General features: G+C 46.7%; 1 protein-coding gene across 1 annotated transcript; it reads right to left on the bottom strand.

The window, feature by feature from the left end:
- Nucleotides 1–42,741: 42,741 nt before the first annotated feature.
- Nucleotides 42,742–128,774, bottom strand: LOC146867993 (uncharacterized). The gene is made up of 3 exons (XM_085623905.1): nucleotides 128,694–128,774; nucleotides 65,141–65,326; nucleotides 42,742–42,956 (listed from the first exon to the last, which is right to left on the bottom strand). The coding sequence occupies exons 1-3, from the start codon at nucleotides 128,698–128,700 to the stop codon at nucleotides 42,742–42,744; spliced, it is 408 nt and encodes a 135-aa protein (XP_085480031.1). The 5' UTR covers nucleotides 128,701–128,774.
- Between the last annotated feature and the right edge of the window lie 15,405 nt (nucleotides 128,775–144,179).

Genomic DNA, 144,179 nt, shown 5'->3' with positions numbered 1-144,179 from the left:
GATGATATTGATGACACTAGACATGATGTAGACCTCAAACTACAAGAATATAGAGATTTGACGACGGACACCGCCAAGACTTCTTCTTGTGTGGCACAACATCGCGTGTACAAGCTTGGTGACAAGGCTGAGAAGTTAATAGCATGGCTAGTTAAAAGAGAGAGGGTGAGTTGGTGGGTCACCGGGGTTTCTTTAAGGACTGGGGTGTCTTTCACAGATCCCCAGGACATTGCGGATGCCTTCACAGACTACTATGGAAACACCTCTATTTCCCTTCCTGTACAGCAACTGTGAGCGATTCTTGTGATCTTCTCCGTGACTTACGGCTCCCGACCCTCACAGAGAACAGAGCCTTTATGGAAGACGAGCCTACAGAAGATGAAATTGCCCAGGCAATTCGCAATATAGCATCCGGCAAAGCAATGGGACCTAACCGACTCCCAATAGAGCTCTACAAGCTTACTGCACCTATCATAAAGCCGTACTTGCACAAGATGTATTTGGAAAGTCAGGAGAAGGGTGTGCCTCCCAAAGACCAAAGGCTAGCCTCAATAGTAGTTATTTACAAAGAGGGTAGGCCGGCTGAGGACTGCTCTTCTTACAAACCCATCTCACTCCTAAACGCTGAGGCCAAAATTCTGGCAAAATTGTTAGCCCTAAGACTGATAAAAATTGTCACTAAGCTGGTACACACTGATCAGTCCAGCTTCCTGCCAGGCAGAAACATGGCTTTGAACCTAGACGACTCCATGGGGTGCTGGGGTGGGCTCACACAATCCAAGAGGACACAGTTATTTTGTCCCTGGATGCTCGTATGGCTTTTGATACAGTTGAAAGGCCTTTACAGTTTTGGAACGGATAGGCTTCAGCCCCAAGTTTCTGTCCTGGGTGCGACTGTTATATGCGGACCCCCTGGCCCAGGAGGCTTCAGCCCCAAGTTTCTGTCCTGGGTGCCACTGTTATATGCGGACCCCCTGGCCCAGGTGGTCATCACTGCCAAAACTTTCAAGGAATCCCACTTGCGAAGAGGGTCCCGGCAGTGTTGCCTTCTCTCGCCGCTCTTATTTGCCTTGGTCTTGGAACCTCTGCCGACCCGGGTCTGCTCCAACCCATGGATTTGGGTCCTGTGTTCGACGGACGAATGGCAGGACAGAATATCTCTCTGCGCGAATTATATCCTTGGTAGAATATTAAACATAGTTACGGCCTTCTGTAAATATTCAGGATACACTTTCAATTGGTCTAAATTAATATTATATGTTCCTCGTGGTGGTGTTCCTGGACAGGCCTGTGGGCAGTGAAGCAAGGGTAGTCACTGACAGTTTCTGATATCTGGGCATATTTGTCACCACTAATCCTGACTAATTTAATGACAACAATCTCCAGGGTCCCCTGCAGCGACTAAAGAGAGACGTTCAACACTGAAGGTCACTTTCCCTGTCCCTACTTGGACAAGCTGCTTTCTTGAAGATGATGGCACTATCACAGTTTCTCTACGTGCTGCAGAATACACCATTCCCTGTCCTTGACACCTACTTTAGGACTGTTGAAAATAAAACCAGAACTTTTCTGTGGAATGGGTGTGCCCCTCTCATAGCCCTTAAAAAACGGACACAAGACTGGTATAATGAGGATATAGCTCTACCAGACATCCAAAAATATTACTGGACGGCACAGCTCGCCGCCGTTAATCAATGGCTGCATCGCCCCCCCATATGACCCTGTGTACAGTATGGACCGATATGCCCTGCACTATACACTTCCCCAAGACCCATGGCGCTCACAGGACCCACGGCGCTCACAGTCCTGCTGTGGGACACTACCCTCAAAATTCTGGGCTGGGAGGGGAGAATTACCCAGTCCACACCATCATGGGACTCCGAAAAACTGGGTGGGAGGAGTGGCTTCGATAAATGGGACTTGATAGGCATTTCCAATGTGGGAGATCTATGGACAAGTGTTAGACCTGTCAGCCCTAGGGTGGTCTTACCCTGTTTTTCTTGTCCCTTTCGCCTTATTTTTGCCACCGTCTTTTGTTGGACCTAGGTCTCTGGGCGCCTTACCACTGCCGAACAGTGCTGAGGTGCAGGTGCTTTCTCCCAATAACATGGCTGCCACAGGGCCCCTGCTACTGCGGAGTGGCCATTGAATACACGCACTAGTAGTTAGGAGCAGGCTGGGACATCCTGATACTGTATCTCCGCCGTCCCGCCTTTTTGTCCCATAGACTAACATGTGGAAGCTCCTGGAACCTTCCAGCCCTGGGAGGGGTTATGCTTTGCCGCCTTTACAGGAGGGTCACCCGACCTATGGGTATAAGAGGAAAGGAGGGAAACTGAACTAGTCAGTTGGGGCACCACTGGACCTGGGGGAACCTCTGCCGGAGTATAGGCGGTGGGCCTAGGGGAGGAACCTACACTACTGGGACTGACTGAGCTTTGGCCCTGCTGTACCCAAGTTAGATGAGGGACTCTGCCAGCCTGCTGATCTTGACCAGTGAGGGGGAACCCAGGGGACCAACTCCAGTGTGCTGCAGGGAACCATCCTGCCTCTGATGCCTGCCAACTCAACCCCCTTCTTCCCCTCAAAAACCTGCAACTAAGACCTGCCATCCACCCCCCCCCCCGAGAAAAGCGCTGTACTGAAGACGTGGACTGCCTGCTGTGAGCACTGCTGATGGGAATCAGGAGGTAAAAAGCGCTACTGATAGAACTGTGCCCCTATAGCCCTAGACTGCAACAACCTGCCGCTCTCCTGCTAAGCGCTTTATTGTAGCGACTGGCTCCTGTGATAACTGAACTGCTGCAAGAACTATGTCCCCAGCGCTGTGCTAATTAAGCGCTGTGTTATTCAAGCGCTATATCGCCTAGATCACCGCCGCAGCCCAGGACTTGGTTGCACTGCTGCTGGGCCCCTGCCTGCTGTGATTCACTAAGTGCTGGGGTAGCGCGTTGTTACTGGCCCCAGTATCTGCTCTCTAGCGCTGTGCCAGGAAGCGCGCTATCTGCCAATCACCGCCGCAGGCCGGTACCTGTGTCCAAGCGCTGTGTCCTTAAAGCGCTCATCTGCCGAGGATCACCGCTGCGGCCCTGGCGCTGTGAGATCCAAGGCGCTGCCTGCATCTCCAGCTTGTGTGTGACTTGGTTGGGCGCTGCTGTAGAGTGCGCCTTGGCCCGAGTTCACCGCTGTGGCCTCCGAATCCTGGGGAGGGCCGCCGTGGTATTGCAAAAGGACGCGCTAGGCCTGTGAGGGCAGAGAGGGCGTCATCACGTGGCTAGGGCGCCAGCCACATCATCGGACGTGCCCCCTGCCAGACGCGCCCTCATTGGCTCTTGGCGCCGCGCCCCCTCAAGCCGCGTCCTCATTGGTCCCCGGGCCGGAAATAGCATCAGGAGGCCCGGGACCGACTCTGAACACGGGCAAGGGGGCTCCCAGGAGAGCGAGAGCCCCCGACCTGCCCCAGACCAGGACCGAGCAGTAAGGGCCTCGCCAAGGCCAAAAACAAAGGTAACACCCCCCCGGGGGAGGGCGAAGGTATCGGGATAGCGGGGCTGCCGAGGAGCCTCGCAACATCGGAGTGGCAGCCCTGTGACCGCCCCTCCCCTCAGGAGACTGCAACTGGGCCCTGAAGGCCCTATTTAACCCTTCAATGGCCCTGTTGGCCCTGGGGGTCTAAAGCAAGAGTGGAACTGCTTGGAGGCCTGCTGAACTGGGCATAAGGCTGCCCCGGGGAGTGATGTACTGTGCTTGAATTAACCCTTGCCGGGGGACTGTTCTTTCTAGAGGGCCCCTGCCTAGGGAATGTTAATGTTGCTGATGCCATACCCCTGAATAGTAGAAGTGATGCATTTTTCATGATAAATCCCTTTTGATGTCTATGTTCACAGGAAATGTTGTTGCCTAGACTGCCCCTGAACAGAGTGTTTTTTTTTCCATTGAATTAATGTCGGAGAGATGCTAACCCCATTTGCCTGCTATATGCGCAATGTTAAGTGCCTGAACTAAAAAGATTAGATAAAGAGTCTTGAATTACACCGCAACCTGGTGAGGTGTCAAGTTATTGCGGGTGTATTCTTGAGTCAGTGTGAGTGTGTGCTGCACCACTGCTGTACACATTGCCTTCGGGTGCCTTCCTGCCTCGTGCCAAGCTACCGTGTTGGAATTGGCGACCCCAGTTCTAACAACAAGTGAAACAGTATTGCTGTTCTCTGACTTACGATGGGAATATGACCTTCCTGACACAGAAGCCTATCGATACCTCCAGGTCGGACATGCCCTGTTGGAAGCAATTCTCGAGGGAGAAGACCTCCCAGAATCATCTCCATTGGAAGACAGGTCATTAGATAATTACATGGCCCGTAAAGTGATCTCCTTGACCTATCAAAAAAAAATTGATTAATAATACACAATACACTACTTCAACTGTGACACCATTGGGAGACATCAAAAGACACACAATTGATGGAGGGAATGCAGAACAAATCATAACATTCACCCCCAGTCAAGAGATCTGGGTTAAATCCATCATTCTTTTGCTCACCATGTCATCCCAGTTTAGACCTGGCCATATGCAAATCAGTCTTGACCCTATGCCTCATGGGAACAGTCCAGCCCGAACTGCCAAGCCAGGTCCTCCCTGGACCGGAAACAAGCACCCTAGGACCGGTTTCGGGGTTTCACCCCTCTTCAGCCAGGATAGCTTGATTCCAGTGACAAAGTGACCCAGGACCCACGTCTGGGCATACCTGGCGCACTTAGGGTGAGAAAGCAAAAGGCACACAATTGATGGACGGAATGCAGAACAAATCATAACATTCACCCCCAGTCAAGAGATCTGGGTTAAATCCATCATTCTTTTGCTCACCATGTCATCCCAGTTTAGACCTGGCCATATGCAAATCAGTCTTGACCCTGTGCCTCATGGGAACAGTCCAGCCCGATCTGCCAAGCCAGGTCCTCCCTGGACCGGAAACAAGCATCCTTGGACCGGTTTCGGAGTTTCACCCCTCTTCAGCCAGGATAGCTTGATTCCAGTGGCACAGTGAGCCCAGGACCCACGTCTGGGCATACCTGGCGCACTTAGGGCGAGAAAGCAAAAGACACACAATTGATGGATGGAATGCAGAACAAATCATAACAATCACCCCCAGTCAAGAGATCTGGGTTAAATCCATCATTCGTTTGCTCACCATGTCACCCCAGTTTAGACCTGGCCATATGCAAAATAGGTCTTGACCCTGTGCCTCATGGGAACAGTCCAGCCCGAACTGCCAAGCCAGGTCCTCCCTGGACCGGAAACAAGCATCCTAGGACCGGTTTCGGGGTTTCACCCCTCTTCAGCCAGGATAGCTTGATTCCAGTGGCACAGTGACCCACGACCCACGTCTGGGCATACCTGGCGCACTTAGGGTGAGAAAGCAAAAGGCACACAATTGATGGACGGAATGCAGAACAAATCATAACATTCACCCCCAGTCAAGAGATCTGGGTTAAATCCATCATTCTTTTGCTCACCATGTCATCCCAGTTTAGACCTGGCCATATGCAAATCAGTCTTGACCCTGTGCCTCATGGGAACAGTCCAGCCCGAACTGCCAAGCCAGGTCCTCCCTGGACCGGAAACAAGCATCCTAGGACCGGTTTCGGGGTTTCACCGCTCTTCAGCCAGGATAGCTTGATTCCAGTGGCACAGTGACCCAGGACCCACGTCTGGGCATACCTGGCGCACTTAGGGTGAGAAAGCAAAAGGCACACAATTGATGGATGGAATGCAGAACAAATCATAACAATCACCCCCAGTCAAGAGATCTGGGTTAAATCCATCGTTCTTTTGCTCACCATGTCACCCCAGTTTAGACCTGGCCATATGCAAATCAGTCTTGACCCTGTGCCTCATGGGAACAGTCCAGCCCAATCTGCCAAGCCAGGTCCTCCCTGGACCGGAAACAAGCATCCTTGGACCAGTTTCGGAGTTTCACCCCTCTTCAGCCAGGATAGCTTGATTCCAGTGGCACAGTGAGCCCAGGACCCACGTCTGGGCATACCTGGCGCACTTAGGGCGAGAAAGCAAAAGACACAAAATTGATGGATGGAATGCAGAACAAATCATAACAATCACCCCCAGTCAAGAGATCTGGGTTAAATCCATCATTCTTTTGCTCACCATGTCACCCCAGTTTAGACCTGGCCATATGCAAATCAGTCCTGGCGCACTTAGGGCGAGAAAGCAAAAGACACACAATTGGCATTGGGCACAGGGTCAAGACTGACTTGCATATGGCTGGGTCCAAACTGGAATGGCATGGTGAGCAAAAAAACGATGGATTTAGGCCCAGATCTCTGTACTGGGGTGAATGTATGACATTGTTCTGCATTCTGTCCATCAATAGTTCTTTTTACCATTGGGAGACAAAGCAGATGAGGATTGGCTAGTAGCCCTGACCTCCCCTAAGGAGGTGGCGATTAGAGCACGGTTTTGTCTGGTCCAACTCAAGACGCTCAACAGAGCCTCTGTCTCCTGCCACACACTGGCCAAGATAAGAAGAAGGCCGGATTCAGCCTGTCTGCGGCTGTGTGGGGGCGGGGGGCTTCCTTTTTTCTACATGCTCTGGGACTGTCCAGCAATCCAGACATATTGGAACTCAGTGATAACGCGTATAAATAATGTCAGCAGTAGTGATTCGGCTCCCTCAGCGAAATGGTGCCTCTTGAATGTGTGGGAGGCTACGGATCTGGGCTGCATGGCACAACTGTGGGCCACCCCAGGAATTATGGTTGCAAGACAAAATATAGCCCGATTGTGGGAGGAGGGGTATACACCACAGCTCAGGGACTGGAAACAAGATATGGACTGTCGTATGGTGGCAGAGAGGGTGGTATATGAAGGCTATGGTTGTCCCGGTAATTGGGAAAATATTTGGGGATAATGGAATGAATACCTTGGTGGTTTATGCTCTGCTCCCAGGGTAATGTCCTCTGAGATTGCTGGGGTTGGGAATGCTGTCACAAACATAAGTAGAAATGAAGAATTATTGAAATGTTGGGAGCCTTCCTGTTCAGAGCTGGTTATACTGTCTCAACTACTCACATTTAGAGAGTCAACTGATATCTGCTGTAACTCTTTACCCGTTGTCGTCATGTACTTGAAAAATAGATGTGATAAAAATCAAAAAAGAAAATCACCTCATCGCGATGTCGTCTTGTATGAGGCGTTGATTCTTCAGCGCCAGAAGTCAAAATAATGGGTAAGCGTTGTGTGGCGAGGCTTGCCATGGAGAGAATGTTTGCGTGCCCAAAGTTCTGCAGTTTCTTCGGAAGCCATCTTTGTCAAGAGAGAGTCACGCTGTGAAGAGGGAGGAGAGCGTGATGGAAATTACTTGTTTGGAGCCTCTGGTGAAGAGGAGGTGGGCCTCAGGCAAAGCTTGTGGCCTTGTTTGTAGTGGGAAGGAGCCGGAGCAAAGGAGTGAGGGATGCCCAGTCTTGTTTGTGGGTCCGAGCAAATGAAACAGAGGGTGGGGCTCACAGCTGCTGATCGTGTTCATAGGCTTCAGGAATCCGATATGGAGAAGGAGCAGAGTGTGTTGGTATTTGTAGTCCCTACATCAGTAACAGAATAGTTTACTGATATTGAATGCGATTTTGTGGGGAACGCTGCCCTCAAGCAAGAAAGGACATAGTTTAAACTGGCTGGGCTCCAGATTGGGGGAAGAAAATATGATGAGGTAAATTTGGAGAAAAGAGTGGGTTTTATGGTTAGTCATGACCATCAGAGAGCAAACAAAGCAGGAAGCTGGATTGGACATACTAGTCTTATAGATATATGTGCGGTTGGGAAAGAAGCCAAACAACAAGACAGATGGGTTTGGTTGGAGGAACAGAGTTTGGATACTGAGTCTTAGTTTAGGGGAGAAGGAAAGTATGATGCCCTTAGGTTTGAGCGACCAGAAGCTGTTGTGGAAGACGTATTTTCAGGAGATTAAAATTAACTTCAACAGGTCGCTGATAGAGCAAGTAGTGGCTCTATCACGTTGGTCTGAAGCGAAAGGGAGGTTATTAATGGACTTCTCTTCAGCGAGGGACTGTTACAGGCACAGGCGCGAGAGTGCGTTAATTGGGAAAGGATCCAACGCGCCCACTAGGAACTACGTTTCCCAGAATTCCCGCATGCACGTCACGCAGCCGCGTCTCCCACAAAGGTGGAAGCGCGACGATGCAGTGCGTTGGAAATTCTTCTCGGTCACCGATGGCCTGTTCGCACTAGGAAGGTCCTGGCTGTTTGGAGTATCCTAGCTCTGTGGGTCCTTGGAAAATCCTTGGGATTTGGCACACCTCGTTGTTTCCCGCTTTGATGGAGCATCATACCCTGAAGGTCTGGTAAGGGTGCAGTGCACCAGTCTCTCCGCTGCTCCCACTTGCTTCTTCCGCTCCCTTCTCCGTTGGTGAGCACTTCTCATGCTCGTGCGGAGGAAGGGAGGGTTGCTGACATTTGCTGCACAAGTATGGTTACACGGGATGATTCCCGTTCTCAGCATAGCTCCTTTTACGTTGATTTCAAAAGGCACGACCGTATAATGGGCAATAACAGTTACTGTGCCCCTATTAGCAGCCCATGTATGTACCAGCCTCAGTGAGACTGGAACCTGGACACTAGTTACTTTGGGCATGAACATAATTTGTTTGGGCTTATGTGTAAAGCAAAACTATACCTTTGAGCACCCCAGGGAATCCAAGGTGCTGTAACCTGGATATTACAGATTTTAAGGTTCATGCTTTGGTGGAACTCCACCATTCTTTGTGATCTGCATCGATGTCTGTTGTTGTGCTTGTGACTCTATTTCAACAGGGGTTATCCGAGTGGCAGCGGTTTATGCTCAATCCCTGTGAGGCAGAGTGGAGTCTATTTCGGGGTAGGTTCTGGGGGAGAACGTTTGTTTTCTTTATGTTAACGGTATTAGTGAGATTACTGTGCAGGCTCAGATTCCTATGTGATGTTGCCCTATGATTCTTTTTCTTCTTGTTTATTGTATGTATTCCCCCCTTGCAGCCAAACACATCGAAACAAATGCGTAAACATCTTCGGTAAGAGGTAGAGGTGTCTTGTTCTATGGGGGCCGTTCTTTTTCTTGACAGGTATAACACTCAAATCTGTTTTCATTATACCCGTAGCAAGGAGGGTGGAGCAATGATGTTAGGGAAGACGGAAGAGCGCTAATGTTGTTCCTTGTGTTTTGCAGATCTCCCTCCCTGCTGTCACCTTCCTTTCCTTCCCTCGCTTGATCCTCCCACTGACCTGTGCCATTACGGCTACCAAGGCTTGGGTAGATCGAAAGGTGGACCACAATAGCAGCAATCCGATCCTGAGGACTGAACCAACATGACAGAATTTCCGACCCACGAATTGAGTCCTCCTGGTCTGGTTGTGAGAGATGGCCAAACTCGACGATGTACTGACGGCTCTTGCCGCCGTACAGGCAGAATTGGCCGCGTCTCGTCAGGAAACGGCAGACCTTAGGGCCAGGGTAGAGGGAATGCAGCGCAACCTCTTTAACGTAGGGGGTGCTGCAGCGGTTCCCACCAATGCTGTGTTGGTGGAACTACCGGTGTCTATACCGTTAGCCACACCAGAGTGATTTCATGGAGACCCGAGCAAGGTCCAGGTGTTTTTAACGCAGGTCCTGCTTCATTTCTCGTGTAAACAGAAATCGTTCCCCACTAATCAGGCGAGAGTTGCCTTCCTCATTTCTTACTTGGCCGGTGATGCTGCACAGTGGGCAGTACCGTTGGTCACTCAAGATGATCCCCTGCTATATGATTGGGATGAATTCAAGACTGAATTCCTAAAAGTCTTTGACAGGAGGGCCGAGTCATATACTGCAGATAGGGAATTGTTGGAACTGAGGCAGGGCAATGGGGATCTGATCACGTACTTGAATGCCTTCAGGAGGTTAGTGGCTGAAACTAAGTGGCCCGAAACTAAGCAAGTTGCCATATTCCATCAAGGGTTGAGGGAAGAGCTTAAAGACATCATCGCTCAAATCGACCCCCAACCGGTTACTTGTGAAGATCTAATTAGTCTAGTACTACGACTAGACCACCGCTTGAGTGAGCGCCAAGGCGACCACAAGAGAAAAGAAAGAAAAGTGCCCCAGTTGGACAGACAAAGACACCCCGATGCCCGTGGTGTTCCCTCGGGAGAGCCGATGGGCATAGGCTCCATACGGGCAGCGTTAACCCAGACTGAAAAAGAAGCAAGACGCAAACAGGGCCTGTGCTTGAATTGCGGTAAAAAGGGGCACTATGTAAAAGAATGCCCTGTAAAGCCGAAGAATAATCGATTCAGAAATAGATCTGCTCTCGCGGTTGGGGATATGGACCCGGAAAACTAATGGAACCAAGAAAAGATGAAGGGGTTTCTTGGGAAAGAACTTATATCCCTTCTTTGTGTATCCACAGCTCTTCGGAACAGGGCCATTTGTGTATCACTTTATTGCTTCTCGTCAAGACTGAATGGATCAGCATGGCAGCCATGATTGACTCTGGGGCGACGGGCATTTTTATGGATATGGGGGAAGCCTGGCGTAGAGGCACACCTCTGGTGCCTAAAGCCAGCCCGAGCGTATCTACGCAGTAGATGGAAGGCAACTGGACCCATTGGATACAACACTGGAAAGATCCAGGTCCGATATGGAGCCACTCACTGGGAACGATTATCGTTTAACATAATCCAAGCACCCCAGTATGGGATCATTTTGGGGCTACCATTGTTGATTCAGCACAACCCCGAAATAGATTGGAAAAACCGAACCGTGCGAATGATTTCACCGCACTGTGAGACGTACTGTCATGATAAATCAGAAGGACCAGCAACCGCCCTGACATCAGGGTTGTCCATAGCCACTGCAGCTGAGAAAGATGTTCAGTTACCCGCTGTGTATCAGGAGTACAAAGAGGTGTTTAATGAGGTCCAGGCAGAAGAACTTCCCCCCCACAAACAATATGACTGCCAAATAGACCTAGTTCCCGGAGCAGTAGTGCCTAGTGGGAGGATCTACGCATTAACCGAACCCGAGAATCTCCACCTCAGACAGTACCTGGATAAGTATTTGGGATTGGGGTTCATCCGTCCTTCCAAGTCCCCGGCGGCTTCTCCGCTTTTCTTTATACCCAAAGCCAATGGTGAACTGCGCGCCTGTATAGACTTCAGGGCATTGAACGCGGTCACGGTGAAGAACCGATACCCGCTACCACTCATCCCGGTGTTGCTGGAGCAGGTAAAGAAGGCCAAGATCTACACCAAGCTGGACCTCAGGGGCGCCTATCACCTGGTACGGATGAGAGAGGGCAATGAATGGAAGACAGCGTTCAAGACCCACTACGGACTGTACGAATACTTGGTGATGCCGTTCGGGTTGTCCAACGCCCCAGCAGCGTTTCAAAACTTCCTGAACGATGTGTTACGCGAAATACTGGATCACTATGTAGTAGTATACATTGATGACATCCTCATTTATTCAGAAGAAGAAGACACACACATCAAACACGTGAAAAAGGTACTACAAATCCTACGCAAACACCACTTGTTCTGCAAATTAACCAAGTGTGAGTTCCACGAGAGTACGGTGGAATTCCTGGGGGTCATGCTCACCCCACATGGACAGGAAATGGCCGAAAGAAAAATTGCAGCAGTTAAAGAGTGGCCTGCTCCTTTGAATGTGCGGGATGTACAATGTTTTATCGGATTCGCGAATTTCTACTGTCGCTTCATCAATCAGTTTTCCCCACTGGTAGCACCCATAACGCAATTACTGAGAAAGACACAGAAGTTCCAGTGGTCGAAAGAGGCTCAAGACGCTTTTGTGGCCCTGAAAACCGCGTTCGTCACCGCTCCTGTCCTGTCACACCCTGATCCAGAGAAACCTTATATAGTAGAAGCAGACGCATCCGATGTGGCGTTAGGGGGGGGTGTTATCCCAAAGAAACAGCACCACGGGACAACTACATCCTGTGGCTTTCATGTCTAAGAAACTGAACGACGCCGAACGGAACTACAACATCTCGGAAAAAGAATTGTTGGCCATAAAGACCGCGTTTATGGAGTGGAGACACTTTCTGATGGGGGCTCGGCGCGTGGAAACGGTGTATACCGGCCACAGAAACCTACAGTACATGGCTGCGGCTCGTCATCTCACCCCTCGCCAGCTTCGGTGGATGCTGTTTTTCTCTGAATACAACTTTGTCATAACCTACAGACCAGGTTCGGAGAATAGAAAAGCCGATGCGCTCACCAGGCAATCATCTTCCCAGGAAGAAGACATAAAACAGGAGCATTCCATCATTCACCCTGCAAAGGTATTATGTGTGATACAACCGGAATTATTCCTCAAGGGAGTTCTGAAGGGAGTGAACACGTGTGTATGGAGAACATGGTTGAAATGCCACAAGGAATGGCAAACCAAGGACGGTTTCCCAATGAAACAAGGCCGCCTGTTGATATCTACTGAGCGACTCAGAAAACAAGCCTACCGTTGGTGTCATGAATCACCCAGTGCTGGACACCTTGGAACAGAAAAGACCCTAGATCTTCTCAGTAGACCTATTTTGGTGGCCTTCTATTAGAGTGGACATGAGAAAACATGGATCAAGGAATGCAAAACATGTGCTAAGATGAAGACCGACCATCAACGCACGCAACGGCTGCTACTACCCCTTCCAACTCCAAGTCGTCCGTGGGAGAACATATCTGTGGATTTCATTGTGAGGCTGCCTGCAGATAACGGGTACACCATCATCATGGTTGTGGTGGACTACTTAACAAAGATGGGACATTTCGTGGCATGCAAATCTATCCCTACCGCGGGGCAACTAGCACATCTGATAATGAAAAACGTGGTAAGGTTACATGGACTGCCCAGGACTATCGTCTCTGACAGGGGCTCTCAGTTCACCGCGCAGTTCTGGAGAAAATGGTGTTCGGCGCTCCATATAAGCACTGCCCTGTCTACGAGTTACCACCCTCAAACCGATGGGCAAACCGAATGCCTGAACCAAACGCTCAAGCAATACTTGCGTTGCTATGTGAACATGGGCACCGAGGAGTGGGTGGATTACCTGTGGCTAGCATAAATAGCCTACAACAATGCCACCCATAGCTCTACGCAGGTCTCCCCGTATTATTGCACTTATGGACACCATCCTCGGTTCCTCCTGTTTATCCACCCCAACGACACTACCAGTTTACCTGAGGTATCAAGGAGAGCGGCCCATATCCGGGAAATGCTGGTCTAGACACAAAGGCATCTAAGAGCCACGAAATGCCGGTATAAAACCTCAGCGGATAAACACAGAAGACCCGGTCCATTATACCAGACAGGAGACAAGGTCTGGCTATCAACCCGCAATATACGCTTCAAAAAACAGTGTGTTTAGTCCTAAGTATCTCGGCCCTTACAAGATCGATAGATGTCTCAGCCCGGTGGCAATGAAGCTGAAACTGCCTTCTCACCTACGTATCCACCTGGTCTGTCACGTATCCCTATTGAAGCCTGCCTGTTCTCCTCTTCTCACGCTGCCTCCTCCTATCTTGGTCTGTGACATTCCAGAATACGAGGTGAAAGGGATCAGGGACTCCAAGGTCCACGGACGCAAACTATGGTACCTAGTGGCCTGGAAAGGGTGCAGATCGGAGGAAGACTCATGGGAACCAGCTTCGAACGTTCATGCTGCCCGGTTGGTAGCCCTATTTCACAAGAAACACCCGCAAAAACCAGGTCCCCTTGCGCGCTCTCGTTGAAGGGAGGGATGTACTGTTACAGGCACAGGCGCGAGAGCGCGTTAATTGGGAAAGGATCCAACGCGCCCGCTAGGATCTACGTTTCCCAGAATTCCCGCACGCACGTCACGCAGCTGCGTCTCCCACAAAGGCGGAAGCGCGACGATGCAGCGCGACGGAAATTCTTCTCGGCCGCCGATGTCCTGTTCGTGCTAGGAAGGTCCTGGCTGTTTGGAGTATCCTAACTCCGTGGGTCCTTGGACAATCCTTGGGATTTGGCATACCTCGTTGTTTCCCGCCTTGGTGGAGCATCATACCCTGAAGGTCTGGTAAGGGTGCAGTGCACCAGTCTCTCCCGCTGCTCCCACTTGCTTCTTCCCTTCCCTTCTCCGTTGGTGAGCACTTCTCATGCTCGTGCGGAGGAAGGGAGGGTTGCTGACATTTACTGCACAAGTATGGTTACACGGGATGATTCCCGTTCTCAGCAACTTTTCTAGTTTGGTTGGTCTAAACGGGCACAACCGCTGGTGTCATTGCAGGAGCAAGTTGCATAGCTCCTTTTACGTTGATTTCAAAAGGCACGACCGTATAATGGGCAATAACAGTTACTGTGCCCCTAATAGCAGCCCATGTATGTACCAGCCTCAGTGAGACTGGAACCTGGACACTAGTTACTTTGGGCATGAACATAATTCGTTTGGGCTTATGTGCAAAGCAAAACTATACCTTTGAGCACCCCAGGGAATCCAAGGTGCTGTAACCTGGATATTACAGATTTTAAGGTTCATGCTTTGGTGGAACTCTACCATTCTTTGTGATCTGCATCGATGTCTGTTGTTGTGCTTGTGACTCTATTTCAACAGGGGTTATCCGAGTGGTAGCGGTCTACGCTCAATCTCTGTGAGGCAGAGTGGAGTCTATTTCGGGGTAGGTTCTGGGGGAGAACGTTTGTTTTCTTTATATTAACGGTATTAGTGAGATTACTGTGCAGGCTCAGATTCCTATGTGATGTTGCCCTATGATTCTTTTTCTTCTTGTTTATTGTATGTATTCCCCCCTTGCAGCCAAACACATCAAAATGAATGCGTAAACATCTTTGCTAAGAGGTAGAGGTGTCTTGTTCTATGGGGGCCGTTCTTTTTCTTTACAGGTATAACACTCGAATCTGTTTTCATTATACCCGTAGCAAGGAGGGTGGAGCAATGATGTTAGGGAAGGCGGAAGAGCGCTAATGTTGTTCCTTGTGTTTTGCAGACCTCCCTCCCTGCTGTCCCCTTCCTTTCCTTCCCTCGCTTGATCCTCCCACTGACCTGTGCCATTACGGCTACCAAGGCTTGGGTAGGTCGAGAGGTGGACCACAATAGCAACAATCCGATCCCGAGGACTGAACCAATGTGACAGGGACAAGGAAAGTACAATGGCAAATACTAACTGGAGACAATATGATGGTGGAAAGGGGGATAGTGAGAAGCCTGGAGTGAGTGGTTTACATATGGGAATAACAGTCAGGGAAATTGATCTGGATTATGATGAGGACAGTGTTGATCTGGAACAAGGTGAATTGTGAGATTGGGAATGCGAGAGTGTTTTGAATGAAGAAAATCTTGGGGGAATGGATAAGAGGGTAATAACCAGGACAGGAAGATTTGTTCCTAATTTGTAGAAGTCTTTAGCTGAAGAAACACATGTTGGATCAACAAGAAGGAAGCAAAAATCAGTCTCAGAGCGGGACAACAAGGATGGAAGGAATACTGCTGTGCTACAAAAAGGTTGGAGCAAATGTTGGTCAGTTTGGAAAGTCAAAAAGCAGGGAACTGTTCAAAATAAAGATTCTGTTGGAATAGGTGAAGACACAATAGGTGGAATTAAGGGTGGGGTTAAGGTTTTGAATGCCACAAAGATAGTAATGTGTGATAAAGAAATTCAAAGTGATAACAAAAAGGATTCGGATAAATGAAAGAAGGACAAGGAGGCTAACGCTACTGCCAATAAAAGGTTTACTTATAAGAGTATGGCAATGAAATTAGGATCTTACATGTCAGAAAAAACAATAAAGAGAATATGGAAGCATGAGTTTGTTGATGTATCCATATTATTACAAAGAGACATCCAAGCTAAGGAAGAATAAAAGGAGGAGTATTGGGAACTGGCTAGGCAGTCTAGAGTTCCATAGAATATAGAATATTGGAGATTAGCCCTTCTTATTTATGCAAGTGTTTATTGCGAAGAACATGCGGCTAGAGTAGTGGCCTTATTCAAATATTTAGACATTATTAGAAAGGCACATTTGGGGGGTTACACGAGGCTCAGCTACAATGAAGAATTTAGAGCCAGGGTTGGTTTGAACAATGACAAACCTTGGGGTGGGCTAGATTCGGAACTCTGCTTACAGTGGATGTCATCCATGCAGCTGCCAGCGACAACACACATGGCTAGGGGGTTACCAGTGATTTATCAGTCTTTTCAGTATCGCCCTGCCCAGTATGGTGCGGGAACCTATAATAGAAATCAGACAGGAACTGCTTCATGCTGGAATTTCAACAAAGGGTTCTGTCAAAGACAATTTTGTAAATACAAGTATGAGTGTTCAAAATGTGGTGGGAGGCATCAAATCACTCAGTGTTTTTCTGACAACAGATACCTGAGCCAGGGAGGAAAATATCATGGTCCTCGGATACAATGTTTGGTAGATAATCTTATATCAGCTAAGCAGATGCTGGGTATAGTTCCGAAAAAATTGGAGGAGGAATTGGAAAGAGGCAGACTAGTAAGCACGTTTTTTAGCTGGCCTTTTGAAAGTTTAATAATTTCTCAAATAGGTGTTGTGCCTAAAAAGGTAGCAGTTGTATTTAATCTTGTACATCATCTTTCATGGCCTGAAGGCCAATCCATAAATGATTTTATTCCAGTAGAGTCTAGCACCACTTATGCATCAGTGACAATGCTATTAATTTGGTAAAATTGGAAGGAATAGATTTGGAATTGGCAAAAAGTGATAGACAAGCAGCTTTTAGGTTGCTAACAAATCATCATCAGATTTTCCTCTTTCAGAAATGCAATTCAAAGGAGCCATCTATGTAGACAAAATGCTCCCTATGGGATGTTCTATTTCATGTGCAAGTGGACACAGGTTAGTTTGTCATTATTAAGAAGACTTTCTTTTTGTGGGACGAAAAGGTGCAGGAGATTGTCTGAGAGCCCTTACTCATCTTCAAACTGCAGCACAAGAATTGTGAGTTCCTTTAGCTCCAGATAAAACGGAAGTACCTTCTACCAGGTTGAATGTTTTGGGGGACAGAAATAGATACAGTACAGATTATAGCAAAGCTCTCAGGGAATAAGGTTGAGGTAATCCGAGCATTCATTGCGTTTGCATTGGGGAGAGGAAACTAGAGTTGAGGAAAGTGCAAAAATTGTTACGCTACAAAACGTTTGCCTGCAGAGTTGTAAGGGCCAGACGTAGATGGTGCAAACGTATAGGCAGGGCAATGTCTGGAGCAACATTACCTCATCATAGGGTAAGAATGACTGCTCATATGAGAGCTGACATATGCATCTGGTTGACCTGTTTAGACAGCTTCAACGGATTTTCATGATATTTTTGGGAAAAAGACACTGTATGGCAGGTACACATTTATTCAGACACAGCAGGGGCTAAAGGTTTTAGTATATTCTGGGATGGCAGATGGTGTGCTGAGGGTTGGCCATCTCATTGATTGAAACAAGGGCGCAGTATTACATTTTTGGAGCTGCTTCCACTAGAAGCTGGTCTGTATGCATGGGGTAACGAGTTACAAAATAAGATAGGTTTGTTCCATGTTGATAACCTCACGGTCATGGAACTGGTGAAGACGCAAAAAAGCAAGGGACTTGAGAGTGCTAAGATTGTCACGTGCTTTTATCTTAAAGTGTTTACAGCTGAATATTGTTTTCAAAGCACGTCACATTCCAGGTGTACAGAATAATATAGCAGACGCTTTGTCTCACTTGCAATGGCACAGTTTTCATCATATGGCCCCAAATGCAGACAGCAACAAGACAAAACTTCCAGAGTCCATTTGGGTTTGGGGGGAGTGAGACTTGTGGAGTTGATAGACGAATCTATTACATCATCCACAAGAAGAAGCTATCAGAATGGTTGGCAGGAATTTCTATTACATGAATTACATGGTAATACATTGACGCTCAAGAGCAGTGAACATGGGACGAATGAGCAGAGAATTTTAAGCTTTGTTTTGTTTTTGATTAAGAAAGGTTTATCGCACACAACTATCTCTGGGAAGTTAGCAGGGATATATATCCTTTTACGGTAGGCTGTGGTGGGGTTTTGACCTGGTGCAATCTCTACTATTTAAAAGAGTTCTTAAAGGATCTAGTAGCGAACAGAATTGGACACCTACTTTGAGGAAACCAATCACAGTTGATATATTAGTTAAAATGATGGAGAAATTGAATTTTTGTTGTTATTATGAAGTTGAGGCACTGGTTTTTAGGTTATGCATGTTGTGGTTATTTTTTGGCACTTTCAGAGTTTCAGAGTTATTGGGTGGAAAAGGCAAGTTGGGATTACAATATAGCAAAGTATTTTTAGAGGACAGGTTGAGTATTCGATTGCGAGCCTCTAAGACTGATCAGTTAGGAAGAGGGAAATGGGAGTGGATGAATTGAAGTGAGGTGGTAGATTTATGCCCATTCAAGGAATGGGTAAGTCTTTCGGAACATACACAAGCTAAGGGTTCTGAAATATTTTATCATACGCATAGGGAACAAATTTCAGTCTCCAACTTGCTAGGTGTGATGCGTCTAGTTTTATAACACATAGGTCTTCCGCCAGGCATGTACGGAGCACATTCATTCCGCATAGAGACAGAATCTGAGGCGGCTAGATTGGGTTGGTCATGGGATGATATAAAAAAAATTGGGCGTTGGAAGTCAAATTGCTGTGAGAAATATGTGAGATAATAAGAGGTGTGTCTCTTATCAAATTTCCATTTCAGTTTGGTAATTTGCTTTAGGATGTAAAAAAGGTCCAAATGCAAATTAGATGGTCCAATGGCTTGTGCAACATTCCCTTGTCAGATGGGCAGCTGAATATGCACAACAACAGATTTGTGGTCGTTCTTGAGGACTACTCAGTAGCAGGCATGAAGTGGTATGGAAGGGGAAAAGCAGCATGCATTGGGGACAGCTGTTACCAAATCTTTCTGAACTCTTTTCCAACAGAGGGTGTCTGGATTTATTGATAATACATTTGGGAGAAAATGATCTGGTGCAGTTGTCTGGTCTCACGCTCATTAAACAAATGAAAGAGGATCTCATGTTTTTGAAGAAACAATGGGAAGGTATGTTATGTTATGTTATGTTAAAATGGTATTTATAGAGCGCACGGCTACTCAAAAAGAGTGTCCCGGCGCTTTTATTTACGGTAAACTACAAAATGGAAACACAGCATAGTAAAAGAAAAGAGTAACACAATCAAAAAGAGAAGCAACCATCAATGCAGGCCCTACTGAATAAACAGCCAGGATTTAAGATCCTTTCTAAAAGCAAGTAAGCTAGTAGCTCCCCGCAGTTTGAGAGGCAAAGAGTTCCACAACTGTGGCGCCAGTAGGCCAAAGGAACGACCTCCCAGGTGCGCTCTCAATACTCGCGGGACGGAAGCCAAAAACAGACGTTCTGATCTCAGAGAACGCGCCGGTCGATAGAAGGCAATTCTCTTTTGGAGATACTTAGCTCCCATCGCATGTAGAGCCTTAAAAGTCAGGGTCAGAGCCTTAAAGGCAATCCGCTTGCGGATTGGAAGCCAGTGCAGGGTCTGGAGCAGGCCCGCAGCACTGACACGTCTGTTCAGGCCAAAAATCGCTCTCGCCGCAGCATTCTGCACAACTTGAAGCCGCTGTAGCAGGTAGTCTGGCAGGCCCAGGTACAGAACGTTGGAATAATCTAACCTGGAACCTATCAGTGCCTGCACAGTCAGCCTCCTGTGCTCTTCCGATAAAAGGGGAAGAAACCTCCGTAACATCCTCAGGAGGCCGAAGCAAAAGCCCGACACCCCCAAGATCTGAGACTTCATAGTCAACCCATTGTCCATCTTAACCCCCAAGTTCTTAGCCAATTGGGATGAGCATGTAGGGGGGAACATATTGGCAGGCCACCAAGCCTGCCAGTCTGGCTCCGTGTCGCACCCAAAGAAAAGTACCTCGGACTTATCAGAATTGCACTTGAGGCTGTTCAGCTGGAACCATTGAAACACAGCCCCAAGGCAATCCCGGATACTCTTCCCATCAAAGTCTCCTCCTCTCTTACACGAGAAGAGGAGCTGGGTGTCGTCTGCATAGGATACGATCCGGGCCCCAAACGACTCCGCCAACGCCGCCAGAGGGGTCATGAAGATATTAAAAAGGGTCGGGCTCAAAATAGAGCCCTGAGGGACCCCGACTCCCAGAGGCGGCATCTCGGCGGAATCGGGCGAGGCCCAGACCGTTTGCCGGCGGCCTGTTAGGAAGGAGGAAAACCAACTGTGCATTGTGTGGTCAAAATTCCTTCCCATAAGGTATTGGAGGGGGGCTAATAATCACTCTGCAATGGATAAAGCTCAACGCTAGTTAAATAGGGCAATGCGGATATTCTATCTGCAGGAAGGGATTCAAATTCTAGTGAATAAACGTATACAAGAAAAGAAGGCACATCTCTTCAGAGATGATTGGGTGCATTTATCAAAATTCGGGCAGGCATATTACCTTTTACAACTGCGAGAAATGTTTGAATTTTTGAACTTAAAGGATTAAACAGCACCTTTTCTGTGGTGGAGCATGAAAACGTTAACTGACTCCCTTGACTGTGGTGTTTTTAGGGGGTGAAGAGTCTGGGGTGGGTGTATTCATCCCGGGGGATGGGTTAGGGGAGATCATAGGGGAGGAGAAGAGGAACGTCTGGGGCTTTGAAACACAATAAGTGACTTCACCTGGGTTGGTTGATAGGGTGTGATCGAGAGAGATTGGAGAATGCAAAGTAAAGGCGGTGATGGAGGAAGAAAGGAAACAAGGGGAAGGACATGGGGATTTTCATTGATGCAATGTTTATCAAATTGAGATTTTTAGGGGTGGGGGAATGTCAGAAATATAATGTATTAGGAAGGATGAGGTTTATTAGGTTATGTTATGTACCTTTTATGAATTGATGACACAAGTTTGTTTTAATAAAGTGGCCTTTTTTGCACTCATATAACTGGTTTGTGTCATCATTGTGCAAATTTTGGTCCGGTAAAAATGGTACTGGGGAGCAATTCCACATATTGCAAGGGTTTTGAAGTTTTTTCCGGGTCCCAGCTATCAGACTTACAGAACCCCGAATTAGCACCCAAGAAACCCAATAGTAATACTGGGTGCGGGAAAACTGCATCCAGAGTTTACATGAGGAAACACTATACATATGAGCAATTTTCCCTGGAAACATTGCATCTAGAGTTATCGCACCTGAAATTATAGCACATGTGCAAACAGCCACAGGAAAATGAAACCTGTTACTTATTATGGGCCTCACATGTCACTTCCAGTACAGAAACAGAGAGCCATCTTAGCACATGTTCGGAGTTATATTAGGATATCTCAGTGAGAAAGGCATTTACTAGCTTGCATTCCTTTTCAATTTCGTGTATTTCAATCCCTCTCAATCAAGCTAATATATCAGACATAAAGCTGCATTTAGCTGTTAATATTATTGAGATGGCAGCTGGCAGGAGAAGGAAACTGGAATTTTTGGAGTGGGAGTCACAGGTTCTGGCCGCAGAGGTGGTCAAAGAAAAGCAAAGACTCGTGAGTCATCTCATGATGAAGATCAGTGGAAAGTTAAGGATCCAATTAAGGCAAAATGTCACTGATAAATTGAATGCAGTCCATACTTTTCTATGCACGTTAGAAGAGTGCTGTAAGTTTGTCACCCTCCCAGGACCTACAACTGGCCCTCTTCTGTATGGTAGGTACCGGTATAATTGAGGACACGTATAGGAGTTAGGAGGCTGTGTTTTTATTGAACTGATAGACAATGTCTGGATAGTGGTAACCGAGATACACAGTCAGGGCGACAGTCCAGAAAAGTATATGTAACGTAACAGGTCCGGTGGCCGCTTCCTCAAGTCCCTCTTCTTTAAACCGCTTCACATCAGCTTCGGTAGGGGTTCTCTGAATTGGGGTGGCGTCCCCGGGAAACAAAGGAAACACAAAACAACCTCCCGTCAGCAACAGGACTTATACTCCTTGGTCGTGAGTGGGTGACCCTCCACCTGCTTCTACTAACACCACGGTTTGCGAGGGTGGGGAAATCGTGAGGGATAGGACGGTCCTGATTAGTGCCCTGCTTCGGGTGTCCTCCTTGCTTTTCCCCTCCCAGCCCACCGTTTGAAATAATTCAGGAAAGGCACTGACCTGAAGCTACAGTCCTCCAGGACTGTAGCGTGGGGTGTCTCGGCGTCCTGTTTCTCCGAGGGACGACTGGACACGAGAGCAGTGTCAGCTGGGGCCCCTCGGCCATTCGATTCTTCCTCTCTGCTGCTCCTCCGACGCCGTCCTGGACATGAGTCTCCCACAGGTGCTGCTCCTTGATCCGCCGCTCCTTCGCTTTCCAACGTCTTCCCCGACTCCTTCTCCGCTCCTCCGTCTTCACTCTCGATCCTCGCCTTCTCCGCCTCTCTTGTCCCGGCGCGCCCCGTAATATCCGCGCCCTCCGGGAAGACTAGACCGCTACCTCCTCTCCTTGGAATTCGGCCGCCGCCATCTTGAAGGGCCCGGATGACTCGCCGTCCGCACTGCCCGTATTACAAGTGCAAAATCATTTTAGTGACTTGAGCAACCGGAGGGCAGAGAACTTTTCACATGAGCTGAGGGGTGCTTTTTCTACTCAATCTATCTAAAGTATGAGAGCAGGAGTGGTGTGGGTGCTGCAGATGCCAGCAGCCCCTTCAGCTCCTTAGAGGTCTGGTGTCGCCAGGGCCGGAATTACTGGATCTGGAGTTTGAGAATCTGATGATTCAAGCTCCGTATTTTTATATTTTTATATTACACATACATTTATTGTGCTAGTGCTATCCCTCTGGAGAGAAATGGGGAAGATCAGCCTTCCACTAGCTGTCTAGCCAGCGAGGATATCAACCAGGAAGAGTGAGTAAACCATCAGCGCAGCAGTTACTACACCAGCATCAATATCAAATACTATGTCCACATCGGCTGAGTGGTCCAGTGTTCTATCTGAGACCATAGTAACTGTCACCACCTCTACAGCCTCTACAACACCAGCTGCCATATAAACAGCAGCAATGTCAAGGGCCTGGAGTTACTCCAAGGTTTGAACATGATTCACCACATGAGCAACAGGACACAGAGGATGGAGGTGATCAAGACACTCACCATGAGGAACAACCGAAGACCCAGCACTCTGTTGGTAGCTTGGTTAGGGAGTTGAAAGTCATAGCTGAAAGATTGGAGGCTCTACAGTGTGTAAGAGAATGCCTTCATGCAAACTCTGAATCTGCTAGTACTGTATTGGCTGTGTTATCAACTATCTGAGACTTATTACAAGAATTTGTGGTCATACACTGACAGGAGGCAAGATCAGCACTGCACCACAGAATTCAAAAGCTCTGTGAAGCAAGGGCAAGACAAAGGCACTGCCACTTTCAAATGCAGGCCAACAGGGAAAACAGATGCACTGTCCATCACATGGCTTCTGTAGTTACAGCGTGCACCAGAGAAAGGAGTGAGCTACTCTAGGTTGGCCACTATGTGCTTGTTTATATCACTGCCATCTATTGGCAAATGTAAGTGGTTGGCGGACTTGAAACTCATTCGATGCTTTTCACTCCTCACGCATCTGGCAACAGTGAACAAAACAACACCACACTTTCCCTTTGTCTACTTTCTCTGCATAACTAAATCACACAAAACAGTGTAGGTATTAAATGACTGTAGGTAAAAATACTTACGGGTCACTAACACATTAGCCTAAATGGATCAAAAAGATATTTGAGAGGTTGCCTCACCCACAACTTCTTGTGGCATGCTTCATTATTGGCAGCCCGCCACACCGAAATAGTAACACTCAGGTGAACTCAACCATAAGAAGAGTTTATATACATATTTTATTTATTCAGGACAAATACACATCATGCTTAAATCAACCTGCAAGTACTATAGTGTAGTGAGGACTGCTATTTATATACGTACATTGCTAAGTTAGCACAACCGCGTTAGATGTTAGAACGCCATCTTGCCACTTTTGCTGCTTTTGCACACGACACTGCAGTTACATGTTATTATTTGAGAAATGCTTGCTCGCCTTTGCTTCTCATGAGAACAGTGAGCTGCGACCTTGGTCTGAACATTGTGTAAAGAAACAGTCTGGGTCGCTAGACGGTGCATGTTGTTGGGTTCAGGTTGATCGGTCCACTATTTAGCCATAACACGCACGCAGCTGCAAATACCTGAAAGTCGAGTGCTTTTAATATTGCAGGCTGCATGCTTTACACACATTCGGAAGAAGAGCTTTCCCAGGAGCAGAGTATACCTGATCCTGTGATGTGATTCCACTAAGCTGATCTTTACGGTATGGGGTTCCCCATTCAAGCCTAGAGACCTTCTGTTAGTCTAATAATAATAATATTAGTTAACTAGCTAAAGGAAGGTGGGTGTAATCCACTGTCATTTTATTATGATTTCTCCTTTCATTTTCTATGGTATTGTAACTATGCTGATGGTTTTGATTTTAATCATTTGTCTGCTTATGTTAGCCAAAGAACTGCATCTTAGGACACAAGGTTTATAAAATAAACTCTTTAAACTTTACCGTGTCTCTGTTTACTCTTGTTGTGGACTGATATGAGAATAATAAAGAACAGGTATTTCTGATTCCCACCATTCCTGAGAATACACTAAGTCGCTTGTTCTGGGTTGTCTATACATTGGGACCGCCGAGATAAAATCGGATAACGAATGGGACACTGATGCTGGTCGGATAAGGGGTTCTGGGTTCTGAGGTGAGTTTTTGGTACACCACAATTCACTGAGGTCCTGGTTTCCTGCGCATAGTTCTGTGCGTGAGCAGAATCCCTGCAACATGGCGCACCTAACGTCTGGTCGATTGATTTGAAACGCCTTAGTAGTGCTTATATTAGTCCACGACTCCCTCACTCTTGTTTCCGGATAACGGGAGTGACGGATTTAAAACCTACCTGTTTCTCAACTAATAGGTTCTTTCAAGCTTGATCATTAAAAAGGTTTCTTCTGAACCCTGGTGCTACTGTTAAACTCGTTGCTGATCTTTTGTGTGTCCTTATGGCGGTTGACATTGCTGCACATAGCCGTGCACCTCTGCGCTGTCATTTGACGACGTATGGGGTGCCGGACGAAGGGATGGCTGTTATTTTTGTGGTGAGCGCTGATGCGTCTTTCCCTTATGAGTTGTTTTACTCTTGGGTGACTTTTCCGGCAGTGAATGCAGACGATGATACGTTTCATTCCTATACTCCCACGCAGCTACCTGCGATAAATACACCATATAGGACACAAGAAATTCTTATTTCTGCCTGGCAGCATACCATTTGGTTTAATGGCGCCCTTCCCCATGCGGTTACACCGGCTAGAATGGGCCCGTTGTCAATTCCAGGGGCCACATGGCCGGTGCTGGTCGGATTTACGCCTCATCCCCGCTATCTCACGGTAGCGGTGGCTGAGTTGCGTGTACTTCTGCCCTTATTATAGTACATAGGGCTTTAGTGCAGTACGTGTCACGCAACGTGCAGGTGGGGGCACCTGCTGTTGCGGGACAACCAGCGGAACACCACGCGGTGGTTATTAGTCCTGTTATGGTTAATTCGGTAATGGGCAAGCGCCCCCACAATAAGGATGATTTACCTTATTGGCTTGCTGAGAAATTTGACCAACTGGAAGCGTTTTTTCCGCATACTACTCCTGTGGAGAAACACAGGATACTCACCATTAGTTTGCCGAAAGACTTAGTCCCAGATATGGCCGATTGTGACAACTGGGGCAAGGTCTTTGCCGCGACCTACTCGAAGTGCTTCGGCTATGTCTGTACTTCCCTCCGTCATTAAACGTGTTCAAGAAAATCACGGTGCGGAGGCTGCTGTGGAATTAGGAATGCGGCTTGGCGGGGTGTTCAATGTGGTTGCTTCCATGGTAATGGGCAACCTCAAAGGCGATGCCATGCAGTTCGAAGTGGCTAATAAGCTGGACCGCGTGGATGAACTCGACAGGCCTAAGGAGTACGCTAAGATAATTGCGGAAGCCTATAGAACCATAGGCCGCAGTGCCTTAGGTGTTAAACCAACTGTAATAATTCCTGATTTGGTACAGCAAACTAAGGTGAGCTCGTCTGGTAAAGACGAACGCTCAAATTTTCCAAAACAAAATTGGCGGGCAAAGAAGCAGGGGAAGCAGCAACAGAAACAGGGGTCTCGTCCTGCCTCACCCGTACAGTCGACTAGTGAACGCACATATGATCTGCGCGATCGCTCTAGTATTAAGTCACCTGATAGATTTCAGGTTTCTGAACAACGTTCTCCTCGTTCTTCACAGGAAACATCGGCTTCACAGTCCGGTGGTGGAGACCGTGGGAAAGGACGGGGTGCCCAAGGACGTGAGCAACCCCGTCAGACTGACGGTAAAGGCAAGCAGGACGAGTCTGCACGTCAACAACCCCCGTTTCAAAAGAAGAAGGTTGCTGCGCTAACAGCGAGGTATGCCACAGATAGTGCGGACGCAGCTTCAGAACCTGACATGGGCACTAACGCTGCTCGACAGCGTGACGGAATTTACAGTAGTGCTACAAGCACTGCGTCCATATCTGGTGGCGACAGCAACTGACGCGTTCATTACTGTAGAAACTGCTGACACTAGAGTGGCTCCCCCTGACAGACTATATAATATAGTCCTCTTAATTGAAGGTGACATACAACGTACAATTCAAAGGATTTTTTGGGATAATCTGACCTCTTCGTACGATATTCTATTGGCAGAGGCTGACTGGCCCCCGGCTTTCATTTTAGATGCTCCTAGAGGGGAGGAGGTGATCCTCCCATCCTTTGCGCACACGGTGCCGAAGGACCAAGCTAAGAAGTTCGCCGAGGAGTGGGCTCTGGTGCTAGCACTGGCTTTGTATCGTAATTAGGTAGGCTGTGATAAATTGTCCCCCAGCCATGTGATTCCGTTGCGGTCAATGCCCCAGCCACAACCCCAATATCCCATGCGTCGCGAAGCAAGACCTCACGTCGCGGCAATCCTTGAACAATTGGAATATCAAGGTGTTATTGAAACGTGTGTGTCACCAATGAATAATCCTTTATTCACTGTGACGAAGCCTGATGGGTCGTACCGCCTGGTTTTGGATTACCGGCATTTAAACTCTCATTGCCGGACATGCGCAGTACAGAATACCCACAGTTCTGATCTCGTCGATAGTCTCGTGAGAAAACGGTTTAAGACCACACTTGACATTTCCAATGGCTTTTACAGCCATAACCTGTCCTCTCTCAGTAGTCAGTGAACGGCGTTTACATCGGGCGGCAAACAAAAACATTTTAAAAGATTGCCCATGGGTTATAAAAACAGCCCTGGAGTCTTTGCCGCTCGTGTAGTCTCTCTGTTGGAGAGCATTGACCCTGATGCGTACTCGTATGTGGATGATATTTATCTCACAGATGACAAGTTGTGGCCGCATCTGTGTCTCGTTGATCGCATTATTGTTTTGTTTGCAGACTTCGGATACAAATTCAACTTTGCGAAGTCTCACATTGCAGAGTATACAGTGTTGTTTTTGGGATACGAACTCAACAATGAGGGTCGAGGATTGGCTCCGCACTTCCTAGAGAAGTGCGCATGCCTGTGTGCTCCTACAACACTGAAAAAATTACAATCTTTGCTGGGCTTTCTGAATTTCGGTCGCACGTACATTCTTGATTATGCCCAACGTATCAAGCCGCTTTATGCCTTGGTACAACCTGCTTTTTCCAAATCATGCTGGCTGCCGGAGCATTCAGCTATATTGCAATCTTTGCAAGCTGACCTTCTTGCTTCAAAATACTTACTGACGCGTGATAACCACACTAACCTGGTCATAAGAATTGTGCCAGGCGCAGTGGGTTTCACGTACTTAACGTTCAATGAGGGCGACACCGTCCCCATTGCCTACAAATCACACCTGTACACTTCGGTTGAACTGCGATTTTCCTCTGTCGAGAAAGTTTTGATGGCAGTGCAGATGGCGATTCTTAAAGAACGAGCGCTATTGCAAGGGAAACGCATGTTGGTGGTCACACCATATCCTGCCCTTGAGGCAGTGACCAAAGCGAGTGTACCAAATTCTAAAGCTTTGCATCCCAGGTGGATACAATGGGCCACTTCCTTGACATCGCCCGACGTCACCTATATCTTTGACGCAACACTACAGACTCAGGAGTTCTTACAGTATGAATTCGTTCATCCAGCTCCTCTGTCCTTGCGCCCGCTCGAGGATTACCATTGTGTAATTTACACTGACGGTTCTGCGCAACCGGCGACTGGATCGAAGCATGCCTATTCAGCGGCCTGCCCAATTGTGGTGGGTACTTTTGTGAATGGTGAATTCCAATCTCATGTCGTGCATACGCAGTCATTGGGTGATTGTACCGCACAGTTGGCAGAGCTCCGTGCTCTGGTTCTCGCACTGGAGTTTGCTGATTCTCGGGTCAACACTCTTATAGTGAGTGACTTGTTTTGTTGTGTTCATTCATACAACAACAATCTACATTTTTGGTCTCAAAATGAATACCGTGATTCCAAAGGTAGCACAATTAAGCATAAAATGCTTTGGGTTCGAGTGGCAGAACTTAAAGAACATCTGCCTCTCGTGAATGTTATTCACACTCTTGGTCACCAACGAGTTGGTGTCCATGCTGTCGGCAACAGCCTAGCTGACGAGACAGCAAAAACAGCAGTGGCGACATACTTAGTGGCAGCAGTTACAAGATCGAAAAGTAAGATCGATGATGACATCTTGGCAGCTATTGCTGCTTCAGAGAAGGGAACAAATTACCCGAGAGGTTTCCCTTCTCGTTACCATTATCGCTTAAGTCCTGATAATGTCCCGTTAGTGAGGATTAACGACGTTGGTGACATTTTGATTCCCAACGCGGACTGCAGCCCATCTTTGATATTAGCGGCTCACGAGGGCATGGCGTCTGCCCATGCCGGCGTTGCAGCTACTGTATCTCTGTTACAACAACGTTACTGGTGGTGTGGTTTATATAAACAAGCTCGCGCTTATGTTCTTAACTGTGACATTTGCCAGCAGATTAAACCTTCAACTGCGGCGCGCCCACCACAAACTCAGTTGTACATATCTAATCAACCACTAGGGTGTGTTTATTTAGATCACTGCGGTCCATTCCCCTCTGATACTGCGTACAAGTACATCTTGGTTGCAGTGGATTTGTGCACACGTTTTCTGTGGGTGTGGCCGCAAAGGAGTGCTGATGCCCGTACTGTCATCAGGGATTTGCGTGTCTTTGTGGGAAGTTTTGCGTGTGGTACCTTTCATTCTGATCAGGGCCCTGCGTTCGCCTCTAAGGCATACAAAGAAGCCATGAGAAATTTGGGGGTCCAAGTCAAATTTTCGTCTCCCTACCGACCTGAGGGTAATAGTGTAGTGGAGCGAATGAACCGTGACTTAAAGCAATCTTGGACAGCTAGGGTTTTAGGCACTGGCCGGAACTGGCTAGCCCATTTGTATAACGTCCAACGTGCACTTAATAATCTCCCTAGAAGGTCTCTGGGTGGGTGGAACCCATACATGATGCTCTTTGGCATACAAATGTTTGTCCCGGACCTTGATGGTCTAGACATGGCGGCGTCAGCCACACCCTTTGACGTAGATGATCACTGTGCTGTATTGCAGAATCTACAAGAAGCCAGAGACAGTCTAGCGAAGGAACACGTGCCCTCCACATCTGATGCTGCACTACAGATTCCGGTAGTCGGCTGGCTACCTCGAGTTGGTGATCTGGTCCGTGAGAAGGTGGAGAACAAGAAGGAGTTCGGCCCCTCTTATCGTGCACCGGTTCCAGTGCTTGGCGTGCAGGGTACACGAACAGTCATTTTACCTCCACTTCCTGGTCGCAAGGATAACAGGTACATCTCTATTGACAATGTCAAGCTACAGAGAGTGGCCGATTCTTCTTAGTATGACTCCAGCGGTTTCTTGCCCTGCGATGCTGAGAAATTCTGTTTTGGCTCCAGCTTCTACCACCTTGCCTGATGTTGCCGTCGAGATGCATACAGTTACTGGACCTTTGTTGCCACCGACAGCTGGTGGTCTACCTGAGGATACTGAGTATGCTTATCCTACGGATGTCCCGTTGCCTGTTTTACAATCCACCACAGTTAACCAGTCGCGCTTCTCCTTTGACACTAATTCTATGACTTCCATTGCCCCATCAACAGTTTCAATTTTTGCTGTCTGGTTTAAACGACATTTTTTAATTCCCCCTTGGACTTACATTTGGCTGATGCTCATATGTATTTTTTTGTTTATGTCCATTGGATTTGTGGTAGTGTTTTTTCGGCTTGTAAATGGACACTACCTGAAAGACAGATCTACAATTAGACTAATTGATGGAACTTTGGCCCCCCACTCCTCATCACATATCATGAAAAGGGGCCAGACTTTTGTGAACATTACTGCCTGGCCTGTACTGGATGGGATTGCGTGGGATGCTGTTAAATTTCAAATTCATGGTCCCACTGAAGTAATTAATGTGCCAAATGTATTTCGTGTTTCTATGGGTGATGTAGTTAAGCAAAGCATCCGCTCGGATGATTGGGATGTTCAAGCCATAGACGCACTGTTTTCTGATTTGAAATATTATGCTGTGTTTGATGCGGAGGATTTGTATTTAGATTCTGCTAATTATGATGAGCAGTTTTGCTATCAACATTATGGCAATCATTTCCTTCACAAAGCTAATACGTTTAGAAATTTTGTAAATTGTACGCAATGGGAACACTGTCCAGCGCCTAGGCTGGGCAGCTCCACCACGTTAGTGGACAAATTGACATATTTTTCTGATTTCAGTGTGTCGAATCCTGCCTCCTTTTACTTTAATGTGGCGGCTGAGTCTACCTCGAAAGTTAGGCTGACACACACTAAATTGTTATATTCCAAATCCTTTATGGATGAATTGGCAATCGGAGGTTATGATCTGTGAAAAGCTACTATTGATCTTAAATTGGTTTGGGGTTCTAAACTGTGGCAGGTACAGGGAACAGAAGCTTTGCATCGTGCCTGCCTCATCCCGAACCACATGTTATTTTTGAATTCGTCAATTTTTCAGACCACCTGTTTTGGATTGGCTACTTCTAAAAAATTCAATTCTCCCTCTACTCCGGATCTGGGTGCTTATCCTAATTGGGATAATCATACTGATCTGTCCCTTGCTACGTTGCAGTCATATATTTCTAACACATCCTTCAATATTTCCAAATTAAATCCGAAAGGATGGTTAATATGGCAAACGAGCTCAGATTCCTGTCAACATCGGTTTCTGGATTTGAATCCGGGGTATACGCAAGTTCGTGTGGACCTCCGTTTTGAATCCTCTCATACTGTAACTACCTACTCAGTAGGGAAGTTATGCCAATCTTGGCTGCAACATTCCACCTTAGCATCTGTTAAACTTCATTTATCACAATTAAACGACAAAATAGATTTGAATGATTTTGTTAAGGGTCCTGCGGTTGGCAGGTCCGAAAGATGGGTATATGCTGTTTATAACGAAGTTTGGAAGCTATCACAGATTGAAGCTGCATCCAGATTACGAGCGATTGATCAAGCCAATATGGAGAAAGTATTGGCTGTTATAGATAATAGCATTAACACCCTGTCTTCCAGAATTTATACGTTAGATAATATCGTTTCATCTGTTGTTGACATTGTGCAAGATGATTTGTCTATTTTATATCATGGTCAAAATCAATTGCGTTCTGTAATGCAGTTTGCATGGACATTGCAAACTTTAAAGGCTGGGAAAGTCCCTTGGGATTACATGAATACTTCATCTTTGTTCCTTCCTTTTAATTTAACTGCTAAACAACAGTTCATGTCCATGAAAGATGCAACATACTCATTGCTGCACATTGAAAAGTTAGAACCTTTACCTTTCTCTGTTGCCGAATTAAACTCCGCTGTGTGGCTTATCCACGGGTTAATCACATTACCGCTTCCCCTGTTTAAGTTCAGTTCCTGCATGAAACATTATGCACTAGGCAGATATGAACAACTAGGTACTGCCTTCCTACATGAAGTTTGGTCGCTCCCATTCATGTACAGGTGCGTGCGGGACGGTAAAGAGGTTTACTTAAAAGGTGAAGAGTGCACTTCCACTCCGGATCACTCTGTGGTGTGTCGGCACATTCAATTGCATGGTGCATGTAATGTGCACGCTCCTAATTTAGCTTGCGTCCTGAAAGGGATCCCAGTGCCAGTCATAACACCGTCGTTTACGCTGCTGGCTAACGGTAGTTATTTGCTATTAAATAATGAAGCTTGCTGTGGGATGTTAGTGGGAATTCCCTACATAGTGACTGTATCACAGAGAGTAGTCTGCTGTAACAACGTCCTTTTCCCACCCCCGCATGGACGGCTCGATGTATCCATCTGGCCTTCCATTGCAACCTTGAAAGCAGAGTTCAACAAGATGAGCAGAATAAGGGCTCTATTGTCTCAAAAAGAAGTCGTGTTGACTTCATCCCGGGAAACATTTGTACTTCACGTAGAAAACACGCACACAGAGGTGCAAGCGCTTTTGAATACCGATCTCCCACTTCATTTTGGTGCCCTGATTCAGTCTTTAATGCCTCGTCAACAAGCGGCCTGGCACATTTTTTAAAAATTGTGGGCTCCGGCCTCGTGACCTCCTTCCAAACAATTTTTGGTGTGATCCCGGCATTTTTTCATTCTATTTTTTCCAGCGTCTTCGGAGGTCTCCCGTTGATTCTCGCCCTCATGGCTGGGGTACTGTTGTTGGTCAGCTTACTACGCAATGGATGCACAATTTGCGTCACACAACAGCATGTCCCGGCTGCTCCATCTTCATAACCGGATGCTTGAATACTATGGAACACTACCACTGGCAATATTGAGTATAGCCTATGGGTTGTCCTTCCGGTTTTCCTACTTTACTGGCGTACAGCCTGTCTTTCATTGCCTAGAGTGTCCGTTCCAATGGGCTCTGGATTTGTGCTTGTCAAACTCGGTGTCTCCCGCCCCGGATTATAATTGACTAATGAGCCCCTTAGTGGCTCATGAGTTGGACTGTTCTGGTGTCAGGATTATGGCCTGTGGAGCAGCACATGGAGTCCTAGGGAATTGGGACACCGGAACGGCTGCAGCTGAATTCTTGGCGAGAAGTTATCTTGAAGAACACGCCAGTTGTCCTCTGATGGTACTAGAGGCTCCAGTTGTCGAAGAACATGTGTGTTCATTCCCCTTGCTGAACTGGATGGCAGATAATTTTGCAGAACGTTCCAATGATTTCCTCTTGGAAGCCGTTGCTACTTATTGTGCTTATACATTGATGGATTAGCTTGGAGGTCATCCAACATTCCTTTGGAATAACTTTTGTTTTTTCGTAGGACATCCATCGATAATATTTTTTTTCCCCTTTAAATGTTTTTTTTTTCTCTCTTTTTTCTCTTCGAACTTACACTGCCCTTATATGGATTCACAATTTGTGCCCTAGGTTCCGTTCTATCGAACTTGAACTCTGCGTTCCTTAATTGTGCCCCTACTGGTTAGTGGTCCGATCAAGGGGGAGTGTAGTGAGGACTGCTATTTATATACGTACATTGCTAAGTTAGCACAACCGCGTTAGATGTTAGAAAGCCATCTTGCCACTTTTGCTGCTTTTGCACACGACACTGCAGTTACATGTTATTATTTGAGAAATCCTTGCTCGCCTTTGCTTCACATGAGAACTGTCTGTTGTTCACATCCCTAACAGTGAGCTGCGACCTTGGTCTGAACATTGTGTAAAGAAACAGTCTGGGTCGCTAGACGGTGCATGTTGTTGGCTTCAGGTTGATCGGCCCACTATTTAGCCGTAACACGCACGCAGCTGCAAATACCTGAAAGTCGAGTGCTTTTAATATTGCAGGCTGCATGCTTTACACACATTCGGAAGAAGAGCTTTCTCAGGAGCAGAGTATACCTGATCCTGTGATGTGATTCCACTAAGCTGATCTTTACGGTATGGGGTTCCCCATTCAAGCCTAGAGACCTTCTGTTAGTCTAATAATAATAATATTAGTTAACTAGCTAAAGGAAGGTGGGTGTAATCCACTGTCATTTTATTATGATTTCTCCTTTCATGTTCTATGGTATTGTAACTATGCTGATGGTTTTGATTTTAATCATTTGTCTGCTTATGTTAGCCAAAGAACTGCATCTTAGGACACAAGGTTTATAAAATAAACTCTTTAAACTTTACCGTGTCTCTGTTTACTCTTGTTGTGGACTGATATGAGAATAATAAAGAACAGGTATTTCTGATTCCCACCATTCCTGAGAATACACTAAGTCGCTTGTTCTGGGTTGTCTATACATTGGGACCGCCGAGATAAAATCGGATAACGAATGGGACACGACACTGATGCTGGTCGGATAAGGGGTCTGGGTTCTGAGGTGAGTTTTTGGTACACCACAATTCACTGAGGTCCTGGTTTCCTGTGCATAGTTCTGTGCATGAGCAGAATCCCTGCAACAATAGCAGTGGAGGTATGAGACTTTATGGTGGCAAAAAAAGTTGATTAGTTGAAAAAGATGAACACAAAGGCATTCCATTATATTACCAGGGCAAGACAGGAAGCACTATCCTAGTTATCTTATATGCAAACCATTTTGACAAAACCAGCGGATAAAGTGAGACCCATCATAGTCCTGCCAGTTGACATGTATAGACAAGAATGTTTGAAACTGCTGGGGGACCTAAAGACCCCACACAGGACATCATGGATGACATTCGGTTTATGGTGAACCAGGCTGAGAAAAAGGAATTGGATCACTAACAAGAGGCACAATTTCTACTTGAAACACATCCAAAGGTTCCATATTTTTACATCCTGCCTTAGATACATAATGGAAAAATTCCTACCCCTGGCTACCCTATTGTTTTGGGCATAAGATTAGCATTGGAATCCTTGTCAAAATGTGCAGATCCTTTCTTAAGACCACTGGTGATTACATTGCCATCATATGTTGGGGATAATAGGAACACCTTTAACATCATAGAAGGAATACCCTACAACCCTTGTACACAGCTTTTGTTGACTATGAACATTGAATCACTCTATACCAGTATTCTGCAGGACCTTAAGATAATAGCACATGAAAGTACCCACAAATATGAAGTATTCTACAAACCCACAGATCAAAATAACGTTTTGGGGTGTGACAGTTTTCATCCTAAAAGCCTCAGTGACAATCTCCCAGTGAGACAGTTTTTGGAGATTACGGAGAAACTGTACTGATTAAAAAGATTATATACTTCTTGCATATTTTTTAGCCAAGAAATTACAGGAAAGGAAATACCCTATGAGGATAGTAAGAAAAGCTGCCAAGAGGGCACCAAATAGCCCAAGAAACCTTTTCCTTAAAATTTTTCAGAGACTGAACGTCTCATTTGTGTCACCACATTTGGGATTAATTCCAGCAGCATAGCCAAAATCGTCAACAAGCATTGGTGAACCCTAACTTCTGGCTCACTCAATTTTGTAAAACCCATGCTTTCCTTTAGATGTGGAAAATCCCTAAAAGACAAACTAGTTCAAATGCGACCATAAAAAACCCAATACTCTGAATGTCGCAACTACTAAATGGAGGCTTCCACCAGTTGTAGGTCATTTTTCCTTGAGGCCTTTGCAACATTTGCAGATACACAAGAAAATGTAGCAGTTCTATTTAGGGTTGCACTCCCCTTTGTTTCTTAAACATTTTACTAACTGCGACTCTGTTAATGTTGTTTATATGATTACATGCCCATGCAGATATATAGGGATGACAAAACTGTAAGTCAAATCTGAAATAATGAACATAGGAGCACAATAAGGTGCAGAAAGACAACAACGAAAATGATGCAACATTTTTGGGAAAAGCATCATTCAGAGAATGATTTACAATGGACAGTGATTAAACAGGTGGCATCAAATAGCATTAACACAGAAAGAAAGTTGCTGCACGTTGAATAAAGGTGAATATACCTGTTGGAAACATAAAGTACAGGGCTGAATGATGAAGTTCAAATGTAACAACTTTAATCCAAACAATATGAGTATGCCTCACACAAAGATTCTCCCCTTACACTTTTGACTAACCTAAAGTTATGGCCTTTCAGTATGTAGTAATCAGCGATAGAAATTATTGTTAGGATCTCTTTTTCAGCATATAGGATATTTCAGGGGTGCATTGTTTTTATGAAGCACCAGTTTAAGGTCATGTTTTGTAGAACATAACATTGTTCCGCCACCAGAGATGTTGCCTTCATACTCAACATAATATAGGTGGTTTTTCTGGGTTTATTCCGTTTTCGTTTTCTCATAATCTATTTTTCATCAGGTTGCGGCCTTCTGGGTAGACTACCAACCAGGTAAACAATAGCATCAGACATATAAGAGTCCACCGATCTTATTCCACTAAGGAACAGTTACTTATTTGTTGAAAATGATTAAATGGCCCTGTCATACTTTCTTTAACCATGGCCTATATTATTAACAAAATGATCACTGCTAATAAATGTTGAGCTTCTTTTGGTCTACATTTCCTTGTACCTCTAGTAGTACATCATTGCATACACGCTCACGCACATCTACACCACTGTACGGCAGTACGCTTAAAATGGTTCACCGTTTTGGTAAGCGGAGTCCACAATACGGCAGAATGGGGGCTGACTAAGGTGACCAGTCGTTCTTTCACGGATTCCTTTTGTCGGCATACTCAGAGTTCTCTTACTATCACTGCAGCCCCAGTCAGCTCGCACTCCTGCTGTAAACTCAAGGGCCTGCAACAGCCCCTCCCCGACCTGGCACAGACTGCTATTGGCCCATTATCATTATGTTTGCCGATCTAATTATTACATACTGAATTATAATGGGCCTCTCTGGGCAGTTACAGCAATTGCTGGGACTCCTCCCACTAGAGCCTAGGGTATGGCATTCTGCTTTTGTTCAGGGGCTCCTGTTACCTCACCAGTGGCCAAGTTCTGGGAGGTGGAGACAGTATTTTGACACTTCTTATAGGGTTAAAGGCAAACATGTAATCCCCTTGTGTGCCAGCAATTTATAGGCAAAAATGTCAATTTAACTCTAGTGATCAATATATCTGTTTGAGAAGCACAAAAATCTGTTTGAGAGTTTTGACTCATCATAAAGTAATGCAGAGTATCGATAGTGGGCCTACAGAAAAACAATATGTAACCTGCGGATCAAATACTTTTTTTTTTATGTAGACAACTCACTGTTTTTGTCACAGGGACCCTTTTGTTGATTGCAGTTCTTAAGATAGAATCTTAATATAGCACAGTGAGCTATGACTCAAAATCAAATCGCAGCATGGAAACTGCAAGGCATGGGGTTACAGCCTTAATATTTTTCTCTAATCTTTCATTATTCTAAGGTTGATAAATAGGGTTTCTTTGAATAATAATAATGCAGCAGGGTTGAGTAAATTATGCAGCAAGAAAAGGCAAATTGCGTGGTGTAATGCAGCACATTTTGTAACAGTAGTACTTAATTATTTTGACATTTTAAAACTTGTTAACTCTGTCTGCACCTCATTAGTACCAGTTCAACACCAAAATAAAGCAATAAGCAATAGAAAGGTGATCGTTCGCCCTTTGCAAAGGGCCTCCCACTGTGAGGAAACACGATACTGCGTTTTTAGTAACTTTTGAATCATTTGAGCTAAAATCTGCAGAATATTTCCCTCTCTTTTTCACACTGTCTGGTAGTGCTACTGCCTGTGAACTCCAAATCTAAGTTTAGAAACAGAGCAATGCGTCTGGCACTCTCATTCATGGTACAGGGTTAAAATTGTGAAATCTACCTCTTATATCGACTGTCAAATTCTTCTGTGAATGTATATGTTTACTAGCTATTTCTGAATGTTTGCTCAACACTCCAATGTGTAATACAAACTAAAGAACATAAACCAACCATATAGAAGATTTGAACTATGCTGGATGAGTGTGATTGTTATGTTTTTTTGTAGACTATGATTGTTGACTATTATGGTTTGAACACTTTTGATCTTGGTTATGCTCAACTATATGGAACATCTGAACTGTGTGGGATGTGTGCTCAGTGTTCTGTCTAATGTATTCTGTGGATGTTTTTGCTGCTTCCCAATGGAAATTTTTGTTTTGTACATAGCAATGTCCAAATGCATCTCGCATCTGAAATATATTGATGTATTTTCAATAACATCTATCCTGCTATTATTAGTTTATTAGGGCAGCATCTGGGTAGCTTGGAGCACAATAACAGGGTTAATACAAAAAATAGATGCTTTATGCATTTCAGTGTTTGGGAGAGTCTCATGGATGCACATGTGAATTAACATTTATAGAATGCGTAGACTCTGGCTGGCGTGACAAGAATAAAGTACTATCCAGGTACTGCAATACATAGTGGACTGCCTGAGGTAGGACCTAATGAAAAGGGAGAATGCTTATGGATGTGGCATTACTTTTCAAATAGTTACTGTCGTGTAAGGAGCTAACTGGCTCCCCCATCTGAGGACATGCAACCTTCAGTGGTGTCATTGATGACAGCCCTCCTAAACTGAGTGTGATCTAAAGACATAGCCTAGTACACAGATGTCTTAACCCTCTTTCATATCAACATAACTGGCAGTGTCTGTGCTAATCTCACCAGGTTTAAGACACTCTACCTTCCCATTCAACCATGATTGTATAGTACAGGGGTCTCCAACGAGTAGCTCGGGAGCTACTGGTAGCTCGCCAGTACCTTCAAAGGAGCTCTCTGAGGTGAAGTCAAGCCAAGTATCAAATTCAGGGAGTAGGTGCCTATTAAAGAAGGCAGCACTGATCATCTAAAGACCCTTAGAGTGACAGCCAGCCAAACGTATGACAGTTACTCATACTAACACTCAAACACATGTGTCGGATTATGGGACCTGCTACATGACAGTCTGTATCCAATCTCAATATAATTAAGCCACAAGGAGATTGACCAGGTTGTAGTCCCTCCTTTATCAGTTACAACATGAATGTGAACAGTGCACCATCAAAAAAGTATGGCAGCAGTAGACTGAGCTGTAATCAGTGCTTACCCACCAAAGTGCGGGACTGCAGAAGTCAGAGTGAAACGGTGTCCGTTAGATGCATGATTAGCTCAAGACCTGAGGAGAACAGGGTATGATCCAGACCAGAGAAAATTAAGAGATTTATCATCTTTGTGTGTGTCCATAATAAAAACTATTGCTTCCTGAAACTATGCTTGGTGCCAAGAACCACCAAATATATATGCTAGCCCCATCATAAGATTGTTATCTTTGGCATAATTGTGTCCATTCCTGGCATAATGCCAATGGCATAATAATGGTCATCCTTGACTATTTTAGTATTTTTAGTCTAGTTATGGTATACTGGCAGCCATCATAGAGCTACTAAGAGCATGACTGGCCTATATATACCTTATTCCTGGCATATTAATGGTCATGACTGATATATGGTATTATCCCTGATCCTTATGGTTTCCATCCTTGGCACAACTGTGGCCCTAGTATAATGGTGGTCATTACTGACATAATCCAGGCATCCATGGTGCTATGGTGAGCATCCATGGCATATGACTGCAATACTTGGGAATTCAAAGTAGTCTGTCCATATGAGGCATTTGTACATGGGAGTACATGATGAAAATGACAAGCTGGTGTTTTGAGACTGCATTTCTCAAAAACTGATATTTTAAAGGCAGTTTTAGTATTCACAAATGGGGTTTCTTCTGGAAAATTTAGTTTATTTGCCCACAGTGGAAATTGGTATTAGAAAAATGTGCATTTTCAGAAACTGGTGAATGATAATTCAAGCTGAGCTGGCAAGCCGTACTGCTGTGCTTATGTCCTTTGTGCCACTGGGCATGTCAAGATTTGAATGTTACTTCATAAGTCAAGGGGAGGCATTTAATATTGATGAACCTTTCCCCAGCATTTCTGCTGGTAACCGCCCTTGGTATACTTGAGTGGTAACTACTGAAAATCTTGCTTTGGGTGGTCATAGTGTTGTCACTATTTTACAGTTATAAAATTTTCTAGTAGCTCGGGAAGACTTTCCTTGAACAGAAGTAGCTCTCACTAAAGAAAAGGTTGGAGACTCCTGGTATAGTAGGAGGAACTTTATACAATTTGGAAATAAGATGTCTGAATGTTTAAATAGGACATATGAGGCACATCAGAAATTCACTCCTCACTTGCCGGTGGTGGGTATTGCCCTTAACACAGGATGCCCCTTGGTGCAGTACATAATATGTGTTCAATACTCCTACACACTCTAAGAATCAACAACAGAGCGGGCTATAAAATTTATTTTACACAGCATTAAGTTTGTTACATTATCTTATTTATATGAGTCTTGTTCTCCATATATCTAGCGTGTGACTACAGGGGAGATGCCATTCACTCGTGTCCATGAAGAAATGAGAAATCCCACAATAGGGTAATTGCCCTGATCCTGTATGTAGGATTGAAGTTTTTCACACCTGCACGTAATTTGCACTGTTTTTATCTGGAAGTTTAAGTTCTCACACTTGAAATGCGCTCTTTATTTGCAGTGCCCACGAGTGGGGCGAGTATGTTGTGATGTGAGTATACATCGGGAAATATATCATCCACAGAGACTATTGATATTACAAGTGAAATCTATACCACAGTTATGATTTGTAAGCATGTTTCATTTTGCATATAACTTTCGCCTAGAGGTGTCATTGCGAATTGCAGTAGACAGGTTTGAGAGCCTTATGCCTCATAATTTTGCAAGGATTGAATGTAGTCTGTGAGAAGGGAGTTCATGAGCCCTGAAGAAGATCGTAGACTTACAATCAGTCAAAACATGTTGGCAATTACATGTGGTTAAGTTATCCATTAATTTCACAATTGACCCACACAGATTTTTGTTTTAATCATACAAAGGGCTCCTGTTAATAAAAGAAGATCTTTTAGGTGCACTCTTAGGTATTTTTAATTACTACATCTGGATCCCTGTATTTGTCCTGAATAAATAAAAAATGTAAGAACTCCCTTTATGGTTGAGTCCATGTGAGTGGTGCTATCCTACTCTGGTGTTCGGGGCCGCCGATGATGAAGTATGCTGCGAGAAGGTATGGGTGAGCCGACACCTCAAATATCTTTCTGATCCCTGTAGCCTAATGTACTAGTGCCCTATGTATTTTTACCTAGGGTCATTTATTACCCACGCTCTTTTTTGTGATTTACTTGTCTAATTTGCACAGGATTTTCATTCTCTTTCTCCCTCAGTGTGATGACATACTTTCTTTACTTTTCTGTCTTTGTAGCCAGTTTCAAAACCATGCCCTGGAGCACTGTTTTTTTCTGCACATGAAGCACCATTTCCTACTGGGAATGATCAACCAGCTAAAAATCCAAGGAATAATTTCTGCAATATTTTCTTCATTGTACATCATAAATAATATACATATGTATATTTTCTCAGAGAAAGAACTTGCATTTATTTTTGTATATTGTTACAAATTTTTATTAAACAATTGGGATTTTTTTCTATTTTCAACTTGTGGGATCAATACATTTTTTCTCAAAAATAGAAATAGTTTAACCAAATACATTTTGAAATCACACAATTGTTCCATACGTTTTATACATAAAATGCTTTCCCTTGTTAAAAATGAAAACAGTTTTCAATAATTTCATCCCTAATTCCAGTTGCATTATCATCAAGAAGACATTGTCTATGTCGATTTAAATACTCTTCATCATCATTGTCAGCTCAGGAATGTCATAATTTTGCTCATTGGGCATAGAAATGAATCACCTTTAACATATGTCATGCAGAAGACAGCAAGCCATGATTATTTTACATATTTTTTCAGATACGGATTGTAAAGAACCACCACTTGTATGCAAACATCAGAAATGCGCGTTTGAAAGGCTGAAGGTCAGCTCTATAGTGTTTTTTGTCCTATGTGCTATGTTACGTACTTCTGCCCCCGTAGAAGGTTGTAGTAAACTTATTGTTAACCAGGTTGTCAATGGATACCCTGAGTCACCTGGGTAATAAAAAAATACAATACAAATATTTTATTATTTACCAAAATAATGGGAGTTCTACTTTGAATACATTCACAGCACAAATAAATCACATACCTACAAATCCATGTTCTTTCTGGATGCCACCTCTCTGTTGCTTTAGGAATTACACTATTTTGGAGTTTCATTGAATTGTGGGCTGATGCATGGCAAAATTGTGATAACAAGATCCGCACTACACACCATTTGCAGCTTCATCTTGTGTTGTTGTTTTCTATTGTGGAATATAGGCTTATTGCCTCAGGATGCTATTAATGCTGTGTGGGTACAATGGCAATGCACCTATTCCATTATGAAATCCACTAACTGCATAAAATGTTCCTTTTACATTGTTGACTCACTGTGGATCCTGTGGAAATGTAATACATTGTAACACCTATAGAAGTGAGGCTGGTAATACTGGTTTTAAAACTGTAAAATGTGGGTTGTGCCATAGCAAATACAGTGCCCACTGGTGCCTAGAATCCACCTGTTGCAAGAAAAGGTATCACTAATACTAATTTTAATTTAGGTTGTATAACAGTCCTTATTCCTATATGTTGAATTATATCATAATTTTTAGAGCACAATAAATACCCTTAGGGTTGTACAGGTGCTGAGAGGGATATCAGGGGAAGCTTGAGGACTTTCAGGCCAAGAGTGAAGTTAATTTTAAGCTTTTTCCTGAAAGCTGTAGAACTTTTCAAAGACTTACATTCAGATGGTAGGTTATTCCAAAGTTTGGACGCGGAGAAGGAGAAGGAATGTCCACCCAAAGAAGACTTTTTGATGCGAGGCACCAAGACAGGTTTAGCTGAAAGAGAATGAAGAGCATGTAACGGAAAAAAAGTCTTACATTTCTACCTAAATTAGATGGGCCCAAGATTTTAAAATGCTTCATGTGCAATAAAGATAGCCTTAAATTAAGTGTGAATTCCGATAGGCATCAAGAGGAAACTATTTCGATGAGAGGGGATGGAAGAAGAGGCTGGGAGATTAAGATGGTAGTCTGTTAGACAAGGTAGATGGTATTAAGCGAAGTGATTAGAGAATGGATGACGTTCATTCCAACAGACAAGGAGAATAAATACACTGTCTTCCTAAGCATTCTTTAAAGAATGAGGCAGTTTTTAAATACTTCATTGAACTGTGTGGTGAAAGAGTTGGTTGTCAAAGATGATGTCCAGACTCCATATGGATTCTATAGAAGAAGGGGTTGGCCTGGATCTATCCGCCACCAAGCTGAAGACCAAATCAAGTGCCAGCAAGTGAACAAAAGGATCTCTGTCTTGTTGCAGTTACATCTGAGACAGCGTGTAATGATATTCTTACGGGTTATGTAACCTAAGGTATGGAACCTCTCTATGTCATCATTTGCTGAACCTTTACTTTGTCATCAGAATACATATGGTGTGGAATTTCCATGTTAGGCAATTGCTGATGGGAGGAGCTGGGTAATGGGGCATGGTTCCTGTTCTCTTGATCTCAAAAAATAAATCCATCTTAACTCTACCATGGAGTCCTGTTTGGTCCTTCAGGAATGGAGTCTTAACAATGGTGGCGAGATTTTCCACAAGGCATAGACAGGAACCACCAGCACATCATCTGATACATTTCAGAGATTTCAGCCATCGTTTTACCACTATTAAAGGAGCATGTGAAGTAACATTGACTTATGCAACACTGTAAGTGAGGTGAGCCCCCTCGTCGTTAGAGGAACTATTTATTGAAATATGGGAAAGTGCCTTTAGCTCATGCTGCTTCCTGAACTCTGTGGGTTCACGTTCAAACTTTGGCAGCTATCTTGCTTCTCAGCATTGCACACCAAGCTACACTAGATGGCATGATGCTTAGCTATGCAATTCCACCAACATAACGCTTACCAGCTGCAACTTGGATCAAGACAACATAGTGATGCAGTCACCGAAAGTTCTTGACAAGTTCTAATCAAGCGCAGTGATGAGCACACTTTAAGAACACACAGTTAACAACTTATTTGTGCTTTGCTGCCCATTATGACATTCTGCTGTGTGTGTAGTGCTGGACAAAGTGGTTATGCACACATCTTACTAGCAGTATTAAAGCGTTTAAGAATTGATTCTACTTTAAAAAAGAATCTACGAAACAATTGCGATAACAGTCGACATGTCCTTTCTTAGTGTTTGTGTACTCAAGCAACAAACTAAAATATGGTATTATTGTTACTGTTTTGACATTATCTTTCTACATCAGGATTTCTCACATAACCTAGCATATTGTTCTCATCACCATGGCTCCAGCTAGCATGTTCTAACCACCACCATTTCTTTCTGAAAAAGAAAACCCTTTCTTGATTTGGAAACCATGCAAAAAGCTTTTTGATTCCTACTTACTTGCTACTGCTGTCAGGAAACAAGCAGTGTTGCTTCATAATTTGGGGTTGGAGGGTAAGAATGTTTATGAAACCCTTGATGAAATGCCAATGGGAAGAGCAGAAGGTGAACCTAATGACATATCTGATATGTCTATTATGTTGGAAAAGCATTTTGGGTCACATTATAGTTTTCCACTAGGGTTCAAGTTGTCGCTTCCTTAAAAACATTAGTGCGCAATTATGAGTTTGAATTGCTTTCTGATTCATTGATCAGAGATCAACTTGTGAGGTGTATGGATAACCCTAAGGTGCAGCAAAAGCTCACGAAAAATCCTGATTTTAAAGAAGTGGTGGCAATAATTGAAGCAATGGAGAACACTAACTTATGGGTGCGTGAGATGAGAGATTACAAATCTAAAGACGTGCAAGTCATGAATGATACGAGTGAGCCTGGAAAAATTGGTGAAGTCAGTGAGGTTTATGTACAACTTGAAAGCAGTGTTGACATGGGAAAATCTAGGCATAAAGAAAATAAGGACAACAAAGATATTAGAGGGCAGTGTTTTAGGTGTTTCAGTGAGGGCCATTTATCAAACAATCTAGGATGTTTTGCTGGACATGCCACCTCCAGAAAAAGCAGTAACAAAGGTCACTAATTCAGGGTTCGTAAAGGTCCTAAAATGCAAAAAGTATCTGTACATAATGGTGAGAAAAAATGGTATTGGTTGTTAAGGATAACAGTACTGAAGATGGAGATCTGATCGTCAAGCATGAATGTGAGATTCTGGTGGAAGAAAAGAGAATAAAGTCCTCGCTGATTCATTCTCACCATGCACTTTGGTGGGTGACAAGATTTGGGAAAATGGAGAGGATAATATTGAACTACAGCCCTCTGATGTCAACCCTGCAGGTTATGGAGGGGTGAAAACAGACAGATGTGTTGGGAATGTGTAGTGATGATTCAGTTCAGAGACAAAGAAATGGTGGGAAAGGCTTATGTCACCAATAGAGGAGACAATCTGTTGGGTTGGCACCACCAAGGTGATATGGGAATAACATTGAATCCGAACTCAGTAGAAAAGGTAATACTGTTAACGTATACTAGTGACACTAGGATGAACTTCAGAAGCTTCTGGATGCAAACATCATTGAAGAAATAGGGGCTTCGGAGTGGCTTGTTCTATCGGTTTTGGCTCCAAGGGATGGGAGATAGAAGAAACAAATGTGTGTAGACTTTCATAATTTATACGGACATACATGGGTATATTGTCAATCCCATCCCAATATTGTGGTGACTCTAGCTACTTTGGGTGATGCCAAAGTTTTTAGCCTCATGGACCTATCTTCAGCTTACCATCAGATTCCCTTGCATGCTGAATCAAAGCATCCGAATTAATTTGTTTCTCAATACGGAGCGTACAGATTTCTATGCATGTCGTTTGGTTTTACCTCTGCTGATATCGCTTTTCGAAGAGTAATGTTGAAGGTTTTGAAAGGAACACCTTAAGTGCTGGTATTCCAGGGCGATATTTTGGGGTCAGAGAGAGACATTTGTGAGAATGATCACATTTTAAAGTTGGTTTTGAATAGAATGCAGGATTTTGGCCTCACTCCTAAAAAGGAAAAATGTAAATTCAGAGCACCATCTGTCACATATCTAGGTCTCACATTTTCTGGGGAAGGAATAAGCTTAAAATTGAAGCTGGCAACAAGCATCAACGAAGTGCCTTCACTGGTTAACAAAGATAAAGTAAGGTACTACGTAGGATTAGCAGAATTATGTACCAAATTAATTCCCTATTTTGCAAATCTTTCCTTACCCTTTAGGAATTAACTTAAGCAGAAACGTAAGTGTGATTCCTCTAGAATATGTTGCTGCCGTCAATGCCATCAAAGATGCTATTGCTGTTCTTCCTACGTTGAGGCAATTTGATGCTTGTCACAGGACCTTGTTATCTACAAATGCTATGTTACATGGTCTTGGAACTGTACTTTCACACACAGTAAATGAAGAAAAAAAGTAATTGCTTTTGCTTGCGCTCGATCAAGGGGGCTGAGGAGAGGTATTGGTGATCAAGCATGAGACATTAGCTGTGTCATGGACTAGCCAACGTTTAACATTTTTCTTAAGGGGCATACCTTTCACAGTGCAGACAGATCATCAACCTTTGGTGCAAATCTTTTTGTGTAAAGATAACGAGTTTAACACCCAGGATTAAAATTTGAAGTCAAGGTTTACCAGGATTTAACTTTCATGTTGAGTATGTCTCAGAAGCTTTTATCAAAGCTGCTTATTGATTATCTAGATTAACATTGGCTGGTGTGGTCTTGCAACTCCACCAGTGGAGGTTGAGAAACCCACTTTGGTAGAATGGGTGAGAGAAAGTACATTAGAGATCGACTAATGGAACAAATACAGTGAAGAGGATGGAGTTCTCAGGACAGTTTCAGAAAATGTAGTCAAGGGATGGCCTGATCATAAGGATTTAGCGGATACATTGAAAGGTTTTGGGAGTGTTAAGGATGAGCTGAGTCTATGGAAGGAAAAGTCCTCAAAATTTCAAAACTTGTAACTCTATTAGGGGTAAGGGATAAAATCACAATGTGGCCCATGATGGACATCTGGGCAGAAATTTAACTAAGTCCAAATTGTGTTAGTGGTATTGGTGGCCGGGTGTCGATCATCAGGTTGAGGAAGTAGTGAAGGATTGCTGGTTGTGTGGGAAAAGTGACAACAACAAAGTAACACAATCATCACCCCTTGCCCCATTGGAAATTCCACTGCAACCCTGGACTAAGTTGGGCTTCGACATAGTTGGTCCTCTGAACATGTTGCTTCAGAATGAATGCTTTGTTTTGTTATCTGTGAATTAAACCTCCAAGTGGGTGGCTACCAGATGTGTGAGCACTGTGCACAAGAACATAGTGATTGAATTCTTGAAAGAAGAATCTGATATGGAAGGAATACCTCACTTCCTGGTCAAGGACAATGGTGCTCAACGTGTCTCCTATGAGATGTTTGAATTTTTAAGGGGTCTGTCCATTGTTCGTTTAAAAGCTGCTCTGTACTCACATCAAGCTAATAGTTTGGCGGAACGAATGAACAGGGTTATTAATAGTTGTGCCTGCAGGGCAGTAGATAGTTTGGGAGACTTGGTGGACTCATAGAATCAGTCCTAATTCCAACACATTAGAATCTCTGTTTTTCTTCACTCAAAGGTACGTTGCCTGGTCCAAGCTCAATCCATCGTGGTTGAAATTGGGTCAGAAGGTTAATGACGTTAAGAAGTTTCCCGATGAAGAACTTGTGAGGAGACACACAGAATATCAATAGAAATATAAAGCTAGGTATGATACTAGTAATTGTGTAAAAGCTGGTGATTGGTGTGCAGGTGATGTTGTTTTGGTGAAAAGATACAAGTTCTCAAAGAAGGGTACTTCTAAATTCATTGGACCGCTTATCATTCGAAAGGTCAAGATGAATGTCGTCATTCTGGACTTTGCAGATGTCAGGAACATGTCCAGATGGGTAAAGCCAAGTTGATTTTAAGTGATTGTATTCGTGTACCCAGCCATAGAAGTGTTCTTAACTATAGAATGTAGTTATCATTGATTATACAGTATGTTGTATCTACATTCTTGCTATGTTTTTCCCTTTATGTTTTTAATTTGTAAGTCTGTTTTTGCATAGCTTTAGATCTTATTATTGATTTGGTTGAAAGGTGTGTTATGATTTTCTTTTGTGTTATGTAACCTAAGGTATGGAACCACTTAATGTCATGAATTACTGAATCTTATCTATGTCAGCAGAATACATGTGGTGTGGAAATTCCATGTTAGGCAGCTGCTAATGTGAGGAACTAGGTAATGGCTGGTTGTTCCTCTACTCCCGATCTCAAGAAATGAATACATTTTACTTCTACCATGGAGTCCTGTTTGGTCCTTTGCGAATGAAGTCTTGACACAGTAGTTGTTCATTTATTCAGCAACAGCACTCAAGTAGGAGATAAAATTGTACTGAGATAGGTCAGGATTGCTTAAGACAGAGATAAGAACCTGGGTAATGTCTAATAGGAGATGGGTTGGGAGACGGTGTCAAATGCTGCAGATAGGGCTAATAAAACAAGGGCGGTGGAGCAGCTCTGATCAAGAAGCATTCAGAGATCATCAGTACCTATTACTAAGGTGACCTCTGTTCAATGTGAGGGCCTGAAACGTGATGGAAAGACGTTGAGTAGGCAGTTTGCTTCTAAGAAACAAAAGAGTAGAGAGTTTATTGCTTTTTCAAGAATCTTCAAGGGTAAAGAAAGGAGTCATATAGATTGATAATTAATTGTTGAGGATTTCTGAGACAGCAAAGGAATTTATTTAGGAGAGGGACCACTTTAGCATGCATCTAGCAGTCGGGGACCATAGTCTGCTGTACTAACGAAACACACAATATGATGGTTGTATGACGGTACAACGCTAGTAAAAACATTGCACGCCTTTAAAAAGCATTTGTTGCCTGGCATTTGTTTAGCACGAATATGCTTTTACCTCGCATGCCATTACCACGCATTATGAAGGTAAGTTTAAAAAAAGATATATATGTATATAGATTTATTTATTATCTTTTTGGGGGGAGACCCCCTAACCGCCCATACTTAACTTAAATGCATGATAAAGGCCTATAAGTGCAAACAAATGGGGTAACAAATGTGTGGTAAAAACACTTCGATGTAAACATCACGTTGCAAAGACTGTTTCCCATCTATGACAGCTGGGCCCTATACATCAAGGGCAAAAGTCACAATAGGATCCAAAGGAGAACCCGATTTATTGGTCATAAGAAAGGAAAGGACTTCCTGATTGGTCAAGGCATGGAATTCCAGGAGTAAAGTCTCAGTGGCTTGGAGAACATTGTGAAGAGAAGCCAGCACTGAGCTTGAGGTTGGTTGGGAGAAGAGGCCAGGTTTGAATAGAAGAGATTTTTTCTGCAAAACAGAGTCAGATACTGGCAGAGTTTAAGGGAATGAAGTAGAGAGGTGCAACAGACATAAGGCGATATTGAATTTTTCACAATGGAAAACATCTTAATGAATGAATTGGAAAGCAGACTTGAATTTGTAATAGGCATATTGGGTAGTCCAGATCAGGCATTGGAAATTTTTTTCCAGATTTGTACGCCGATTTTTCCATAGGATTGTAGATGCGCGCAATCGTTGCTCTAACTGGTTACAAATGTGCTTTGTGACTCTAAACTACGCAGAATACTAGAACAAGGAAGGCACTGAGGGATGAGGAACAGTTTGTCTGAGAGAAGTTACCATACCATGGGCACCCTTAATCAAGAATGAAAAGATAGAGATAAGGCGGAGATACAAGGGGAAGTCGAATGAGGGTTATTACAAAGGGCCAAAGAGAAAGAGCTAGCTGATAGTCTGGACCAAGATTTGGAAAAGCAAAGGGGTAGATTGGTACTGAGGATAGGGGCGTTCTATTTCAAAGGTAAGCCGAAAGGTACTGCCAAGTGATCCAACCATATAAGAGAAAGAGCAGGAAAAATTACACATTTGGCAATATTATTACAAATGGCATCAAGTGTGTGACCAAGTTTGTGGGTAGGATGCTGTGAAATTAGAGGAAAGCCAAGCGAGTTGAAAAACTTTCATCAGTCCTGTAAATGGAGGGTCACATCTCCTAAAGTGAGAAAGTTAGATGCATTCAAAATAAAAGGGGGGCATACATTCTGTGAGGGTGTTGTAAGAACCTCCATTATGTCCAGGTGGGAAGTAGATCAATGCACCAGAATAGCAGGTGGAAGGGTTAAAATTAAGATAGAAAACCAGTTTCACAATTGGGCAAATTTGGGATGTTAGTGATGGAACAGTCAAAAATAAACCGAAATATTATGGCAATGCCCACACTGTGTTTTTCCACATGAGTCACATGCCAGACTATGTAGTTTATAGTAGGTCTGGGTAGCTCTTATTCCCTCCTGGAGTGGGCTTTGCCAGGTAGTTCGAAATAAACTGTTTCCAGGAGGAGCAGGGCCAGTACTAATTTACAGACGGTGGGCCTCTGTATAGAGTTGCTTGCTAGGTGAAAAATGATGGACTGGAATGTGGCCTGAGGAATATTCAACCATCACATCCACCATTTTGTAGTTTGTTGAACTGTATAGAGAGGGGCAGCCCCTCATTAGAAGAGCAAAAGGCAAGTCCCAGCAGACTGAAGACTTTGTGGAGAGCATCTCATGCATTCAACCTGTTAAGGAACCTTGGTCTTAGCAATTCACTTGATGCAACTGACTGCGGTTTGTGCATCTTGAATACACTAGAAGCAGGTTCGTATCAGGTAGCTCATCAGTCGGGACCAAAATGCAGCTGCAATCACCAGTCCAGCCAAGTGGCACGACACAGTTTTCCCCGCAACTTTCAGTTGTTTGTGTTAAACAAATACATACACTTTTATAGCACAGATATGCAAACCAAATAACTGGGTAATGGTCTCTGGCATAAGGAGTGAGAGAACAGAGTTCCAGAGGAGAAGGGATTTGAGATTTGCAGATGAAGAGGTGGTTGTCCTTGAGCTGGACATTCAAATCAAGCACTTTGCATGGTATGCACTATGAACATTGAAGCCAGGATACCGAGGCACAAAAATATAAAGGATAAAGTATCAAACCCAAAATATCTAAAGGAAGGTAAGTATGGGTTTTCTATGGTTAACTCCTCATATATGTACCTTGAAGATAGTAATAGTAAATCTATACTTCCTTATTCGCACTTATGTTTTGATATTTTGCACCTCGATATTTTTGATCGCGGCTTCTGTCCACTTCTCAGCGGCTCCCAGTTCTGCACCGACACAAGCACAGCATCGCGGAGACGATCGTGGGGTACGGAGCACTCCCGGGAGATGCAGGCTTTGCGAGGGTTACATGACGTGCCCAGACACACACACAGCATTGGGGAGATCTTGGAACGAAGCACTTCTTGAGTAATGCAGACTTCACTATGGTTACATGTTGTGCCCAGACACACGCACACAGCATTGCAGAGATCTTGGAAACTTTGGTGTTCCTGAGTTTCCACAACAGGAGGCCAGGTCTCCTCAGGCCCTTGGAGATTTTCTTTCAAGCAGGGGACACAGCACACAGCAAAGTCCTCTTCCTCCCCTTGGCAGAATAGCAACTGCAGGTTAGCCCTAGAACACACAGCAAGGGCAGTCCTTCTTCTCAGTTTCTCTCGCTCTTCACCTTGGCAAAGGTTCCTCTTGATTCCAGGATGGTCTAAAGTATAGGGGTTTCAGCTCTAATATTTGTATCCCAAAATGTCTTTGTTCTCTTTGTGTAAGATGTCCTGAACCCAGTGCAAACCAGTTCTGGGTGCACTCTACCAGTGAACGACCTCTTCCTTCATCAGTGTGGGCCAGGGTCTTCAGACACATCGCAGGAGGTGGAGCCAGTCTTTTGTGGAAGGCAGGCACAGCCCTAGTCAGGCACAGGTGCTACTCCTCCCACCACTCCAAATGCAGATCGGCCTATTCAGCCTAGGGCTGACTCACCCAGACTCCTGGAGCCACCCCAGCCACTGTCACTCCAAAGCCAGTCAGTCAATCCACAACCAGGCAGAGGCACACAGGAAGGTTGGACATGAAAAACAGCCATTTTCTAAAAGTGCTTTTTTCAAACACAGAATTTAAAAACAATCCGTACTAAAAGATGTGTTATTAAATTCTGAGTTCAGAGATACCAGACTCTAATTTTCCATCTTACTCCTATGGGAAGATATGCTTGTAAACATTTTACAGATCATTCCCCATTCTGTCCTATGGGCAAGATAGCCTTTCAATGGTGAAAAATGAAATTGGCAGTATTTCACTATCAGGACATGTTATACACACCAGTACATGTCCTACCTTTCCCATACACTAAACCCTGCCAAGGGGGGTACCTTGGTCCTACCATAGGGGTGTCCTATGTGTAATAAAAGGGAAGGGTAAGACCTGGCAAGTGGGTACCCTGGCCAGGTAAAAATGGCAGCTAACAAACTGTGCGCAGGCACTGCGGTAGCAGGCCTGAGACATCTTTTCCGGGCTACTCATGTTGGTTGCACAATCAGTGCTGCGAGGCCACTAGTAGCATTTGATTTACCAGCCCTGGCACACTTAGTGCACTTTACTAGGGACCTACTAGTAAAACAAATATACCAATCATGGTTAACAAATCACAATAATAATTTGCACAGAGAGCATATGCACTTTAGCACTGATCAGCTGTGGTTAAGTGCCCAGAGTCCTAATGCCAACAACCACAGGTCAGAAAAAAGTCCGCTTCTTCTCGAAACCCACCACACACAAACCTACACCAAGCCCCCCGAGCAGAGACTGGAGCAAGATCACCTCAACTCCGCCTTAGCCACACTTCTCCACCCACCACGACCGACGCCAACTCTGCAGCCAGCGAATTCTACAGATGGATCACCGGCTGTGCCAACACACTCGCCCCCCTCCAGAACTCCAACAGACAACGCACCACAAAAGCCACCTGGTTCACCACAGACCTCTGAGAATCCCAGCGCCCATGCTGACTTAAGAAAGCATGATGGAACAGCAAAACCTCGGAAGCACACACCACCTACAAGACCGCCATGGCAGAACACCACCAACTCATAAGGTCCATGAAGAGGAACTTCATCCAGGACAGAATCCTCTCCAACTCCCGCAACTCTAAAGAACTCTTCAGCATCATACAAGTATTCACCAAACCCCCCAGCGAAACCTGACATTCCTCCATCCCAGGACCTGTGCAACAAACTTGACTCCTTCTTCCATCACAATATCAAGACTCTCTATGACAACTTCAATGAATAAAACCAAGGCACGGACACCAGCCACCAGCAATGCCACCCATCAATCCATAACCGCCGAGAACCCTGTCACCACAGAAGACACCACAAAGACCATGAGAAGCATAAACTTAGGAGCTCCTACTGACCCCTCCCCACCTTCCACAGAGCCGCCTCCGCCATCGCACCTGAACTACAAAGTACAATCAACTGCACCCTTGAAACAGGCACCTTCCCGTAAGACTGGAAATGCGCAGAAGTCAAACCCCTCCTTAAGAAGCCCTCCGCAGACCTGACGGACCTCAAGAACTACAGACCCATCTCTCTCCTCCCCTTCGCCGCTAAAGTCACCGAGAAGATCGTCAACAACCAGCTCACAAACTTCATCGAATCCAACTCGATCCTCGACATTTCTCAATCTGGATTCCGCAGCAACCGCAGCACCCACACCGCCTTTCTAGCCACCAATGAGGAAATCTGTACTCTCCTCGACCAAGGCCACACAGCAGCCCTCATTATACTAGACCTCTCAGTAGCCTTCGACACAGTCTCCCACTGCACAATAGCCGCCAGACTCCACGACGCAGGCATACAGGAAACTGCCCTAGACTGGATCCGCTACTTCCTCGCCGGCCAACTCAAAGAATTAGACTCCCACCTTTCCTCTCCGAATCCACAGAGATCAGATGCTGAATACCCCAAGGATCCTCACTCAGCCCCTCACTCTACAACATCTACATGGCTCCTCTCGCAACCATCATCAGAAAACACGGACTCAGCATAGTTTCCTACGCTGATGACACCCAACTCATCCTCTCCCTCACCAAGGAACCCGACATCACCAGACACAGTTTCCAGGTAGGAATGAAGGACGTCACATACTGGATGAGCGGCAGCTGCCTGAAGCTCAACTCGTAGAAGCAGAGGTCCTTGTCCTTGGATCCACCACCACTGCGTGGAACGACATCTTATGGCCCCCAGCCCTCGGCAACCCTCCCACACCCACGGACCATGACCACAACCTCGGCATCATATCCAACTCCTCCCTCACCATGAACAGCAGATCAACGCCATATCTTCCATGTGCTCCAACACCCTCCGCATACTCTGCAAGACCTTCAAGTGAATCCCCCCCGAATCCAGAAAGACCGACTCATAACCAGCAGAATGGACTACGGGAACGCCCTCTATGCCGGAATCAACAAATCACTACTTCACAAACTCCAGACCATCCAGAACGCCGCAGCCAGACTCGTCCTTAGCACCCCACGACAATACTACATCACCCAGCACCTACGAGACTTCCACTGGCTCCCCGCCAAAAAGAGAGTAACCTTCAAGCCGCTCACACACGCCTACAAATTCCTCCACAGCACCGGACCCTAGTACCTCAACAAAAGAATCTGCTTCCACACCCCCAAGAGAAACCTCCACTCCGCCGACCTCGCCCTGGCCAAAATCCCTTACATCCGGAGTGCCAGAACGAGGAAGAGCCTTCTCCTACATCACAGCCAAGACCAGGAACAAACTCCCCTCCAGCATCAAATGAACCCCCACACTGCAAGCATTCAGGAAGAGCCTCAAGACCTGGCTTTTCAGGTGAGTGGGAGTTGCCTGATACGCCCCGCGCCTTGAGACCCTCACAGGTGAGTAGTGCCCTTTACAAATCCCTGATTGATGGCGATGGCTCCATTGCTTTTTTTGGGGGAGGGACTATCACTCATATGTTGAGGAGAGAACCATTCTTCTTTGGTTGGAGAGGGAACCATCATTCTTATGTGAGCGTACAAATATTTTAGATTTGGAGGCGGTCAGACGTATTCTTAGGATGAGAGTGTTGTATTATTCTTGAGGTGGGAGTAGCACCCTCGCACCTGCATTGTGGACGGCAACATAACATTTGTGCTCGGAAAGGCACCATTGTTCTTGGATTTGGGAAAGGTACATTCCTCTTGCTTTAGAGACGGTTCACTCATTACTTGCATGTGAAGGGCACCACCTTTTTTAGATTGGGATTTACACAGTTGTACATCGTTCAACCCTTTATTTGTGGGTTGCTGAGGGTGACATTTGGAGGGCACAATGATTCTTGATTTGGGAGAACACTACATCCTTCTGCCTGCAGACTGCACAATGTAATCATGCATAGTCCAGTTGCACTGATGCTGTTTAACTGTTTTGCTGAAGTTTTTTTCTATTACCGTACTGCGAAGATTGCACTGGGACACCCGGCCTGGCAATGGTAGCGATCCTCGAGGCCGACCGCAGCATTCGCATCGCTTTTCAGAGCCTGGCCCAGTCCTCCAGGTGCTCTTTAAGGCATTCTGATTTATGCTGGCAAATTGTTAATCAGTCCATGACAGCATAAATAAAATTAAAGGGTTTAATTAAAAACTAATGAATGAGCGAGATGGGGATAGAAGCCGGCTGCTCTGAATAATTAAAATGTCACATGGAATAAGATCTTTCCCAAATGCCGGGGAGAGCGACCAAAATCAGGAGTGTGGCAGCTCTTTCACAAATGAAGATGTACAAAATAGATCCTAGTGTTTATCCTCATGTTTCTCTCCAAACCAGATTATATGAAAACACAGATGAACACATACATTTCTATACTGCTCGCCACCCCAACCATCGACGGACTCTGGTCTAAATGCATTGGCCAGCCATAAAGACCACTCTTAAGCTTCTTCCTACACACTGATAGAATGGGATAATCTGACCTTCACTGGAAGATTCATTTGCTGGGCACCTTTTGACAGTGAAACAGGTAGCATTCAGAAGTACATGGGCCGTACACTACAGAGTCTGAGCGTGTATAGAAGATATCCTGGGCATCAAGTCACCAGGAGCCAGGCAGTGAAACAACTGTAGGACTGAAAGACTAATTTAAAGCTCCTCTGTGGGCAGCCAGTGTTGGAATGTACAAGCAGCTAAAACGTGTTTCTGTTTCATAATCCTGTTATTTTTCTAATTGCAGTTTTTGGAGCACTTCAATCTCGGAATGCACTTTCTGTCAAACCGCAATAAATGGTGTTGCGTTAACAGAGGCAGGAATTAATCACAACCCTACTATTGGAGCATGATTTTCCAGCCAGGAAAGAAAAACATTGGTTTTGGTTTATCTAATTGAAAAAACGGTGGATACCTGCTGTAATCTAGGGAGTCAGCAAGCCATAGGAGTTGAACATAAAAATCGCCAAAAGGTTTGAGAGGTTCAAGTGCTGTCAATGTTTACATGCTCTTAGCTAGCACATTGAGCTACATCTCTAGGGCCTCAAGTGCTGATATCTCAGCAACCATTTAATAGATTCTCTCCTAGCTCCTTCTCTGGCAATCTCCAGGCCAGCAGATGAGATAAAGATGCTTCTTGCAGTCTTGTAGTAGCAACTAGGCACACAGGTGAGGTCAGGTTCAAAGGCCTTTGACAATAAGACATTGTAGGTGATGGTCGTTCCCTTAGGTCCCAGGCACTGGAGATCATGCTTTGACATGGGCAATCCCAGGTCTGTGTTCCACTGTAAAGTCAGTTCCCTGTATGGATATGGACCACAATAGCAGTTTGGGATATTCACCTTTCATCTGTTGTAAACACATGAGAAGCCTGTAGTTTGTCTGAACTAGGAAGTGAGTGTCAAACAGGTATGGCTTCAACTTCTTCAGGGCCCAGACCACAGCAAAGGTTTGCCTCTCTATGGCACTCCAACACTTCTCTAAGGGGATTGTCTCCTGCTTATAAAAAAAAGCAACAGGTTGGTCATGTCCCTCATCGTTTGTTTGGGCTAGGACTGCACCTATCCAATGCTCAGAGGCATCTGCCTGTACAATGAACTGCTTAGAGTAATTTGGCGCTTTCAGGACTGGGGCAGAGCACATTACATCCTTCAGAGTGTAATAGCTCTTTGACAGCTCACTGTCCAGTTCACTTTCTTTGGCATCTTCTTGGAGGTAAGGTCTATGAGGTGGGTCAGTATGGACCCATAATTCTTCACAAACCTCCTATAATACCCAGTCAAGCCAAGGAATGCTCTGACTTGAGTATGGGTATTTGGAGCTTCCCAGTTCAGACTTTTCTGGGTTGGAGTGGCTGAACCTAACCTCCACCTACCAGGTGGCTCAAGTATACATTTCCCTGCCCTATCTGGCACTTGCTTGTCTTGATAGTGAGGCCTGCACTTCTCAGAGCCCGAAGGACCTTTCCAAGGTGGATCAGGTGATCTTGTCAGGTGGAGCTATAGACAGCAATATCATCTAGATAAGGTGCACTATAGGATTTCAGTCAGGCAAGGACTTTTTTCACCAACCTCTGGAAGGTGACAGTGGCATTCTTTAATCCAAAGGGCATCACAGTGAACTTGAAGTTCCCATCTGGAGTGGAGAATGCAGATTTTTCTTGAGCTCTAGGAGCCAGTCCTATCTGTCAGTACCCTGAAGCGATATCATAGTACTCAGATATTTGGCTGTTCCTAATCTGTCAATTATCTTATTTGCTCTAGGAATTGGGTGTGCATCACTCTATCACAGCATTGAGGCCCCTATAGTCCACGCAAAACCTAATTTCTTTCTTTTCACCCTTGGAATGGGGATTGTAGACTAAGATAACTGGACTGGCCCAGGGTCTCTCTGAGGGTTCAATTCCAGCATCTTGCTTACTTCAGCTTGGATGCTCTCTCTGACATGATCAGACTGCCTCTAGGTTTAGTTTAGACAGGTAAGCTGCCACCAGTGTCCACATCATTGGTACATCAGCTAGTCTGACCAGGGGTTAGAGAGAGTAGCTCAGCATACTGACTTAGGAATTGCCTGCTGTAAGCTTGCTGTTGGTCAATAGGGGTGTCTAACAAGGTCACTCCAGCCACAGATCCATCTTTGTGTTTGCTGGAGAGGAGATCAGGGTGATATTCACTCTTAGCTTCCTGTCCCTCATCTGTAACCATGAGCATGGTCACATCAGCTCAGTCATAATAGGGCTTCAGGCGTTTGGCATGTATCACCATTTTGGGGTATTTGCAACTGCCAAGGTCCACCAGATAAGTGACCTCCCATTTTCTTTCAAGGGCAGGGTAGGGCCCATTCCACTTATCTTGGAGGGCCATAGGGGGCAAAGACTCCAAAACCCATACATTCTAGTCTGGTTTCAATTCAACCATGGCAGCCATCTGGTGGTCATACCACAGCTTTTGAAGCCCTTGGCTGGCCTAAAGCTTTTGGCTTGCATTCCCCATAAACTCAGCCACCCTGAAACGAAGGCCAAGCACATAGTCCACTATGTCTAATTTTGGCTCTTTGAGAGGCGTCTCCCAACCTTCTCTTACTAGACTTAGAGAACCTTTAACAGGGTGTCCAAACAGAAGTTCAAAGGGTGAGAACCCCACTCCCTTCTGTGGCACTTCCATGTAGGCAACAAGCAGGCATGGAAGTAAGACATCCCATCTCCATCTGAATTTTTCAGGGAGTCTACCAATCATGTCTTTCAATGTCTGGTTGAATCTCTTTACCAGGTCATTGGTTTGTGGATGGTATTGTGTGGTGAACCTATAATTCACTCCACACTCCTCCCACGTGTGTCAAGTATACAGACATGAAGTTTGTACCTCTGTCTGATACCACCTCTTTAGGAAAACCAACCCTAATAAAGACACCAAGAAGGGCCTTTGCCATTATTGGTGCACTAGTGGCCCTTAAGGGAATAGCTTCAGGATACCTAGTGGCATGATCAACAACCACCAGAATACATTTGTTCACGGAGGCTTTTAGAGAGTCCAGGGGGCCAACCAACAATGTCGACCCAACTGGATGTGTATTAAGGGGGCCTTCCTGTGGCCTTCTGCCTTGCCACTGGCTTGGCAGGTGACACTGGACTTACAAATCTCCTTCACCTTCTGAGACATCCGTGGCCAAGAGAAGTTATTGACCAATCTACTCAAAGTTTTATCGTGCCCAGCTAAGGGGATATCATGTGCTAAAGTGAGGAGAAACTGTCTAAGCCTCTGAGGTACTACCATTCTCCTGGTTGCACCAGGTTTGGGATCTCTGGCCTTAGTGTATAGGAGTCCCTTCTACCAATAGACCATGTGACTGCCACTGATATTACCCTTTTCCTGTGCAGCAGCTTGCTGCCTCAGGCTCTTAAGTGTGGGACAGGTTTATTTTCCCTGGCATAGATCCATCCTAGAGGATCCCCCTGGGCCCAAGAGATCTGCCTGGTATGGCCCAATCTCTTCAGACTCAGCTGCTTCTGAAGATAACAAGTCCTCTTCACGAGAAGAGGGGTTCTGACTTGGGATCTGTTTATAAGCTGGTCCCCCAGTCTTCTTGCCCTTTCTCTTGTAGGGCTGGTCCACTCTTTCAGGATCCAGCTCCTCTTTTCCACTCAGAGCTCTGCTCTGTGCTCTGGTTGTGACATAACCCTATCTGAGAGACCTAACATACTGGCATGGGTCCTCAGTTCGACTTCGGCGCAAGGCGAAGTCGACAACTCATTTCCAAGCAGGCAATCTACAGGGACAGTTGGGGACAAAGCCACTTTCTTTTGTCCAACTACTCTCCCCAGTCCAAAGTGACCATAGCCATTGGATGGACTGTGGTGATACTGTTAGCATTGGTGACTGGATAGGATTTTCCAATCAGGTACTGATATGAGTGAACAAGTTGCTGGGTCACCATAGTGACTCTAGCCCAGGTATCTCTCAAGGACTATACATTAATCTTGGGAAATTGCCTCCATTTTTTCATATTAGTGGGCCAGGCAGCACAGACTAAGTCTATCCCTCCCTCAAAGACTAATGTTGCCTCAGTGAGGGCACTGACATGGTCAGGCCACACTTGGGATCCCATCTGGATATGAGTAACTGCAGGTGGACTAGTGGCATTGTTCTTGGTTTTACAGCCTAGGGTCTCCAGTTTGGCGTTCTAGTGCTGGACAGTTGTGACACCAAGCCTTGTTGGGATCCCAGTTCTTCCCTTAGTACCCACCCTTAGACTGCGAGGCGACTGTGGACCCACCCTCCTGAGCAGGTTTTTGGGGACCTGAAGAAGACACTTTGTTATTTTTATGATTACCCTCTTTCCCTTGGGGGGCTTTATGGCCTCTTTCCTATGCTCTCCACCACCAATGGTAGTCTTGGTCACCCTTGTTTTGACCCAGTGATCTGATTTCTTCCCCAATTCTTGAAGAGAAAGTGGATCTAGGTCAACTTGGAATTGATGTAGTTTCTCTTGTTGACAATTGCTCAAAAGGTGCTCCTTCGTTATCAAATAATACAGCCCTGGAAAAGCATGACTTTGTTACCATCTAACCAACCTACTAGTGTTTTCACTGAGAAATCTACAAAATCTACATAGGTTCGGCTTTGGGTTTTCTTAGCCTCCCTGAATCTGACCCTATACTCCCCAGTGCTATATCCTAAGTACTTAAACAGGGTACCCTTCATGAGGTCATAGGATGTAGCATCTTTCTCACTGAGTGTCAGGAATCTATCCCTGCAGTTCCCTGAGATAATTTCCCACAGGATATCAATCCACAGCTTCCTGTGGACTGGCCTACCACGAAGGCTCTTTCAAATGCAATGAACCACTTACAGATATTATCACCCTCAAATAATTTAGGGACAATTCCAATGGGGATTTTGGAGTCAACAAAGTCTACCTCCCTATCTACTATTTTGCTGCTACCAGATATGGGTCCTAGGCCCAACTCAGATCTTTCTTTTTCTATCGCCAGGTGTCTTGCCTCTAAGGATATTTTCTCTGCTAGTTTCTAAAGTCTCGCATCTTCAGTTTCTAACTCATCTGAGATACTACTGGGGTCACTCCTAGTGGTTTTACTATCTGAGGGGGTGGTGATGGACTCGGAGTCCCTTTCCTCTACTTCTTGGTACTCATGCTCCTCTTCCCCATTGGGGGGGGGGGTTGGTTTGTCATGGCCTTGTCATTTTCTGCCACCAACTGCTGGAGTTGGGCTTTTGTGGGTCTAGGGCCCATGACAATCTTCCATGCTCTGCACAAATCTTTAAGTTGGGAAACTTTCAGAAATGCATGGGGGGGCAGGTTGAGGTCCTGGTTGGTCCCTGGAGTATCATGCATGTTTTTTTTTGTAAGTTGTGGACTTATTAGAGATTTTCTTGTAACTCTATGGGTTTCCAAGGCCTAACTACTTTGCAGACTTTTTAATTCTCCAAACAGTGGGGGGCTTAGCCAAGGACCTAACACTATTTTTAATAAATGTAGGAAAAAGTCAAAAATTGATAACAATTCTAACTAAAGCACAATTTTGGATTTCCTCTTGTAAAATCAATTATTAATCAAGTGGTACAACAAATGTCAGTCTTGTACCTCACTGCTGTACCACCAATGTAGGAAGCTGGCTCTATATGTGGTATGACACTAGGTGGTTATACTGTGCACAGAGTCCAGGGATTCCCTAAAAGTGTACAGGGCTCAATGTAAAACCCACAGTGTTCTATTAGTAGTAGTGTGGGTGAGCAGCCTTAGGCCTAACACAGAGACGTGTAGGACATGTATTGCATAACATTAACCAATAATGAAGACACAACTCAAAACGGAATTCCACACCAATTTTAGAAAAATAAGCCTTGTTTGAATTAACTTTTAGACCAATATCTTTGAAATAAGGCAAGTACGTTTTTAAATAGAAATACTTTTCACTTTCAGAAATTGATTCTTAGAACAATTTCTGAACAGTTTAATGGTATCCTATTGAGGAAAACAATAATGTGGTTATATGAATAAGTATCGCACTTACAGTTACAGTTTTCGGGTCCAAAGGTCAGCAAGGGTCAAGGGTCAGATGAGGACTAAAAATGCACTACCAGTGGCACAGGGGCAGCCGCGTGCAGAGGTCATAACCGGAGTTCAGCCCAATGCATTTCAGTGGAGACTGGGGATACGCGAAGCCACACTGCTTGTAGTGGCCAAGCTTTGGAGGTTAGGACCATCAGAGGGGGCCACAAAGCAACACCAAACATACACCAACAGTGGCACAGGGGCAGCTGAGTGCAGGGTGCAATTTGAGCATCAGGCGCCCAATGCTTTTCAATGAGGATTCTGCTTTCGACAAACAGGCTGCAGGCGTCGCACCAGAGGTTGCAGGGGGAAGACCGACAGCAGAGGAAGGTAGAGATGTAGAGGGACGCAGAGACACTGTCGGTTCAGCTCACAAAGGGGGAGGGGCGTGGGGTGCAGGGGTGCCTTTAGACGTTGATGTCTTTTTACTGGAGCCGGTCGCAGTCAGGGGGAGCCTCTGGATTCAGGCTGCATGCATCGTCTAGGGGCCCAGTAGGGGTCAGCCAATGCTGGACTCGAGGGCAGGAGTCGCGGCTACAGCTGGACCCGGAGTCCTTGTAGTCAGATTCCTCTGCTGTCCTCAGGAGATCTGGTCTTTGTTGAAGAGCAAGCTGGCTTCTTCAGGATTCTCGAAGTCGCTGGCCACAGGACAGGCATTGTTTTCTTTGCAGAGTCTTTAAAGCTGTAGACAGGCGGTAGGGCTGGGACCAAGTCTTCAGGCTTCTGCAGGAATCTTCTTTCTAGGTCTAGGAGGGCCACCTAAATGTAGGGGGCGTTTTAGGGGAGTTGTAGGTAGGGCCAATGGACATGTTACCTGGGGTGACTACACCCTCTATTATGCCACCCTACTGTGGGAGGGGGCATAGACCTAGCCCTGATTGAGGGAGTCTCCTGATCTTCAAGATGGAGGGGACTGACAGTGTGCTTAACTTCGCCTCCTCCACCTGAGGGGTGGAGTTGAAAAAAAGTGGGCACACCTCCAGGTCTCTGAGTTTTCTCGCCCAAAGTTGGGGTGTAAACCAAGGACTGACATCTGCTGCTAGCAGCAGGAACTGGGGAACGCATTACAAAGGTGGCAGGCCCCTTTGAGCACTGGCCCATTCTGGCGGGAGGAGGTGTGACACCTCTGCCCAGGACGTGCATTGTTTCTGGTCCCAGAGAGCAAAGGCTTTCCACCCAGGGCTCCAGAAACATGTCTGTGTGTGGCAGGCTGTGTAAAGCCAGTCAGTGCCCATACCAGGGTCAGTAGGTTTTCAGGGGGCACCTCTGAGGTACCCTCTAAGTACATGTTTTGATAAATCTCACACTGGCATCAGGTTCAGTAAAGCCATCATGGTGCTAGGGAACTCAAGTTGTCCGGTTTCCAGTCCATGTACTCCTTATGGCTTCCCTGGCACTTACTATATTTAAGAATGGACTTAAGTATTGTAGGGGCATATCTACTCATGTGGTTTAGTGCACCCTGCCTTAGAGCTGTAAGACCTGCTAGCAGGGCGACTTGCCTATACCTATAGGCAGTGCTGGCTGGCATGGCATAGGTTTGTACCTGGTGCACACAGTCTTCTATGTTAGATAAAATGTGTCACACTGAGAAAATGTTGTCTAATAACTCAAGACTGCTTACAATACTTAATATATTTTAAGTACAACCTTTGCTCTGTTGGAAACTTTTTCTGCAGCACAAAAAAACTTGGGTGGAACATGCTGAACACAAGTTAGCCTTCAATACAAAGATTTATAACGTGTTCAATACCTCTACATACCTAAGATGCATTAGTAGCACGTGTTGTTTAAGCAATTACACCCACTAGCTGGACACAGGCTGTGCAAAATAGGCAGAAATGTAATGTGGTAGTTACCTGCCACTATGTAAACTATAAAACAAACGAACACACTCACTGGATGATGTCATCAGTGATGTCATTTAAGATGTCAGCAGTGATGTCATAAAAGATGTCATAGAACATGTCATGAGTAATATAAAATGTGAGGTCATAAGCAGTGCAGTGGAAAGTTTTGGCCTTGTGGATCACTGAAAACTATTTGGAACTGTGAATGTATTAAAGGGGTCCTGTTACCTTCAATAGGGATGGGGAGCTTTTACAACACCAAGGGGCATATTATCTAGGGACGGCGATAAATAACGCAAAGCGCGCTTGGCGCTTTTTTATTTATCGACGTCCATCGCTGGAATTTATCACCTTGGTAGCGCGTTATTAACAACGCGTTTCTCCAGGGCGATAAAAATTCCAGCGATAGCGGGGAAATCGCCGTTTTGCACGGAACATCGCTGGTTTTCCAGTGATGTCCCATGCAAAACGGCGATAACCTTGCTGCTACGACCCTGTGGTCGTATCAGCATAATCCACCCCAATGTTAGGGATAGGTAAGTCTGCATTTTAGCAGATGTTAGTTTTTTTGCGAAAACAGCGGTTTTCTCCAAAAACTAACGTCTGCTTAAATGGTGGGGCAGCCTTGAAAATATTGCGATGTGCACATCAGCGATATTTGCAAGGTTGTACTGCCCAGTGACACCCACTTTGCATCTCATTAGAGATACAAAGCGAGGCGTCAATAACAAGGCTGCTAACATGCGTTAATGCATGTTAGCACTGCCTTGTTAATAGGGCAAAAACATTATCTCTGCTTTTTTGGCTTTTAAAGCCAAAAAAGCGGAGATAAGGCCCTTGATAATATGCCCCCAAGTTACAATAACCGTGCAACTCTTTGGTGGCAGGATCCTTTTTAAGTAACTAATGAAATTGTGAGATTTGTTTATGAAGAGGCCTTATTGAATGCCATTATAATTACTGAATTAAACAACAGTCATCCTTGAAAATTAGAGATGTGTTCTGTAAATATAAATTTATTTCAGTAGTAGCTGCTGACATGAGAACAAATTTCTGAGTGTCCGTATCAAGAAAATATACAATTTATTTCTCATTGATTGAAGGCTTCGCTCAGCAGGCCTGTTTGAATGAGTGGCTTGTGAATGATTGCACTTACCAGCAAAAGAGCTGGCCTCTTTTGAGACAGCCATGCAAGTGCACCTCACACTGGGCGCATCCAGTGCTTCTTCTGCCACTGACGCTGAGTGGTCAAACATCTTCATATCCATGCATGCCTCATCTTTCAAGGGTGAAGGAGAGATGGCAGGACCCATTGGAAACCAACCGGGGCAGGCAAAGTGAGCTAAAAAACATATCAGAAAAGGTAGAGATGGTAAGAATGACAATTGCTTAATGAAATATGCACATATTTTGCAAAGGATGCGTGCATTAAGGACAAGTGCATATAAGATAAGCCTTTGATCTTCACAGAGCATCCCTTTGTCCAGTCAATCGTGGGCCTGCACTAAAGCAGATCTGATCAAACTGACCATCACAGGACCTTATGTGAATAAAGATCAACTCATCAACATGTACACGTCTATCGAATGGTCCTTGCTTTAGGCCTGGTGATGTCACAACTGTGTAAGGTAGTTATGAAAAACCACTATGAAAGGCAGTATCGAATGCTGGGACTGACGAACCTGATCCTCCTGAACATGTCAATGTGCAGTTTCAAGAGGAAGTTGTCGAGTTCATTGATATCCTTTTGCGTCATCGGAGCAAGTTGTGCCTTTATCAGGATTGAGTAGCACGGGATTTACGTATGTTAGCTATATAAAGGGTGCTTGTGGTTACCGATGAAGTACACTTGGTTTATTGCTATTGTAAGGTTGGCGTTACAAGTAAAACACGATGACAATTTTAAATATTTCTTACACAGATGGTGACTTTTGTGCTCTCTTGTTTTTGCCCAATGCAGCTTTGGTTCATGACAATTGTTTTGTCACGTCAGGCCTCAGTTTTCTTTTGAGTTTCGGCTCATAGAAGTATAGGATTTTTTTTAAGTCTACTATGAACCCATGTTATTAAGAAGTTGAACACAAAACATTCATTGAACCCCGAATGCCACACAATTAATAGATCGGATACTGTTTTTGACTTTTGCTCTGAATTAAACAAAAACAGGTTGTAAACTCCATGAGGGCTATATTGCTGCCCTTGACGAGCAAACACGTTTGTGAATGGAGGGCCTGGGAAAGGGAGCCCAGGGGCACCACCAAGCCAATTTTAACCACCCAAAACTGCAACGCGCAGCAATTCCAGACTGGAAGCAATTTGAATGGTCAAAGCAATTGCCGTCACCCTCAGGTACGAAGAGCGCGGCGGAGGCTTTTGTACACAAATGATTACAAATAAAAGCACACATTTTGTCAAAGCGATAGTGCAGACTTAACATATTGGCCCCCTGGTGTCGCTTGAAGAGAATTAATGTGCAGGGCCGAAGAGATGGAGCCCGCCCTGAGGGGGGCTGGGGGCCGGCTCGTGGAGCGTGCGGAGATATAAGATGGGCTGAGCGGGGGCACTCCGCAGGGAGGCCCACGAGGCATGCACATAAGTGAGATTAATCAGCCCGGCCGCCTACATAATGACTCACTTCTGACATCATCAAAGTGCTGCAGCCGAGGCTCCGCTTGTCAAGCGTCGTCTTGAAGGAAGAGCGGCTCGGGAGGGACGGCGATAACCTGTACCTGCCTTTCCTGCTGCAAGCGGAAGTATACGAGGGGAGTGAGTGACCTGCACTTGCGGGGAGCGGAGGTGACCCCCACTAGTGCTGAAGCCAGGTGTCGCCCAGCGGCAGCTGGAAATGCCTGGCCATTATGGGGTAAATAATGATCCTTCCTGGGAATAATTCACGGGACCCCCCAGGGAGGCCTGCTTTCCTCTATTAAATCATAACGCGGAATTCTGAAAAGTAAGAAAAATGAGCGCTCGAGGAATTCTCCAGGGAGGCTTTTTTTTCACTTCAGACTGAAATCACCCGCAGGAGGAAGAAAAAGCAGAATAAGCCGAAAAAAGAGCTAATTCTTCATAAAAGTAGAGACAACGTTGTGGACGGGAACGTGTTCCATTGCATGCGGTATAGAAAACCTGCAACCAACACCAGTGCGTGCTGTTAATGAATGGTATTGGAACAAATTGTGCTGTACCTCTAGTAAAGCATGTTTGAACTCCTCCATAACAAACCTTTACATAACAATTAAAAATGGAATTACGACAGCACAGGGTCCTCTGGTGACCCATAGTGGCGGGGCACTGAACAAATACTCTACCCCGTCAATTTATAATTAGAGGAATTGGGCATACTCGGGCTTGTGTCCAACACTGGTAGTCTCTGGATGACCATCTGCAATGAAGCCTCTAATTAGAAATGAACAATTGTTTAAAACTAATGAACACTGCCCGCGAGCCACAGAACACCGGAATGAAGCAAAAAACGAAACCCGAATAACAGCACAGCCCCTCCTAAACACCACAGAAGGGAATGCAGATCTGTTGACAACTAATTCAAATGAATATCTTCCAAATTGTTGTCAACTTTTGCTTTTTTCTCTTTGAAATTCCAACAACCTTCCTGCACAGAAGAAGGCTTGGTGAGTTAAATGCTTGCCACTGACACTTACTGTTTGGAACCCAGTGTCCTGTGTGTTGAAGTTATCTGTCTTTCAATTGCCAAACCCATATTTTAACTTTTCCTGCATACTGAGGCTATAGCAAGGACACATACTAGTACACAGTTCCCCAATATTTGAAGGCTCAAGTTCGAAAGGTAAAATATCATACCCTCAAATATATGGGTTTGTTTCTTTCCAAATGGACTTATGGATACTTTTTAGAGGCACAATTGTACAAGAAATCTCAAACAGAACGCCCGCATGACCCTTATGCTTTCTAACTCTCAGTGATACGTAAATTGAGTACCATTAAATCATCTCAAATTTACAGGACATACGAAGTGCTGGATAAATACAAATTCATTCCATTTTACTATCCTCTGAAGTTTTTCTTCTATATCCCTCTTATCCACAGTGCTGTCATAAACCTTCATTCTTAGCTTCAATGCCCTTCACTTCCTTTCCATCATTCTCACTCACATCCTCACTTCACTTCTTTCTTATATCCACACCATGCTTTATATTGCAGGGCCGATGTCACGCCTTCCAACACTCCGTTTAAAGCATTGTCCGTCACCGCCACTATTGGCAAAGCATCACCATACCTCATCTCCGCTTTGCACACTTAAACAACTCTTTTGTACTCTTTCCTAAAGCTCAGGAGTGTGAGGAATTGTTTAATTGTTCTAACAAAATTTCACGAAAGTACACAAAATTACGCAACATTTTATTTGTCGATATCTCTGACTAAATTTGTTAGGTAAGCCCATACCATGCATAACAAGCATTGGTAAAGGCAATAGGTCTCTCTCTTTTGGGAACTATTGACTTTGACAATAGTTCTTTTGTGATGCTTTGCAGCATGGCTAACGAGGAAATCAAACAAAAAGTGCTATGAAGCAGTCCCCGCGGACCTGTCATTTTTGAATCCACGTGCACTATGCATGCACATGTATACAAAATCTGTAGATTTTTTTTTTATTTACTGATCCAAATGGGATTAGTAAATTAAAAACGGCAAACAGAACATAGAAGGCCGTGGCGGAGAAGCACACAGGTGAGAGCAACATGGAGTGTGGTAGAGGGGCAAAGCGAAGTACACAGGGAAGACAGCTGGACAACACATGCACTCTCAAGGAGTGCTTAACCAAAAAGAAAAAAAGGAGTGACTAAAAAGTAAGAAGTGGAAGAACACAAGTAATGAGGCCATGCTCCAGGGGAAGGCCAAAACAAGAAGAGGAAGGAAAATACACACAACTAGTCTTCGAAGCAGAATTGACTATGTTTGGAGGTTGCTTTATTACATGGGTACTCACAAACTTTCTCTCGGGGGCCAAATTTACAGTATGGTTTGTGGCCGAGGGCGGGGTCATAGGGGGAGTAGGCGGTGCTAGAGCAACAAAAAAAACTGTCACCATGAGGTGGAACACAGGCCCCTGCAGCGGACGCCTTCATCCACTGAGCTACTGGACCCGGCATACACATATCTCTCTCTCTCTCTCTCTCTCTCTCTCACTCTCACTCTCACTCTCACTCTCACTCTCACTCTCTCTCTCTCTCCCGCTTTCTGTCTCCCTCCCTGTCTCCCTCTCTCTCCGTCTCCCTCTCGCTCTTCCCCTCTCTCTCTGTCTCCCTCCCTCTGTCTGTCTCCCTCCCTCCCTCTGCCGGTCTCCCTCTCCCTCCCTGTCTCCCCCTTACTCCCTCCCTCTGTCTCCCTCCCTCTGTCTGTCACCCTTCTCTCTCTGCCTGTCGCCCTCCTCCCTCTGTCTGTCTCCCTCCGTCTCTGTCTCCCTCCCTTTGTCTGTTGCCCTCTGTCTCCCTCCCTGTCTCTCCCTCTGTCTCCCTCGTTCTGTCTCCCTCTGTCTGTCTCCCTCTGTCTCCCTCCCTCTCTGTCTCCCTCCCTCTCTGTCTCCCTCTCTCTGTCTCCCTCCCTCTGTCTCCCTCCCTCTGTCTCCCTCTGTCTGTCACCCTCCTCTCTCTGCCTGTCGCCCTCCTCCCTCTGTCTGTCTCTCTCCGTCTCTGTCTCCCTCCCTTTGTCTGTTGCCCTCTGTCTCCCTCCGTCTCCCTCCCTGTCTCTCCCTCTGTCTCCCTCGTTCTGTCTCCCTCTGTCTCCCTCTCTCTCTGTCTCCCTCCCTCTGTCTCCCTCTCTCTGTCTTCCTCTCTCTGTCTTCCTCTCTCTGTCTCCCTCCCTCTGTCTCCCTCTGTCTCTGTCTCCCTCTCTCTCTCCCTCTCTCTCTCCCTCCGTTTCCCTCCCTCTGACTCCCTTCCTCTGTCTCCCTCCCTCTCTGTCTCCCTCCCTTTGTCTCCCTCCCTCTGTCTCCCTCCCTCTGTCTCCCTCCCTCTGTCTCCCTCCCTCTGTCTCCCACTCTCTCTGTCTCCCTCTCTGTCTTCCTCTCTCTCTAGCCCCCTCTCTCTCTGTCTCCCCCTCTGTCTCCCTCCCTCTGCCTCCCTACCTCTGCCTGTCTCCCTCTGTCTGTCTCCCTCTGCCTCCCTCTGTCTCCCTCCCTCTGTCTGTCGCCCTCCTCTATCTGCCTGTCGCCCTCCTCCCTCTGTCTGTCTCCCTCTGTCTCCCTCCCTGTCGACCTCCCTCTCTGTCGCCCTCTCTCTCTCTCTCTCCCGCTTTCTGTCTCCCTCCCTGTCTCCCTCTCTCTCCGTCTCCCTCTCGCTCTTTCCCCCTCTCTCTCTGTCTCCCTCCCTCCCTCTGTCTGTCTCCCTCCCTCCCTCTGCCTGTCTCCCTCTCCCTCCCTGTCTCCCCCTTACTCCCTCCCTCTGTCTCCCTCTGTCTGTCACCCTCCTCTCTCTGCCTGTCGCCCTTCTCCCTCTGTCTGTCTCCCTCCGTCTCTGTCTCCCTCCCTTTGTCTGTTGCCCTCTGTCTCCCTCCCTCTGTCTCCCTCCCTCTGTCTCCCTCCATCTGTCTACCCCTCTGTCTCCCTCCCTCTGTCTCCCTCTGTCTGTCTCCCTCTGTCTCCCTCCCTCTCTCTCTGTCTCCCTCTCTCTCTGTCTCCCTCTCTCTGTCTCCCTCTGTCTCCCTCCCTCTGTCTCCCTCCCTCTCTCCCTCTCTCTCTGCCTCCCTCCGTTTCCCTCCCTCTGTCTCCCTCCCTCTGTCTCCCTCCCTCTCTGTCTCCCTCCCTTTGTCTCCCTCCCTTTGTCTCCCTCCCTCTGTCTCCCTCCCTCTGTCTCCCTCCCTCTGTCTGTCTCCCTCTCTCTCTGTCTTCCTCACTCTCTAGCCCCCTCTCTCTCTGTCTCCCCATCTGTCTGTCTCCCTCCCTCTGCCTCCCTACCTCTGCCTGTCTCCCTCTGTCTGTCTCCCTCTGCCTCCCTCTGTCTCCCCCTGACTCCCTCCATCTGTCTCCCTCTGCCTGTCGCCCTCCTCCCTCTGTCTGTCTCCTCTGTCTCTCTGTCTGTCTCCCTCCCTTTGTCTGTAGCCCTCTGTCTCCCTCCCTGTCGCCCTCCCTCTGTCTCTCGCGCTGTCTCCCTCCTCTGTCTGTCTCCCTCTGTCTTCCTGTCTGTCTCTCTCTGTCTCCCTCTCTGTCTCCCTCTCTGTATCCCTCTCTGTCTCCCTCTCTCTGTCTCCCTCCCTCCCTCTCCCTCCCTCCCTCCCTCCCTCCCTCTCTGTCGCCCTCCCTCCCTGTCTCCCTCTCTCTGTCTCCCTCTCTCTCTGTCTCCCTCTCTCTCTGTCTCCCTCTCTCTGTCTCCATCTATCTGTCTCCCTCCCTCTGCCTCCCTCCCTCTGTCTGTCTCCCTCTCCCTCCCTCTATCTCCCCCTGACTCCCTCCCTCTGTCTCCCTCTGCTTCCCTCCCTCTGCCTCCCTCCCTCTGTCTCCCTCTCTCTCTCTGTCCCTCCCTCTCTGTCTCCCTCCCTCTCCCTCCCTCTGTCACCCTCCCACTCCCTGTCTCCCTCTGTCTCCCTCCGTCTCCCTCTCCATCTCTGTGTCTCTCTGCCTCTCTGTCTCTGCCTCTATCTGTCTGTCTCTGCCTCTGTCTCTCCCTGTCTCTGCCTCTATCTGTCTCTGTCTGTCCCTGTCTCTGTTTGTCCCTGTCTCCCTCCCTCTGTCTCCCTTTCCGTCTCTGTCTGTCTCTGCCTCTATCTGTCTGTCCCTGTCTCTGCCTCTATCTGTCTCTGTCTGTACCTGTACCTGTCTCTGTCTGTCTCCCTCTGTCTCTCTGTCTGTCTCCCTCCCTTTGTCTGTCGCCCTCTGTCTCCCTCCCTCTGTCTCCCTCCCTGTCGCCCTCCCTCTGTCTCTCGCTCTGTCTCCCTCCTCTGTCTGTCTCCCTCTGTCTTCCTGTCTGTCTCTCTCTGTCTCCCTCTCTGTCTCCCTCTCTCTGTCTCCCTCCCTCTCCCTCCCTCCCTCTCTGTCGCCCTCCCTCCCTCCCTCCCTCTCTCTGTCTCCCTCTCTCTCTGTCTCCCTCTCTCTGTCTCCATCTATCTGTCTCCCTCCCTCTGCCTCCCTCCCTCTGTCTGTCTCCCTCTCCCTCCCTCTATCTCCCCCTGACTCCCTCCCTCTGTCTCCCTCTGCTTCCCTCCCTCTGCCTCCCTCCCTCTCTCTGTCCCTCCCTCTCTGTCTCCCTCCCTCTGTCACCCTCCCACTCGCTGTCTCCCTCTGTCTCCCTCCGTCTCCCTCTCTGTTTCCGTCTCCCTCTCCATCTCTGTGTCTCTCTGCCTCTCTGTCTCTGCCTCTATCTGTCTGTCTCTGCCTCTGTCTCTCCCTGTCTCTGCCTCTATCTGTCTCTGTCTGTCCCTGTCTCTGTTTGTCCCTGTCTCCCTCCCTCTGTCTCCCTTTCCGTCTCTGTCTGTCTCTGCCTCTATCTGTCTGTCCCTGTCTCTGCCTCTATCTGTCTCTGTCTGTACCTGTCTCTGTCTGTCTCTCTCTATCCCTGTCTGTCTCTATCTCTGTCTGTCCCTGTCTCTGCCTCTATCTAGCTCTGTCTGCCCCTGTCTCTATCTGTCTCCCTCCCTCTGTCTCCCTTTCCGTCTCTGTCTGTCTCTGCCTCTATCTGTCTGCCCGTCCCTGTCTCTGCCTCTATCTGTCTCTGTCTGTCTCTATCTCTGTCTGTTTCTGCCTCTATCTGTGTCTGTCTCTACCTCTATCTGTCTCTGCCTCTATCTGTCTCTGCCTCTATATGTCCCTGCCTCTATCTTTGTCTCTCTCTCTGTCTCTCTCTCTGTCTCTATCGCTGTCTGTCTCTACCTCTATCCGTCTCTGCCTCTACCTGGCTCTGTCAGTCTGTCCCGGTCTCTTCCTCTATCTAGCTCTGTCTGCCCCTGTCTCTATCTGTCTCTGCCTCTATCTGGCTCTGTCTCTATCTGTCTCTGTCTGTTTTTGTCTCTCCCTACTGCCCTCTGTCACCCTCTGTCACCTCAACCGACTCTCACACCCTGCTGTCCTCTGTCATTCTTTGTCCCCTGCTTGTGTGGCAGCTGAGGCAGCTTCCCTTCCCGGGCACACACACAGCCCCACCCGAGTACTTCACAGGTCTTTAAGAGACCATTTGCATGATAACAAGGCTTTGTTGTATTTCACCTCTTCTTAGCGCCCCTGCAGCTCCACTCGGACTATCACTTGAATCGCCCGGCCCCCACAGAGCAGAGTCTGCGTTTGCTGACACTGTAAAAAAAACCCAAAAAAAACACCGGTACGATGTCTGCAAGGTCCGCGGGCCGCCAAGAAAGGCTTGCTGGGCCGCTGGCGGCCCGTGGCCGTACTATGAGTACCCGTGCTTTATTAAAAGCATGCCACATAATGCAATGAACACTACATTTTCTTATTACTTCTGTACAACAATTAAAATGTACTGTTCTGCAAACGAAGACTTTCACTTATCTCTACGGGGTTTGTTTTCACATCCATGGGTGACACAAGTGAAGTTAGTTCAATGCACCAACTCTTTTGAATATGAAAGACAGGGTATTGCAACCCAGCAGTACCCCACGCAATACATAGTTGTAGTGGAATCAATGCTTTTGGGTTACTAACAGTCTCTAAACAAGGATCCAGGGACACCGTCGTGATCGGAAACACACCTATGTAGTTCTGCATAATACCACACACACACAAAAGGCACTAAGAAAAAGACACTTCAACCAAAAAGCATATTCTTTCAACAGTCTCAACCTGTTGCTTAGCACATCTGCAATAAACACACAAAATATAACAGCAGCACAGATGAATGTTGCGATCAACGAGAATAAAGCAAACATTTCTACCATAGTTAAAATGTCATCTGAAAATCTAACACCCTAAAACCTACTTCTATGAGGGACACTAGCAGAACATGTAGTAGTATAGCTTGCAACAAGAGTTTCTTAGAGATAATCACCGCACTGCATACCTGTTAATAGCAAAGTGCTGAGTTGTTAAAAGTCATGGAGGCCGTGTAAACATACTTCGCATCAGCTCCTTTTTTCCCACACGTGGCTCGATATAAGCTTTCAGTAGAAAGTGTGATGCGGAAGCATCTCTGGCAGTCAAGATCTTCTCTGGCAATATCTTGGCCAGGCCATAATCTGGGGCAAAGTTTAGTGACGCCAGGACTAAAGAAGGAGTGGGAAGTTTTATTGATGGGTATACCCTCATCTTCCCAAATACTATGCTTCAACAAACTGAGAGAGGAGATACCTAGAATTTAATAAAGTATGTGTGTAATGTATCCGAGATCTGTAAGTAACAGCACCAAGGTGAATTGGTGCTCACCTTACATTTATCTCAGACCTACGTATGAAGCTATATCTATTTATATGTATAATATATTATTAGGGTCCTCACCCAAAGGTACCACCCGTGGCATGCTTCATCATTGGACCCTCACTTACACATGGAATGTGTGTGAGTGGACTCAACTCTTTGTAAGCGTAGTTCCTTGAAATGGTAACAGAGAGAAGACAGGGAGTGTGGGAATGTTAAAATAACCTCCAAATCCTAATTTTCTTTTTTTTTTAATGGTGTAGGATTGGGGGATAGATTAAAAATAAAATTGACGACGCTTTTAGGATTTAATGATCCCAGGTTTCGATTTAGGTCGACATGTTTCAGCCAATAAAACTGCCTCGAAAGGTCATTTAACTTTCTTCAGGAGCTTCGTTGACCCTGCTAAATTTAATGAAAGTGTATTTGCTTGTTCAATTATATTGTATTTAAAGAGGCATGCACATTTATATTCAGACCATACATGAAGGACCTTTTCCTCATATGGTCAAAGATGTCTGAGTAAGTTTACCAACATCATAGAGAGTTTCAGGGATGGACCGTCCCTGTAGTCACAAATTTCAGGGACACGGGCACTGCTCGAGTGATGAGAGGACCCGTTCCCTTGACTAATGTGTGACTGCAATGACATGTGTGTGAGTGAGTGTCCAATGATGAATCATTCCACAGGTGGTACCTGTGGGTGAGGGCCCTAATAATATATATATATATATATATATATATATATAGATATATATATATATATATATATATATTATCTACTGGCGGTCGCCAGTAGATAGTTATAGTTAGGACCGTGTTTCCATAGGAAATCCGCAACATTCTATTTGGAATAACTTTTGCGTCGATTGACGAATCCTCGCGCAATTTTCAAAATAGGTGGGGCGCTCCGCTCCGCTCCTTCCCTGAAAGTCTCGGGGGGATTCGTGAAGCGGGGGCTGAGAAAAAGGGGGGTCCCAAAACGCGTTTTCCCCATGCATTTTCCCATAGGACCTTTAGTCCGCGCTACAGCCCGAATGGCTGAACAGAAAACCTTGAAATTTGGCAGAGAGGTAGTCCTCAGGTCAGGGATGTGCCTTTTGCAGGTCTGGTGTAAATCTGTTCAGTATTTTCTGAGAAAATAGCATTTAAAAGCATATATATATCTATAGGCGCGCACCGTGCGCGTACGGTAAGCGCACCCTGCCGTGCACGAGCGCAATTCTGATTGGTTGTTAGATCTTAGTAAACATTCGAATCGGTCGAAACCAGGAAGTGTCGGCCGCCATTTTGTCTCTCGCAGTCCGAGGGAGGTGAAAAATAAAGGTGGAGAACATGAAAAGGGGGCAGGGTGGACAGTTCCTGACCCCCCTAGCCATTGTCAGGGGGTCCCCAAAGGACCCCCAAGGGCCATAAATGTTTTTAATATTTTTACGAAAAATCGCAGAGTGCGCTTACCGTGCGCGCATGGTAGAAACGTGAAAATTACGCGAACGGCGTAACGTGGGCGCGCGGTGCGCGAAGCGCCCCGCGTGCCCACAGAGCGCGCACGGTGCGCGCACGGTGAAAAACCTTAAAAAAAAAAAAATTTAAATAATAATTACATAACTTAGCATTTAAAAAACCGTACAAATTCACTGAAAAAACCATAGGTTTCACACACGTTATAGTTAGGAATTAGTATTTAAAAAACCTTGCAAATTCACTTAAAAAAACATAGGTTTCACACATGTTATAGTTAGCTGGACATTTCCCTCGTAAAAAACCAATGAAATTCCCCCGTTATAGTTAGTAAAGGGAACTATAACTCACGCGACCGCAATCCACTGCTGATGACGTCAGATATTACATCACTGATGACATATGTGTCTTTCTGTAAAATAAATATTTATTAAATATGTATAGCTAAAGGTTAAAGGAAAGAAAAATGGGTAAATAAGTGAATAAATACAGTGATGTAATATCTGACGTCATCAGCAGTGGATTGCGGTCGCGTGAGTTATAGTTCCCTTTACTAACTATAACGGGGGAATTTCATTGTTTTTTTACGAGGGAAATGTCCAGCTAACTATAACATGTGTGAAACCTATGGTTTTTTCAGTGAATATATATATATATATATATATGTGCATATGTATATAAAAAAACGCTTTGTACAAATAAATACATATAGCTTCATACATAGGTCTGAGATAAATGTAAGGTGAGCACTGATTCACCTGGGCACAGTTACTTACCGATCTTGGATACATTACACACATGCACTTTATTAAATTGTAGGTATCTCCTCTCTTAGTTTGTTGAAGCAAAGTGTAATGAGCCACTATGATATAATCTATCCACATGTATCCGAGGGGCTGGGCGCGGACCCAAGGATATTAATAAACTTGGAAGGATTGCTTGTGGTCCGACTACAGATCCAGCAGTACTGTGCTTAGTATGTCTGGCGGGTGCACAATGGCGGCCTATAATTATATATGCCTGCTGGAGGTGGTCACAATCACCACATTGGTGACAAGGTGGTCTTACCTCGCGGGGAGTCGTGAGTCCCGTACGCCAATGTTTGGTGCTGGTCCAGTGAAGCGGCGATGGTGCATCCTGCAGTGGTATCCAGCACTGTACGAGTGTCAGTGGGAGGTAGTGGAACTGTGCTGGACGGTGCGGAGCGGCATCTCGCTGTGAGAGGGGCAGGTGTATAGAGCGCTCCTTCTGTGAGTGTGCAGGAGCTGAGCCGTGTCCCGTTTGCTGAGGTGCAGCGGAGCACTGCCGGATTGTGTGCTTGGACAAGCAGAGCAGGAAGAGCCAGCCAGCACCACAGAGGAGCTGAGTGGGCGGGGTCGAGCCCTGTAGTACCCGAAGGTAAGCCGGCAGAGGCTGCCTGCATCGGTGAGAGAGAGAGTAAGGCCACGTGGAGCAGTGCTCGAAGGCCCTTGCTGCTCCGGTGTGGCAGAGGCCCAGGAAGAGGGCTGTCAGGAGCTGGTAAGGCCGCATGTGGCTGCTCGGTGCAGGAGAGAAAGTCAGACTGCACCACGTGCCCATGAGCATGAGGAGTGACTGGTTAATAAAAAAATATATAATATACACAGAAGAGTTGTGGGCAGCCCACATCAGCGTATAGGCCAATAAAGAAAAAAACAGGTGGTTGTGCAGGCAGCACAGCTCACAAATAAGTGAATGGCAAGTGGATAAAAAAAAACCTAAATAATAAGAAAAGAGACTTTAAAGGATATTCATAAAGAAGAGACAGTAATGAGAGTCTGAGTGAAGTAAGAATGGCGAAAAGATGTCAGTGCAGGCAAATGAGGATCACAAATCTACAAGTGAGCACTGTAACACACACATCACTGGCAGCATTACCGCCTTTTAGCTAACTAGCCGACCCAGCAACATAAGTGCCGAGATGGAGGAAGTGGATAAGGAGGTTAGACCACTACTTCTGCGCTTCCCGCGAAATAGACGCCACGGTGAAAAGGTCAAATATGCTACACATTGGAGGGGGTGAGTTGTACAAACTGTATCTTGACCTACCAAATACAGGTGATGACAGTGATTATGATGCGGCAGTAACGGCACTGAACAGGTATTTCGATCCACAACTAAATCTGGATTACGAACATATCAAACTAAGGCAAACTCGTGAGCAAGAGTCGGTGGATATGTACTTTGTGCGACTGCGAAAACTGTCTGGCAGCCATACAGGTCGATAAACATGTAGAAATAAGAGCGCATTGATTGAAGGATGCCGGTCTGCAAATTTGAGAAAACGAATCCTTCGTCAGTCCAGCATATCGCTTGATGAAACCCTCATAGTGGGCAGATCCCATGAAGTCGCGGATGCCCGGGCTGGAGAAATGGAATCAGTTCTTGCTCATACCACAGTGGCAACCACATCAGCCACACTGAGCAAGTTCAAGGAGGAGCAAGTAGACATAATCCAGAAATGGGCTGTCCGAGGATGGGTAAGGGCTCAACCTTCTGCGGCCAAAAAGGTGTGTGGGAGCTGTGGACTCCCCAGTCACCCCCTTCGAGGTTGTACAGCAAACGGGAGAACCTGTTTGAACTGCAGAAAACTGGATCACTTTGAGAAGGCATGTCCGAATGCTGTGCGACAGGCTGGTAGTGGGGGTAAATACAAGAAGTTTGGAAAAGTTAAGCTAGTAGCTGAAGCAAACGAGCAAGGGGCCGGTAAAGCGGTATGCAAACAAATGCAGAATCTTGAGGAGGAAGGCAAAGACGAGGGAGAAGTGTTCATGGTTTCATTCATTGGATGCACCAACCAGAAGAAAAGACCTCCACAGATGTGTAAAGTGAGCATTCGAGGCACACCTATAACAGCCCTCATTTACACAGGGGCATCAGTGAATATTCTGGATGCAGAACAGTATCAACTACTGGAGCCACCACCTTCGTTGAAGAAAACCAAGGCAAAGATATACAACTACAGGGGTACCACACCCATAACCATGCAAGGAGTTATTGATGTGGAGGTAAGTCATGGGGACGTGGCATCGTGGACAAGATTTCATGTCACCAAGGAGAGCGCAGGAACCCTTGCTTGGCTGCCACACTGCCGAGGATTTGGGATTGAAACTTTTTACCAAATAGGTACACCTGTCACATTTGGAGAACATCTTGAAGGAGTTTCCGCAGCTGTTTGAAGAGCTCGGCTGTCTAAAGGATGTCAAAGTGAAATTGCACATTGATAGAACTATCAAGCCAGTGGCATTTAGGCATTGAGGAGTGCCTTTTCATCCAAGACCCTAGTCAAAGCCGAGCTGGACAATCTGGAAAAGGCAGGGGTGATCGAAAAGGTGTCGGGCCCACCCCATGGGTGTCACCGTTACTGATAGCCCCTAAACCAAAATAGCCTGGAGCGCTAAGATTGTGTGTAGACATGCGCTTACCAAATAAGGCGATCAAAAGAGAAAGGCATATCACACCAACAATTGAGATATTGACAGACATCAATGGGCAAGATGGTTTTTAAAGGTGGACCTCAAGTCTGGGTACCATCAACTCATGTTGGAGGAAGCTAGTCAATATATTATCACCTTTTTGACCCTTGTTAGACTGAGGAGATTTGAGAGACTCAGTTTTGAAATATCCTCTACCTGCAGAGGTGGTCCAGTACGCAATCAGGGAGGCATTGTCAGGATTGGTCTGTGTTATCAACGTCAGTGATAATGTGCTGATATTTTCAAATATCTGGAGGAGCACCATATCCGGCTGTGGGACACCTTGCAGAGCCTGGTTGAAAAGGGCCTGACACTCCACAGGAGAAAGTGCTCTTTCTACACTAATGAGGTTGAATTCTTCGGCTATCGATTCTCGAAGGATGGCTTACAAGTTGATCCAGCAAACATTGAGGCTATCAGAGCAGCTGCTATCCCCCAGTACCCCAAGGGAATTAGCAGTTTTCTGGGGATGGTTAATTACTGCGGGAGATGAATTCCTCAACTGGCTGGCAACTATCTCTGGATTGTTGAGGGCGCTGACAAAGAAGGACATGATGTGGGGGTAGTCGAGTGCAGCTTCCCAGGCCTTTAAAGATGTGAAGAAGGCGTTGCTTCAAGGAGCCACGGTGGCCTACTTCCGGCCTGGAGGACCGACGGAGCTTATTGTGGATGCTAGCCCGGTTGGGCTGGAAGCAGTAATGTTACAGAGGAAAGCCTCCGGAGATTGGGTTGCAATTGCATATGCCAGTGGGGCGCTATCTGCAGTAAAGACACAGTATGCCTAGATAGAAAGGGAGATGTTGACCATCAGGTGGGCATGTCAACATTCTCACATCTATTTGTGAGGACATACGTTTCGTGTGATCACCGATCACAAACTGCTTGTGCTTTTGTACAGCGGAACTGCCAGGAATGGTCCACTCAGAATTGAGAGATGGACAGTGCAGTTACAGCACTACTATTTCAAGATTTCTCATCGACCTGGGGTGAATAATCCAGCTGATTACCTTTCCCGACTTCCTATGGCTGAAGATCCACGGGTGAACAAGAATACTTATGGGGGAGTGGAAGACTTCATACGACTCGTTACTGACACGGCCTGCCCCAGAGCGCTGCCAGTTGATGGAATTGTGGAAGCAACCTAAGAGGATGTCTGCATCCGAATAGTGAAGAAGGCCTTCATGCAGCACAGGTGGAAAGAGTTCCTGACAGGTGTTGCAGTCTCATCGATGAAGAAAGGGAGGGGATGACTAGCATGTGGTGTTGCAGAGACTAACTGAGTTAGCGCTCCAAAGGACTCCTGTTGAGGGGAAAACACATTGTGATGCCTCAGAGTCTGCGGAAACGCACTATGGAGTTGGCCCATCAAGGTCATCAGGGACTGGCAAAGACCAAGGCATGACTATCGTTGAAAGTATGGTTGCCCGGAATAGATCGACTGGTGGAGGAGATAGTGTGTGGGTGCCATTCCTGTTTGATCACTGCTGCGGAGGCAGCCACGTATCCCAGTCATCATGGAAGAACTGTGTGATCGGCCCTGGTCCAAGGTAAATATGACTTCTGTATTTTCACGGATGGAAGGATAACACTTGTAATGATAGACAGTCACAAGAAATTCCCGGTAGTAGAACTCATCTGGTCCATGTACTTTGAGTGTTTAAGACCCTCTAGAAAGGATATTTGCCATGCTTGGATTGCCTCATGAGGTGAAAATAGATAATGGGCCGCCTTTCCATGGGAAAGAATTTTAAGGAATACCTTCATCATCTCAGTGTCAAGCACGGAAGAATCACTCCCCAGTGGTCTCAAGCGAATGGGGAGGTAGAGAGATTCATGCGGACTCTGAATAAAGCCTTAAGAATTTGTGTGGACCAAGGAAGGAAGTTGAGCTAGAGGTGTGTTTACAACAATTTCTAAGAGCCTATCGCCAAACGCCTCATTCCACCATGGGATGTGCCCCGAGTGAACTCAGGATGAAACAACGTGTGAGAGACTTGGTACTGGTCAGCTTCGAGTGTGTCCCTGTGACTTTTGATAAAGAGGTCGCCCAAGACAAGAGAAGAGGAAACAGTGAGAGGGAGAGTACGTATCACCATGCAAAGGAATCAATAATTGGAGTGGGAGACAATGTAGGGATTAAGGAGAGACATCATGGGTGGAAATTCAGGACTTCTTTCGAAAATGAGATCTGGGAACTAGTCGGAGTTAAGGGCACCATGGTCACCGTAATAAGAGAAGCGTTGGTGGTGTTCAGGAATGTATTGTGGTTTAAGAAAGCTGTGAGGGAGCCAGATCGATGGGAGGATTGTGAACCAATGATAGCAATGGGAGTGCAGACCTTGGGAGATGGGGAGCTTGAAGCTAGTGATTCAAAAGAAAACATCTGTGATAACGCACAACATCGGGCAATAACAGGTGATGCCCCGAGCTCTGTGGAGAATCTGTTGTCCAGGGTGGGTGTCCCGGCAATGAGTAGAGGTCATCCGTACTGTTTGTGGGACAATCCACGTCCCAGCCAGACGCTGAGAGACTTTCTGTGCTGAGAAGCTGGAGAAGAATATCCAGATGGCGGTGGTGCAGTGGCGGCTGGTGACATTTGAAAGTGGTGAGGCGTAAATACTGCACTGTGGCGAGCGAGTGTAGCGAGCGAGCCCGAATTACCTAGGGGGGGATTTGGCGGTCCCCCCCCCCCCCCGAGAAAATTTAGAAAAATGAGTGGACAAATGTTGCATTCTCAAGCAAATTTGAGAAAGAAGTACCTTGGCGAACACATCTCTGGGAGTAGCCAGACAAGTCTCTTTGCACTTGCACAGATACATCACTCTCCCTGCATTCACATACGCACACTACTCACCCTGCACTCATAGACCCATTACTCACCCTTCCCTGACACATCACTAAGCCTGCATTCACTCATCCACATCACTCAACCTGCACTCACACAGACATCACTCACCCTTCGCTGCACTGCACTCAATAGTTTTATTTGATTACAGCCTGTCTAGGTATTTGTGATACTATTTTAGAAAATTTAAATAATCAATTTTAACAGTAATATACAGAGAATTCCTTCAATTACATTGCTCATGGTGACCATAATGTGCCATATAGTCAAAGCATTAAACAACAGTGGAAATGATAACACCCTTATAGCATTCGGATTCGGTCCTGCAAAAATTCAGTCATTCCAATGTATGTTTTATGGAAAATAATTATTTAAAAAAATAATAAACTTATGTGAAACAGGAAACTGACAAAAATTAATTTACATGTGCAACATCATAAACGCGAATAGAGATATCCTGCTTGGATCATAGCTATGATGCAGCAGTCAGCTGCAGCGCTTCATGACTTCCAGCCATGTGCATTGCTTAACTATTTATGCTTTTAAAGTGCCTGCCGCCAGTAGCACCAACAGGATTAAATAAAGCAGAGCAAATCTCAGAAGGCTTTGTTTAAACACAAACACAATACCGCAGTCCATCTGCCTCTCCAGGTGCGTGCACTCCTGATACCTAGCGCTGTGCACCAGCAGCGTGTAAAGGGCTGACCTGTGTGTACCCAGAAGAACGTTATACCCAGCAAGGGCTATTAAGTAGTATAGGCACAGAATTGTATGTCTAGCACCATCTGCACTCCATGGTGTGTAGAGTTGTGTATCGGGCTGCCTATTACAAACTGTTTATACCTGGCAGTTATATACGGCAGTGTGCCATTAACTGAACAGTGTGCATATGTGCTATCAGTATAGATTTTCATATAGTTACCTCCAACATTTACTCACCAGTGGGAATCAGCAGAGCGCAGTGACAGTGTGCATCTTTTTGCATTTAGGAAGCCCTTAGAACACAAGTATTCTCTCCGGAGTTTTTACTTAAACGCATTATATTTTAGTAATATGTATTTCCTGGTTTAGTTTAACTGTCTCAATCAGCACTGTCTAAGATGTCCCTTGGCATGAACTTAGTGCATTTAAAAAAAATATATATCAAATTAATCACATCTAAGCAGTGCGAGCGCTGCTGGTGGTGTTTGTCCTGTTATTTGTACCCGCAGTGTGTAACTTGCAACGTGCACCCAGAACGGTTTATAGGCAAAGTGCACCCAGAAAAGCGTGTGAGCAGCGTGTACCTATTGGTAGAATATGAGGCATGAGAAGGAATCAAGTCCAGCTAGCTTTGATATTTTAAACCACATGCATCCAGCACCGCCGAGGAGGGGGATGGGAGGGGGGGACTCATACAGATAAAGTTGCGCAACTGCGCTTATATGTTTGTTTGCAAACTAAACACTGGCTCTGCCAAAATAGCGTGGACCGAGGCCTGGTGGATGGATTCAGAACTAACATTTCTTTCTCCCTAATTGCTGGGTCTCTCTCAGCAGTACCCCAGTCTGTGAAGGCTGCTAGCACACTTGACAGGACAGCTCAGTGGGTTAAGACCCACTAGGCTTGTACACCAATGAATACATACAGTTAGGAGGATGACACAGGGTCAGAATCGTGTCCCTTTGCCGTTTATAAAATAGGTACAGTAGAACTGATAAACCGTAAACCCTGTGCTTGTATTGTGCGGCGCTGTGTATAATAATATGGCTATTTTGATAGGTGTGAAAGGCTAATTTGAGCATATGACATACTCGCTGCATGTCAAGCAACTTGTTGATTTGGGAGCTGGGAGTCAGCAAGGACTGAATGTGAGTAGGATTCCCCAACCTAGGAGTTTGCAGACACCCGCACCCTTTGAAGGTAAGGTGTGTGCCTGCAGCAAGCATGTATATTTCACCTCTCCAGAGCTGCTGGCATGTTTTGGGGTGTGTTGCAGTGCTGAAATTTCCCAGGGATTCCCTGGAGGGGGCAGTGGTTCCCATGATGCTGACGGAGAGCCAATACATATTATTGCGTGGCACCTTTATTGAATTTAGAATATGGTTATGTTTTGCTACCGTTGACATCACTTAACTCTTGGGACTGTGCCCTGTGGGTACCGGCGGCAGCTAAGTGGGTTGAGTGCGCAAGGTGAGTAGAGGTAATAACTGCAAGTGAAAATTCCTTAAAAACACCATGTCGATTGGGCCCATATGAGTGTCTATATAGATGTATAAACTCGCTTTCACATTTCTCACTTGCCTATTCCCGGAGTGTTTGAAGCACTCCCCCGCTGAGTCCGCTTCAGCGGGAGTAAGACTGTAAAATCATCTGCAGCCGTTTGTGCCGAGATAGCTGGCTAGACTAATATGAGCATGGCAAAAGCGTGTGGAGGCCGGAGAGCGCGGGGGTCTGGAGTGGCGGGTGGGCAGGAGGCCCGTATGTGTTTACTTTGGCAATACCAGTCTGACATATCCTGCCAATAAAGCACGCGGTGTTTTATGAGTCGCCTTGTCCAGCGTGTGCGATTGCAGATGACAGCTTGCACGGTGCCCTCCGCCCTCTCACCCCTCCGCGCTGCTCTGGTGGCTTATAAACCATCGTGCATCGCGGGCGTGTCGGGCCGCCTTCCGAGGTCTTCGATAAATCCTCTGGTTTTGATGAGGCCATAAAGCAGGGTTTGACCTTTGACCTCCGTGGTTTATGTTCTAATCAGGCATCGGGTGGCAGATTTATTCAATAATCAATGTGGCCCTGTCCGTTCCGTGCATAGATCATTCGGGACGCAAAGGCGGTGGGGGTGGATGCGGGGTGGTGGCCGGGGCACAGAGGGGAGAGTGAGCGGGGATCAGGGGATGTGTTACAACTGTGAGCCGCCGAGGTAGCAGTTGGCTTCTTTACGGCCAGGAAATTCAATCGGGTGGCGGGGGCGGCGTGCGGGCACCAAGGCGAGCATAAGCTGCACTGGCCTAACGCGGCCCGCCACCGTGCAGCACGAGGAGCCTACATTGCCGTCACTGCCACGCTGCCACTGCCACCCGTGGCAACCCGAGGTTCAGTCGCGGCTCGCATACTCACAGGGGAGGTGGGGGTCGGGGGGTTAAAAATAAAATAAAGCAAACAGAAACTTCTTACCTGACCGGCCCAGGTCCGCGCCGCCTCTAGGTGCTGCTCGTCTCTTCTCCGTAGGGCATTCTTGAATCTTGACTCCATTGTCTCACACAGGCAGGGCAGTGAGTGTGCGGTCTCACTCTCAGCCAATCCAAACACTGCATTAGCAGCGCCAGGATTGGCTAGAGCACGGATACTCCCTGCCCATAGGAGACCGGCGGCTGCGGCGCCTCGCTCGCTCTCCTAAGGGCGAGGAACTTTTACTTGGGTTAAGGCAAGGCAGGGGAAGACTAGTTACAGTGCGCATGTTCGGGCTGGTCATAAAAATGACCAGCCCAAACCTGAACATGCGCACTGTATTGCTTCACGTCTGATTGCCTCGGGGTTGTGGGGCCTGGTTCTTTGTGAGCCGCGGCCCGGACCCGAGTTAAATTACAGAATTACTCAAGCTAGCAACAACCGGAGCGAGCGGAGAACAATGAATGGGGCTGCATTAGTGGGGCAACGCCCCAGCGCCCCAATGGACGCACCGCCCCTGCGGTGGTGGCGTAAATTTGAGAAATTCTGTGATTTTTGTTTTTGTGTGCAAACATTAGGAAGGATGTAGTGAGCCATGCGGCCACTCCGATATAATGCATCCGAGGGGCCGGGCGTGGACCAGAGGATATAAATAAACGTGGGAGGATTGCTCGTGGTCCGACTACAGATCCAGCAGTACCGTGTGTGTAGTAAGTCTGCCAGATGCACAATTGAAGCCCATAATTATATTTACCTGCTGGTGGTCACAATCACCACACAAAGGACAGCTTCCTGACAAGTGGTCAAGTGGTATAACTTGCACCTAGAGTTTCTTAAACAGAATCAGCACAATGCATACTTGTTTCAGGCAAAGTGCTGTAGTTGTCAAAAGTCAGGGAGGCCATGTTACCTGCGAGAGGTAAACACACATCGTATCAGCGTCTCTCCTCTGGGACATGGCTCGATATCAGCTTTCAGTAGAAAGTGCAATGCAGCAGCATCTCTGGCAGTCAAAATTTTCACTGGCAGTATCTTGCATGATAATGTGGGGTGAAGGACCTCTCTTGACAAGTGGTAGTGGCACATTTCGCTGTGCATTTAATCCCCTCCTGAGGCGGAAGCCGGGAGGTTGCTGCTTTATTTGTTTGACTATAATTTCGTTTTGCACCTTTTAAAACCTCGCCGTATTTTTAGCTCTTAACTCCACTGTACTTGGCTTGAAAAACGAAGCTTAGCTGCACTGTTTAGTAATTGTGACTGATTTACTCTGTTTGATGTAAAAGTGGCAGAAATTATCCCCCTGCCCCCCGCTTGTTTAACTTAGCACTCACCCTGATACTCGGATCACCCTCAGCCGATTTGGATGCTCAGATAGCCGAGCCTCGGCCAGGTAGAATCGACTTTGGCGGCCATCTTGGTTTGGGGCAGCGTTTCCACGCTCTCTATTGGCCACTATAAAAACGGAAGGCAATGCCTCCGCGCAGCGGACGCGTTCAGTGGACGCGCCGAACCTGCGCCGGAGTCGTGCCTGAGTCCTGCCCGTCCGCGCTGAGGACGGGCTGGACGGCTGGACCACTGGCCATTACAAGGCAGGCGCCCCTGTCCTGAAATACTCTTTAAGGGAAATGCTGCGGCTTAAGCCCGCCCCTGCCCCTTGCTCACATCGCTACAGACCTGAGGATTATTTGACATGTCCTAGCTGTGCGTGCTTTCCGATTGATACAGATGAGCCTCTGCTTTCTCTTTCCTCTGCTCCTCCGGAGCCTCGCTCTTTATCAACACCTAAAAATCCCAGCGAGTCCTGTCTTCTTCTCAATGCTCGCTCGCTCATTAAAAATAACATTGTATTCAAGGAACTGGTCTTAGATAAAATACCTTCTTGGGTTTTTATTACGGAGACCTGGGCCAAAGACTCCTCGGGTCCTGATCTGGTTGAAGCGGTCCCTGAGGGTTACTGCCTAACTCGATTTGACAGATTAGGCCGTGTTGGCGGTGGTCTGGCTATTTTATATCAGGACAAATTTCACTGCCACACTATACCCCTTTCTGACCCCAAGGACACATTCCAGGTCCTATATTTTTCCCTCTCCGATTCTGCTAATCCAGCATTTAATGGAATCTTGGTCTACCGCCCCCCTGGCCCAAGAGCAGGATTTGGGCTGAAATTGATGCAGGTTCTGGAACCCTATTTTGGCCGACAAAATCTGACCATTCTAGGTGATTTCAATTTCCACCTTGAGCTATTGGAGGCTCACGACACTATCTCCCTGGTAGAAATAATGTCAGCCTGCGGACTCACCCAGCTGGTGAACGGTCCCACCCACCGAGCGGGGCACACGCTCGATGGCATCTTCTCTAACGACCCTAGGCTGACAGCTGCCAGCCCCTTCCATCTCTCCTGGTCGGACCATCTGGCCGTTCCCTTTAATATGATGTATCCCTCACGGGGCTATATTAGAAGGGCCTCGAGCACCATAGAAGTGCGAAGGAACCTCAAAAAGATCAGGGAAGATTCCCTCCATCCATGGACAACCAGTCTGTCCATTCCTCAGGAGGCAGATACCTCCACTGCGGTCTCTATATTTGAAAATACCATTTTTGAGGCCTTAGAGGAACTTGCTCCTGCAAGGTCTTGCTATTCTGCTAGGAAAAGACCTTCAGCTCCCTGGTTCTCCGAACAGCTCCGGCTTCGGAGACAGGAAGTAAGAAGGCAGGAACGCTTATGGCACTCTAGTTGGGCCCCTAAGGATAGAGAAGCCCATAGGGTCCTGCTTAAAAATTACAAACTGGAAGTTATTAAGACCAAGCAGGAATACTTCACGGCACTCACCTCCTCATTGTCATCTCCTAGAGAACTCTTTAGGATTGTCGATTCCCTTACGACCCTTCAGACACCGGATCCTGTGGTTGCCTCTCAGGACCTGTGCAACAAGATAGCCGCCTTTTTCCAGTCAAAAATCGCCGACATCTATGCTGCTCTGGAGGTCCAAAAATCCCTGACCGCCGTTCCTTTGCTGCCTGCTCTCCCTGAGCCCAGTGTTGCTGAATCCTCTCAACATCAGGATTTGATTTCCTTTCCTCCCCTTTCCTGTCAGGATCTTGAAATCCTGCTTGATATAACCAAATCTGGCTCTCCGTTGGATGTCTGCCCGCTAAAGATCCTCAAGCAGTGCAGAGAATCTCTCCTTCCTCCTCTGGTTGACATCATGAACAGAGCGATGAAGGAAGGCATTTTTCCCCAGCAGTGGAAGAAGGCTGTTGTAAAACCTTTGCTTAAAAAGCCTTCTCTGGACCCCGGGGTGTTAAAGAACTTTCGCCCCATCTCACTGCTCCCGGCTCCCGCAAAGATGCTCGAAGCCCATCTAAATAAACATCTGGCTGCATTTGTGGAGAGCTCGGGCTGTTTGGATCTCTCCCAGCATGGTTTCAGGAGGGAACACAGCACTGAGTCTGCCCTCACCATAGTGCTGGATATCATCCGCACTAGAGTTGATGAGGGTCAGACCTCCCTCCTGATCCTTCTAGACCTCACAGCGGCCTTCGATACCCTGTCTCCTGTGGTGTTAACATCTCGCCTGAGGGAGATTGGGGTCCGCGGGCCTGCTCTGGGACTCCTTTCCTCTTTTCTCGACCATAGAGAACAAAGGATAATGCTGGGATCGTTTCTATCTCCATCCCTGTCTGTGCAATGTGGGGTCCCTCAAGGGTCAGCGCTCAGTCCTACCCTTTTTAATATCTATGTGACCCCCCTTGCCAGACTCATTAGATCTTTTGGGATGGAGGTAGTTTCCTACGCGGACGACACCCAGATCTTAGTCTCTCTCTCCCAGCCAGCTACATCAACTGCCGCCAATTTTAGATCTTGCATGGAGGCAGTTGGCCAGTGGATGATCCACAATTCACTAAAACTGAATGGGGAGAAGACGGAGGTGATGGTCTTTGGAGGAAAGGAACCGATCTGGTCGGCGGAGTGGTGGCCGAACTCGCTGGGCGTATGTCCCGAGCCCACCTTGTCAGCAAAAAACCTGGGAGTTATGATCGACCCCAACCTTAGTATGTGCCAACAGGTCAACAGGACTGTTTCGACCTGCTGGGGGATTATCCACATTCTGAGGAAAATCAGGCACTTTTTGTCACCCCAGGCAAGAAAGCAACTTGCTGTCGCTCTTTTGGGTTCGCGACTGGATTACTGCAATGCGCTGTATGCAGGGCTGAACAAGAGTCTTCTACAGCGCTTGCAGGTGGTCCAGAACGCGGCAGCGAGATTTGCTCTTGACCTACCAAAACGTGCCTCTGCCACCGAAGCCCGAAAACAACTGCACTGGCTCCCCGTTGAATACCGGATCCTTTTCAAATCCATGTGCCTGGTGTATAAAGCCTTAGCTAAACCCAGCCCTACAAGCATGGGATCCATTCTTTCTCGGCATAACCCCAGTAGAAATCTTCGCGCCAGTCACAAACTTCTCCTCTCTGTACCCCGTGTCAGAAAAGCAAGATGGGGAGGTAAGGCCTTTTCCTTCCTGGCACCTAAGTGGTGGAATGCCCTCCCTTTGGAAGTAAGATCCAGTCCCTCTCTGCAAACTTTTAGATCTGCGCTTAAGACTCACCTTTTTACACGTGCATTCCCGTAGTGGTGCTTTGTATATTCTGTTTATTGTTTATTGATTTTGATAGGCGCCTTGATACCTTCGGGTTTAGTCTGCGCGTTATAAGTTGCATAATAAATAAATAAATAAATAGCCCTTTTATACTGAATCTTATCCGTGGTGATAATTTCCGTCATAACATTAGAAATGTGTGACGTAACCTATGTGCATCAAGATGCTAGTCTTAGACACATTCTTATAAACAAATAAGGTAAACACACATCAATTCAGACTGCACGGTTTATGTTCTTGTCTGACTTTGAAATAGAGATTGCAAGGCACTTGTCCCAGACTGATGTTGCATCAGGTGTTTCTTTATATCATCTTGCTGTGTACACTTGTCTCTATACCACTGTGCCCAGTGGCGATCACTAAATCCAAAAATACTGCCACTTTCCTGCAAATCGTGAGTGTGAACCTCAAATGCCTGTCTTTAGAGTTAGCCCAGTTGGTAAACTCTATCGCCTGTTCTCTTCCATGCCATAATATCAGTATACAGTTGAAATATTGATGCCAAAGCTTGATATTATCTCTATATGGGTGCTTCTGGGTGAAAATGTCGTCCACCTCGTGCTGATGTAGAAAGTGGTCGTTAGGAGCAAAATGAAGGGCCCGCTCTGTCCACTAGCAGGGAGCGTCCATTATAATAAATCTCAGTACAACCATTCTCACGGACGAGGAACTAGAGGTTCTATCGAAATGATTGGGATTTGTCCCCACAGGAGTGACTTGTTTTCACTCCGCACTGAACTAGCACAGTTCTTCAGACATATTAAATTACAGGCACTCTTTAAGAGTCAGGATATCTCAACAGAGGGTGAACAGAATACTGGTCTGAGGAGAAAGTGGATCTTCCAACCCCCTGCACAGTCACAAACTTGCTAGGTTCTTACGTTTGGAACAAGCAATCCTCAGGGATATCGATTATATTAATTGCAATACCAAGAACACATTACACAATCTAAACAACAGGGAATTGAGAGCTCCAGAAACCCTTAAGAAAAATACAGGATTGATCATAAAACCAGCCAATAAGGGCAGAGTAATAGTGGTCATGGATAACGCCATGTACAGCACTGAGTGATAGCGACTCCTTTTAGATAAAATCAGTTATGAGATCTTGAATGAGGAACCCACTTCTAGATTAACCAACATGATCAACACAATGGTAGAAGTAGCACAGGCCAATGACTGGATTACTAAAAAAAATGAGGCACAATTCCTCATTTCAGTATCCAGAGGCTCTACACCTTACCAAAAAAACATAAGCAAAGACTACCACCTCAAGGAGACCCATTATCTCTGGGATTGGTTCATTACTGGAACCACTGTCACAATTATGTGACTGGTCCCTGAAACCCATTGTAAAGAAGTCTGCCTCGTGCTTACTTAAGGACACAGTGATCAAGGTACCTAAGGATATGATCATAACCATGGATATAGAAGCACTATACACCAGTATGGCACTGAGGCTCTCACTGAAGGCTGTAGAAGGAATTCTGGCAGATACCAAGTGGAATTCTATCACTCCAAGGAACTTTCTGATGGAGTGCACAGAATTGGCACTCATGGAAAATGTTTTTGAGTTTGAGGAGGTGATATACCATCAGATACAGGTGATGTCTATGGGAGTATCTTCGTCCATAGTCTGGCTTGCCTCTATATGCGTCATTTCCAGGTAGACCACATTTTCACCCAGGAAAACCCATATAGACATAACATCAAGCTTTGACGTCGATATATACCGCCATTGTACTGATAGTATGGCATGGAAGCGAACAACAGGCAACAGAGTTTACCAACTGGGTTAACTCTAAAGACAGGCATTTGAGGTTCACACATGAGATTTGAAGGAAAGAGTAGTATACTTTGATTTAGTGATCACCATTGGGCACAGAGTACACAACAAGATTACAGACAGAAATAGTATTCTGCTATACAACAGTTTCCACTCAAGAGCCCTCGTAAGAACCTTCCAGTGGGCCAGTTCCTGTGAGTGAGGCACAACTGCTCCTCTTTAGAAACCTTTGAAACCCAGGCACCACCCGGGAGAAGAAGTTACTGGCACACCACTACCCGAGCAAAACAGTAAAAAGGGCACGCAAAATGGCAAAAAACAACAATAGAGAGGCACTCCTAGAAACGCACCAGAAACCAGACAGGTTAGCTTGTGTGACTACACATACCTGTATTTCTAACAAAGTACAGGGTATCTTTAAAAACACTGGAAATACTTAAAGTGGAACCAAACAGTGATCCCCTCCTCTTTTTGAGTTTAAACGCAACACTAGCATACGGGATAAGCTAGTACACACCAAAACACAAGTACCTACCAGTTCATTGCTGACAACCCTCTGGAACAACAAGCCCCGGTGGGTCACTACCCTTGCAGCAACTGTGTAGCATGCCGCTTTACTGCACCAACAAAGGTAGTAGACATCAGGACATGGAGACCATGGGTCCTGAAGGGCTTAAAGAACTGTAATAGTGAAAACGTGGTATACCTGATCACCTGACTGTGCGGCCTGCTGTATGTAGGCATGACTACTCGAAATATATATATACGAATAAATGAGCATTGAAGCACTATACAGTGCATAAAGAACAACAAACTGACAACACTACTTGGAAGCTAACCACAACGATGGTGACCTGTCCTGGGCGGTACTGGAGAAGGTGGCACCAAATGCCCTCAACATAACTAAAAAATCGTTCACACAAGAGAAGAGGTAGGTGTACCACCTGAGATCTTGGAAAAATGGTCTGAATGACGAAATACCATGGTTACAGCTATGAATAGCTGTTTTACCAGTTATCCCTAGGCATATGTATTGTATCTGAGGTATTATTGAGCACATTGGACCAGGTCAAAGTAATTCCCCCTGGTACTGTGATTAACCTTTTGGTATCATGAACCCCCTTTAAAACCACAGCCCATGTAATACACAGTAATGTATTATTCCTGACCCTAGAGGCAATAAAAGCCCTGTTGCACAACCACCCTATTTTTTTCTTAAAAAAACATTCTTTGTAAAAGAAATTCAGTGCCTATATAGCAGTACACCCTCCAGGATTCAGTATTTACTACCACCTTTATTTTAGATTCCTAAAAGTAAATGGGGTGCATTAAATACTACAACTCTCAGTATTCAATTATTTGGAGCGGGCGCCTTCAGACACTGTGATTCATGCGGAGCGCCGGGCCCCTAAACAAGGATTTTACAGCATTGGGTCATTGGTTTCACATGTACATGCACACGTAGAGAGGGACACACGCACACTGTCACCTGTGAATAGTATCTGTGTGCCCACAAGTTGGGGCGGGCAGCGTCTCTATAAATGCAACTCAGGTGCTGCTGCCATCAAGTGGCGCTCATGCCTAGAAATATATTAGGGACCACTGGGCTATTCCTCACAGCGGCTGCAGCTCTATGATCAGCACCTGGGTATTATAGTCTACGAGGCGGGCTTGCATACATCAGCATAAGAAATTAAAGAAAACTAACAAACACAGCTGATAATTATCTCAAGGGGAGTGCTCTACCAACCAGATGGGCATTTACTGGCACATAAATACCCCAGCGTACACTCCACTCCCCTAATCATCGGTAGGAAAGAGCGAGCAGCACTAGGTGATCCACAAGGGAAGCACCTTGGAGTAGTAAGTGAGTAATGGAGGTAGACAGGTCTCTGGCACTACAGCGTCTTGCTTAATGTTGGTAACAAAGGGGCTATAATGAAGATGATTGTTGTGTTTCCCTCCTACATAGTGTATGACTACAGGGGTTCCTGAGCCCTTCATCCAAAGGGCACAGATGACCCACATTTAGGGCAAGAGGGATTTGAGCTGGCCTCACATCATTATGGTATGGAACGTGTGATACACGAGTGCAGTGTCACACTCACAATTTGTGCATGCAAATGTGCATGCTTTGTGTTTGTCGCTTTCAGCCTACTGTTTTTAAATATCATGTGTGCTTGTTATCTTATAGGTACCTAGGGACCTAGAAATGTGCGGGATGACAAAGATCGGCCTGAGAATTTAAAGTGGCACTAACAGGAGTACATGCCACAATCAATGTTCCTTCTAATTTTTTCCCTCTGTGTGCGGCAGTGTAAGATCCCTGTGCGCTGCAGACAAGTCTATGTGCACCAAGAAAATTATCATGAATGTAAGCATTGTGATCAGTTATATAAATTTATGGCAATCACCATTCCAAAGCAAAAACAGGCGCACTTCAAGTATACAGCTAACTTTAATAGGGACTTGTGGCAGTTGTGCAATGTATATGCACTCCAGTATGATATGAATTGTTTACTCTAGTGGCACTCACACCCCAGTCTTAAAAAAATACAGGACTCAGAAGGTTGTACGATCATAGGATTTTACTAAAGTTGAACTAGTGTCATAGTGATAATAACATGGAAGGGTTAGAGCTGGTAAATGCAGTCTTTATGGCCCCGGAAGAGGGAGTTTGCATGGTGGTATTAGCTTCTACAGTATGCAATAACAAAACATACCGCAAAGCGATCCTAAGGGAGTGGTGCCCGCATCTATTCACCCAAACTCTAAAGGAAAAGTGCAGAGCATCCCATGAGCCCACCCCTCTAATATCCAGAATTAAGTGCGGCATGTCCATATTCTCCCACCAAAACTAAACTGTTACGTGAATCTTAATATTCAAATAAAATGATGCTAAACTCTCCAAAAAATACAGCAATCATCTGGACACTGAATATACACTAATTATGTGCCTGAACTTATGATGATCATTTTGTTATACATTGAAGGTAGAATATTTTGCTCACTGATAAGTACCCATATCATGCTAGGTAAAAATGCATTACTTGTTTGTGCCATTCAGAAGAAAATAAGCTAATTTACTTAACTTAATTTACTTAACTTTGTCTCTTCTGTCGTGTCTCACTCTCCACTGCTGTGTATCTCCTGTCTGTCTTGTGTCAGACTCACCTCCTCTGTCTTGTGACTCACAAAGCCCTTGCACTTTCTCTCCACGCCCATACTCTCTCTCTCCTGCCATTTTCTGTTCTGTCTGTCTCTGTTTCGCTCTCTCTCTTTCTCCCTCCCCCTCCTACCTGCCATTTTGTGTCCCCTTTCCAGAGTGGCATCGCATGGTTGCCACCTGCCTTAATGCAATCAAGGAAAATTAACCCCTTTCCACGATTAGGGTGATAATAAACAAAAGTCATGCTTAGGGACATAGGCTCCGCACACCACTCAACACGGGTGCTACAGCACCTGCTGCACCTATGAAAGTTACGCTCCAGGTGGTATGCGTCTGACAATGGTTATTAACTTGTCATCTTTCTGTGCTTCCTAAAGGCATTATCTGTATCACATCTTTCCCCCACAGATGGCTGTTGGCGCAGCTGCCTCTCTTTAACTCACCCTTTCTCACAATATCTACATTTGCCCCGTCTCTCTTAGTTGTTCTCTCCCTCAGCCTTTCTTGCTTGCCCCTCTCATATTTATATTTCCCTCCATTTCACCTCAGATGTGTTCCCGTGACTTTATTTAGTTGAAAAGGCTTTTCCCGGGCTTAGGTCCTTTCAGCTAGTAACAAAATAACAAAGGAACTTTGCTATTTATGTTCTTGAAAGACACAGCCACGATGCACGATGATTCAAGAAAGAAAGTTTCTGCAAAAATTGCAGAGCTGGCGGTGGGGCCCACCGCAAAGTTTGAAGGGTACCCCACATAGTACCCGAAACAACGTGCTGACTAGGTGTGACACAGGCCCTGTCAACTGCTTACGCAATCCCTTCCCTGGGCGAACAGGAAGTGCAGGGGTCGCAGTTCCAAGCTGCGTCACAATCCTCACACCTCTGAGGTGCTTCTGACAGGTTAAACTTTCTAAATGCAAAGGAAAGGAAGGCTAGGAAAAGGAGAAATCATGTTGAATTTGGTTCAGTAAACGTGAAGGCAGCATATTAGGAGGTTTTTTAAAAGCCCCTTGTGCCGCCGGATCGTCACTTTTAACATGGGAAAAAGTGACATACCTGTGGCGCAAGGGGCTTGTAAATAAGCCCCTATGTCAAATTTCCAAGTTTATAACTTGAAATTAGAGCTATTTACCACACCTGGTAAATTCCCCAGTTAGAATGGACTTTACTGAGTGAGGTAAACTTGGGAGGGAGGGGTGGGGGGGGGGGAAGCAGGCCACTGACAAAGACTTTGTGTGAAAAAGGCCGCTTTATTGGAACAGATGCACATTACAATTTAAAAAAACCTTGGCAAACAGCCTTCCAAAACTAAACCTCACTAAATAAAACATATACCTAACCCCACACCCCGCCCCCTCCCCTAAATTTCTTCAAACCCGCCGCCGCCCGTACATTACAACATTACTGGTTGACCATCCAAAACAGGATTAAGTTCAAATCACTCTGTATAGTCTATAAGGTGCTTCACGATCAAGGACCACACCTCCTTAAGGACAAGCTTATACCTTACAGACCGTCCAGACAGCTTCGTTCTACTACTCTGAACCAATTAGTGGTTCCGCGCTCCAAAACAGTGTCATGGGGTGACCGTCGGTTTCTAGTCGCAGCCCCAAAGATATGGAACACTCTGCCTCAACATGTTAGAACCTGCCCCTCACTTTTACAGTTTCGGAAGAAGCTGAAAACTTGGCTGTTTAATCAGTGATAGTACTCCTATCTCCCGATGTTTCCTATACCTCGGTAAGAGACAGCTACTAAGGTCTAGCGCCGAGACGCCTACGGGTATTCGTTCGCGCTTAACAAATGTCAGAAATAAATAAATAAATCAAACATTACATTCCTGTATAACCCCATCAAAAATCTCTAAATACAAACCTTCCGTTAACCAAACTTCCCTGCCTGCCCCTTTACAGCTATCGATCACCCAAACTGTGGAACCGAGCTAAACTTACCCAACCTATCCTTTCCCTGCCGATAACCCAACTCAACAAATAAATCAACCAACCTCCGGCAAAAATGTCCAAATTCACATAACCCCCGCACTGCACCTGCTCCAAGCGACAAATACATAGTACAAACAACCCCTGCGCACCTGTCCCAGAAAAATCACCAGAAAAATTCAGACAGAAGAAAAACAAAAAGAAAATAGGAAAAACTACAAAAAAGGGGGGAAACCGAATTGAAAAATTGTTTTTTGTGGGTGGGAAAAGGGGGGAGCGGGGGGGACAAAAAACACCACAAGCCTATCTCCCAGCCACCAGGTCACCAAAACCTAAAATGATGGCTGGGAGAAGGCGCCCAAGCCCTTTATAATTGGGCTACATTTGGGCTACAAAAATTGTAGCCCAAGCGCAAAATGGCCGTCGCAAGGCCAGCCACGCCCCCCCACACACCCCCTCCCAAACCGCCCGGGGGGGGGAACTCCCTGTGGTCGTCTGCCCCCCCCAAGCCACCTTGGGAGGGAGGGGTGGGGGGGGGGAAGCAGGCCACTGACAAAGACTTTGTGTGAAAAAGGCCGCTTTATTGGAACAGGTGCACATTACAATTTTAAAAAACCTTAGCAAACAGCCTTCCAAAACTAAACCTCACTAAATAAAACATATACCTAACCCCACACCCCGCCCCCTCCCCTAAATTTCTTCAAACCCGCCCCCGCCCGTACATTACAACAATATCAAACATTACATTCCTGTATAACCCCATCAAAAATCTCTAAATACAAACCTTCCGTTAACCAAACTCCCCTGCCTGCCCCTTTACAGCTATCGATCACCCAAACTGTGGAACCGAGCTAAACTTACCCAACCTATCCTTTCCCTGCCGATAACCCAACTCAACAAATAAATCAACCAACCTCCGGCAAAAATGTCTAAATTCACATAACCCCCGCCACCCAGAAAGAAAGGGGTGGTATAACCACTAACCACCCCTCTTTCTGCCCCCCAACAGAGAAAAACTTTTAGACCCCTTGACCATGACTCTGCACGTTCACACATCGGGACAGAACCTCCCTAATTTCGAGCAAATAAAGGTCCATGCCCAACCTTGACAAATGCACACCATCTCCCCGAAAAAACTCCACCGCCTCAAAACGAATATCCTTGTGAGTCACTCTCCTGAAACCCAGATTGCGGCAAAATCTCGAAATCTCTACATTCACCTTCTTCTGTGCCCTGTCAATGGCTCTGGGGTTCAACGCCCCTCTCCACACCCTCCGCGGGACCAATTCCGTCCAAAGCACATGACAAACCGACCAACGCTCCTTCAACAAGGCCAAATCCCTCTTCATTGCCCGCAATAAGACCACCCCTTTCACGCCACAAAGATCATTCTCGCCCAGATGTATCAAAAGAATATCAGGGCATTGGCCCCTTACCATGGAATTATTCAAACACGGAATAAGCTCCCTCCAAAGCATTCCCCCTTTACCTTTCCAGATAATCAGAAAAAGACGTTCATTGAACCCCAACATTCCCCCAAATTAACTTTTGCACGCTTGTACATGTGCCCATTTGATGAAGGAATGCCCCACAATCCACACCGTCAATTCCTTCGCGTGGGGCCCAGCCACAGAACCTGAAAAAAGAAACAAGAATGAGACTCACAAAAAGGGGGTTGACGCATGCGCCTCCGCTGCATTAGCTCTCACATATTTATGAAAACAATCTGATGACCAGCGCAACGGTTATGCGCTTCAGTTGCCACTCCGATCCTAAAAGAATGAGTCCCAAACTGAGCCCCGTCCAAACCAATCCGCTGTAACCCTTTGCGCAAAACCATACGCAGCTGATAATCTGTGATACGTGAGCCATTCATATGCTTGAAAACCAAATCTCTCCCATCCCCCCCGATAGGATCTTCCATTGCTTTGCCAAACGCAGCAGGCAAGTACAACTGGGGGTTCCTGCCTCTAACCACACCCCATTTCCAACACCCCTCTGATCCGTTTTTGCACTGGACAACCAAATGTTCAAACCTGTGTCCGTAAAGAACACCTCCTGCCAACAAATGCCCCGCTTTACTTTGGTCCCAATGAGCTTCGAAACCCGAAAAGCCCCAAAAAACATAAACACCATAAGGGTAGCAAACAACGATGCCTCAAAATCGTCCCTGCAGACTACAGGCAAAACTTTCAACAAACGTGCTAACGTCTGCCAAGAAATAGGTGAACGAGACATAAGAGCCCCTCCCCGCTCCCTAGCCCAGCCCTCAAGCATCCTCCTTCCTATTTCCCCAGCAGAAGGGGAATAGCCCCAAAACAGCTTACCCATAAAGGAAATACCCGCCAACTTCCCAGCAATAGTAACTCTAGACAAACCTTTCACAATGAGGTCCAAGATAAACTGCACAACATCTTCTGAACTGCGCCAAGACTCCTCCCTCTTACAAGCTCCTGATGCCAAAAATTCCCTCCACGCCAAAGAATAAGCTGCACGAGTGGAAACGGACAGAGAACCTACCACCAGTTGAAATACCCTACGCTGCCGACATACCGGAGGTGCTCCGGCATCGGGGTCGGTGTCTTGTCCGCCTCCTTGGCCAGCCCATGGAATCTCCCCCACTGCGAACGAGACAAAGCATCCGCAATGTCATTGTCCACACCTGGCACGTGCAAAGCCCTGAATGAAATGTCGTAGCGCAAACAGCCCAGCACAAACACTCTCAACAATTTCAAAATCTGCTCATCCCTTGCTGACTGCCTGTTGACTATTTGCACCACTGCCATGTTGTCTACACGAAAAAGTACCTTCTTATGCTCCAGCTCTTTGCCCCAAATGGTCAATGCCACCAAGAGCGGGAAAAGCTCCAAAAAAGTAATGCTCCGCCCTCCATTCTTCCAATTCTGCGTCCACTTCTCTGCACACCACCAACCTTGCCAGTAAATACCAAAACCATCACTGCCTGCCGCATCCGAAAACATTTGCACATCCCACTGTACATCCTCGTCCCTAGCCAGTGGTACTCCGTTAAAGGAGTGCAAGAAAACAGACCACATACGCAGGTCCTCCTTCACCCCTGCTGACAAGCGCACGTGATGGTGAGGTAAATGCTGACCCGCCAAAGCCCGGCCCAGGCGCCTGCAGAAAGTCCTACCTGCCCTGACGACCCTGCAGGCAAAATTCAGATAACTTAACAACACTTGAATGTCTTTCACTGTCACTTTCCGTTTAGATAACATCCTGTCCGGTAAAGCCAACATTTTGAATTTTTTATCCTCAGGCAGACGGGCCTGCATTGCCACTGAGTCAAGCTCAATACCCAAAAAGGATATAACAGTATCAGGCCCCATTGTCTTTTCCGGTGCTAGCGGCACCCCCAGCTCCTGCATAAGCTCGTGAAAAGTGTCCAGAGCATACTGGCACTCCGAGGAGCCCGGGGAACCCACAAAAAAGAAATCATCCAAGTAGTGTGTGACCAAGTTGTGACCTGTGCGTTGTGTGAAACACCACTGGAGAAAAGTGCTGAACAGTTCGAACAGAGCACATGACACAGAACAGCCCATTGGTAAAGCCTTGTCCACGTACCATTTGCCTTCAAAATGTATCCCCAGCAAAGGTCAATCATCCGGATGAACCGGGAGCAGCCTAAAAGCCGACATGATATCACACTTTGCCATGCCTGCAGCTGCGCCCGCAGTCACTACAAGTGACATGGCTATGTCAACTGAGGAATATGACACCGATGCAGCATCTTCATCAATAAAATCGTTGACTGATGACCCTTCAGGCCATGACAAATGTTGAATCAGCCGAAACTGCCCTTCCTCCTTTTTAGGCACCACACCAATAGGGGAAATGATCAAATTGTGAACTGGCCACTCATCAAAAGGGCCTGCCATCCTCCCCTCACGCACTTCCTTGTTCAATATCTCGCGCACCACCAATTTATGCTCTGATGCGGATTTCAAATTATCCGCCCACCTCCTGAGCCGAGGCCCGTGGTACCCCAAATGAAAACCCCACCGAAAACCATCCAAAAGTGTCTGTCTTGCCTCCACATTCACATAACCCTTCAATGCTCCCTCAAGAAGCGCCAATTTAATTGGCGTAGGAGCCCTTTGGCCCAGAACCCTGTGCTCCCCTACCCCCCCGTCCACCCTGAGATTGCTGCGCATTGCCAGACATCCCCGCACCTGCCTGCTGCCCTTGCTGTCCGCCTGACGGTCTGATGCCCCAACAGTTAACGAGAGGATGTCTTTTCCCGCACTTAGAGCACTCGTGTCGGTATTTGCAAAATTCCCGTGTGCATAAACCCTTGTTGAAATCCCAACATGCCCCAAATCCAGTTTGTGACGCGGCTGAGCCTCCCACCCCACCCCGGGTGGGCTTTCCCTGAAAGGGCGGATAAACTAGAGGCAAACCACTAACTGTAAAGATGGTCTTACCCCCTGGCGCCGCCCCCATTGTATGTTGCCACAAATCATTATCCAACTCACCCCATTTTGCCTCCGAGTCCCAAGCCATTCGAGCCCTGAACTCTTCGTCATACTGTGCCCATGCAAAACCACTACCTGTAATTTGGGCCTTCCGTATGACATCCATATACTTAAATATAGCCACGCAGCGCTCGGGGAACTTCTCGCAGTACACACTGGCGTAAATTAAAAATGCCGCTGTCCAATTCTCAATTGTCAACGGTACTTTAGGGCGCTTGGCTAATTCATACTCCTCCTCATTAGAGCCCTCTTTAGATCTCACCTCCCTGTGCAAAAGCTTCAAAATCTCAACATATTCCCCTTTCCATATGCCTTTGTTGCGAGCATTAGGTGTGCGCCTAAGGGCTTAGTCACCCCCATATAAGGGAGCTTTTTAATTTTCAATTCTTTACTTACCAACGGCTCTTTGCCACCCGCAGCCACTGTGTTAGTCCCACTCTCCACTTTAGCGTCCAAAACCACTCCCCCATCCGCTGTGCCTACTCCCGTGTCCTTTACGTACCTACCCTTATATAATCTCCCTTCCGTCCCGCCCCCACTCCCCTCCCCCCCGACCCCACAGACACCATAATAGGTTTGGCCTGTGTTATAACGCTCTCACCTGGCTCTAAAGAGGACGCTCGGACCGACTGCGATCTCCGCGCCGGCCTCTCATATGAATCCCTTGCAGGATGAGCCCTCACCGATGGGCCGCGCTTTCCTTTGCCCTTCACCACCACCGGCTGCTTTAGGGGTACCGCTCCCTTGGAATCCTGCAAAAAACTACAAGAAACATGAGAGGGCCCCCCCTCCTCATAATCCCGCAATTCCCCTTCCTCAGGGGTATCCTCATCATAATCAAGCAAGAGTGGCTCTTCCACCTGCAACACCTCATCAAATTCCACAGTACGGGCCTTACCAGACCCAACATGACCTGAATGACCACTTTGCGGGGGAGCCGACTGTACACGCCGGTCCTCCCCCTCCGATGACTGGCATGACAAACCATTTTATCTGAAAAAGCTGACCACCTTGACTGTCTTGACGTTGGGGCCAACGAGGTCGCGCCGGACCTTCGTGCGCTGGCCGCGATGAGATCCACCGCTGGTACGGAATGTGCCGCGCCAGGCCTCACCCTCCCTTCTCCTCAGCGCAAGTGGGCCGCACCTCGCCCTACCGAGTCCGCTGCGCTGCTACGCTTCTTGTCCTGTAAAGAAAAATGTTGGACTGGTGTGCTGGGTCCCTGCAAGCTAACCAAACCACTTGCCCTATGACCACTCGAAAAAACCTCCCTAGTCTGCCTACTTCCGGAAAAACCTGCATGAACCACACCGCCCGAAAACAGCGAAGCCACACCTTCCTCGTCTCCACTCCAATCTAACATCGCCTGAACCACCGCAGACGCAGAGCCCATGTCCTGAGTAACCCCGCAAACCCGCGAGCTTCCTGCCCCAACGCGATCCGGGCCTCTAACACCAACCCCTGCCTGCACCCCTAGATCCAAACCCTCGCCGCGCCCCTGAACTTGAGACAAGCCCGATGCAACCTCCCCGCCAATACCCCGAACACCTTCAGACCAAGAGAGAAATATATCCAAACCTTCCCAAGCCAGGTCCCCCCCAGCTGGCTCCAAATCACCAAAAACCAAAACCTCATCCCCACTACCACCCCCACCCGCCCCTGCCCGACTCTGACCCTCCTCAAAAACCAGAGAACGCAAACCCCCCCCCACCCAAAGACCCCGAAGCCCTAGAACCCCCATACTCTCTAAAAGAAAGTAAATCCTGCTGAGAACCCCACCCCCCCACCTGAGCCCACTCCCCTTCTCCCAAAGAGCTCGCTCCCACAGACCCCAACCCTCCCCTTACAGATAAAGGGGAAGAAAACAATAAAGGACTCTCACAGCTCACTACCCCCTGCTCACCAGCCTTGTCTGACATGCATAACACCCCAAAATCCTGCTCCCCTCCCAATTGCCCAGAAAAACGCCCCTTCGACGAGCCATCACCGGACAGCTGGCCTCTCAAACCCCCCACGCTGCCTGTACTGCCACCTGCTTTGCTGAAAACGAACGAGCGAGGAGAAACTTCCCCACGCTCCATGAAACTACCCTCCTGAAACGCCCCACCAGCACCCTGCACAGTGACGCCTCCCGCCTCCTTCTTAATACGCCACGGAGCCTCCGGCTAAGAAGAAGACCGCCTCTTCGATACTCGCCCTCCCCCGCGCCTGCCTCTCGCCGCGGGGGAGGAATATGAGCGCACCGCTGCAGCCGGCTCACTCGCCACTAAATCCCCATCGCGCCAGACCTCCCGGCCCTCTCCGCTCACACCTCCAGCCTCACCCGCCGTTGCCTGAACCCTCGGCCGCATTATAAACGCTGGGGCCGCCTTTTTAAAACGCTGGTGGCCCCGCTCACTCACCGATACAGATTTCGGACGTTTCGGCGATGTACAAGCGGCCACCGCCGCGGCCACTCCAGCCGAGGCCTGTCGCATCAGACGCGACGGCCCCGCGACCTCTCCAATAACGAGGTCCATCCGGCCCGCTTCACTAAGAAGCCGGAGAGCCTCAAGGACGCGGTAATCTCTTTCCGCCATCACAAGTCGCCGAAAATGTATTAATGTCCTGCTAAACTTTCCACGACAAAAAACACCACAAGCCTATCTCCCAGCCACCAGGTCACCAAAACCTAAAATGGTGGCTGGGAGAAGGCGCCCAAGCCCTTTATAATTGGGCTACATTTGGGCTACAAAAATTGTAGCCCAAGCGCAAAATGGCTGTCGCAAAGGCCAGCCACGGCCCCCCCACACACCCCCTCCCAAACCGCCCGGGGGGGGGGAACTCCCTGTGGTCGTCTGCCCCCCCCAAGCCCCCATCTCACACCCTTCCTGTAATCAGGGCCTCAGTAGCTTTGATTTAATAAAGCTTAAGCAGTTGTATTCTACATTGAAAATATATCTCAACAGCTACATTATCAGCAAAGAGTGTGCTCCAAGAACAATCAAATTTCTCTTGAGCTTCCATTAACAAAGAGTCACGCTTTTAAAGAGAATCGGCTTGTTTGCAAACGTAATTAGAACTGTACAAGCAAAATAAATGTCAAGCGGGTAACAGTTCACCTACAGCTGTAAATGAAAGCAATCCCTGGTGGAAATGGTGGCCGCGTTGATGTAGCTGCTAAATCCTGGCAGGACCCCCACCCGATACTAATGGAGCAAGCAGCAGAGTTTTGTCATCTGTGGCAAAACACGTGGAGGCAAGAGCTGCCTTTCACACGCATTCTGCTTCTTCACCCTGCCTTGTAAACTCGCAGAAAATGCACTTCAGCTCCAAGGAAGTGACAGTTTTTTCGATCTGCTCCCAAATGGTCGCTTTGTCTCACAAGGAGCAGTGAAGTGCGCGCTTTGTGAGAGTATGTGCGCGCTAAGGGAAGGTCATCTGCGCGCCTGCTCAGGCGCGCGTGCTACAGGGAACAATGGCCAGAATATGAGTCTGTGTTCCGTAATGACGAATGCCACGGACTCTTGTGAGACAAGAGGCAGAAACATGTTGATGGTCTAAGTCGAGGTGGGATATTGGTTCCTCTAGTCTCGACACTGGCGTTTAACACCAAGTGATACCTCACTTAAATTAAAAGGTAGTTCTGATTTATCACATTGGTTTTAACATTCATATCACAGGTTCAGTAGTCAGCTAGATGGGCCTCCTTTACTATAAAGGCCATCTCCAAATCAAATGGGCTTTTGAAGAGCAAGGAGAATCCTATGTTGAAGCATGACACCTAGTGGTGTGTGAGGACATCCCATCACAATTTTGTGTGTGTTCATAGATAGGCTTGAGGTGGACAATCACTTCTAATTGAACAAATAAAAATTTTTGGGTGGTTTTTCGTGTGTTTAACATTTGCCGTTGGAAGCCAGCTCACCCTAGAGACCTCTTTGCCTCCTGTTACCCACTGTAGAGAATATCCAAGGTTTTGTGGTTTGATAACGCAAAGAAATGAGAGGCAAAACAAGAAACATGAAGTCGAATCCAAAGTTCTTTCCCTAGTATGCAACGAGTCTGTTTGTGCTTGAATGTTCTTTCATTTCTTTTTGTTTTCAGATTAAGTATAGAACAAACATACGCAAGCAACGCGTTTTGCCCAAACATGGGCTTCTTCAGGGCTGCAAACATGTCAAGAGAAACATACACAAATAAGTGTCAGGCTTCGACGCTAATCCAGCGCTTACCACGACTCTGACGCTCCAAGCGTCGCTCGGGTGGTGGTGGGTATGAAACTACAATACCCATCACCCCTAGCGAACGCGCGAACGCACTTCCTGAGGCGGGTACAAAAGCCTCGTTCACTGAAGGCCAGGGGCTTGTCAATCAAGTCCTATCTGGCGTTCGGCGAGGTAACGGACCTCGCGCGATCTTCACCAGGCATTTTTCTCTGCCTCGAGAGCCGCGTTCTGGCTCTATCACACGTATCCCTCAAAGACGGAATTCGCACTCGTGGGCGCTCCGCAAGGACCATTGAACCCGTGTGCATTTTTCCCTTGACCCAGCCGCGACTGGAGACATTGCCAGCGCCCCTACCCTCCTTGTGGAACAAGACTTCTAATTTCCCGCATCACCTTTCTTCCCGCTTGGAGCCGACTGAATGGCTCGGAGAGCGCCCGGAGGAAGAAGAAGACTGCGAGTTCCTCCTGTGTCCCTTCCCGGCGCTTGGAGCCGCTTGAAAGGCTCGGAGAGCGGCCTGCTTCCACGACGTGGTGACCTCTGCTGGTGAAGAACAATCTACATCTCCTCTCCTGTGACTGCTGGTTCGTGAGTACTTGTCTGAGAGTACATCTGTAGTGATTGAGACTGCAATGCGCGATACAGAAGCAGCCTGAGTGAGTGTGCTGGAGATACCCCCATATGTGCTTGTGTTATCCCTAGATGTATGGGTAAAGGGTTCCTTTAGCTCAACCTGTTCCTTCTCTCTCAACAGGAGTAGGCGCCCTGAGTGAAGGTGTCGTGTAGTCGTCTCATTCCCTTCCCTGTTTCCTTTCTTCCCTTGTTTTCCCCAGGGGTGGTGTTGCTTGTGGAGGGGTTCTATAATCCTTGTGAGTAATACCGTTCTTGGGGAGAAGGGAAACTAGCATCAAGGATCGCTCCTGCTGTATCCGGCTTCTAAGGTTAGTGAGCATCCTGTTTGCACTCTGACAGATTGACAAGCCCACGGATAAGTACAGCCTGAGCGATGGATACCGCTTCAGTCCTTGCCACTATGTTGGATACCTTGAATGCGCTTAGAGCGGAAGTGGATGCCTTCAGGGTGGAGAATCTGGAGCTTAAGAATGAGATGGGCACCATGAGAAGAGAGGTAGCCTGCCTGTCCCGTCACCCCCCCAGCAGGGACCAAGGGGGGTTCCTATATTAAAGACTGGACCCTGCCTCCTCCCGTGAAAACCCAAACACATATAGCGGAAGGGGGAACCCAGGCTTCCGGCGGGGGTCCACCAAGCACCGGGGTCTTCCCGCATCACTCTTCCTCTATGCCTCACCACTCCGGTTCTCCCCCGGTTCAGATCATTCAGCCCATGCAGCTACCCCTTGCCCCTCCTGAACGATTCTTTGGGGACCCAAAGAAGTATGGCATTTTTATGGGCCAATGTAGGCTCCATTTCTTATGCAAACCGACTGTCTTCCCGACTGACCAAGCTAAAACGGCCTTTGTCATGTCTTATTTAGGAGGTAATGCTGCTAGCTGGTCTTTCCCTTTGATCGAACGGGACGACCCTGTTCTGTATAACTTCCCAGCCTTCTGTGTGGAGATGCGACGGCTGTTCGATCGTAAGGCGCATCAAATGTCGTTGGATAAGGAACTCCTTACCCTCAAACAAGGGTCACAGGACCTGCTTACCTACATTACCTCTTTTAACAGACTCCTGGTAGAAACGGACTGGCCAATGGGAAAGAGAACATCATTATTCTATCAAGGGTTGAGAAGCGAACTCAAGGATGTCCTAGCCCAAGTGGTGCAAATGCCGGCCACATGTGAGGAGTTAATAGATTTAACCGTACAATTGGACCACCGGCTTCAAGAGCGAAAAGGGGACAAGAATCGCAGCTATACCAGGTTCCTTCCCACACGGCCCCGATCGGTTCAAGAGGAAAGGCCTTCCCCCATGGAGTGGATCGAGCCCATGCAAATCGGTGGCATCCGAGGGCCCCTTAGCCAAGCCGAGAGAGAAAAAAGGAGAACTCAGAAACTCTGCTTGTATTGCGGAAAACCGGGCCACTTCATCAAAGACTGCCGAAGCAGACCGAAGAACGCAAGTCCTGGAAGCCCTGGGCTCAAGACCTTGTCAGTAGTGGATCATACGCCCGAGGACCAGGGAAACTAACGAGCCCAAATAAGAAGAGGACTGCTTGTTTGAGGCCTAGGAGTAATGAGGTCTTCCCGGCTGCAGCCAATACTATACAGCCCTCAGTAGCCCACATGAACGTGTGCGTCTTATTGACCTTATATGTCCACGCCCTACTGGATTCCGGTGCCACCGGTAATTTTATGGATCAGCAATATGCCAAGGAGCTTGGTATTCCTTGTGATCAAAAGGATACCCCCGAGAAGGTGAAAGCAGTGGATGGCTCGGCTCTGACCTCGGGTCCAGTGTGTTACCACACTAAGCCCTTCTTGATGCAAGTGGGGATTAACCACTTCGAACAGATACGGTTTGACCTAATTGATGCCCCCCATTTCAAGCTCAAACTAGGAATGCCATGGCTAACTCTCCATGACCCCTTGGTGAGGTGGGCAGCACGCACCGTGTCTATGATTTCATCCTTTTGCCAAGAGCACTGCACCGCAGAAAGAGTCAGGACTTCATCCCCTAGTAGAAGTCCGGCGGGTCTCCTCGCTAGCACTTGCATCCCGCAATTTGTGTGTTCTGTCACCGAGTTTCCAATCGTGTATGAAAGATTCAGGGCTGTCTTCGACACACAAGAGGCAAAAAGATTACCCCCCACAGGGACTATGACTGCGTAATCGAGCTGGAAGCAGGAGCCAGCATACCCTGCAGCAGGATCTACGCCCTTACAGAAGCCGAAACCACGTACCTCCAGAGTTACCTCGACGACATGCTTTCCTCCGGGTTCATACGTCCTTCCTCTTCACCTGCCTCCTCTCCGATCTTCTTCATTCCGAAGAAAGAGGGCGGATTAAGAGCCTGCATTGACTACAGGGCGATCAATAAAGTCACTATAAAGAACAGATATCCCCTGCCGTTGATCCCTGTTCTTTTAGACCAACTGAAAACCGCGAAAGTGTTCACCAAACTGGACCTCAGGGGAGCCTATCACTTGGTGCGGGTAAGACGCAGCGATGAGTGGAAGACCGCCTTCCGGACCAAATTCGGATTGTTCGAATATACGGTCATGCCCTTTGGCCTGTGCAACGCCCCCGCCGCGTTCCAGTACTTCATGGATGAAGTACTGAGGGGGCTCTTAGACGTATCATGCATCGTGTACATCGATGATATCTTGGTGTACTCCGCATCCATGGAAGAACATGTGAAGCACGTGGCGGTGGTGCTGGAGCGCCTACAAAAGTTTGCACTCTACGCCAAACTTGAGAAGTGTTTGTTCCACGTTTCAGAGCTGGAATTTTTGGGATACATCATTGGTCCCGACGGATTGTGTATGGATGATAAGAAAACGCGGGCTATTACCCAGTGGGAATCGCCTACCAATGTGAAATCCCTACAAAGCTTCTTGGGCTTCGCAAATTTTTATCGCCGCTTTATAAAGAACTTTTCTGGCATTATACAACCATTAACGCTCCTCCTGCGGAAAGGAGCATCTTTTCAGTGGACCACCTCAGCGGAAAAAGCCTTTCAGACATTAAAGACCTGCTTCACGACAGCCCCCGTGCTTCGACATCCTGACGCCACACGTCCATTTGTGGTAGAAACCGACGCTTCTCAATATGCAATAGGGGGCATTCTATCACAGAGACACCCAGAAACAGGACAGTTGCACCCCGTTGCATTCTTTTCCAAGAAATTGTCTCCCTGTGAGGTGAACTACAGCATTATGGATAAGGAGCTTCTGGCCATAAAAAGAGGGTGTGAAGAGTGGCGACATCATTTACTAGGAGCAAGACACACCGTGGAGATCTACACGGATCATCGGAATCTCTTGTTCTTGAAGACTGCCGGAGCCTTGACCCCTAGACAACTACGCTGGTCGTTGTTTTTCTCTGATTACGACTTCGTAATCAAGTATCGCCCTGGGCCACAAAACGGAAAGGCCGATGCTCTGTCCCGGCCCCAGCATCCCCTCCTTACGAGCCCTGCGTCCGTCATAGACAACCCCCTTATCCTGGAGTCTGCGTCGTTCCCTGATGAGCTGACGGCAGCCGCCACTACATCCAACTTCGTAGAAGAAGTGAGAAACCAGACCTCGGTAACCGAAGAATTAGCCTGGGTAGCCGAAGACCCGCTACACCGGTCATCCATGCAGCGTCTATTATATCAGGACAAACGCTTATATCTGCCGACCTCTTCCCTACAACAACAAGCCTTGAGGTGGATTCACGACTCCACATTGGGAGGTCATCTGGGAATACACAAAACCACGATGGCAATGAAGCGCCATTTTTGGTGGACTACGTTATCTGCAGACACAGCGGCCTATGTAGCGGGGTGCGCCATATGCACGCAAGGAAAGTCTCAGCACAAACGACCGAGCGGACTGCTCCAACCTATTCCAATCCCTCCATCTCCGTGGCACACTTTGTCTATGGATTTTATAGTAGATATGCCCCCCAGTTTGGGAATGACTACCATTCTGGTTGTCATAGACCACTTGACAAAGATGGGCCATTTCATTGCCATGGAGAAACTCCCTTCGGCTGCGTGCCTAGCCCAACAGTTCCTACAACATGTGGTACGTAGTCATGGAATCCCAGCGGTTCTCATCACTGACAGGGGAACGCAATTTACGTCACGTTTCTGGAAGGCCTTGTGTACAGTTATGAAGGTGGAAGCCCGTCTCTCCACTAGCTACCATCCACAAACAGATGGCAAGACGGAGAGGTTGAACCAGACGTTGGAGCAATACCTCAGGTGTTTCACGTTGCTCCACGAAGAAGAATGGAGTACGCTTCTATGGATGGCTGAATTCGCCTACAATAATGCCGAACACTCCTCGCTGGGATGCTCCCCTTTCTTTTGTTTAACAGGATACCATCCAAACATGTTACCCTTTGAGTGGCCTGTACAAACCAAACACCCTTCTATCCAAGAACACCACTCGCACCTGAGGAGGGTATTACAGACAGCAAAAAGACAACTGGAAACAGCTCAAGAAAGAGACAAACACTACGCGGACAAAAGAAGATCCCCTGAGCCGGCCTACAAAGTAGGAGACAAGGTGTGGTTAGATACAAGACACTTACGAATAAAGGGAAACACGCGCCTGAAACCAAAATGCGTGGGTCCATATCCCATTGTGAAAGTGGTGAACCCAGTAGCCATGAAACTGTCTCTCCCGTCCACATGGCACATCCACCCTGTGTTCCACGTCTCTCTGCTAAGACCGTGTCTCCCTCTTACAAGAATCCCCCCAAAACCTCAGCCCCTACTTTTAGATAGCGGGGAGGAGTACGAAGTTAAAGGGGTACTTGATTCAAGATACATTAGAGGTAGGCTACATTACTTGATCGATTGGAAAGGGTATGGACCCGAAGAGAGGTCCTGGGAGCCTCTGACCAATTTGCATTGTCCTATATTGCTTCGCCGCTTCCACGCGGCTCATCCGATGAAACCCGGAGGCCCGTCGAGACGCCGGCCCTTACTGGGGGGTTCTGTCAGGCTTCGACGCTAATCCAGCACTTACCACGACTCTGACGCTCTAAGCGTCGCTCGGGTGGTGGTGGGTATGAAACTACAATACCCATCACCCCTAGCGAACGTGCGAACGCACTTCCTGAGGTGGGTACAAAAGCCTCGTTCACGGAAGGCCAGGGGCTTGTCAATCAAGTCCTATCTGGCGTTCGGCGAGGTAACGGACCTCGCGCGATCTTCACCAGGCATTTTTCTCTGCCTCGAGAGCCGCGTCCTGGCTCTATCACACGTATCCCTCAAAGACGGAATTCGCGCTCGTGGGCGCTCCGCAAGGACCTTTGAACCCGTGTGCGTTTTTCCCTTGACCCAGCCGCGACTGGAGACATTGCCAGCGCCCCTACCCTCCTTGTGGAACAAGACTTCTAAATTCCCGCATCACCTTTCTTCCCGCTTGGAGCCGACTGAATGGCTCGGAGAGCGCCCGGAGGAAGAAGAAGACTGCGAGTTCCTCCTGTGTCCCGTGCCGGCACTTGGAGCCGCTTGAAAGGCTCGGAGAGCGGCCCCGCTTCCACGTCGTGGTGACCTCTGCTGGTGAAGAACAATCTACATCTCCTCTCCTGTGACTGCTGGTTCGTGAGTACTTGTCTGAGAGTACATCTGTAGTGATTGAGACTCCAATGCGCGATACAGAAGCAGCCTGAGTGAGTGTGCTGGAGATACCCCCTTATGTGCTTGTGTTATCCCTAGATGTATGGGTATAGGGTTCCTTTAGCTCAACCTGTTCCTTCTCTCTCAACAGGAGTAGGCGCCCTGAGTGAAGGTGTCGTGTAGTCGTCTCATTCCCTTCCCTGTTTCCTTTCTTCCCTTGTTTTCCCCAGGGGTGGTGTTGCTTGTGGAGGGGTTCTATAATCCTCGTGAGTAATACCGTTCTTGGGGAGAAGGGAAACTAGCGTCAAGGATCGCTCCTGCTGTATCCGGCTTCTAAGGTTAGTGAGCACCCTGTTTGCACTCTGACAATAAGTTGACTAAAAGACTTTTAAATACAACTACTATAATAATAAAATGCTTGATATTCACTGACAATTTCCAAATTGACAAGTCCAAGTTTAGTACAAAAGAGAAGGACTTGGCTTAAAAGTCTAAAATACATAGGAACCACAGTAAAACAAAAAAAACAGTAACCAATCACAAGACATACAGTGGGAGTGAAACCTCACAACATATTAACAATAATAAAAACCTTTGTAAACCACATTTATGCACTCCCTAATTATGGTTGACTTATACTGTCAAACACAAAACTATTAGACAGGGTCTACAATATTTGCTGTTCATGTGCGAGCTTGATGAAGCGAATGGAAGCGTGAAAGCAAAACAAGGAATAAGAAGAAAAAAAAGAACACAGAAAATGTAGAAAGGAGGTGCAGTGACACAAAAAGGAGACAGAGGATAAAGTAAAAAAGTCGCAACAAACTTCACATACGCAGAGAAATGCACAAAATATGTCCCAAATGTCCCAAGCACATAGACACTCTCTTAATAGAGCACGGCCATATGTCAAGAGTAAAATAAAAGGCAAGAGCCCTTACCAGTATTATTCTCATGGCAGTAGTAATACAATTGGTAAGTGACACAGTCCTACCGGAAACCTACGTCGTTCATTCCACACTGGTAAAAAACACAGCAGACAAAGTAACTGTGAATTTGTTTGTCTATTGGTAATTTCCTCACAGTACATATTTAGTGGGTGCAGTATAAAGAGCAAAAGTCAAAACCAAGTTGATGACCCTTGTGCATTTCGATTGTCCCAAACGCTCCATACGAGTGAAGCACCCACTGGAAATAGAAATAAACAGTAGTTGGCAGGGTATGCCCAGACGTGGGTTCCTTGCTCACTTTGCCACTTGATTCAAGTTAGCCTGGCTGAAGAGGGGTGTTACCCCAAAACTGTTCCCAGGATGCTTATTTCCAGTCCAGGGAAGACATGGCTTAGCAGTTCGGGCTGGACTGTTCCCATGAGGCACAGGGTCAAGACTGATTTGCATATAGCTGTGTCTGAACTGGGGTGGTGAAGTGAGCTAAAGAATAATGATGGATTCAACCCAGATCTGTGACTGGGGGTGAGTGTCTGAAAAGCTTTCAGCGCTCCGTCCATCATCTCCTTGTGTTAGAAATAAACAGTATACACAAACCGTGGTCTCCACGAGTCACATAAAACAAGCCCTTTAAATTGAATCAAGAAAAAGGAGACATCAAGAGCTCTCCAATAGAGATTGGCTTAAACCAAGAGTGAAGACCCACATATAGTCAAACTGAAAGAAGTTATTTTCATAAAGACCCTACACCAAAAAGAAAATACAATAGAATATTAAAAATAATAATACCTAGTTAAATACAATTCGAAGTTCAACAAATCAGCAAAGCTCTGTGATCCTGAGAGTCATGCTTCACACAGAGTAGTCTTTAATTCAGGAATGGTAATTCCAACGAGTAAAGTACTGGACAAAGGAGGGAAGAGGTATCAAGAAAAGGGAAACATCAAAACGTCTACTCCTCCAAGTCATTTAAATATAAGTCTATGGATACCTTTTTTCAGACCTGGCCAGAATACTAGAACTCCTCTAGACGGGGTTGATTGGTCAAGCATTTACCGAGGGAAGGCCATGTGTCGTGGTCAAGCAAGTGTGTATATGAGATGCAGGGTTGTGTTTTGTGAGCCTCAGGTGCATCATACACACACCAGGATGAAACCTTAAGGTCACGCGTGCACACAGTCGAGTCCCGAGCAGATACCGGTAATTGTACAGAGGGGTGTACAGTTGGCTATATAAAGCACTAAAAAGAATATGTCTAGTCAGCTAGTTCTTAATCTCGTGCCGGTAACTATGCAAGAAGGCAAACAAATGACTTAAACAAATTATGAAAATCATGTGCACAATATGGGGTTAGGAGGCAAACAATTACCTTTAAAAGGATTAAGAATATAATTTTCAAGAGGCGGAGTAGTTTGCCAGTGTTCGGCAAAGCTGTCTGGCCCGCCGCATCTGTGTCCACGCATAGCAAACCATGGCCTTTCCCGGAAGCAATTCTTAAAGGGAGAAGCCATACCCACTATGCAACACTATACCGCATCTTTCTACTTAGTATGCACTTGCGTCATAAAGCCAATTTCTTTATTCCGTAATACCATATCTACATATATGTAAATGCTGTCCAAAAATGGCAAGAGAAGCACAACGGCGAGAATAAAAAATTTGCTAGCATTCGCGCCAAGAATTTTCATTTCTATTAAGGACACGGAGGCAAGGATTATGCTTTCTCTTTCTTTTACTGAAATTACAGCGGCCAATAATTTTTTTTAACATATAACAAAACTACATTTCCCAAAATGCCATTGTACTGCATCAATAACCATAGAGACTAGACCTATAAATGACGCTCTTCTTACGAACACTTCTTCTTTCTTTGCCCAATGAGCATTGTCCAAGAGTTAATTGTCCTTTGTCCAAGAAAATAGAACTTGTCAAAAACAGCAAACAGTAACGTCGTAGCCTCAGCTGCAGACTCCGCAGGGGATGATTTTACCACACACCTTCCAAGAAGACCAAAGCGATCGTTCATTCGCCTTTCTGCTCTAAACCTGAAATAGAAATCGTACTCGTAATAACTCTTATAAACAATCGTCTCAGGTTGGGTAAAAACATGACAGTTATCAACAAGAAATGTACCCTGGGCGGGATGATCCTCGCCTCCGTGTCCTTAATAGAATTGAAAATTCTTGGTGCGAATGCTAGCAAATTCTTTATTTTAAAACAGAAGGGGGATGGGAGCACACTGCTACCTCCCAGCACAGTTCGCCCCTTTGCATCCTGGTACATGCAGTTCAATTTAAATGCTTACTTGAAATTTTGCAGGGTGTCTCACCAAAGTTGGTGCAGGTTAGTGCTGTTAATCTCTAGACACATGTGTTTCTGGATTTCATCCTTCTTCAGTAGAGATAAAACAAAATTCTTCTGGGGTTTGCTGAGAAAGCTGCCACAATCCTCTCAGGTCTCTGTACCTCTCCCTGGCGCACAGGTGCCTTCCATGAGCTCGTCAGCCCAGTGGCTCAAGGGAGACTTTTTGAAACAGAAGGGGGATGAGAGCACACTGCTACCTCCCAGCACAGTTCGCCCCTTTGCATCCTGGTACATGCAGTTCAATTTAAATGCTTACTTGAAATTTTGCAGAGTGTCTCACCAAAGTTGGTGCAGGTTAGTGCTGTTAATCTCTAGACACAAATTCTTTATTGTATTACAGGACCGGTAGCTTCGGATTATGCTAGTTTAACGTTTATCTAGAACCACAGAAGCAACATCGCCCATAGGTTTATAATAAATTGTTTAAATGTAGAGCTAGACGACCAATCAGCTGCTCTCATTATATCTTGTATACTTGTACCTAACATAAAGGATTTTGAAGCCATAGCGCCTCTTATGGAGTGCGCTCCAAACATTTCCGTGTCAATGTTTGCCTCTGTCATGATATATCTGAGCCACCTAGCAATAGTAGCAGAGGTAACTGGCTTAAAGGGCTTTTGTAAAGCGATTAACAATCTTGAACAACCGACCGGTCTGATAGGTCGGGTACATTCCTCAAACTTTGAGACAGCGTACTAAGCACAATTTATCATTGATCAGAAAAGCATTATATTCAATGGACCGCAAAAAGGTCTTGGTGAGTGCAGAAATTAGAAACGACACCCCCTCAGGGGAGAATATTCTACCATCCAAATCCAAGACTCTAACATCAGAAACAAACACGTCGACATGCAGATAAACAAAGAAGCATAGCTAATTTAGCAGACAATTATTTCTTGAGGAGCAAATCATTTCTAGGCCAATTATCAAATACATTTAGAACTTTAGACACATCCCATAGAGAGGAATACTTAGCCTTAAGTGTGTTCCCCGCACGTATTCCTTTTAAGAGTTTACACACCACCCGATGCATCCCTACCGGTCTCCAGTCTATCTGCGCATGTCCAGCTGAGATGGCGGATCGGAAGTTGTTAACCGATCTATATGACAAGCCATCTGCGGCCTTCTTGGATAAAAAATTCACAATTTGTGGGAGGTCAGCCTCCACGGGATCCACATGCTTCTCCAAGCACCAACCCAACCATGCTGAACAGTATCTTTTTCTAGTAGATGGAGCCCAGGCCTGTTGGATGAAGCTTGAAGCCTCTTGCGAAATTCCTGACAACAACCACTGTTGCCTGAAAGCCTCCAGGCCATCATGTACAGCTGCCACAAAAGAACTAGAGGGTGCAGTTCTCCCTGAGGGCCCTGGAGCATTATCTGGGAACACGGGAGGTGAAGAGGGAAGTCGCACGTAAGTTCCAGCAGAACCAGCAACCAGGGTTGGGTCTTCCAAACCGGGGTGATTAGTACAATCTCTGCTCTCTGCTGAACAAGTTGGTTCGCTACTTTGGGAATTAAGACAAATGGAGGAAAGGCATAATTGAGTGTCTTTGACCAATCCTGCGTGAAGGCATCTGTGGCTTTTGCCAAAGGATTCGTTCTCCAACTGAAAAATGTCTCCAGTTGGCGATTTAGCCTGGAGGCAAAGAGGTCCATGTGGTAAGGGCCCCAAATCGCCTAAGTCATTTGGAAGAGAGACGGATGGAGCTTCAAGTCGCTGTAATCCTTCAAGTGACGGGAGTTCCAATCTGCTATTGTGTTGTCTTGCCCCGGAAGGTATTCTGCTATCACGGTTATTTGGTGAGCCAGGCAGTAGTGCCAAAAGTCCTTGGCGATCTCTGCCAACAACGGGGACCTTGTCCCCCCCAGCTTGTTTATGTATCTTACCCCAGAGATGTTGTCCATCCTCAAGAGGATGCAACAAGATACCTTCCTGGGCTAGAGAGTGCGAATTGCAAATGATCCCGCCAGGAACTCGAGACAGTTGATGTGTAACGATAACTCCTAGAGAGACCATCTGCCCCCTGTGGCAATCTCCCCGCATTGTGCTCTCCAACCCAACCGCCTGGCATCGGATTCTATGACTACCTCCGGGCGAGAACCAAAAATTGCCCGGCCGTTCCACACATCCACATGGGCTAGCCACCCTTTGATTTATTTTCGTACTTCGTCTGAGAGGGGAACTTGGTCTGAATAGGAAAGGCCCTTCTGCAGGTGTTGGATTTTCTGACGTTGAAGGGCTCAATAACGTAACGGCCCTGGAAAGATTGCTTGTATCGATGAGGATAGAAGGCCCACTAAACGCGCAATCGCCCTTAGGGACATGACCTATTTGGCTAGAGTCGTCTTCAATTCCTTCTTCAGATCGCTCAATTTGGTTTTGGGCAACTGGAGTTGAGCTGTCTGAGAATTCATTACAAAACCTAAGAACTCCAGTGATTGCGCTGGGACCAGAACTGATTTCATCTTGTTTATCACAAAACCCAGATTCTCTAACACGTGCATTGTCATCTGCAGATTCTGGGCTGCTAGGGAAGCGGAGGGAGCCATTATCAGTATATTGTACAGATAAAGTATTAGATGAATACCCTGCTACTGGAGATGTGCGGTCACTGGCTTCATTAACTTGGTAAAGCATCAAGGAAAGACCGAAAGGGAGGACCAAGTATTCCAGCCGCCTGCCTCGCCACTGGAATTGCAGGAAACGCCAATGAGGGGGAAAGATCGGGACCGATAGGTAGGCGTCCTTCAGGTCTAGACGGACCACCCAGTCCCCTTGCCTCAAAATGTCTGTTAGTAGATGTATCCCAGCAAAAACAACAGTAGATGGACAGAATGCAGAACAATGTCATACATTCACCCCAGTACAGAGATCTGGGCCTAAATCCATTGTTTTTTAGCTCACCATGCCGTTTCAGTTTGAACCCAGCCATATGCAAATCAGTCTTGACCCTGTGCCTCATGGGAACAGTCCAACCCGAGCTGCCAAGCCAGGTCCTGCCTGGACTGGAAACAAGCATCCTAGGACCGGTTTCGGGGTTTCACCCCTCTTCAGCCAGGATAGCTTGATTCTAGTGGCATGGAGAGCACGGGACCCACGTCTGGGCATACCCTTCCCACTCGGGGTGACAAATGCAAAAACAACAGTAGATGGACAGAATGCAGAACAATGTCATACATTCACCCCAGTACAGAGATCTGGGCCTAAATCCATTGTTTTTTTGCTCACCATGCAGTTCCAGTTTGAACCCAGCCATATGCAAATCAGTCTTGACCCTCTGCCTCTAGTATCCCCTCCATTTTAAAATGCCTGTAGAGGATGAACTGGTTGAAATCTTTCGGGTTTAGAACCAGTCTGTGGCCTCCACCCCTCTTCTGAACTAGGAAGACATTGCTGCAGAAGCCCTCAGATTTGCAGTCGCAGTACGCTACCGCATGCTTCTCCAGCAAGTCCCCCACTTCTTGATCTATAAAAACCTTGTCTTGTTGGGAAAAAGACAAAGGAGGAGGATCGGTTAGCTTTTGCACAGGGGTTTGAAAGAAGTCTTTTTAGAAAACCCTGTACTATTTGTAAAACCCAAGCATCCTGAGTAATGCTTGACCAATTGTCCCGGAAGTAGCGAATGAGACCCCCCAGAGACAAAGAAATAGACTCATCGTTAGGGCGCTAGGTGGCGCTGGACCGTCATGGCCGCGCTTCAGTGAGGCTCTCGCCGGCCGGGCGACAATAAACCTTGCAGCAATATCCTACGGGCCAGTTACCAACATTCCACCGATACCGATGGACAGCTAAGGGTTGCGGGTCCACTCGGTGCAAGTTTCAGGTCAGTGGGCGTCCTGGCGGTGAAGATATTACCCGTTGCAGACGGGGTAGCGTGAGGAGCGGAACTTCGAAGCGGAGGCTCCTGGCAACTCGAGCCCGGGGATTCGTTGGGCCCTGAGGGCCGCAGAGGAGCCGTAGACTGTGGCTGGCGCTGCGGACGCTCTGCTGGACTGCCGCGGTGGGCCTGGACGTCCCCCTCCCCGCATTGTAATTGCCGGTGCCTACCTGGTGTGCCAAGTGTGCCGGGGACACGGAGGGAACTTTGCTGCATCGGGGCTGCGGGCGGAGTGCATGTCAATACCCTGCCCGCCTGGCCTGACCGCACTGAGGCGGAGGAGCGCGCTCCTGGGCCCGGTGGTCGCGAGGGAGCTGTGGACGGCGGCACCGTGAGCTGCATCGAGGTGGGGGCCGGCGGCGGAGCCCCTCCACTGGCGCTGAGAGGTGGCAGCGGCCCTGACCCGACAGACGTCTCTTCTGGATCCTAGCTTGGTGCACCCCCAGGTTTGAACCTCGTTGCCTGCGGTGCGGAGTGGCGCGGCCCTGTCCTTGCGGGGGCTGAGGGGGTGCTGTGGCTGAACGGAGCGCCTAGAAGCCAAGCTGAGCTGAATAATCCTGGTGGCTAGAGAGGGCCAGTCGTCTAGTGTGCTTCACTGGGGCCTGGTGTTTGCGGTGCGGACTGTGGCTGGCCCCTCGAGTTGGTGCTCACTAAGTCGCTTAAAACATTGAAATCACCTGGCGGACTGGCTATTGGAGATCTGGGCTCTCGCCGGCAGCCGCCATGGGCAAGTCGGACGCAAAACAGGCGACACTACAATTTAACCCCCCCAAAAAGAAAACACGTGCGCCGCCTGCGGAGGGTGGAGAGTCGGGCCCCGGCGAGGAGGAGGAGGTGGACTGGAAGGCTATCCTTCTCGGCATGCAGAAGAGTTTAACCTCCATTGACACCAAAATAGACAACATGAACACACGCCTGGAGGCGGTGGTACACCGGCTGGACCAGCACGGGGAGCGTCTGAAGGAGGCGGAGGGGCAAATATCGGAGCTGGAGGATGGCGCAGTGACTGGTGCAACTAAGTTGACGCAGATGGACCGGCTGCTCAAGGTCATTGCCGACAAAAATGAAGATTTAGAGGCGTGCTCCCGACGGAACAACGTTCGCCTGATTGGCCTTGCGGAGTCCAGTGGTGGGGGCCGTATGGAGGATTTCATTGAGCGGCTGCTGATCGATAAATTTGGAAGGGACTCTTTCTCGCCGCAGCTGGTAGTGGAGCGGGCCCACCGTTCCTTGGGGCCTCGTCCGGTCCCTGGGGCCCCGCCGCGCCCTGTCATCATCAAATTTCTGAATTACAGGGATCGCGACGCCCTACTGCGCCTGGCCAGGGAGAAGCAACCGATCCTGCATGAAAACATCACCATTTCATTCTATCCGGATTTTACCCAGGCAGTGCAGGATGCCCGTCGGAAGTTTGCAGGAGTAAAGAAGAAGCTGCAGCAACGAGACATTCCATATTCCATGCAGTATCCCGCCAAGCTTAAGGTCACTCATCATGGCAAGCCCCTTTTCTTTGGCAGTCCGCAGCAGGTGGAGGACTTTCTGAAAGAACAGCCGTCTGCGGCCACTCGGTCCTGTGACGGGATCGGGCTCCAGCTCTCCGACGTCTGCACCGGACTGATGAGTACCACTGTTCTGGTTCATGTTCTGTATCTCTCCCCCTTCATATGTCTTTCCTTCTTCCTTGGCATTGCCTGCTCCCCCTTGCTCTTGATTCTTCTCTTTGAGTGACCTGTACTTTGGCTGTGGAGCTGGAGGGATCATGCTCATGGGAGGGACTGTTTCCTTTTGTCCAGTGGAGGACTGCCTTGGCCTTTCGCCCTCTCTCTCCGATGTACGGGGTGAGCAGACATTACTGTTTGGGGACCTGTATGTGCTGTCGCCTACTGTTAACGAGGTACTGGTCTGGACATTGACGACAAGATTCGCCTAGGCACTCCCCCCCCTATCCCACATAGACTCCTCCCCAATGGGGTGATGGTGTGGTGGGTGCAAAGAGGGGATTGGGAAGGGCGGGTCCGGCACACCGGCGAGTCCCCTAGAGGGTATACCCCACTTCTGCATATATGTTTGCTGTAAAGGGTGGGAGGGGGTCTGAATTCCGGCAGGATTGGGCTGCTGCGGTGGGAGGGGGTGGGATGGGGGATGGGGATGCCCGACATGATTGGGAAGTCGGAGTGGGTGGGGGGGTGGGATTTCAAGGGAATGTTTTGGGGTTGTTGTTGGTCTTCAGCATGAGCACTGCGCATATACTTGTTGAAATAGCACAGTATGCCACCTTTACTAGACAAATACATCTATGGACTTGTTGCCAGTTGCGCCTCTTAACCCATAATTCCTCTATCGGCAAACATGACCCGCACCACGCGCACTGAGCTGGGAGGGGGAGGGCTGCTCACTACTATTACCTGGAATGTCAGGGGACTGGGGGATCCGAGGAAACGACGGCGAATCTTGGGTGCCTTAGACAGGTTGAATGTTCAGGTTGTATTTCTTCAGGAGACTCACATGGACCCCCTCCGCAAAGCCACCTTCGCTGCCAGATGGGCTGCCCACTCACTTCATGCGCCTTACTCGTCTTATGCGAGAGGCACTACTATCCTAGTTAAAAGAGGAGTTCCCTATGTTCCCTTGGGCACCACCACAGATCGCGAGGGTCGTTATTGTATAGCGTGGGGTAGGATAGGTATCGAGACTATCACCTTTGCCTGCTCTTATGGCCCCAACTGCGATAACCCGAGCAGTTTCATTGCTCTCTGGAACAAGATTAGAGAAGTGGGATCCACACACCTCATTTGGGGGGGAGATTTCAACGCTGTTTTAGACCCCGCTTTGGATAGGTCAAACCCATCTATGCACCACTATACTAATACACATAGATACCTGAGGGACATCTGCGACACTCATGATGTCGTGGATACTTGGCGTCACTTACACCCGACTTCCCTGGAAGGCACGCACTGGAATAATGCACATGCAACATGGGCCAGACTAGATTACATTATGGTGAATAGGGCCTTAGCCCCCTCCTTGGTAGAGGTGCAACATGTAGGCCGTACGTACTCCGACCACTCTCCGGTACTGGCCAAGTTCTGTCTACCGGATATAATGGGTAGACCCCCGACTTGGAGACTCCAGCCCAACATCTTACTCGATGAACTGTTTCGAACCGAATTGTGTCAAGAACTAGAAGATTTCCTATCCTGTAACAGGGGATCGGTAGACCGGGCGGCCACTTTCTGGGAAGCGCTAAAGGTCACAATACGGGGATTCTGCATCTCTAAGAGCTCCGGGGTACTAAGAACCGTGCGAGATACATTACGTAAACTGGAGACTACACTCCACACCCTGGAAACTAGCCCAGACTATGCCGACAATACAGATGCACAGGCAAAGTTCCGCGAGACGCTATCGGACTACATGTCCACCGCTGAAAGAGAGGTAAATTTCCGGGGCAAGTACTTCAAGGCTCGTACGTACGGGGAAGGGGAACGACCCGGTAAATCTTTGGCAGGAGCGGTCCGCCCACCGCGAGGCTCTAATTTTGTGCTGGAGCTGGAGGGGGGAGGATGGGACTCCTATACGTGACACACACTCGCTTTTGGCGGCTTTCACTACACACTATTCCACGCTATACTCTACTACTAGGGTTGGCGCACTGGACATGGACGACTACCTTAGGGAGCTCACACTGGGCTGGCACTCTGACCGTCAACGGGAGTTCCTGGCAGAGCCGATAGGCCTGGAGGAGGTTAGAGATGCGATCAATCAGATGGCACCAGGAAAGGCCCGGGCCTGGACGGGCTGCCCATGGATTTCTACAAGGCGTTTATGGATATCCTAGCTCCGGTACTCCGAGAGGTTTTCATGGAGGCGCATGAATCGGGCACGCTTCCTCCGTCAATGCAGGAGACACTGATTACCTCCTTGTTGAAGCCGCCTCAATATTGCGACTCTTACCGCGCTCTCTCGTTAATTAACTGTGACGCCAAAATCCTGACTAAAATACTAGCTAACCGGTTGCAGTTGTTACTGGGAGGCCTGGTGTTGTCGGATCAAGCGGGATTCGTCCCTGGCAGGGCCACTTCCAATAATCTCCGGACGCTATTCTCCATTACGCATAATGTAGACCCGGATTTGCCATTGGTGGCGGTTTTTTTAGACGCCACCAAGGCCTTTGACTCTCTGGAATGGGACTATCTCCGCTGTATTTTGCGCAATATGGGAATGCCTCTGGGTTTCACGCGCTGGATTGATATCCTGTATGACCGGCCGGTCGCTAGGGTGGGGTTGAATGGGCGGATATCAGACGCCTTTGTGGTGTCGCGGGGTACCCGGCAGGGTTGCCCCCTATCTCCGCTGCTGTTTGCGGTGGCGATGGAACCCCTGGCGGCCCGGCTCCGTCAACATCACCGAGACAAGGCTCTGCGTTGTCTTCAGCGAGAGGTCCTTATCTCCCTATACGCGGATGACATCACGCTCTACATCCGTGATCCCGCTACCAACCTCAACCCTATCCTCCGGGAGTTTATTCGCTTCGCGGGTATGTCTGGTATCCATATCAATTGGGAAAAATCCACTATATTTCCACTGACTGCGGCCGCTCAACCGTTTCCTCTGGACTACCCCCTACGGTGGGACATGGATGAGGTTCGCTATCTGGGCATACTTCTTTCCCATGACCAAGAAGAGCTAATGCGGATGAACTATGGCCGTACGTTTGACCATATCCAGGCCTGCGTGTCTAGATGGATCACGCTGCCCCTCTCCTTTGCAGGCCGCTCCTCCCTAATTAAGATAATGGTTCTTCCGAAACTCCTGTACCTTTTCATGAATATCCCATATTACCCTGGCAAGTCCTTCTTTTGACTTTTGAGGTCTGAGCTTATTCGCCTGGTCTGGGGAGGAAAGAAGCCGCGTCTTTGTTGGGAGGTGTTGACTCGTCCATTCGCGCAGGGAGGGCTCGACCTTACGGACTTTGAGATGTATTATCATAGTGCGCAGGCCCACTACATTCATCAGTGGATTCACCCCACTCCCTTCCTGCCGCAGACGGCTGTGGAACATTGGCTGGTTGCGCCTATCCCACTGGAAGGAGCAATACTCAGCACACCAGAGACGCGTACGGCGTACCGCACCACGATTTCGAGTTCCATTCTGGCGTGGCGATATATTGCGAAGATAGCCCGCACACCGCTGCTTTATTCTCCACTGCTTCCCCTGGCATACCATCCCCTGTTGCCCCTTTTACAGGAACAACTGTTTAAAAACTTTATGGCCAAATTCCACATTACAACGTGGGGGGACCTCTATCATGACGGATAATTCCGTTCCCAATCGCACATGTTCGCTAACTTTGCACCCACTCTCATGGACACATTCCTATATATCAGGCTTCGTAGTGGTATTCGAGCATTGACGGGGGAGTTTCCTAGTGAGCCACCCACGCTGGAACCCTTGCATCGGTTACTTAAGGCTACCACTCCGGCACACGCAGTCTCTACCCTATACCACTCTCTACGCACTACACCAGACTCCTTGCCTTGCAGGGCACGTACCAAATGGGAGGAAGAACTAGGACTGGCCATAGATGACGAACTCTGGAGCTATTGCTGCTTACAAACCGAACATATCTCCTCCAGCAGCAGGTTCAGGGTGATTCATTATAGGTTCTTACATAGGCTCTATTGTACTCCAGCGCACATGCATAGGGTGGGCCTTCGAGAGGACGATCTATGCTGGCGCTGCCGCACTCCGGCGGCAGACTTCCTTCACATGACGTGGGGATGCCGGGAAATAGCCGACTATTGGCAACAAGTGTATTCCGGCATTTCGGAAATGATAGATGTCCCGCTGGCACCCTCTCCGACGCAGGCACTCCTGGGCTACACAAAAACTATTAAAAAAACGGTCCGCAGATTTGCCACAATCGCCCTTCTTATAGCGAAACGACTGATAGCCTGCAGATGGGGACGGGGCAGAGCTCCCAAATTTAAGGATTGGATCGGAGATATGGTACACTGTCAGGATACTTTACTTCGATATGCAGAACTTCTGCCTTCCGCTTCTAGGCCAACTGACATCTGGGGTCCCTTACAGACGTATCTGTTGTCACAACCACAGACATAGCGAACCTTCCTGCCCGCTTAACCCTTAACCTTCCAAGACACTACTTCTACGGTAGTGACCCAACTTCTGTCCCTCGGCCAGGCAACACACGGGGATGTGAGGTGGGACGGTCATTGCACGCGATTGAGAGGCGCCTCTCTACCACTGATGCATATTACTGTGGAAAGATCGTTAAATGCAAAGTATTCGTGGTTGATGGGTGGTGGTCGTTCATACTGGCATGCTGATTATCCTGCTTCTTATGCCGCAGCCGGCCCCTGGAGGGTTGTAGGCAGGCAGCTGTGTTCAACATTCACTTTCCTTCTCGTATCAAGCCGCCGGCCACAAGATGGTTGTAGGCGTGGGGCTGTGTATTCCGTGTTCATGCTGAATAAAGGTTTTGGAAACTTAAAAAAAAAAAAAAAATAGACTCATCGTTCTTATCTGATGTTGTCTGGGGTTGGAAGTTTTCCCTCTGTCCTCCACGGTGGTACCGGCGACGACGGTGCTTTCTTGGTACTCTCCTCTACCCTGACCATATCCTCCTCTGCGAGGGCCCTGGTAGTATTGGCGGCCTGGCGAGTGGCCCCTGCCTCGCCCGACCCAAAAGACCTTCTTAATATTTGATTGTGCCTTGTCCAGAGAGGTGAAGGTCCCTACGTATTTGGAGATGTCTTTGTCGACTTTGTCGCCGAAAGGTAACAGCTCCGCCAGGGGGCCAGCCTCCACAGAAGCCAGCTCAGTGAGGTTGTTGTCCATCCTCATGAGAAGAGATTTCCTACGCTCTGTAGAAATGTCACAATTCACGTTTCCCAGGAAACAAATGGCGCTGTGTCCATCCTGTGAGGACATCAGGTCAATCGGGGCACCTATGTCTTTGACTACAAAGGCCATCTCCAAGATTTTTGCTAAGGGGCCAATGACGTCCAGGAGCTTATCCTGGCAACCGCACCATGCACGGTCAATGCCCTTCTTGGGGTCCTTTGCGACCTTTTTTAAAAAGGTAAGCATATTGGGGTCGATGTCAGGTGTATCTGCAACTTTATCTGGGATGTCCCAACACAGACATTCTGACCTCAATCTGCTATGAACCTTCTTGTCGAAGTTCCTTCTCAGGTTTTGATGTAGATAATCCGATACTTCTGGGGGGCGGGGCCCAGTCCGAGGATCTTGGGTGGACAATGTCCTGCAGATTAAAAATCGAATGGAGTTGCAGCTTGGAAAAAGGAGGGAGTTGGCGGATTCAATTGCGCCTTCTTAGCTTTTTTCTTCTTAGGGGATGCGGTATGTCCCGCAGAGTCTGTGTCTGTGCTTGTGTCGGTGTCTTGGGCCGTCTTGGATGCTGGGATCGGGTCTGGAGACAGAGTATTGATGATCCCCAGAACGTACTGGGGGTAGCTTAGTCAGGGGCCTGCGCATGCGGCCAGTTCAAGGACCTGGTCTTAGCTGAGGCTTTTCCCCCGGAGGTGGCCGCAGTTGGTCCTACCGACTCTTGGAGATGCATCCCATGCCTTTTTGCAAAACTTTCCAGCTGCACCGTGATGGGATTGAGGGCGTTCGCTAGCGCTTTGCTGACTGTCTGGGGAACCGTCGCCTCCACCGCCTTATTGAAGGATTGCTGTACTGATGCGTCCAGGGCATCAACTAGATTATCTTTGAGGAGAGGACCCTGCCCTTCCTTGTAATACCCATACTCGTCCTCCTCACAATAGGCCCAGTCTTCCATCGCTACTTACTTTCCAGCGATCTAGACAAATTTTGTGCCAAGTCCAAAATACCAGAGGAATTGTTCAAGGGGGAGCACCCCATAGTGCCAAATGAAGTCCACTGCTTCTCAGCACTGCTGTAATCATTATTATAGCAGCCCACCAGAGGGCGCCTGAGATCCAACCTTATACAAAGTCTGCACCCGGCTTGGGCCTTCCTTATTCTGCAGCTCAAGAAAGGCATCGGCGCACACAGGGCTAAGAGCCAACAACCTGTGCGCTGTTCCGCTTTCAAAAAACGCCCGTAACAAGGAGGAATCGGCATTGGGCATCGCGTAGCCCAAAAGAAGCCAAAAGGAGCCCAATTGAGCTACACGACTTCTGGCTCTGACACGAACCAGATCAGATAAGGCACCGCGGACCGCTAGGTTGAGGTGCGGTTCATTGGGCAGCAATGCTTGAAGGAAGAAGGTACACCGATGGGGGCGAGTAGAGCGGAAGAAAAACACTTTGACTTACTCGCCACCACCCGATCGCCGCTAAGGGTTAGGCCTGCACTTGCGCTGCCTCGCGCTACCGCTAAGACGCAGAACAGGTATCATGCAAATGTATTAAACAACAACAATAGAACGTGATCTGCTTGGGCGAAATTCAAATAGTTGTTGAGCATGGATAGTGGGAGTATATTTTCATCCTACAAAACAACCCTTCATTTTTTAGATTTTGTCCCAACTCAAAATCGCCGTATATCTTATGATTTAAAAAAAAAATAATAATTCAGAGTAAACAGTCACTGAGTTCCGGCACACTACCCTACAAATAAACAGGTATGTATACCACACAAAATGTGCACCAATGTGTAGAAAAAATTTGAGCAAAACAAGGTAGCACCTCACGTGCGCACCACCAAGGGGGGCTCATTGGTTAAACATCACCAGTCATGCCCACGTTTCTCATCATAGGTTGCTACCTTGTGAAAACAAAAATTAGTGTCCAGAAAAACAGTGAAGGACGGTGAACCTGCGTAAAATAATCACACAAATCACCCCTGTGTAATTAAAATTGAATTAAGCCAAAGAGCCACTTTTTTTATACACTCGTGGGCTTATTCAAAAATAAAAACATACTGCATGTTTGCAGACCATGTAATGATGGGCCGACATGTTTCATTGCCTGTTAATTGTAGTGGCAATTTCTTCAGGGCACGGGGATTATGTCCACCCTTTCTGGACCCGTATTGCGAACAAACTGTGACTGTTTAAACAAAGAAGGTTCATTAAAAGCACATCCTGCCAGTATAGCATTCTTATTACTACATTCATCCTGTACTTCATCACACCAACAGGACAACTGTTTACCCGGTAGTACCAGCTATCCACCACGTCAACCAGGGACTCTATAACCTTCAGAACCCAGTTTCATAAAAGGACACGTACGTTGTCCATATGCTGTAAAAACAAACAAACATTAGCACCTTGAATTAAAGCAGTTTGGTCATGAACCAATTTTTTATATATGAAAAAGGGAAACGAAAACAGAGCTGCAGGTGTCCAGCTGTCAGCCATTCACATAAGTCTGCAATCCAGATTTAAGACGATATTACAAATACGCTACCTAAACAGCCAGCCAGCTTTATCATCCTTGAATTACAAACGGCTATAGTACTGTCTGAAAATACTTCAGATTACTTTAATTGCCATCCCACTGTACTGCTGGAAGCGGCAAGGAAACATTTCAACTTGTTTTTGAGCGAGTCCTTAACTGGGGCTACAAACCCCCTTCTGTTATCTATAAAGACCGAATCGATCTGCATCCGCTCATGATACGCAAAAGATTAATCATCCCCGTTAACATTGAAGATGCATCTGTGCTTTAACGTGCTGCAAGGTAATAATAAAATTTCGCGGTGCTTCACATTCAATTACCAAGCATCTTGCCGCATTTGGACCGACAGCAACCCTTGTCTCATTCCTCTGCTCTATACGGAGACAACCGCCTCATTTAAGTGCGGCGCGGAAGTTCCATAGAGCTACCCAGCGTAAAAATCACATGATCACTGCTAGCAGAAACGGCGCCATATTGGAATGGTTTCATTTTAATCATAACTGAATAGGAATCCTCTGCCACACCACAACCGTGCAGTTTAAAAAATGTCGGTGTTGGATTTTATAAGCGATCTTTATTCCGGTGTTCTCTTTTATAACCAATATTTATTCATGCCCGACAAATCTCATATTAAGAGCCTTTCATTTATAGAAGCCACAAACTGTACTCATCGTTTAATGCACGTATACCCAGACTGAATCACATCATATTTACAATGACACATAATTAGGCTGCTTCCATCCTTGTCGTTAAGTTTTTAAAAAAGTCATTAAAAAAACTCTCTATTGAGATGTGTGTCCCCTTTTCCATTAGGAGCATAACGAGCATGGGAAAGACCAGGCTACAACACTGCCAAGAGATCATGGCGAGATTTCTTAAAAAAGCACCAGATCACTGAATACATCAAAGCAGCTGGTTGTGGACAATATCAGAGCCCTGATATTAGGGATCAAAGACTGACCCTGTTCCACTCTATAGAGTCATTCAGCCCCAATTGGTCTACTTTCTCCAGAAAAATCCAACGGGCCTCTTTTTTAGAAAGTCTTTTTCCAATATTGTAGGTATCCCGCACCACTTTCTCCAACACCACCCACATCAGGGACCTTGTATCATGGTTTTCATTTTTAAAATGTTGTACCAGTCTTGTCGTGAGTTTCCCTGCTCTGATTGTGCTTAGATGCTCCTGGATGCGTATCTTGGTTTTTCTAGATGTAAGTCCTATATATTGTAGGCCACACACACGCGTCAACCGATAAATCACATTCACTGTGTTACAGTTTGTGAATTTAGTCAAGTGCCATGTCTTCCCATCACGCAAAATGACTTTATTGGTCCTCATCGTCAGATCGCAAACAGAACACGACCCACACGAGTGATGTCCAGCACGGACAAAAAAAAAAACATGCAAATGTAACCATTAGCAATCTCAATATCCACAACATTAAGCTATAGAGAATAATCAAGTAGTGAGATCAACGCATTAGCAAATAAACAGTCACTAGTCAAAGAATAATTAAACCGAAGCACTTAACTCGGCGGCGAGCAGCACAGAAAGAGGAAGTGTTCGTAAGAAGAGCGTCATTTATGGGGCTAGTCTTTATGGTTATTGATGCAGTACTATGGCATTTTGGGAAATTTCGTTTTTGGCTGCTTTAATTTCAGCAAAAGAAAGAGTAAGCATAATCCGAAGCCTCCAGTCTTTTAATAGAATTAATGCACAGCGCACATCCACCAGTACCTTCGGTCCACAAATGCCAAATACAGCCTGACACCAAGAAGCATTCCACAAAGAATTTTCGCCAATGATTCCGGGTATAGGGCAGCGACATGACAAGACCGTTATGCAATAGTATACCCGTTTTGAGAAGTCTGGCAGCATGCAGTCATGGGGCCAATTAAACTCTCAGGAAAAAGGGCATGTATTAACCAATCTTTCAGGATACAGAGTGTAGCAAAAGGCATGGTGTTGCATGGTCCAGAGTGTGAAATCAAGAGTCCCCAACATTATAACATTGATAGTTTACCCAACTATAACCTTTGGACATGTCAAGAGATCTATAGACTAAATAAAAAACTGTCACAAGTGGCTAGGAGCAACCGAGAGTTCTAGGCGAAGCATCATAGTGTGGGTTCATGCTCCCACCCCATAATATTACAAGCCTGTCAATAATACTGTGGAGGTTGATTGATGTCATCACAGGGTTCATGTCTCCACCTCCTGGTATTAGGAGCCTGCCGGCAGTGCTGCGGGGATTGGTTAACTATTTAACGGTCAGTAAAATGATAAATATTCAGATGGTCCTGCATCCAGAGTATTCTGGGCATGAAAAGTCGGTCACTAAGTGACAGGGAAGAATCAGAAACAGTTACCAAACTGACCATGTACCCAGATTGTTATAAACACAAGTGGTCAAACACTAAAAAGTAAAAGAGGAATTGAAAAATTCAGGGTATCAATTTGGTCTCTATGTTCTTAAGGAAGGATCAAAAAAATGTTTCAAGGAAAAAGGGGGTTATCAGAAAAACCACATGCCCAGATTATTAAAGACATAAGAGGTCAAGCACTAAAAGGTAAAAAAGAATTGAAGATCTCAGGGTATAAATGTCCATATAGATAGTAAATCACCAAATGGCACAGCAAGGAAAAAAAAATGGAAGAGTGTGTCTTGAGTCTATCGAAAGATCACTACTGTAGAATCCAAATAGGTTTCTTTTTAAAGCCCTCACTCACCAACCTGGTTGGTGACATGCTTCATCATCGGGCTCCACCGGGAGAGGCCGAATGCCACCCCGGTGTGCTTCGACGCCAGAATTACTGCAGAGCTGGTAACGTGAGTGTGGTGAGTGGTGTGAGTGATAGTTAAAAATGTCTTGTTTGTGTCAAAAAAGTAAACTTTATTAGAAGCCAAACAGACATATATAAAAAAAGAGTGTAGGACGTATAGATTGAATAGATTGTTCAGCCAAGTCAATTACAGTGTGGTCAACATGTCTCTACACCTTGGGTCTCGGGAGGGGGGTGGAAGCTACAATGGCACACCGCCCGCTATGCTTAGCACCCGCTTGGCACCTAAGCGAACCCTCTGGAACCGGACCCGGATGAGACCTAAGGTGTAGAGATTCACTACACCCCAAAATAAACTCGGTTCCTCTCCATTGCGGGAGACACCATTTTTTTTACTTTTTTCACACTAACCTCAGGTTAGGGTGGGCCTTAGCGCGCCCATACCGCCAAGGTGTCCACATTCCTTCATGGTCCTGACGAATGCCTGTTTAAACTTAACACATAGGCAGAAACATGTTGACCACACTGTAATTGACTTGGCTGAACAATCTATTCAGTCTATACGTCCTACACTCTGTTTTTATATATGTCTGTTTGTCTTCTAATAATATTTATTTTTTTGACACAAACAAGACATTTTTAACTATCACTCACACCACTCACCACACTCACGTTACCAGCTCCGCAGTAATTCTGGCGTCGAAGCACACCGGGGTGGCATTCGGCCTCTCCCGGTGGGGCCCGATGATGAAGCATGTCACCAACCAGATTGGTGAGTGAGGGCTTTAAAAAGAAACCTATTTGGATTCTACAGTAGTGCTCTTTCGATAGACTCAAGGCACACTCTTCCGTTGATTTGATTACATTTACCTGGGGGATTGAGAGTGGCCATCACTGTGTTCTTCCCTCACTCTCTTGTTGTTTACAACATAGCAAGGAAATAAGCCAAAGGTTCCAGGAAGTGATGCAGCTCTTGATCTACATTACGTACCATCTTTACAGTTCACAAGGCGCAAATCCACCTTGCTTCCAATTGCCTAAGATGTTGCTTACTGTCACCATCCCTCTTGACTGGTAAGGCTACATCAATGCCATGAAACCTAAAGTTGGACTTATTCAACCCAATCTCACACTTGTGTGATACTAGAGATAATGTGATGTTGTGATTGATACATGCTGTACGGTGATCTTGAATACATGTTTTTAATTGGTGTGTTGTATTGCCAATGTAGATTTTTTTACAGACACATATGATGACATATACCACATAACATGATTGACAATTAATGAAGTGGTGGATAGTATGCCTCTTCTGAATGTTATAACTAAATTATTTAGTTTTGTTGATACCCATATGCATATGTTACAGTCCCCACATGTATAAAAAACCAAAGGTCTTTTTAGCCAAGTTTGTGATTCTTGTGTCTTGGGTAAGGTTTAACTGGGATAAAGTGTTGAGGGTTTATCTCTCGGAACCCCTTGAAAAGCACCCAATGTCTGTTATGAATTTAAAAAAGCCTTCTGATTGAGTCCTGAGTATGTGGTTATGAGCGACAGGCGTTCCTTTGGGTCAGACTTTTATTTGCTTTTCAGTGTGTTTTGATGATAAAGAACATGGCAATTAAAAATAATGTGGCTTTGAAAGGAAAACGAAAAATTAAGAAAAGATTTGGTTGAAATTGTTTCATCTTCACAGCAGTCTCTGTGGTAAATTTCGAATCGTGTGCACGTTCCTGGTCGAATCATAAATTTTTGGTCCTTACCTGAGGACATATTGACGTTATCGGGTTCACACGCAGCATATGTGTGGTCGTATGGAGAACCAGTCAATGTGTGCTTTAAGTCATTACCCTGTACTTTAGATGGACCAGCAAGCAGTAGCAATTCCAAAGAACTCAATGATGGTGAGAGTACTTAATTTAGAGGCTCAAATAACATCAATGATTCAAGCCAACCCTCAGGCAACTAGTCAGAGTGATGTTGGTGTAATTGATCCTTCATAATTAGCATCCTGCAGCATGGCTTGGCATTGCCTCTGGTGTGAAATCAGAGGTTGCAGAAGCATTTATAGGTCAAGGAAATCCACTGGGGGTTGCTTTAGGTGTAGATCCAAGATATTTTCAGCTGGATAGTTTATACACCAGAACACAGGTTTTACTTATGTACCACCTATTTTACCAAAATACAGCATCCAGTTTTTGCTAAGTTCGGAAAACCAAGCATTTCCAAGACCTCTTACTAAGGTCTCTCTGCATCTTTGTTCAGCTGAATATGTGTATTCCATGTCAATGAGTTCCTTGTCTGATCAAGCGAAAGATGACAAAACCACTACTGATGAGCAGTAGAATGGTCGGAAATCTTTCAAAAGACTAAATAATACAAGGGGAAAAATGATGGTATCAGTCTGAAAACTGCTTTAAATCCAGCCTAGACTAGATTCGGTGGGCCTCATTTATGAGAAGTGACGCATCGCTGCGTGAAAGCAGTGATGCGTCACTTCTCAGTGTGCCCTCCTTGCGGCATGATGGATGCGTCATATTTACAGTATGACGCATCATGTCGCAAGGAGTTACAGATACGTCGGTATATCTTACGTATCTGTAGGCGCAAAAGTGACGCATTGCTGGAGTGTGTCAGAAAAGTGATGCAACTCCAGCAATGTGTCCTTTCACATGGGGCAAACCCCATGTGAAAGGGCCTGCGTCAGTCTTACGCCTGCCATGAGGCAGGCGTAAGATTTTTAAGCATTTGCCCCCCAGAAGTTCTACGAGGCTTACTTACGTGGGAACGCCCCCCCTGAATACATTATGCCTGGCGCAGGTATAATGTGACGCAGGGGTTTACAAAGTGACGCATCTAGGTAGATGCGTCACTTTGTAAATATGGTGCAACAAGGCTCACTTTTTACGCCACTGGTGGGTCACAAAAAGTAACTCTCCGGCAGCGCAAAAGTGACGTAAGGGCTCATAAATAAGACCCAGTGTTCTTAAAAAGATGCACAACACCAATTTTGTTGAGGAAATAAAGATGGTATGTACAACATCAGCAGAGAAAGTTGAGTATGTCTATAACAGCCTTTAAATCGCCAAGGTATTTCTGGCTGTCTGAAAGTTATGTTACTGTCACAGAAGTCAAAGGGACTTCTTTTTGTAGTAACATAGCAACCGATTTGCTAATTTTGTTAAAACGCATGCCTCTTATATCAATATTAGGCCGGGGGATATTTAGAGGCGGTGGGTGCAAGGTTCTTTCACTGCACTGTATTGTTTTAGAAACTGTACTCACATAAAGTTGGCCAGGTTTCAACCTGCAACAAGTAACACTGATCAACATTAAATAAGAACAATTGTAGAGTAGTTCATGGTGCATTGGGATGGATGAAGTAAGAGTCACTGATAAAACACAACTTAACCACGGTATCAAAGCACTACGCATTCCATGCAAGAAAATCATATTACACAGAAGAGTGTGATCTGGACGACTTTTGCAGACGGAGGTGCTAGTAAACAAAGGGTGATCTTCATTTAAACACATGCAGGAAAAGAGAAATTTCAGTAGACGTGAATTGTGCATTGTTTCATACCAGCCTAATGATTTATATTTCTGGCAGTCATGGAAATGAAAAGTTGTTATTGGTAAATAAATAATAGCGTGTATTAGCCATGTAATAGGTGGATGGTCACCAATTGAAAAAGGTGGGTCTTCTAGATTTTTGATACTCAACAAAGTGTATGTGGATTCTTTTTTAGCCATTGTTTTTAATGTTAAAAAAAATGTTTTCATTGATGACACATTTTGTATGTTGCAGCGAATGTCTTTGGACGTACATGTACATTATGACATCAAGACACATATTTAGCATTGACATGTGAAATACCATTGTACAATTTGTGGTAAGAAATACAGGATGTACTGTGCAGCCTTCAAGTTTACGAAGAGACTGAGGAAGGGAAAGAAGATGGGGGAGAGACAGAAAAGAACAGATTTCAACAACTCTAGAGCTCTTAGGTCCATAAGAGCCAAATCATGAAATACAGTCCGGTCATATACACTCAGTATTCACTGCAGAGAAGGGTACATCATGTAAACGAGAGTGTGTGCTTCTACATGGAGGTATCAAATATGTGGGACTGGTAGACACCGTGCGTGCCATTGGGAGAAGAAAGGAGAGGTGACTGGGCCGCTGGGAATGGGTGGTATGGACGGACGGCTACGCACAAGGAGCAGGGCATTGCGAGGAATGCGTTAAGATGCTGCGAGGATAAGGAGCAATGCGGAGAGAGGAGTGATGGTTGGGCCGTCATGGTGCCACCTGTCGATGTGCCACAAATGGGTGTGCGCGTTATGCACTGTGTTCATGGTGGCGGTTCAGAAGTTTTGGCTTCCTCTGCAATCAGATAAGTCTCCCAGCAGTCATCCCCGTGCGGGACTCGCCCTTCGTGCAGATTAGTCTGAGAGTGTGCGCCTCTGCTCCAGTCCACTTCAGCGAAACGCAAAGCCATCCTCAGATTTCTGGAGGAGCAGGAGATTTCCAAACCATGGCTATGTTTCACTTGCATAGGACGAAGGCCAGATCAATGAAATGGTGCAGGTGTTTGTCTTCCTTCACCTGGAGTCGTATTCCCAATAGGCAGAATTTGGGGGTGGCAGTGAGAGGGTGTGTAGTCAACTCAGCTACTGTTGTGGTAACTTCTTTCCACATCAATAATAATGGTGTGCGCATACCAAAACACTTTAATCAAAAAGCATATTATTTCAACAATCACAACCTGCTGCTTAGCAGAACTAAAATAACCACACAAAATATCACAATCACAGCACAATTTAATGTTGCGAACAATGAGAATAAAATGAACATTTATACCATAGTTAAAATGTAATCTAAAAATCTAACACCCTAAAACGTACCCAGTAGCTATGCTAGGAGAGCGTGTAGTTGTATAACTTGCACCTAGAGTTTCTGAAGCAGAATCAGCATGATGCATACCTGTTTCAGTCAAAGCGCTGTAGTTGTCAAAAGTCAGGGAGGCCGTGTTACCTGCGAGAGGTAAACAAATGTTGTATCAGCTTCTCTCCTCCGGGGCATGGCTCAATATCAGCTTTCTGGCAGTATCTTGTATGATAATGTGAGGTGAAAGACCTCTCCTGACAAGTGGTAGTCCTTTTATACGGTATCTTATCCGTGGTGGGAATTTCTGACATAACCATAGGAATGTCTGATGTAACCTATGTGCATCAAGATTCTAGTCTTAGACACATTCTTATAAACAAATATGGTAAAACACATCAATTCAGACTGCACAGTTTATGTTATTGTTCTTGTCTAACATTGAAATAGAGATTACAAGGCACTTGTCCCAGACTGATGTCGCATCAGGTGTTCTTATCAATGTCATTGTCTGATTGACTTGATACTTTCGCAGGTTCTTGGAAAGATAAGGACAAGCAACATCTGCATCAAAGACAGCGATGCAATGACTCTAAAGAAATAGAGAAAATTGAGTCTTGGCTTGCTCAAAATGGAGTCGGACCTTATGGACTTTACAAGGCAGTAGGCAAGGTCAGTATAAGGCAATCAAATACAATGGTTTTGCAAATGTTAATCTGCTCAGTGACCACTTGCCCTAGGGTTCACATCAACATTCTCACATAGAGTTCCTTCTCAATGTTCACATATTGATTGCCATAGATAAGGCAGACACGTCGATAGATGCCTATAGACGACGTGCAAATGTTTCTTAATCTGTGATATGACTTCTCTTTTCTGGATACCTAGATGTATAGTTTCAGGCGAGAACAAGTTACTCAAGAGTAAACAGACGCAAACGTAGGCCATGACTTTCCATGATAACAACAATCAAGTAATGAGTACAAAATGGTTGTTAAACAAGCATTTGCAATTCAATCGGTCTTGTCTTTGGGACCTTATATGTATTTAGCTCTGCAGCACATTAGCCTGGGTGCTGAAACATTTACTGTTCTTTAACATGAGGGAAAGTAAGCACCCACCTGTATGACATGCCAGATATGGGAACACATGGAGAGAAATATTGTCTTTCAGCAGAAAATGGTATAGTCCAAAGCTCTGTTAATATAAAATCAGGGCCTTCGGTGGTCATATCACTGAAAATACAAGATTTGAAAAAAAAAATTGTCTACGGGTCCTCATGGAAGACAATTGCTATGGACTGGAATCTAGAGAATGCTAAAGTGATTCTTGTATTTTACTGACCTCTGCTGGTTGTTTTCTATCAAGGCAGTTAAATAGAGGCAGTTGAACAGAAAAAAAGTCCCTAAGCGGAAGCAGACAAGTCCTAGGGCTGATCTCCAGAGCCCACAAAGTACATACACATAAGGGGGGCTGGGAAAATCCCCTGGCTACAATATGTTATGAACGCGTGTCAGTCCCTGGGTAGGAGTGATTTATGGCGTGCTCCAGAACTGACGTGTCACTCATTACCCAGGAGAGAGCTGGTTATCCTACTTAATAAGCACCGATTGGAACTTGCTCTTACTAATCCGTCTTTGGGCAGACTGACCAATAGGTTTTTGGAGGCAAAAGATCACTACCATTTTGAGAAATGCCTGGATATCATCCAACCCGCATTGGCCAAGAAGCTGTATGTCCAATTGAGATATGGGACACTCCCTCTGCGGGCTGTGACATCTAATTGGTCAGTCACCCCTGCGGTCTCTAGTTTATGCGTTGGATGCGATAGGTGTGAAGAAACAGATTTGCATGTTTTGCTTTTTTGCTCGTTTTATGCTAGAATCAGAGCTTATTGGATCACTCCTCTCTGCAAACTGTTGGGTCTTAGAGACTACAGGGAAGCCTTTAGAATACTAAAATTTGACACTACTCCTTTAATTGTTTTTGCGATTTCGAGATATCTTTGGGCTATGTGGAGCGCCCGAAGTGCCAAAATTAAACAGCATTTATCCACTGTATCTGTGTCTTCACAGGCCTAGTTTTACTATGGATTGATTTTATTCTGTATATCCCTTGTTTTTAGCGTATAGGATCAATCTGGCCCTAATTATTTTTAATTTTATCATGAGTATTTTATTCATTTATGAATCTTGTATGGAGGTATGCTGGAAATGTTGTATCTTTTTCTTTTTTATGTTCATTGCTTTTATGGTTCGCAACCGATAATAAAGCTTTATTGATGATGATGACATACACATATAAGTATATACTAAAGTATATACAAGAGGTCTCGAATGCGCAACCTAAAAACGAAGAGCTTGTACAGAAATTGAGAGTAATGGTAAGTCAAAGGGTGGATAGGTTAGGAAGGTGAGAGTGGTGAGGGTGGTCATGCAAGGGTGGTGGTTAGGGTGAGGGTGGTGGTGGTGGTAGTTAGGGTGGTGGTAGGGTAGTGGTTGTGAGGGGTGGTGAAAGTGGTGGGTAGGATAGGGTGGTAGTGGTTAGGGTAGACTGATGGTTAGGATAGGGTGGTGGTTAGGATGGTGTTGGGGGGTTGGTGGTGGCAGGGTGGTGTTGGTTAGTTTGGTGGTGATGATGGGGATGGTTAGGGTGGTGGGTCATAGGGTGGTGGTTAGGGAGGAAGATTGTGACGTTAATAGGGTGGTTGCGGTTAGGGTGGTATTGGTTAGGGTAGTGGTGATGGTTAGCGTGGCAGGGGTTGTGGTGAGGGTGGTGGCTGGGGTGGTGGCCATGCAGACAGTGCTGTTGAAGGTGGTTAGGGTGGTCGTTGTAGTTAGGGTTGTGGTGGTTAGAGTAAAATGGTGATTAGGGTAGGGTAGGGTGATGGTGGTTAGTAGGGTGGTGGTGGTTCGTGGTGTTTAGGGTGGTAGTATGGGGTGGAAGGATGGTGGTGGTTAGGGTGTTGGTTATTGGGGTGGTAGTTAGGGTGTTGATGGTGGTAAGGGTAGAGTGGTGGTAGTTAGAGTGGTGGTATTTATGGTAGGGTGGTGGTTGGAGTAGGGTAGGGGTATTAAGGGTGGCGGTGGGAGGGTGTTGGTGGGGTGGTGGTGGTGGGAGGTTGGTGGTGGAGGTGGGGTGGTGGTGGTGGTGAAGGTAGGGTGATGTTGGTAGAGTGGTGTGGTGTGGTGGGGTAGGGAGGTGGTGTTAAGGGTAGAGAATGGTGGTACACATACTGATGTGGGGAGGCAGGGGAACAAGAAACAACAAGGATGATGGAAAAGAAAGGAAAAAAGTACCTAAATCCCAGGGGTTTCTCTGTCTGCGCCCTGTTCTTGCTGCCGTACCTGACTTTCCTTTGCCTGCTGCCTGCTATGATTCCCTTTTGGCATCGCAGCAACAGCTCTGGTGGGACGTGGTTCCAGGGTTCTGAAAGTCGCTTCTAATCTGCTGCCACTGGCACTGACACCCTGGGATGAGGACTCAACCTCCCAGAGTGCACCCTGACAGACCCAGCTGATGCGAGTGAGTGGGAGGCGTGACCACCGTGCTTAAAGCGCTGCCTCTCCCACCGCGGTGCGGGACGCGCACGGGACACAGCCCGGACGAAGCCCGGACCAAGGGCGGGCCCATCTGAGGCCACCAGAGGCCGAAGGAGGCTGGGCCACCCCTCTTCGCTGTGTAAAAAGTCTCTGAGCCCTGGACTCTGATCAAACTTTGAGGTTATTTTAGTTTTTATGTTATATTTGTTCTGACCTATCTGCCAGGGGCTGAGGGTGGTGTCATACATTGAGGCACTGGCCATGACCACTAAACGTAAGGTCACAGGTTTGAGGGTGGGGGGGGGGTGTAGCGGGAACGCTGGATAAGTTTTTATCAACGGCGTAATGAGTTTTAACGCACGAAATACAGATCACAGAAAAAAGGCTTTCTTTGGGGACGTATGCAGGGCAAAAAAGATCATCCCTGGGGGCTATAACTTTGGCCAAATCTCCCTTGGGTGCCCCGCAAGCCATGGACTGCCCAAGTTTGGATGCACTAGTTGTCAGTTCGGCCGGGGGACCAGGTGATGGCCTAACCTTTAAACCAGGGGCTTTGGAGGCGGACCACTTCGGCATCTCGGAACTCACCCAAAGTCCAAGGTCGAGTTAAGATAAGGATCCGGTGGTGACCGCTTCTGAGGAGAAATTAGACTTGCCCGCATCCCCTGTCTTATCCCAAGCTCATACTCCAATCATGTCCTGTGTAGCCCAAGGTAACCCCGCCACCAGACGCAAAAAAAACGTTAGGGAAAGGGAAAGTGCGGCACGCTCCTCTAAATCTAGGCTGAGAGCTAATGGTGAGGGAGGGAACGGGGAACCGCCTGCAAAACGTACAAGGGGAGGTGTGGCAATGAGGAACAAGGCTAAAGCTAAGCTCAAACACCAAGCTTTAGGGATATGCGAGAATCACTCCCCGAAACCCAATGGTGGCACGCCTTTTATTCTAAACTCTGACCCCCCCACTATGGTGGACCACGGAGGCGACCCAGATTACTGGAAACGCTTGGAGACTTTAATATCTGTCCTCCTAGCACCTTTTTAAAGCAAACTAGGGGCGATTGAAGAAAAATTGTCTTATCTTCTAAAATCAAGCAATGCCCCAGACAATCTGGAGGCATGTGGGTGTCACTGTGCAACGCGGGGGGGAGTCAAAGCACACGCTGCGTCGTCGCTGCCAGAGGCCATTGACCTTGTGGGGGATCATAACAGGGATGTGGCCCATGGGGTAGGAAAAAAGCTTAATGGTAATGCGTGCCCTGTCATGTCTCAATCACTATGCATGCCATCTGAATCGGGGGGGAACTCCGCACATCTGACCCCGGGAGGCCAGGGGGCAGGTGGCTTGGCGAATTTCTCTCACCCAGATAAACAGATCCTGCCCAAGCCCGTGGATCCCCTGAGACCATTTTCTGTTGATCAGACCAAGTCCACCACAAAACCTAGTAATCACCATAGAGATGGTCCCATTGTGCTGAATGTTATGACCACTAAGCCCTCTGGGGATGTCTTAGATCTGCCCCCGGCCGCATGTCCTTATGTCTTGGTTCTGGCTGGTGTTCCCCTGCTTAGACCAGACCAAACTGAATCTTGGACCCAACTGCGTAATAAAACCGTAGATTGGTTGTCCAGACATAAAGGCTTTAGGGTACCCATGAGCAATAACATCATTATGGTGTGTAGTGTCGGGTGGGTGGGACGGTCTCTAAAGGATATCGAGGGGGATTGTGTGGTTGTTAACTTCCGAAATCCCTCGATTGTCCAGATGATTTTAAGGGTGCAGGATACGTGCCCTATGTCTGCCACCTCCATCTGGGCATTGCCACTGGGATATTTTTACAAGCCCTTATCGAATACATTGATGGAGATAGCTCCCTCCATCTCTGTTTCAAATAGGTTCCAGGCATTTTCTGGACTAGACACCCAAGACTGACTACCCGTTCTAGATAATCTGGTGGAAAATGATGTATGATGAAACACATGCCCCCTCGATCAGTCCACCGACTTCGATTATATCTCCCCCTTTGAAAGGCCAGCCCCCTCCTCCTGGTATAGCAAACCCGAGCTCTACCCTGACATTAACTGATGGAGGCAGTATGAAAGTTTTATCTTGGAATATTGCTGATCTAAGGGCTAAAAGGGGTGACGCCAGTTGGGAACTCTTCCTTGCTACTTACCATATTATAGCACTTCAGGAAACATGGGAGGCTAATGAAACCTATTACCTGGATGGGTTTATATCTTTTTGTAAATGCGCTATACCATCCAGTATGGGGGGAGCAAGGGGGGGGGGGTTACTGTTGCTGATTAACCTTAAATTGTTATATAAAGCAAAGTTGATAGATTCATGTTCCCCTAATATTTTGGCAGTAGAACTGATAGGGAAGAATCTGCCAACTCTTCTAGTGGTACATTTTTATAACTCGTTCACTAGCAGTGATGAGCTAGAACACCTAAGAGCCCTTACTGTCTTGCTGGCCAATTATACTGACAGCTCTGAAACTCATTATTATATTTTAGTCCTGGGTGATTTTAATATTCATGTTTGCCCTACCAATTGTTTAGTAAGACTGGAAGAGGAGTACGGCCCCCAGGGGTTAACTCATTTTGAACATACTCCCTCTGGGACCTTTTTAGAAAGTTTTTTATCAACCCATAATTTGATCTGCCCTGCACAGTCGGATAGGATACCTCCTGTACCTACATATGTTGGTCAAGGCCGGCAAAGCATAATCGATTATATTTTGGTCTCCCCTTTATTGCTGTCGTCACTAGGCACATTAAGTGCAACAAATAATTGTTTTAGCGATCACAACCCGTTGACACTGGACCTTAATATTTGCCCTGTTAATATAGGAAGGTTTATGGTTCAACTTACCAATGCTAATATTGCACCCATAGAACAAGCGCTTAGAATAATGTGGGAAATGATCACCCCTGACAGCTTTATTGACAATCTAATTACTGTTTGTGCACAGGAGTTTGGGATTGGCTCAGATCAGGACTCACATCCACTATCAGTACTTGGCGCCTTTGACCGAATCACAAAGCAGGTTGCCTCAAACTTAACTGTATCCCATAGACCAAGGCCCCTAAAACATAAAAAAATGGTTTTATGAAACCTGTATGAGTACCCATAAGGAACTCATGCAGGAACTTAAGCAAAAACCTAGGGTAGCCTTAGGGGTTAAGAATGCAAGGAGGGCATACAAACTTGCAGTGGAAAGGCGGAAAAGGCAACTAAGGGAGATGGCGTTGGAGGAGCTTAGTCAGGCCAGTGTGCTGGCAAATAGTACTAGGTTCTGGTCCGTTGTAAATAGCCCAATGTTTCATGAATCTCCAAACTCTAGTAAAGACTGTTTAGTTCCTGCTGAGAGGTGGGTTCAACACTTTGGGAAAGTGTATAGTGATGTGATTACCGGAACCACCGTAGGGACAGCAGGTAGTGATCGTGTTTCACATCCCTTAGTCTTTACCATGGATGAAGTCATTTAGGCAATTACATCAACGTCAGGGGGGAAAGCCCCAGGTCCCGCCGGAGTACCGGCTGATCTTCATAAAGCAGATCTTAAGCTATGGACCAAGATTTTAACCCATGTTTTTAATGCAGCCACCCTGTTTGGTTTTCCGCTGTCTTGGGACAAGGCGGTTATTATATTGAACTTCAAGAAGGGAGCCAGAGATGATCCGGCCTGTTATAGGCCTATTTCGCTTCTCGACTCCGCGGCCAAAATGATGGGAAAAGTTGTCCTTGCACGTCTAACAGAGTGGCTTGATCAAGCAAGCATAGTTTCTGACCTCCAATATGGTTTCAGGCAAGGGAAAGGTACGCTGGGCCAATGCCTCAATCTCCATTTGGTGATAGGGAAGTACACAGTCGTTAAGCACTGGGATCTCCATCTGGCCTTCATGGACCTAACCTCGGCTTTCGACCTTGTTAACAGATCAAAACTCTGGGCGACCCACCAAGACATAGGGTTAGACGCTGACCTGATCTCTTTTTTGGCTGCCATCCATGAAAATACAAAAGCGGCAGTGCGCTTTAACGAAGATGGTAGCCTAACTGATTCTTGGGCAGTTAAAAGAGGGGTCTGGCAGGGGTACATTTTGGCCCCCTTACTGTTTACACTCTACATTATTAAGTTTGGGGACGCCCTGATTTCTTGCTGTAAAGATATCCCTAGAGCTGGCACTAAAATGATTCCTGCACTACTGTATGCCAACGATGCGGTGTTGGTGGCAAGGACCGCAAGGAGGCTGTAAACGCTTTTCAACTGTTTTATGGATTTTATGGAGTCCCTGGACTTAATCACTAATTTTAAAAAGTCACATGCTATGTCCATAGGTTCAAGGAGGGCAATGAAGGTCAAATTCTATTGCAAGGATCTAGTATTAGTAAAAAAGTCCCCGCTTTTCCATACTTAGGGGTTCTTTTTGATGACCGGCGTTCATGGTCCACGCAGCGTACACACAAAAAGAACGTATTAGTTAGAGTTTCGGGGGCTATCCTAGACTTTGCAAAAAGAATCGGGTCCAAACCACTCCCGGCGCTCATAAAGATCTACAACGCCAAGTGTCTCCCCATGGTGACTTA

This window comes from Triturus cristatus, chromosome 1_2 (genome assembly GCF_964204655.1).
Source record: "Triturus cristatus chromosome 1_2, aTriCri1.1, whole genome shotgun sequence".
NCBI lineage: Eukaryota > Metazoa > Chordata > Amphibia > Caudata > Salamandridae > Triturus > Triturus cristatus.
This window is presented reverse-complemented; position numbering and strand designations above follow the sequence as displayed.

Bases quoted from the DNA above. Each gene is read 5' to 3' on its own strand.
- LOC146867993 (XM_085623905.1), bottom strand. The intron at 42,957-65,140 runs GTAAGTGCAATC...ATTCTCTTTCAG, and splicing joins AGAGGCCAGCTCTTTTGCTG to CTAAACCTGTCTTGGTGCCT.